The sequence below is a fragment of the Salvelinus fontinalis genome, chromosome 21, assembly GCF_029448725.1.
Source record: "Salvelinus fontinalis isolate EN_2023a chromosome 21, ASM2944872v1, whole genome shotgun sequence".
NCBI classification, from domain to species: Eukaryota; Metazoa; Chordata; class Actinopteri; order Salmoniformes; family Salmonidae; genus Salvelinus; species Salvelinus fontinalis.
Window position 1 is genome coordinate 3,904,527 of NC_074685.1, and position 144,179 is coordinate 4,048,705.

Genomic DNA, 144,179 nt, shown 5'->3' on the forward strand with positions numbered 1-144,179 from the left:
TGCATTATCCTCTGGGTGGCGTCCTGGTAATAATATTGCATTATCCTCTGGGTGGCGTCCTGGTTATAATATTGCATTATCCTCTGGGTGGCGTTCTGGTAATAATATGGCATTATCCTCTGCATAGTTGTTGATGCAGTTCCCCACTCACTGCAAGTCCTCATGATTCAGGTGTAACCTGTGCTTGCTTGGACCAGCTCTCTTTCTGATGGGAGGTATTAGATCATTCTCCTTGTATGACTGGTGGAGGAGAGACAGGTGTGTTCTACAGGTCTGATGGGAGGTATTAGATCATTCTCCTTGTATGACTGGTGGAGGAGAGACAGGTGTGTTCTACAGGTCTGATGGGAGGTATTAGATCATTCTCCTTGTATGACTGGTGGAGGAGAGACAGGTGTGTTCTACAGGTCTGATGGGAGGTATTAGACCATTCTCCTTGTATGACTGGTGGAGGAGAGTCAGGTGTGTTCTACAGGTCTGATGGGAGGTATTAGACCATTCTCCTTGTATGACTGGTGGAAGAGAGACAGGTGTGTTCTACAGGTCTGATGGAGGTATTAGACCATTCTCCTTGTATGACTGGTGGAGGAGAGACAGGTGAGTTCTACAGGTCTGATGGGAGGTATTAGACCATTCTCCTTGTATGACTGGTGGAGGAGAGACAGGTGAGTTCTACAGGTCTGATGGGAGGTATTAGACCATTCTCCTTGTATGACTGGTGGAGGAGAGACAGGTGAGTTCTACTGGTCTGATGGGAGGTATTAGACCATTCTCCTTGTATGACTGGTGGAGGAGAGACAGGTGTGTTCTACAGGTCTTTCTGATGGAGGTATTAGACCATTCTCCTTGTATGACTGGTGGAGGAGAGACAGGTGTGTTCTACAGGTCTTTCTGATGGGAGGTATTAGACCATTCTCCTTGTATGACTGGTGGAGGAGAGACAGGTGTGTTCTACAGGTCTGATGGGAGGTATTAGATCATTCTCCTTGTATGACTGGTGGAGGAGAGACAGGTGTGTTCTACAGGTCTGATGGGAGGTATTAGATCATTCTCCTTGTATGACTGGTGGAGGAGAGACAGGTGTGTTCTACAGGTCTGATGGGAGGTATTAGACCATTCTCCTTGTATGACTGGTGGAGGAGAGTCAGGTGTGTTCTACAGGTCTGATGGGAGGTTTTAGACCATTCTCCTTGTATGACTGGTGGAAGAGAGACAGGTGTGTTCTACAGGTCTGATGGAGGTATTAGACCATTCTCCTTGTGTGACTGGTGGAGGAGAGACAGGTGTGTTCTACAGGTCTGATGGGAGGTATTAGACCATTCTCCTTGTATGACTGGTGGAGGAGAGACAGGTGAGTTCTACAGGTCTGATGGGAGGTATTAGACCATTCTCCTTGTATGACTGGTGGAGGAGAGACAGGTGTGTTCTACAGGTCTTTCTGATGGAGGTATTAGACCATTCTCCTTGTATGACTGGTGGAGGAGAGACAGGTGTGTTCTACAGGTCTTTCTGATGGGAGGTATTAGACCATTCTCCTTGTATGACTGGTGGAGGAGAGACAGGTGTGTTCTACAGGTCTGATGGGAGGTATTAGACCATTCTCCTTGTATGACTGGTGGAGGAGAGACAGGTGTGTTCTACAGGTCTGATGGGAGGTATTAGACCATTCTCCTTGTATGACTGGTGGAGGAGAGACAGGTGTGTTCTACAGGTCTGATGGGAGGTATTAGACCATTCTCCTTGTATGACTGGTGGAGGAGAGACAGGTGTGTTCTACAGGTCTTTCTGATGGGAGGTATTAGACCATTCTCCTTGTATGACTGGTGGAGGAGAGACAGGTGTGTTCTACAGGTCTTTCTGATGGGAGGTATTAGACCATTCTCCTTGTATGACTGGTGGAGGAGAGACAGGTGTGTTCTACAGGTCTTTCTGATGGAGGTATTAGACCATTCTCCTTGTATGACTGGTGGAGGAGAGACAGGTGTGTTCTACAGGTCTTTCTGATGGGAGGTATTAGACCATTCTCCTTGTATGACTGGTGGAGGAGAGACAGGTGTGTTCTACAGGTCTGATGGGAGGTATTAGACCATTCTCCTTGTATGACTGGTGGAGGAGAGACAGGTGTGTTCTACAGGTCTGATGGGAGGTATTAGACCATTCTCCTTGTATGACTGGTGGAGGAGAGACAGGTGTGTTCTACAGGTCTGATGGGAGGTATTAGACCATTCTCCTTGTATGACTGGTGGAGGAGAGACAGGTGTGTTCTACAGGTCTTTCTGATGGGAGGTATTAGACCATTCTCCTTGTATGACTGGTGGAGGAGAGACAGGTGTGTTCTACAGGTCTTTCTGATGGGAGGTATTAGACCATTCTCCTTGTATGACTGGTGGAGGAGAGACAGGTGTGTTCTACAGGTCTGATGGAGGTATTAGACCATTCTCCTTGTATGACTGGTGGAGGAGAGACAGGTGTGTTCTACAGGTCTGATGGGAGGTATTAGACCATTCTCCTTGTATGACTGGTGGAGGAGAGACAGGTGTGTTCTACAGGTCTTTCTGATGGGAGGTATTAGACCATTCTCCTTGTATGACTGGTGGAGGAGAGACAGGTGTGTTCTACAGGTCTGATGGAGGTATTAGACCATTCTCCTTGTATGACTGGTGGAGGAGAGACAGGTGTGTTCTACAGGTCTGATGGGAGGTATTAGACCATTCTCCTTGTATGACTGGTGGAGGAGAGACAGGTGTGTTCTACAGGTCTGATGGGAGGTATTAGATCATTCTCCTTGTATGACTGGTGGAGGAGAGACAGGTGTGTTCTACAGGTCTGATGGGAGGTATTAGACCATTCTCCTTGTATGACTGGTGGAGGAGAGACAGGTGTGTTCTACAGGTCTGATGGGAGGTATTAGACCATTCTCCTTGTATGACTGGTGGAGGAGAGACAGGTCTGTTCTACTGATGCTGAAAGACACAATCCAGATACAGATATCTTGGCGTTATTATACAATAGATGGCCATAATCACCGTCAGTCACACCTGGCTAACTTGATGGGTCATGTAATCATCTGGCGAAGTGAAGTCTTTTGATTAGACATGTAGCTAGCTAGCTCAACAACCGTAATCCCAATAGAGTACTAGTAATACAAACCGATTGTCATAGCTAGCTAAAGTTAACCAAATAGGTTTAATGTTAGCTAGTTGGCTAGCTAACATTAGGTTATGACTAGCAATGGCTAGCAGGCCAGCCATCTAATGTCAGCTAGCTAACAGTACGCTTTACCGTGAAATGAAAAAGACTTTGACAAAATTAGAAATGTATATCTGAATCTAGACTCTTATCCGTGTACATGGATGAACGCTTCACTAAAGACTGCATCCTCTTTCTTAAATAAGACATCCTGCGTGGTTTCTGTTTGGTTTGTACAGCTTGCTTGGCCCGTCGTCTCTCTGGGGGGCAGGGATGGAGACAGGGGCCAGGGAGGGAGACAGGGGCCAGGGAGGGAGACAGGGGCCAGGGAGGGAGGGGCAGGGAGGGAGACAGGGAGGGAGGGGCAGGGAGGGAGGGAGGGGCAGGGGAGGGAGGGAGGGGCAGGGGCCAGGGAGGGAGGGGCAAGGAGTAGTAGGGAGGGGCAGGGAGGGAGGGGCAGGGAGGGAGGGGCAGGGGCCAGGGAGAGAGGGAGGGGCCAGGGAGGGAGGGAGGGGCAGGGGCCAGGGAGAGAGGGAGGGGCCAGGGAGGGAGGGGCAGGGAGTGAGGGGCAGGGGCCAGGGAGGGAGGGGCAGGCAGGGAGTGACAGGGAGGGAGGGGGAGGGGCAGGGATGGAGGGAAGGGGAGGGAGGGGGAGGGGCAGGCAGGGAGTGAAAGGGAGGGAGGCGGAGGGGCAGGGATGGAGGGAAGGGGAGGGAGGGAGGATAGAGAGGTGGGGTAGAAATAAGTAGAGAGGTGGGGTAGAAATAGTTAGAGAGGTGGAGAGATGTAGAGGTAGAGAGATGTAGAGGTAGAGAGATGGAGAGGTAGAGAGATGGAGAGGTAGAGAGATGTAGAGGCAGAGAGATGTAGAGGTAGAGAGATGTAGAGGCAGAGAGATGTAGAGGCAGAGAGATGTAGAGGCAGAGAGATGTAGAGGTAGAGCGATGTAGAGGCAGAGAGATGTAGAGGCAGAGAGATGTAGAGGCAGAGAGATGTAGAGGCAGAGAGATGTAGAGGCAGAGAGATGTAGAGGTAGAGAGATGTAGAGGCAGATAGATGTAGAGGCAGAGAGATGTAGAGGCAGAGAGATGTAGAGGCAGAGAGATGTAGAGGCAGAGAGATGTAGAGGTAGAGAGATGTAGAGGCAGAGAGATGTAGAGTGGGGGTTTAGAGACAGTGTGTGGAAAGCAGGGTAATTGTTTCCTGATGTCAAGTTTCTGCTCTCTGCCTGCTTCTCTAAATGATAGGCCCTTTTCCATTCCTCCGATCTGAGGGTGGCTGGAGTACTTTCTAGAAGTATGTGTGTGTGTGTGTGTGTGTGTGTGTGTGTGTGTGTGTGTGTGTGTGTGTGTGTGTGTGTGTGTGTGTGTGTGTGTGTGTGTGTGTGTGTAGCAGTTTAGCGTGGCGCTAAAGATGCTAATCAGACTTGTGTTTCAACTGCTGCTCTACCCCATCTCCACTCAGTCTCCCAGTCAGACAGCCCTCTGAATGACTCAACTCTGGAGAATGTAGTTACTGCTCGGTTTCTTCTAACACAAGGCTAGCCTTTCACACTACCGCTAGGTTACTGCTAACAAGGCTAGCCTTTCACACTACTGCTAGGTTACTGCTAACCAGGCTAGCCTATCACAGTACTGCTACTGCTTAATTACTGCTAACAAGGCTAGCCTATCGCACTACTGCTACTGCTAGGTTACTGCTAACAAGGCTAGACTATCACACTACTGCTACTGCTAGGTTAAGGCTAGCCTTAAAAGCACATCACAGTACTGCTAGGTTACTGCTAGGTTAGTGCTAACAAGGCTAGCCTATCACAGTACTGTTACTGCTAGGTTATGCTAACATGCTAGACTATAACACTATTGCTACTGCTAGGTTAAGGCTAGCCTTAATAGCACATCACAGTACTGCTAGGTTACTGCTAGGTTAGTGCTAACAAGGATAGCCAATCACAGTACTGTTACTGCTAGGTTATGCTAACATGCTAGACTATAACACTATTGCTACTGCTAGGTTAAGGCTAGCATTAATAGCACATCACAGTGCTGCTACTGCTAGGTTGATGGTATTACGCTGAGCAGAGCAGTGGCTCCACGAAGTTATATTGTTGTGAGGGTTGGGTCTGGTCCAATGTAACGTGTTACATCGCTCTACTCTGAGTTGAGTCATAATGTCTGTCTAATGGAACAGGGAGGTTGTAAACTCTACTCTGAGTTGAGTCATAATGTCTGTCTAATGGAACAGGGAGGTTGTAAACTCTACTCTGAGTTGAGTCATAATGTCTGTCTAATGGAACAGGGAGGTTGTAAACTCTACTCTGAGTTGAGTCATAATGTCTGTCTAATGGAACAGGGAGGTTGTAAACTCTACTCTGAGTTGAGTCATAATGTCTGTCTAATGGAACAGGGAAGTTGTAAACTCTACTCTGAGTTGAGTCATAATGTCTGTCTAATGGAACAGGGAGGATGTAAACTCTACTCTGAGTTGAGACATAATGTCTGTCTAATGGAACAGGGAAGTTGTAAACTCTACTCTGAGTTGAGTCATAATGTCTGTCTAATGGAACATGGAGGTTGTAAACTCTACTCTGAGTTGAGTCATAATGTCTGTCTAATGGAACAGGGAGGTTGTAAACTCTACTCTGAGTTGAGTCATAATGTCTGTCTAATGGAACAGGGAGGTTGTAAACTCTACTCTGAGTTGAGTCATAATGTCTGTCTAATGGAACAGGGAGGATGTAAACTCTACTCTGAGTTGAGTCATAATGTCTGTCTAATGGAACAGGGAGGTGGTAAACTCTACTCTGAGTTGAGTCATAATGTCTGTCTAATGGAACAGGGAGGTGGTAAACTCTACTCTGAGTTGAGTCATAATGTCTGTCTAATTGAACAGGGAGGTTGTAAACTCTACTCTGAGTTGAGTCATAATGTATGTCTAATGGAACAGGGAGGTTGTAAACTCTACTCTGAGTTGAGTCATAATGTCTGTCTAATGGAACAGGGAGGATGTAAACTCTACTCTGAGTTGAGTCATAATGTCTGTCTAATGGAACAGGGAGGTTGTAAACTCTACTCTGAGTTGAGTCATAATGTCTGTCTAATGGAACAGGGAGGTTGTAAACTCTACTCTGAGTTGAGTCATAATGTCTGTCTAATGGAACAGGGAGGATGTAAACTCTACTCTGAGTTGAGTCATAATGTCTGTCTAATGGAACAGGGAGGTGGTAAACTCTATTCTGAGTTGAGTCATAATGTCTGTCTAATGGAACAGGGAGGTGGTAAACTCTACTCTGAGTTGAGTCATAATGTCTGTCTAATTGAACAGGGAGGTTGTAAACTCTACTCTGAGTTGAGTCATAATGTCTGTCTAATGGAACAGGGAGGTTGTAAACTCTACTCTGAGTTGAGTCATAATGTCTGTCTAATGGAACAGGGAGGAAGTAAACTCTCTGAGTTGAGTCATAATGTCTGTCTAATGGAACAGGGAGGTTGTAAACTCTACTCTGAGTTGAGTCATAATGTCTGTCTAATGGAACAGGGAGGTTGTAAACTCTACTCTGAGTTGAGTCATAATGTCTGTCTAATGGAACAGGGAGGTTGTAAACTCTACTCTGAGTTGAGTCATAATGTCTGTCTAATGGAACAGGGAGGTTGTAAACTCTACTCTGAGTTGAGTCATAATGTCTGTCTAATGGAACAGGGAGGTTGTAAACTCTACTCTGAGTTGAGTCATAATGTCTGTCTAATGGAACAGGGAAGTTGTAAACTCTACTCTGAGTTGAGTCATAATGTCTGTCTAATGGAACAGGGAAGTTGTAAACTCTACTCTGAGTTGAGTCATAATGTCTGTCTAATGGAGCAGGGAGGATGTAAACTCTACTCTGAGTTGAGTCATAATGTCTGTCTAATGGAACAGGGAAGTTGTAAACTCTACTCTGAGTTGAGTCATAATGTCTGTCTAATGGAACAGGGAGGTTGTAAACTCTACTCTGAGTTGAGTCATAATGTCTGTCTAATGGAACAGGGAGGTTGTAAACTCTACTCTGAGTTGAGTCATAATGTCTGTCTAATGGAACAGGGAGGTTGTAAACTCTACTCTGAGTTGAGTCATAATGTCTGTCTAATGGAACAGGGAGGATGTAAACTCTACTCTGAGTTGAGTCATAATGTCTGTCTAATGGAACAGGGAGGTGGTAAACTCTACTCTGAGTTGAGTCATAATGTCTGTCTAATGGAGCAGGGAGGATGTAAACTCTACTCTGAGTTGAGTCATAATGTCTGTCTAATGGAACAGGGAAGTTGTAAACTCTACTCTGAGTTGAGTCATAATGTCTGTCTAATGGAACAGGGAGGTTGTAAACTCTACTCTGAGTTGAGTCATAATGTCTGTCTCATGGAACAGGGAGGTTGTAAACTCTACTCTGAGTTGAGTCATAATGTCTGTCTAATGGAACAGGGAGGAAGTAAACTCTCTGAGTTGAGTCATAATGTCTGTCTAATGGAACAGGGAGGTTGTAAACTCTACTCTGAGTTGAGTCATAATGTCTGTCTAATGGAACAGGGAGGTTGTAAACTCTACTCTGAGTTGAGTCATAATGTCTGTCTAATGGAACAGGGAGGTTGTAAACTCTACTCTGAGTTGAGTCATAATGTCTGTCTAATGGAACAGGGAAGTTGTAAACTCTACTCTGAGTTGAGTCATAATGTCTGTCTAATAAAACAGGGAAGTTGTAAACTCTACTCTGAGTTGAGTCATAATGTCTGTCTAATGGAACAGGGAAGTTGTAAACTCTACTCTGAGTTGAGTCATAATGTCTGTCTAATAAAACAGGGAAGTTGTAAACTCTACTCTGAGTTGAGTCATAATGTCTGTCTAATGGAGCAGGGAGGATGTAAACTCTACTCTGAGTTGAGTCATAATGTCTGTCTAATGGAACAGGGAAGTTGTAAACTCTACTCTGAGTTGAGTCATAATGTCTGTCTAATGGAACAGGGAGGTTGTAAACTCTACTCTGAGTTGAGTCATAATGTCTGTCTAATGGAACAGGGAGGATGTAAACTCTACTCTGAGTTGAGTCATAATGTCTGTCTAATGGAACAGGGAAGTTGTAAACTCTACTCTGAGTTGAGTCATAATGTCTGTCTAATGGAACATGGAGGTTGTAAACTCTACTCTGAGTTGAGTCATAATGTCTGTCTAATGGAACAGGGAGGTTGTAAACTCTACTCTGAGTTGAGTCATAATGTCTGTCTAATGGAACAGGGAGGTGGTAAACTCTACTCTGAGTTGAGTCATAATGTCTGTCTAATGGAGCAGGGAGGATGTAAACTCTACTCTGAGTTGAGTCATAATGTCTGTCTAATGGAACAGGGAAGTTGTAAACTCTACTCTGAGTTGAGTCATAATGTCTGTCTAATGGAACAGGGAGGTTGTAAACTCTACTCTGAGTTGAGTCATAATGTCTGTCTCATGGAACAGGGAGGTTGTAAACTCTACTCTGAGTTGAGTCATAATGTCTGTCTAATGGAACAGGGAGGAAGTAAACTCTCTGAGTTGAGTCATAATGTCTGTCTAATGGAACAGGGAGGTTGTAAACTCTACTCTGAGTTGAGTCATAATGTCTGTCTAATGGAACAGGGAGGTTGTAAACTCTACTCTGAGTTGAGTCATAATGTCTGTCTAATGGAACAGGGAGGTTGTAAACTCTACTCTGAGTTGAGTCATAATGTCTGTCTAATGGAACAGGGAAGTTGTAAACTCTACTCTGAGTTGAGTCATAATGTCTGTCTAATAAAACAGGGAAGTTGTAAACTCTACTCTGAGTTGAGTCATAATGTCTGTCTAATGGAACAGGGAAGTTGTAAACTCTACTCTGAGTTGAGTCATAATGTCTGTCTAATAAAACAGGGAAGTTGTAAACTCTACTCTGAGTTGAGTCATAATGTCTGTCTAATGGAGCAGGGAGGATGTAAACTCTACTCTGAGTTGAGTCATAATGTCTGTCTAATGGAACAGGGAAGTTGTAAACTCTACTCTGAGTTGAGTCATAATGTCTGTCTAATGGAACAGGGAGGTTGTAAACTCTACTCTGAGTTGAGTCATAATGTCTGTCTAATGGAACAGGGAGGATGTAAACTCTACTCTGAGTTGAGTCATAATGTCTGTCTAATGGAACAGGGAAGTTGTAAACTCTACTCTGAGTTGAGTCATAATGTCTGTCTAATGGAACATGGAGGTTGTAAACTCTACTCTGAGTTGAGTCATAATGTCTGTCTAATGGAACAGGGAGGTTGTAAACTCTACTCTGAGTTGAGTCATAATGTCTGTCTAATGGAACAGGGAGGTTGTAAACTCTACTCTGAGTTGAGTCATAATGTCTGTCTAATGGAACAGGGAGGATGTAAACTCTACTCTGAGTTGAGTCATAATGTCTGTCTAATGGAACAGGGAGGTGGTAAACTCTACTCTGAGTTGAGTCATAATGTCTGTCTAATGGAACAGGGAGGTGGTAAACTCTACTCTGAGTTGAGTCATAATGTCTGTCTAATTGAACAGGGAGGTTGTAAACTCTACTCTGAGTTGAGTCATAATGTATGTCTAATGGAACAGGGAGGTTGTAAACTCTACTCTGAGTTGAGTCATAATGTCTGTCTAATGGAACAGGGAGGTTGTAAACTCTACTCTGAGTTGAGTCATAATGTCTGTCTAATGGAACAGGGAGGATGTAAACTCTACTCTGAGTTGAGTCATAATGTCTGTCTAATGGAACAGGGAGGTTGTAAACTCTACTCTGAGTTGAGTCATAATGTCTGTCTAATGGAACAGGGAGGTTGTAAACTCTACTCTGAGTTGAGTCATAATGTCTGTCTAATGGAACAGGGAGGATGTAAACTCTACTCTGAGTTGAGTCATAATGTCTGTCTAATGGAACAGGGAGGTGGTAAACTCTACTCTGAGTTGAGTCATAATGTCTGTCTAATGGAACAGGGAGGTGGTAAACTCTACTCTGAGTTGAGTCATAATGTCTGTCTAATTGAACAGGGAGGTTGTAAACTCTACTCTGAGTTGAGTCATAATGTCTGTCTCATGGAACAGGGAGGTTGTAAACTCTACTCTGAGTTGAGTCATAATGTCTGTCTAATGGAACAGGGAGGAAGTAAACTCTCTGAGTTGAGTCATAATGTCTGTCTAATGGAACAGGGAGGTTGTAAACTCTACTCTGAGTTGAGTCATAATGTCTGTCTAATGGAACAGGGAGGTTGTAAACTCTACTCTGAGTTGAGTCATAATGTCTGTCTAATGGAACAGGGAGGTTGTAAACTCTACTCTGAGTTGAGTCATAATGTCTGTCTAATGGAACAGGGAGGTTGTAAACTCTACTCTGAGTTGAGTCATAATGTCTGTCTAATGGAACAGGGAGGTTGTAAACTCTACTCTGAGTTGAGTCATAATGTCTGTCTAATGGAACAGGGAAGTTGTAAACTCTACTCTGAGTTGAGTCATAATGTCTGTCTAATAAAACAGGGAAGTTGTAAACTCTACTCTGAGTTGAGTCATAATGTCTGTCTAATGGAGCAGGGAGGATGTAAACTCTACTCTGAGTTGAGTCATAATGTCTGTCTAATGGAACAGGGAAGTTGTAAACTCTACTCTGAGTTGAGTCATAATGTCTGTCTAATGGAACAGGGAGGTTGTAAACTCTACTCTGAGTTGAGTCATAATGTCTGTCTAATGGAACAGGGAGGATGTAAACTCTACTCTGAGTTGAGACATAATGTCTGTCTAATGGAACAGGGAAGTTGTAAACTCTACTCTGAGTTGAGTCATAATGTCTGTCTAATGGAACATGGAGGTTGTAAACTCTACTCTGAGTTGAGTCATAATGTCTGTCTAATGGAACAGGGAGGTTGTAAACTCTACTCTGAGTTGAGTCATAATGTCTGTCTAATGGAACAGGGAGGTTGTAAACTCTACTCTGAGTTGAGTCATAATGTCTGTCTAATGGAACAGGGAGGATGTAAACTCTACTCTGAGTTGAGTCATAATGTCTGTCTAATGGAACAGGGAGGTGGTAAACTCTACTCTGAGTTGAGTCATAATGTCTGTCTAATGGAACAGGGAGGTGGTAAACTCTACTCTGAGTTGAGTCATAATGTCTGTCTAATTGAACAGGGAGGTTGTAAACTCTACTCTGAGTTGAGTCATAATGTATGTCTAATGGAACAGGGAGGTTGTAAACTCTACTCTGAGTTGAGTCATAATGTCTGTCTAATGGAACAGGGAGGATGTAAACTCTACTCTGAGTTGAGTCATAATGTCTGTCTAATGGAACAGGGAGGTGGTAAACTCTACTCTGAGTTGAGTCATAATGTCTGTCTAATGGAACAGGGAGGTTGTAAACTCTACTCTGAGTTGAGTCATAATGTATGTCTAATGGAACAGGGAGGTTGTAAACTCTACTCTGAGTTGAGTCATAATGTCTGTCTAATGGAACAGGGAGGATGTAAACTCTCTGAGTTGAGTCATAATGTCTGTCTAATGGAACAGGGAGGTTGTAAACTCTACTCTGAGTTGAGTCATAATGTCTGTCTAATGGAACAGGGAGGTTGTAAACTCTACTCTGAGTTGAGTCATAATGTCTGTCTAATGGAACAGGGAGGTTGTAAACTCTACTCTGAGTTGAGTCATAATGTCTGTCTAATGGAACAGGGAGGTTGTAAACTCTACTCTGAGTTGAGTCATAATGTCTGTCTAATGGAACAGGGAGGTTGTAAACTCTACTCTGAGTTGAGTCATAATGTCTGTCTAATGGAACAGGGAGGTGGTAAACTCTACTCTGAGTTGAGTAATAATGTCTGTCTAATGGAACAGGGAGGTTGTAAACTCTACTCTGAGTTGAGTCATAATGTCTGTCTAATGGAACAGGGAGGTTGTAAACTCTACTCTGAGTTGAGTCATAATGTCTGTCTAATGGAACAGGGAGGTTGTAAACTCTACTCTGAGTTGAGTCATAATGTCTGTCTAATGGAACAGGGAGGTTGTAAACTCTACTCTGAGTTGAGTCATAATGTCTGTCAAATGGAACAGGGAAGTTGTAAACTCTACTCTGAGTTGAGTCATAATGTCTGTCTAATGGAACAGGGAGGTGGTAAACTCTACTCTGAGTTGAGTCATAATGTCTGTCTAATGGAACAGGGAGGTTGTAAACTCTACTCTGAGTTGAGTCATAATGTCTGTCTAATGGAACAGGGAGGTTGTAAACTCTACTCTGAGTTGAGTCATAATGTCTGTCTAATGGAACAGGGAGGTTGTAAACTCTACTCTGAGTTGAGTCATAATGTCTGTCTAATGGAACAGGGAGGTTGTAAACTCTACTCTGAGTTGAGTCATAATGTCTGTCTAATGGAACAGGGAGGATGTAAACTCTACTCTGAGTTGAGTCATAATGTCTGTCTAATGGAACAGGGAGGTTGTAAACTCTACTCTGAGTTGAGTCATAATGTCTGTCTAATGGAACAGGGAGGTTGTAAACTCTACTCTGAGTTGAGTCATAATGTCTGTCTAATAGAACAGGGAGGTTGTAAACTCTACTCTGAGTTGAGTCATAATGTCTGTCTAATGGAACAGGGAGGTTGTAAACTCTACTCTGAGTTGAGTCATAATGTCTGTCTAATGGAACAGGGAGGTTGTAAACTCTACTCTGAGTTGAGTCATAATGTCTGTCTAATGGAACAGGGAGGTTGTAAACTCTACTCTGAGTTGAGTCATAATGTCTGTCTAATGGAACAGGGAGGTTGTAAACTCTACTCTGAGTTGAGTCATAATGTCTGTCTAATGGAACAGGGAGGTTGTAAACTCTACTCTGAGTTGAGTCATAATGTCTGTCTAATGGAACAGGGAGGTTGTAAACTCTACTCTGAGTTGAGTCATAATGTCTGTCTAATGGAACAGGGAGGATGTAAACTCTACTCTGAGTTGAGTCATAATGTCTGTCTAATGGAACAGGGAGGTTGTAAACTCTCATCTCCATTATGTTGCCATTTCACTATGTCACATTCTGTCCTCAAACTGCCATCACTACGTCTCCTGGCTGGAGAGTGGTTAGGCCAGACCGTCGGGGAAGAAGTGAAACACATTCAGTCACTGAGTCATCTCAGGTCGTAGGAAACGTGGAAAAACCAAACAGCAAAAGACAAAAGGAAGAAGAAACAAAATAGAGGATACAGAAAGACTGAGTTCCCCATGGAATAGGGTGCCATATGGGACATACCCTTAGTTCCCCAGGGAATAGGGTGCCATATGGAACATACCCTTAGTTCCCCAGGGAATAGGGTGCCATATGGGACATACCCTTAGTTCCCCAGGGAATAGGGTGCAATATGGGACATACCCTTAGTTCCCCAGGGAATAGGGTGCAATAGGGGACATACCCTTAGTTCCCGGGGGAATAGGGTGCAATATGGGACATAACCTTAGTTCCCCAGGGAATAGGGTGCCATATGGGACATACCCTGAGTTCCCCGGGGAATAGGGTGCCATATGGGACATAACCTTAGTTCCCCGGGGAATAGGGTGCCATATGGGACATACCCTGAGTTCCCCGGGGAATAGGGTGCCATATCGGACATAACCTTAGTTCCCCGGGGAATAGGGTGCCATATGGGACATACCCTGAGTTCCCCAGGGAATAGGGTGCCATATGGGACATAACCTTAGTTCCCCGGGGAATAGGGTGCCATATGGGACATACCCTGAGTTCCCCAGGGAATAGGGTGCCATATGGGACATACCCTTAGTTCCCCAGGGAATAGGTTGCCATATGGGACATACCCTGAGTTCCCCGGGGAATAGGTTGCCATATGGGACATACCCTGAGTTCCCCGGGGAATAGGTTGCCATATGGGACATGCCCTTAGCTTTCCTCCGACCCCCACCCCCTCTACTGACCCCCCCCCCCCCCACCCTCTTCACTGACCCCCTCCAACCCTTACTCTGACCCCCCCACCCCCTTCAATGACCCCCACCCCCTCTACTGACCTATACAGTAGTGGGTGGAGTTAAGAAACTGACTGTACTAAAGACAGGAGGTTGGTGGTGTCTTAATATGGGAGGACAGGCTCGTGGTAATGGCTGGAACAGAATAGGTGGAACTGTAAAAATACATCAAACACATGGTTTCCATGGTTTCGATGCTATTCCATTTGCTCCTTTCCAGCCATTATTATGAGCAGTCCTCCCCTCACCAGCCACCACTGGTACACAGCCCTCCACTGATACACAGCACTGCACTGATACACAGCCCTCCAGGTCTGTAGTTCATCTGTTTAAAATAATTATCCAATGCATGCTGTATTTACCATCAGCTAATGAGGTTATACTGAAACAAAAACAGAACACATCTAAAGAGCTTTAGCTAGGTAATGTGTTTATGTAAACAGGACACAACTAAAAAGCTTTAGCTAGGTAATGTGTTAATGTAAACAGGACACATCTAAAGAGCTTTAGCTAGGTAATGTGTTTATGTAAACAGGACACATCTAAAGAGCTTTAGCTAGGTAATGTGTTTATGTAAACAGAACACAACTAAAGAGCGTTAGCTAGGTAATGTGTTTATGTAAACAGGACACATCTAAAGAGTTTTAGCTAGGTAATGTGTTGATGTAAACAGAACACAACTAAAGAGTTTTAGCTAGGTAATGTGTTTATGTAAACAGAACACATCTAAAGAGCTTTAGCTAGGTAATGTGTTTATGTAAACAGAACACATCTAAAGAGCTTTAGCTAGGTAATGTGTTTATGTAAACAGAACACATCTAAAGAGCTTTAGCTAGGTAATGTGTTTATGTAAACAGGACACATCTAAAGAGCTTTAGCTAGGTAATGTGTTTATGTAAACAGAACACAACTAAAGAGCGTTAGCTAGGTAATGTGTTTATGTAAACAGGACACATCTAAAGAGTTTTAGCTAGGTAATGTGTTGATGTAAACAGAACACAACTAAAGAGTTTTAGCTAGGTAATGTGTTTATGTAAACAGGACACATCTAAAGAGCTTTAGCTAGGTAATGTGTTTATGTAAACAGGACACAACTAAAGAGCTTTAGCTAGGTAATGTGTTTATGTAAACAGGACACAACTAAAGAGCTTTAGCTAGGTAATGTGTTTATGTAAACAGGACACAACTAAAGAGCTTTAGCTAGGTAATGTGTTTATGTAAACAGGACACAACTAAAGAGTTTTAGCTAGGTAATGTGTTTATGTAAACAGGACACATCTAAAGAGCTTTAGCTAGGTAATGTGTTTATGTAAACAGGACACAACTAAAGAGCTTTAGCTAGGTAATGTGTTTATGTAAACAGGACACAACTAAAGAGTTTTAGCTAGGTAATGTGTTTATGTAAACAGAACACAACTAAAGAGCTTTAGCTAGGTAATGTGTTTATGTAAACAGAACACAACTAAAGAGTTTTAGCTAGGTAATGTGTTTATGTAAACAGGACACAACTAAAGAGTTTTAGCTAGGTAATGTGTTTATGTAAACAGAACACAACTAAAGAGCTTTAGCTAGGTAATGTGTTTATGTAAACAGAACACATCTAAAGAGCTTTAGCTAGGTAATGTGTTTATGTAAACACAAACAGAACACAACTAAAGAGTTTTAGCTAGGTAATGTGTTTATGTAAACAGAACACAACTAAAGAGTTTTAGCTAGGTAATGTGTTTATGTAAACAGAACACAACTAAAGAGCTTTAGCTAGGTAATGTGTTTATGTAAACAGGACACAACTAAAAAGCTTTAGCTAGGTAATGTGTTTATGTAAACAGGACACAACTAAAGAGCTTTAGCTAGGTAATGTGTTTATGTAAACAGAACATAACTAAAGAGTTTTAGCTAGGTAATGTGTTTATGTAAACAGAACATAACTAAAGAGCTTTAGCTAGGTAATGTGTTTATGTAAACAGAACATAACTAAAGAGCTTTAGCTAGGTAACGTGTTTATGTAAACATATTTCATGTTCAAAATACTTACACGTTTCTGATACCCCCCCCCTGAAAACATGTCACTAACTGTTGCATAATATAAACCTAGCCATGTTGTTCAAAGCACACTATCAGGAAATTATGGAGATATCTCTTGTCACCTGCTTAATTAAAAGGAAGATGTGCATTTTAAACAAAGTAGGCCTGCATGAGCAGCAGTTCTGCCTTAATAAATTAATGTTCAATTTGACTAGCTATGATGCTGCGTCATCCTTTAGCACTGTAGACCTAACGTTTGCGTACCAATACAACGCTATTAAAAACAATCTTGCTATATATTTAACCTTAGCCTATAATATCACAAATAAACACTAAACTACCGAAACTACAACATAGAGAAAGCTAATTGGTAAAGAATACAATCGCGTGTCTCTCCCCCTCCCCTTCTCTCTCTCCCCCCTCTCTCTCTCTCTCTCTCTCTCTCTCCCCCCCTCTCTCTCTCTCTCTCCCCCCCTCTCTCTCTCTCTCTCCCCCCCTCCTCTCTCTCTCTCTCCCCCCCTCCCTCCCTCTCTCTCTCTCCCCCCCCTCTCCCTCTCTCTCTCTCTACAAAAAAAACGAGTGTTTTCATTTATGCGCTCAGGAAAAAGTGTGAGTGTGACGTCATACGCGTACAGCGGTCCAGTCCAGTCGAGTGGCGAACAGGGCTCTGAGACGCTGGAGAGGAGGACGCAAGGAAAGTAGAGAGAGCTACCATAACTATGCAATCACAAAAACACACTCGTCTCTATGGACTGTAAAATGAAAAGATCACACATCCTCGACTTGGATTGGAAGAAACAACACATGCGACTCTGATGACCAACTCAATAACGGAATTCACTTTTTGGAGTTTGGGAGTTCACTCCGAAATAATCTTTTTGGCGTTTCAAGCAACAGTTTGTAAATATCGCTGAGACAGGACGACTGTAAGTAGTAATTTATTTGTTTATCTCGAACATAAAACTGTTAATCTCCATCACGTAGCCCATAGATATACACGAGATGTGTCCGTTTTTTCTCCCTTGCGCATCTTCAGCTGCATCTTCAGGTGTCTATGTAACTGTAGGTAAGCTGTTTTCAAAAGTCGAACTAGTATGTTACCGGCCACGTATTATCATTCACAATCAATTGACAACTGTTTAATGGTAGTTACAGCCGATGTCGTGTTCCTGGTCAACGTCTATTTAATATGTCCGGATCTCACGACAGGAAACCGTGCAGCTGAATCAGAACTTGTTGCGCCTGTGCAGTGCCTGGTAAAACTATTTTCCATGGACAAAAAACAAACAAACAGATGAAACGTGGGCTTTAGAAAATGGGAATATATGTTACCTGGGTTGATCGATTTGGGCAGCTGTTTTCACTTTTTCTTCGATGAATCCTTGGTACTTATTATTCAGAATAAAACACCTGTGTCCTGTATTCCTCCAGACTCTATGGTGTCCTCCAGACTCTATGTTGTCCTGTATTCCTCCAGACTCTATGGTGTCCTCCAGACTCTATGTTGTCCTGTATTCCTCCAGACTCTATGCTGTCCTGTATTCCTCCAGACTCTATGGTGTCCTGTATTCCTCCAGACTCTATGGTGTCCTCCAGACTCTATGGTGTCCTGTATTCCTCCAGACTCTATGCTGTCCTGTATTCCTCCAGACTCTATGGTGTCCTGTATTCCTCCAGACTCTATGCTGTCCTGTATTCCTCCAAACTCTATGGTGTCCTGTATTCCTCCAGACTCTATGCTGTCCTGTATTCCTCCAGACTCTATGGTGTCCTGTATTCCTCCAGACTCTATGGTGTCCTGTATTCCTCCAGACTCTATGCTGTCCTGTAATCCTCCAGACTCTATGGTGTCCTGTATTCCTCCAGACTCTATGCTGTCCTGTAATCCTCCAGACTCTATGGTGTCCTGTAATCCTCCAGACTCTATGGTGTCCTGTAATCCTCCAGGCTCTATGTTGTCCTGTAATCCTCCAGACTCTATGCTGTCCTGTAATCCTCCAGACTCTATGTTGTCCTGTAATCCTCCAGACTCTATGTTGTCCTGTAATCCACCAGACTCTATGTTGTCCTGTATTCCTCCAGACTCTATGCTGTCCTGTATTCCTCCAGACTCTATGTTGTCCTGTATTCCTCCAGACTCTATGCTGTCCTGTATTCCTCCAGACTCTATGCTGTCCTGTATTCCTCCAGACTCTATGGTGTCCTGTATTCCTCCAGACTCTATGCTGTCCTGTATTCCTCCAGACTCTATGCTGTCCTGTATTCCTCCAGACTCTATGCTGTCCTGTATTCCTCCAGACTCTATGCTGTCCTGTATTCCTCCAGACTCTATGGTGTCCTGTATTCCTCCAGACTCTATGGTGTCCTGTAATCCTCCAGACTCTATGGTGTCCTGTAATCCTCCAGACTCTATGGTGTCCTCCAGACTCTATGCTGTCCTGTATTCCTCCAGACTCTATGCTGTCCTGTATTCCTCCAGACTCTATGGTGTCCTGTATTCCTCCAGACTCTATGGTGTCCTGTATTCCTCCAGACTCTATGTTGTCCTGTATTCCTCCAGACTCTATGCTGTCCTGTAATCCTCCAGACTCTATGGTGTCCTGTAATCCTCCAGACTCTATGGTGTCCTGTATTCCTCCAGACTCTATGGTGTCCTGTAATCCTCCAGACTCTATGTTGTCCTGTATTCCTCCAGACTCTATGCTGTCCTGTAATCCTCCAGACTCTATGCTGTCCTGTATTCCTCCAGACTCTATGGTGTCCTGTATTCCTCCAGACTCTATGGTGTCCTGTATTCCTCCAGACTCTATGGTGTCCTCCAGACTCTATGCTGTCCTGTATTCCTCCAGACTCTATGCTGTCCTGTATTCCTCCAGACTCTATGGTGTCCTGTATTCCTCCAGGCTCTATGGTGTCCTGTATTCCTCCAGGCTCTATGGTGTCCTGTATTCCTCCAGACTCTATGGTGTCCTGTATTCCTCCAGGCTCTATGGTGTCCTGTATTCCTCCAGACTCTATGGTGTCCTGTATTCCTCCAGACTCTATGGTGTCCTGTATTCCTCCAGACTCTATGCTGTCCTGTATTCCTCCAGACTCTATGTTGTCCTGTATTCCTCCAGACTCTATGGTGTCCAGTATTCCTCCAGACTCTATGGTGTCCTGTATTCCTCCAGGCTCTATGGTGTCCTGTATTCCTCCAGGCTCTATGCTGTCCTGTATTCCTCCAGACTATATGGTGTCCTGTATTCCTCCAGACTCTATGGTGTCCTGTATTCCTCCAGACTCTATGGTGTCCTGTATTCCTCCAGACTCTATGGTGTCCTGTATTCCTCCAGACTCTATGGTGTCCTGTATTCCTCCAGACTCTATGGTGTCCTCCAGACTCTATGCTGTCCTGTATTCCTCCAGACTCTATGCTGTCCTGTAATCCTCCAGACTCTATGGTGTCCTGTATTCCTCCAGGCTCTATGCTGTCCTGTAATCCTCCAGACTCTATGGTGTCCTGTAATCCTCCAGACTCTATGTTGTCCTGTATTCCTCCAGACTCTATGCTGTTCTGTAATCCTCCAGACTCTATGCTGTCCTATATTCCTCCAGACTCTATGCTGTTCTGTAATCCTCCAGACTCTATGCTGTCCTGTATTCCTCCAGACTCTATGCTGTCCTGTATTCCTCCAGACTCTATGGTGTCCTGTATTCCTCCAGGCTCTATGGTGTCCTGTATTCCTCCAGGCTCTATGGTGTCCTGTATTCCTCCAGACTCTATGGTGTCCTGTATTCCTCCAGACTCTATGGTGTCCTGTATTCCTCCAGGCTCTATGCTGTCCTGTATTCCTCCAGACTCTATGCTGTCCTGTATTCCTCCAGACTCTATGGTGTCCTGTATTCCTCCAGACTCTATGCTGTCCTGTATTCCTCCAGACTCTATGGTGTCCTGTATTCCTCCAGGCTCTATGCTGTCCTGTATTCCTCCAGACTCTATGCTGTCCTGTATTCCTCCAGACTCTATGGTGTCCTGTATTCCTCCAGACTCTATGGTGTCCTGTATTCCTCCAGACTCTATGGTGTCCTGTATTCCTCCAGACTCTATGGTGTCCTGTATTCCTCCAGACTCTATGCTGTTCTGTAATCCTCCAGACTCTATGGTGTCCTCCAGACTCTATGCTGTCCTGTATTCCTCCAGACTCTATGGTGTCCTGTAGCTCTTACAGATTATTTCAGTCCTTTGCTTAAACATTGGCACGGACAGATTGATAGTCATCAAACATTCCTGCTGTTTTTTTGGCATGTCCGCAAAGTCTACGCCTTGGTGTAGTCTCTCTCTGGCTCTGAGAGGGCTGTGTTCAATGTTGGGTGCCGGTCTGAGATATCAATAACAACGTTTTGGACATTTGACAAAAGTTCTCAGGTTTTTACACTTTGTTTTGCTTTAAATCAGAACTACCTTTATTTGCCAATACATTAACATGTACCATGGATTTGATATGGTGCTGACAATGCCTTTAAAATTAACAGAATATAGAAAATAGGATTTATTTAGATATTGTCATCTAATACATGCACTACATGACCGAAAGGATGTGGACACCTGCTCGTTGAACGTCTCATTCTAAAATCGTGGGCATTAATATGGAGTTGCCCATGAAAAACAGCCCCAGACCATTATTCCTCCTCCACCAAACTTTACAGTTGGCACTACGCGTAGCCTCCTCCTGCCATCCACCAGATTTGTCCGTCAGAATGCCAGATGACGAAGCATGATTCATCACTCCAGAGAACGTGTTTCCACTACTCCAGATTCCAATGGCGGTGAGTTTTACATCTCTCCAGCCAACGCATGCGTGGCAGAACAGTCTTGTAGGACAAACCGTTCCAGATGATTTTGTGAGATGACTGTTTTTCGTGATGTGTCATGGTCTGTGCAAACACCGCCCTGTCATCTTTCACAGCAGATGCGAGAGTGCGACATGGGCGGATATGGTAGATTTAGACACATCCAATGCAAAACACCATATAATTATATCTTAAACAGACAGATTGTTATGCGAATTGTTTTTAGTATTATGCTAATTAGATTTCCGTGGGGGAATAGACATCGACCTCAGCAGGTTAAGTGTAAAAATTTGCCCTCTGAAAATGTATCTGTAATCGCCTTAATAGCCGCTAGTCGAAAACACTGCATGGGTTTCACCGTGTTAACACACTGGGCATCATAGTTAGAAGGCCCTGGTTTCACCATGTTAACACACTGGACATCATAGTTAGAAGGCCCTGGTTTCACCGTGTTAACACACTGGGCATCATAGTTAGAAGGCCCTGGTTTCACCGTGTTAACACACTGGGCATCATAGTTAGAAGGCCCTGGTTTCACCGTGTTAACACACTGGGCATCATAGTTAGAAGGCCCTGGTTTCACCATGTTAACACACTGGGCATCATAGTTAAAAGGCCCTGGTTTCACCGTGTTAACACACTGGGCATCATAGTTAGAAGGCCCTGGTTTCACCGTGTTAACACACTGGGCATCATAGTTAGAAGGCCCTGGTTTCACCATGTTAACACACTGGGCATCATAGTTAGAAGGCCCTGGTTTCACCATGTTAACACACTGGACATCATAGTTAGAAGGCCCTGGTTTCACCATGTTAACACACTGGGCATCATAGTTAGAAGGCCCTGGTTTCACCGTGTTAACACACTGGGCATCATAGTTAGAAGGCCCTGGTTTCACCGTGTTAACACACTGGGCATCATAGTTAGAAGGCCCTGGTTTCACCGTGTTAACACACTGGGCATCATAGTTAGAAGGCCCTGGTTTCACCATGTTAACACACTGGGCATCATAGTTAGAAGGCCCTGGTTTCACCGTGTTAACACACTGGGCATCATAGTTAGAAGGCCCTGGTTTCACCGTGTTAACACACTGGGCATCATAGTTAGAAGGCCCTGGTTTCACCATGTTAACACACTGGACATCATAGTTAGAAGGCCCTGGTTTCACCGTGTTAACACACTGGGCATCATAGTTAGAAGGCCCTGGTCTGGGTTTCACCGTGTTAACACACTGGGCATCATAGTTAGAAGGCCCTGGTTTCACCGTGTTAACACACTGGGCATCATAGTTAGAAGGCCCTGGTTTCACCATGTTAACACACTGGGCATCATAGTTAGAAGGCCCTGGTTTCACCGTGTTAACACACTGGGCATCATAGTTAGAAGGCCCTGGTTTCACCGTGTTAACACACTGGGCATCATAGTTAGAAGGCCCTGGTTTCACCGTGTTAACACACTGGGCATCATAGTTAGAAGGCCCTGGTTTCACCGTGTTAACACACTGGGCATCATAGTTAGAAGGCCCTGGTTTCACCGTGTTAACACACTGGGCATCATAGTTAGAAGGCCCTGGTTTCACCGTGTTAACACACTGGGCATCATAGTTAGAAGGCCCTGGTTTCACCATGTTAACACACTGGACATCATAGTTAGAAGGCCCTGGTTTCACCGTGTTAACACACTGGGCATCATAGTTAGAAGGCCCTGGTCTGGGTTTCACCGTGTTAACACACTGGGCATCATAGTTAGAAGGCCCTGGTTTCACCGTGTTAACACACTGGGCATCATAGTTAGAAGGCCCTGGTTTCACCATGTTAACACACTGGGCATCATAGTTAGAAGGCCCTGGTTTCACCGTGTTAACACACTGGGCATCATAGTTAGAAGGCCCTGGTTTCACCATGTTAACACACTGGGCATCATAGTTAGAAGGCCCTGGTTTCACCGTGTTAACACACTGGGCATCATAGTTAGAAGGCCCTGGTTTCACCGTGTTAACACACTGGGCATCATAGTTAGAAGGCCCTGGTTTCACCGTGTTAACACACTGGGCATCATAGTTAGAAGGCCCTGGTTTCACCATGTTAACACACTGGGCATCATAGTTAGAAGGCCCTGGTTTCACCATGTTAACACACTGGACATCATAGTTAGAAGGCCCTGGTTTCACCATGTTAACACACTGGGCATCATAGTTAGAAGGCCCTGGTTTCACCGTGTTAACACACTGGGCATCATAGTTAGAAGGCCCTGGTTTCACCGTGTTAACACACTGGGCATCATAGTTAGAAGGCCCTGGTTTCACCATGTTAACACACTGGGCATCATAGTTAGAAGGCCCTGGTTTCACCGTGTTAACACACTGGGCATCATAGTTAGAAGGCCCTGGTTTCACCGTGTTAACACACTGGGCATCATAGTTAGAAGGCCCTGGTTTGACCGTGTTAACACACTGGGCATCATAGTTAGAAGGCCCTGGTTTCACCGTGTTAACACACTGGGCATCATAGTTAGAAGGCCCTGGTTTCACCGTGTTAACACACTGGACATCATAGTTAGAAGGCCCTGGTTTCACCGTGTTAACACACTGGACATCATAGTTAGAAGGCCCTGGTTTCACCATGTTAACACACTGGGCATCATAGTTAGAAGGCCCTGGTTTCACCGTGTTAACACACTGGGCATCATAGTTAGAAGGCCCTGGTTTCACCGTGTTAACACACTGGGCATCATAGTTAGAAGGCCCTGGTTTCACCGTGTTAACACACTGGGCATCATAGTTAGAAGGCCCTGGTTTCACCATGTTAACACACTGGGCATCATAGTTAGAAGGCCCTGGTCTGGGTTTCACCGTGTTAACACACTGGGCATCATAGTTAGAAGGCCCTGGTTTCACCATGTTAACACACTGGGCATCATAGTTAGAAGGCCCTGGTTTCACCGTGTTAACACACTGGGCATCATAGTTAGAAGGCCCTGGTTTCACCATGTTAACACACTGGGCATCATAGTTAGAAGGCCCTGGTTTCACCATGTTAACACACTGGGCATCATAGTTAGAAGGCCCTGGTTTCACCATGTTAACACACTGGGCATCATAGTTAGAAGGCCCTGGTTTCACCGTGTTAACACACTGGACATCATAGTTAGAAGGCCCTGGTTTCACCATGTTAACACACTGGACATCATAGTTAGAAGGCCCTGGTTTCACCGTGTTAACACACTGAAAAAACCTATATAGGGAATAGGGCTCTGGTCTAAAGTTGTTCACTATATAGGGAATAGGGCTCTGGTCTAAAATTGTTCACTAAATAGGGAATAGGGCTCTGGTCTAAAGTTGTTCACTATATAGGGAATAGGGCTCTGGTCTAAAGTTGTTCACTATATAGGGAATAGGGCTCTGGTTTAAAGTTGTTCACTATATAGGGAATAGGGCTCTGGTTTAAAGTAGTGTACTATATAGGGCCCTGGTCTAAAGTAGTGCACTATATAGGGCTCTGGTTTAAAGTAGTGCACTATATAGGGAATAGGGCTCTGGTCTAAAGTAGTGCACTATATAGGGCTCTGGTCTAAAGTAGTGCACTATATAGAGCCCTGGTCTAAAGTAGTGCACTAAATAGGGAATAGGGTTCCATAGGGCCCTGGTCTAAAGTAGTGCACTAAATAGGGAATAGGGCTCCATAGGGCTCTGGTCTAAAGTAGTGCACTATATAGGGCTCTGGTCTAAAGTAGTGCACTATATAGCGCTCTGGTCTAAAGTAGTGCACTATATAGGGAATAGGGTGCCATTTGGTACTCTCACTGTGTTTTTGTGAATGTGACAAATGATGAGTGGTGAATGTGATTGTTGGTGCTGACAAACCAACCAGATGGGAAGCGCACCGGCCGCTAGGTCAGGTGGGATGCAGGTCAGTCACAGGAGAGACCTGCTTCCTGTCCCAGCCTCAACCCCAGCCCCTTCCCAATCTCTCCCAGGGATGGCTTCATGTTCATTGGGCAAGTAAACATGTAATACCCCTCACACTGTCTGGTGTATTATATACCCCCGTCGGCCTCCATGCCCAACTTGGAGCGAGAACAATACGTGGTTACTCTGTAGACTCATAGCAAAAAAAGTAGTGAGCTTGAGTCAATCAGTTGTGTTGTGACAAGGTAGGGGTGGTATACAGAAGATAGCCCTATTTTGTAAAAGACCAAGTCCATATTATGGTAAGAACAGCTCAAATAAGCAAAGAGAAACGACAGCCCGTCATTACTTTAAGACACGAAGGTCAGTCAATGTGGAAAGTTTCTACAAATTCAGTTGCAAAAACCATCACGCGCTGATGAAACTGGCTCTCATGAGGACCGCCACAGGAAAGGAAGACCCAGAGTTATCTCTGCTGCAGAGGATAGGTTCATTAGAGTTACCAGCCTCAGAAATTGCAGCCCAAATAAATGCTTCAGAGTTCAAGTAACAGACACATCTCAACATCAACTGTTCAGAGGAGACTGCGTGAATCAGACCTTCATGGTTGAATTGCTGCAAAGAAACCACTACTAAAGGACACCAATAAGAAGAGACTTGCTTGGGCCAAGAAATACGAGTAATGGACATTAGACCATTGTAAATCTGTCCTTTGGTCTGATGAGTCCAAATTTGAGATTTTGGGTTCCACCCGTAGTGTCTTTGTGAGATGCCGAGAAGTTGAACGGATGATCTGGTGGTTCCCACCGTGAAGCATGGAGGAGGGAGGAGGAGGTGTGATGGTGTGGGGCTGCTTTGCTGTCAGTGATTTATTTAGCATTCAATACACACTTGAACAGCATGGCTACCACAGCATTCTTCAGCGACACACCATCCCATTTGGTTTGCACTTAGTGTGACGCACCATTGAGATGGTTTGGCATGAGTTGGACCGCAGAGTGATTAAAAATCAGCCAACAAGTGCTCAGCATAAGTGAGAACTCCTTGTTGGAAATGCATTCCAGGTGAAGCTGGTTGAGAGAATGCAAAGCTGTCATCAAGGCAAAGGGTGGCTACTTTGAAGTGTATTTGTTTAACACTTATTTTTGGTTACTACATGATTCCATATGTGTTTTTTCATAGTTTTGATGTCTTCACTATTATTCTACAATTTAGAAAATAGTAAAAATATAGAAATACCCTGGAATGAGTAGGTGTGTCCAAACTTTTGACTGGTACATTATAATTGTGGTAGTGTCTCTAGTAGTGTTTGCAGTAGTAATGGTAGATGTAGTAGTGGTAGTGACTGGTTATTGTAGTAGTAGTGTCTACAGTAGTAATGGTGTAGTGGTAGTGTCTGCAGTAGTAATGGTAGTGACTGGTTATAGTAGTGGTAGTGTCTACAGTAGTAATTGTAGTGACTGGTTTTAAACTCAGCAAAAAATAAATGTCCTCTCACTGTCAACTGCGTTTATTTTCAGCAAACTGAACTTGTGTAAATATTTGTATGAACATAACAGATTCAACAACTGAGACGTAAACTGAACAAGTTCCACAGACATGTGACTAACATAAATGGAATAATGTGTCACTGAACAAAGGGGGAGGGGGGGGGGGGGGGGGTCAAAATCAAAAGTAACAGTCAGTATCTGGTGTGGCCACCAGCTGCATTAAGTACTGCAGTGCATCTCCTCCTCATGGACTGCACCAGATTTGACAGTTCTTGCTGTGAGATGTTACCTCACTCTTCCACCAAGGCACCTGCAAGTTCCCGGACATTTCTGGGGGGAATGGTCCTACAAGCTCTCAGTCCAGCCTCTCTCAGCCTATTGTGGACAGTCTGAGCACTGATGGAGGGATTGTGCGTTCCTGGTGTAACCTATGCAGTTGTTGTTGCCATCCTGTACCTGTCCCACAGGTGTGATGTTCGGATGTACCGATCCTGTGCAGGTGTTGTTACACGTGGTCTGTCACTGTGAGGATGATCAGCTGTCCGTCCTGTCTCCCTGTAGCGCTGTCTTAGGCGTCTCACGGTAGGGCATTGCAGTTTATTGCCCTGGCCACATCTGCAGTCCTCATGCCTCATTGCAACATGCCTAAGGCACGTTCACTCAGATGAGCAGGGACCCTGGGCATCTTTCTTTTGGTGTTTTTCAGAGTCAGTAGAAAGGCCTCTTTAGTGTCCTAAGTTTTCATAACTGTGACCTTAATTGCCTACCGTCTGTAAGCTGTTAGTGTCTAAACGACTGTTCCACAGGTGCATGTTCATTAATGGTTTATGGTTCATTGAACAAGCATGGGAAACAGTGTTTAAACTCTTTACAATGAAGATCTGGGAAGTTACTTGGATTTTTACGAATTATCTTTGAAAGACAGGGTCCTGAAAAAGGGACGTTTCTGTTTTTTTTTGCTGAGTTTAGTATTAGTATTGGTATTGTCTATGGTAATGGTAGTGACTGGTTATAGTAGTGGTAGTGACTACAGTTGTTATTGTAGATAGATAGATAGGATAACCTGAACATATGAAAGTTGGTTTGGTGTCAATAGCTTAATTAAACTGTAAATTAGTTACTGTTAGTGAGTTATTTTATGCAAATGTATGTAGTTAAAGTTGATAAAGATTTAAGAATTGGAAGTTAGCATTGCCTAAACGAGAGTTTGTTTGGTGTCTCTAGGTTTATAGGGTTATAGTTGATAAATGTTTGATTGTATTTCTAGCTCCAATCCAACAGTAATATCTAACAATTTCACAACATATACCCCATACAAACAGATCTCAGTAAAGGAATGGATTCAAGAGTATATAAATAAATGAACAAGCAATGTTTGAGCAATGTTTTACCAGGCGATGATACAGCCCGACAGAATGCTCTCAACTGTGCATCTGTAAAAGTTTGAGGGTTTTAGGTGACAATTCAAGTTTCTTCAGCCTCCTTGAAGAGGGGTTGTTGCAACGCCTTCACCATGCTATCTGTGTGGGTAGACCATTTTCAGTTTGTAGGATAGTCTGAACATGTGAAAGTCGGTTTGGTGTCTCTAGCTTGAACGGTTCAAGAGTTTTACTGTTGGTGAGTTTATTTCTGCAACTGTGTATAGTTATATTTGATAAAGATGTTTAAAGAATTTGAAGTTAGGATAGCCTGAACATGTGCATGTTGATTTGCTGACTCTGGCTGGAATTATTCATTAGTTATTTTTTTTGCTAATTGGTGCAAATCATATTTTTAAAAATGTTTATTTTATTAAGGTTTGAGAGAAATTTAAGTTAGGGTAGCCTGAACGTTTTAAAGTTGGTCTTGTAGATGAATTGACCAAGGAGCAGGACCATTTTGAATAGCAACCACTGTACTCCTATGGTTCTCATTCAAACCCATGTTAATTTATACTACTACTATTATTTACATATTTACAATGGTTATAGTTCCGAAAGTATACATAGTTTCACATATCCTTTGACAAGCCATATAAGGCCAGTCTGAACGTCTCATCGTTGGTTTGAGGTGAAACGTTGGTTTGAGGTGAAACGTTGGTTTGAGGTGAAACGTTGGTTTGAGGTGAAACGTTGGTTTGAGGTGAAACGCTGGTTTGAGGTGAAACGCTGGTTTGAGGTGAAACGCTGGTTTGAGGTGAAACGCTGGTTTGAGGTGAAACGCTGGTTTGAGGTGAAACGCTGGTTTGAGGTGAAACGCTGGTTTGAGGTGAAACGTTGGTTTGAGGTGAAACGGTGTAAGAGGTCTGGAATGTATATTGTTTAGCGTCTATGGGCCTTTTTTTTGTCATTGAAATGCATTGGAAGCTCATTTTTAAATATTGTTATAGTTCAAAAAGTATAAATGCTATCAAAATCATTTTCTACAGCAACCCGGGCAATCTGGACATTTGGAAGTTGGTTTGGTGTTTTAATATCGTACATTTTTTATTAAGATCTAAAGCTAATAATAAACACATTTCTCTTTAAGAAATCTCAAGTTGTGCTGTGCCTTCACCTAATAAATCTGAGAAGGTTTGAGCTCATTCAGCGGTTTTTACCTGATTTCTGTTGAAAAATAAACGCTATCATTTTATATTACTAAAACATAAGTTGAAAATGATACTGTTGATGCTTCCTGTTAATTTAGCTGTGTGTCAAAACACTGGTTACCAAATTCATAATAAATAACTTGTGATATGTTGAAGACCAAGACATGCATGTTACTCCCTACACGCGTGTCACACTTGTGTCCAGATGACTCACACTGTGTTTAGCTAAATTAGTACCTTAGAAACATCAAACAATTACCAAGCGGACGCTCCTAAACCGGAATTGATTAGCTTGTTCTACTGTAATCAATAGTGTGTGCAAATGAATCGCTCACATGGATATTGTATTGAAAACAATGGAACTGGGACAATAACCGTGGTGACGTGCTGTTTGAGCTCTTCTAAAAGTAGTACTGAGCGATGAACCACATTTTTGTTTATTTATTTTGAATTGATGTCTGTTCAATTATTTGCATTCCAAATCTGCATTTGTCCATCAGGTATTCCAAGACGGGTGAATAGTGGGTCCACAATTCCATCACTAGTGTCCCACCACAACAACATCCGGTGAAATTGCACAGCGCAAAAATCAAAATACAAATATCATAATATTAAACTTTAATGAAAATACAAGTATCTTACATAGTTTAAAAGCTTAACTTCTTGTTAATCCAAACGCGTTGTCAGATTTCAAAAAGGATTTACGGCAAAAGCATTCCATGCGATTATCTGAGGACAGCGCCCCGCATACACCAGCATTAAAAACATTTTTCAAACCAGCAGAGGCTTCACAAAAATCAGAAATAGCGATAAAATAAATCACTTATCTTTGAAGATCTTCCTCTGTTTGAAATCCCAAGGGTGCCAGCTACACATTAAATTGTCTTTTTGTTCGATAAAGTCTTTATATAAAAGAATTGTCTGTTTAGTTAATGCGTTTGATTCAGTAATCCACTCGTTCAAAATGCAGACAAATGAATCCCAAAAGTTACCGGTAAACTTCGTCCAAACAAGTCAAACAACGTTTCCAATCAATCCTCAGGTAAATAAATGATACTACATTCCGTCTTAAATTGTTTGTTCGATACCGGATATAAATCACGAAGTGCACGCCCTCATTTACGCGTGCCACAAGAGTAGAATCCTAATGAGGGACACCTTGAAAAACTACATCTACTTGCTAATTTAAAAAAAACAAGCCTGAAACCCTTTCTAAAGACTGTTGACATCTAGTGGAAGCCCTAGGAACTGCAATCTGGGATGAATTCTTTTGAATATCCCATAGACTAGCATTAAAATGCCATTGACCTCAAATATTTTTTCACATATGGATTCTCCTTTGGTTTTCGCCTGCTATATCAGTTATGTTACACTCACAGACGTTATTGTAACAGTTTTAGAAACTTTAGAGTGTTTTATATCTAATGCTACCAATTATGTGCATATCCTAGCTTCTGGGCCTGAGTAACAGGCAGTGTACTTTGGGCACATCAGTCATCCGAACTTCCGAATACTGCCCCCTAGCCCAAAGAGGTTAACAAACTATAGCTTTGGCAAGTCGGTTAAGACATCTACTTTGTGCATGACACAATTTTTTTTTTTTCAACAATTGTTTACAGACAGATTATTTCACTTATAATTCACTGTATCACAATTCTAGTGGGTCAGAAGTTTACATACACTAACTTGACTGTGCCTTTAAACAGCTTGGAAAATTCCAGAAAATTATGTCATGGCTTTAGAAGCTTCTGATAGGCTAATTGATATCATTTGAGTCATTTGGAGGTGTACCTGTGGATGTATTTCAAGGCCTACCTTCAAACTCAGTACCTCTTTGCTTGACATCATAGGAAAATCAAAAGAAATCAGCCAAGACCTCAGAAAAAATGTTGTAGACCTCCAGAAGTCTGGTTCATCCTTGTGAGCAATTTCCAAACGCCTGAAGGTGCCACGTTCATCTGTACAAACAATAGTACGCAAGTATAAACACCATGGGACCACGCAGCCGTCATACCACTCAGGAAGGAGACACGTTCTGCCTCCTAGAGATGAATGTACTTTGTTGCAAAAAGTGCAAATCAATCCCAGAACAACAGCAAAGGACCTTGTGAAGATGCTGGAGGAAACAGGTACAAAAGTATCTATATTCCAGTAAAACAAGTCCTATATCGACATAATCTGAAAGGCTGCTCAGCAAGGAAGAAGCCACTGCTCCAAAACCGTCATAAAAAAGCCAAACTACAGTTTGCAACTGCATATTGGGACAAAGATCGTACTTTTTGGAGAAATGTCCTCTGGTCTGATGAAACAAAAATAGAACTGTTTGGTCATAATGACCATTGTTATGTTTGGAGGAAAAAGGGGGAGGCTTGCAAGCCAAAGAATACCATCCCAACCATGAAGCACGGGGGTGGCAGCATCATGTTGTGGGGGTGCTTTGCTGCAGGAGGGGCTGGTGCACTTCACAAAATAGATGGCATCATGAGGTGGGAATATTATGTGGATATATTGAAGCAACATCTCAAGACATCAGTCCGGAAGTTAAAGCTTGGTCGCAAATGGGTCTTCCAAATGGACAATGACCCCAAGCATACTTCCAAAGTTGTGGCAAAATGGCTTAAGGACAACAAAGTCAAGGTATTGGAGTGACCATCACAAATCCCTGACCTCAATCCTATAGATAATTTGTGGGCAGAACTGAAAAAGCATGTGCGAGCAAGGAGGCCTACAACCTGACTCAGTTACATCAGCTCTGTCAGGAGGAATGGGCCACTTATTGTGGGAAGCTTGTGGAAGGCTACCCTAAATGTTTGACCCCAGTTAAACAATTTAAAGGCAATGCTACCAAATACTAATTGAGTGTATCTAAACTTATGACCCACTGGGAATGTGATGAAAGAAATGAAAGCTGAAATAAATAATTATCTCTACTGTTATTCTGACATTTCACATTCTTAAATAAAGTTGTGATCCTATCTGACCTAAGACAGGGAATTTTTACTAGGATTAAATGTCAGGAATTGTGAAAAACTGAGATTAAATGTAGTTGGCTAAGGCGTATGTAAACTTCCGACTTCAACTGTACTTTCTTTAGGCACTGTAGGTAAGTCAAAAGGAGATTTTGATCAAGAGCTATTTGACAAAACAAACCTTGTGACACAGTGTGACTAACAGATATCTCACTAGGTTGTATTACCACGCAGCAGTATTGAAAACAGGACTTTTCCATCTGTTTTCCTGCTTTAAAACTCAACAGAGGAACTCAGTCAGCAGAGCAACGCACTGGTTGAGTTAAACGCAGGCTCTCTCTCTCACACACACACGTAGTGTATGTCCAGTGTATTCAGGCCAGAGCTCTAGAGTTGAATTGGCCGATTCTCTTCTCCCCCAACACCCTGGCAGGAAGTAATGGGCCTCTGGGCTGTGCCTGGAGCACGTGCACATGTTTGTGAAAAAGCCTGGAGCCTCAGCATGGGTCTTGTAATCGGATCCGTATTATTTACGCACAGCAATGTGGATGTGTGTGGTCATCTTATATGTTCACATTCCTTACAGTATCTCTATAGCGTGCAGCGTGACACAGCAATTCTTAAACTATACTGAAAAAATATAGAAACGAACCCTGTTTGAACCCCAGGAAGAGTAGCTGCTGTCTTGTTGAGGTATAACTATTCTAACCCTGTTTGAACCCCAGGAAGAGTAGCTGCTGCCTTGTTGAGGTATAACTATTCTAACCCTGTTTGGACCCCAGGAAGAGTAGCTGCTGCCTTGTTGAGGTATAACTATTCTAACCCTGTTTGGACCACAGGAAGAGTAGCTGCTGCCTTGTTGAGGTATAACTATTCTAACCCTGTTTGGACCCCAGGAAGAGTAGCTGCTGCCTTGTTGAGGTATAACTATTCTAACCCTGTTTGGACCCCAGGAAGAGTAGCTGCTGCCTTGTTGAGGTATAACTATTCTAACCCTGTTTGAACCCCAGGAAGAGTAGCTGCTGCCTTGTTGAGGTATAACTATTCTAACCCTGTTTGGAACCCCAGGAAGAGTAGCTGCTGCCTTGTTGAGGTATAACTATTCTAACCCTGTTTGGACCACAGGAAGAGTAGCTGCTGCCTTGTTGTGAGGTATAACTATTCTAACCCTGTTTGAACCCCAGGAAGAGTAGCTGCTGCCTTGTTGAGGTATAACTATTCTAACCCTGTTTGGAACCCCAGGAAGAGTAGCTGCTGCCTTGTTGAGGTATAACTATTCTAACCCTGTTTGAACCCCAGGAAGAGTAGCTGCTGCCTTGTTGAGGTATAACTATTCTAACCCTGTTTGAACCCCAGGAAGAGTAGCTGCTGCCTTGTTGAGGTATAACTATTCTAACCCTGTTTGGACCACAGGAAGAGTAGCTGCTGCCTTGTTGAGGTATAACTATTCTAACCCTGTTTGAACCCCAGGAAGAGTAGCTGCTGCCTTGTTGAGGTATAACTATTCTAACCCTGTTTGAACCCCAGGAAGAGTAGCTGCTGTCTTGTTGTGAGGTATAACTATTCTAACCCTGTTTGGACCCCAGGAAGAGTAGCTGCTGCCTTGTTGAGGTATAACTATTCTAACCCTGTTTGGACCACAGGAAAAGTAGCTGCTGCCTTGTTGAGGTATAACTATTCTAACCCTGTTTGGACCCCAGGAAGAGTAGCTGCTGCCTTGTTGAGGTATAACTATTCTAACCCTGTTTGGACCCCAGGAAGAGTAGCTGCTGTCTTGTTGTGAGGTATAACTATTCTAACCCTGTTTGGACCACAGGAAGAGTAGCTGCTGCCTTGTTGAGGTATAACTATTCTAACCCTGTTTGGACCCCAGGAAGAGTAGCTGCTGCCTTGTTGTGAGGTATAACTATTCTAACCCTGTTTGGACCACAGGAAGAGTAGCTGCTGCCTTGTTGTGAGGTATAACTATTCTAACCCTGTTTGGACCCCAGGAAGAGTAGCTGCTGCCTTGTTGAGGTATAACTATTCTAACCCTGTTTGAACCCCAGGAAGAGTAGCTGCTGCCTTGTTGAGGTATCACTATTCTAACCCTGTTTGGAACCCCAGGAAGAGTAGCTGCTGCCTTGTTGAGGTATAACTATTCTAACCCTGTTTGGAACCCCAGGAAGAGTAGCTGCTGCCTTGTTGAGGTATAACTATTCTAACCCTGTTTGGACCCCAGGAAGAGTAGCTGCTGCCTTGTTGTGAGGTATAACTATTCTAACCCTGTTTGGACCACAGGAAGAGTAGCTGCTGCCTTGTTGAGGTATAACTATTCTAACCCTGTTTGGACCACAGGAAGAGTAGCTGCTGCCTTGTTGAGGTATAACTATTCTAACCCTGTTTGGACCACAGGAAGAGTAGCTGCTGTCTTGTTGTGAGGTATAACTATTCTAACCCTGTTTGGACCACAGGAAGAGTAGCTGCTGTCTTGTTGAGGTATAACTATTCTAACCCTGTTTGAACCCCAGTAAGAGTAGCTGCTGCCTTGTTGAGGTATAACTATTCTAACCCTGTTTGAACCCCAGGAAGAGTAGCTGCTGCCTTGTTGAGGTATAACTATTCTAACCCTGTTTGGACCACAGGAAGAGTAGCTGCTGCCTTGTTGAGGTATAATTATTCTAACCCTGTTTGAACCCCAGGAAGAGTAGCTGCTGCCTTGTTGAGGTATAACTATTCTAACCCTGTTTGAACCCCAGGAAGAGTAGCTGCTGCCTTGTTGAGGTATAACTATTCTAACCCTGTTTGAACCCCAGGAAGAGTAGCTGCTGCCTTGTTGAGGTATCACTATTCTAACCCTGTTTGGAACCCCAGGAAGAGTAGCTGCTGCCTTGTTGAGGTATAACTATTCTAACCCTGTTTGGAACCCCAGGAAGAGTAGCTGCTGCCTTGTTGAGGTATAACTATTCTAACCCTGTTTGGACCCCAGGAAGAGTAGCTGCTGCCTTGTTGTGAGGTATAACTATTCTAACCCTGTTTGGACCACAGGAAGAGTAGCTGCTGCCTTGTTGAGGTATAACTATTCTAACCCTGTTTGGACCACAGGAAGAGTAGCTGCTGCCTTGTTGAGGTATAACTATTCTAACCCTGTTTGGACCACAGGAAGAGTAGCTGCTGTCTTGTTGTGAGGTATAACTATTCTAACCCTGTTTGGACCACAGGAAGAGTAGCTGCTGTCTTGTTGAGGTATAACTATTCTAACCCTGTTTGAACCCCAGTAAGAGTAGCTGCTGCCTTGTTGAGGTATAACTATTCTAACCCTGTTTGAACCCCAGGAAGAGTAGCTGCTGCCTTGTTGAGGTATAACTATTCTGACCCTGTTTGGACCACAGGAAGAGTAGCTGCTGCCTTGTTGAGGTATAATTATTCTAACCCTGTTTGAACCCCAGGAAGAGTAGCTGCTGCCTTGTTGAGGTATAACTATTCTAACCCTGTTTGAACCCCAGGAAGAGTAGCTGCTGTCTCGTTGTGAGGTATAACTATTCTAACCCTGTTTGGACCACAGGAAGATTAGCTGCTGCCTTGTTGAGGTATAACTATTCTAACCCTGTTTGGACCACAGAAAGAGTAGCTGCTGTCTTGTTGAGGTATAACTATTCTAACCCTGTTTGGACCCCAGGAAGAGTAGCTGCTGCCTTGTTGAGGTATAACTATTCTAACCCTGTTTGAACCCCAGGAAGAGTAGCTGCTGTCTTGCTGAGGTATAACTATTCTAACCCTGTTTGAACCCCAGGAAGAGTAGCTGCTGCCTTGCTGAGGTATAACTATTCTAACCCTGTTTGGACCCCAGGAAGAGTAGCTGCTGCCTTGTTGTGAGGTATAACTATTCTAACCCTGTTTGGACCACAGGAAGAGTAGCTGCTGCCTTGTTGAGGTATAACTATTCTAACCCTGTTTGGAACCCCAGGAAGAGTAGCTGCTGCCTTGTTGTGAGGTATAACTATTCTAACCCTGTTTGGACCACAGGAAGAGTAGCTGCTGCCTTGTTGAGGTATAACTATTCTAACCCTGTTTGGAACCCCAGGAAGAGTAGCTGCTGTCTTGTTGTGAGGTATAACTATTCTAACCCTGTTTGGACCACAGGAAGAGTAGCTGCTGCCTTGTTGAGGTATAACTATTCTAACCCTGTTTGGAACCCCAGGAAGAGTAGCTGCTGCCTTGTTGTGAGGTATAACTATTCTAACCCTGTTTGAACCCCAGGAAGAGTAGCTGCTGCCTTGTTGAGGTATAACTATTCTAACCCTGTTTGAACCCCAGGAAGAGTAGCTGCTGCCTTGTTGAGGTATAACTATTCTAACCCTGTTTGGACCACAGGAAGAGTAGCTGCTGCCTTGTTGAGGTATAATTATTCTAACCCTGTTTGAACCCCAGGAAGAGTAGCTGCTGCCTTGTTGAGGTATAACTATTCTAACCCTGTTTGAACCCCAGGAAGAGTAGCTGCTGCCTTGCTGAGGTATAACTATTCTAACCCTGTTTGGAACCCCAGGAAGAGTAGCTGCTGCCTTGTTGTGAGGTATAACTATTCTAACCCTGTTTGGACCACAGGAAGAGTAGCTGCTGCCTTGTTGAGGTATAACTATTCTAACCCTGTTTGGAACCCCAGGAAGAGTAGCTGCTGCCTTGTTGTGAGGTATAACTATTCTAACCCTGTTTGAACCCCAGGAAGAGTAGCTGCTGCTTTGTTGTGAGGTATAACTATTCTAACCCTGTTTGAACCCCAGGAAGAGTAGCTGCTGCCTTGTTGAGGTATAACTATTCTAACCCTGTTTGGACCCCAGGAAGAGTAGCTGCTGTCTTGTTGTGAGGTATAACTATTCTAACCCTGTTTGGACCACAGGAAGAGTAGCTGCTGCCTTGTTGAGGTATAACTATTCTAACCCTGTTTGAACCCCAGGAAGAGTAGCTGCTGCCTTGTTGTGAGGTATAACTATTCTAACCCTGTTTGGACCACAGGAAGAGTAGCTGCTGTCTTGTTGAGGTATAACTATTCTAACCCTGTTTGGACCACAGGAAGAGTAGCTGCTGCCTTGTTGAGGTATAACTATTCTAACCCTGTTTGGACCACAGGAAGAGTAGCTGCTGCCTTGTTGAGGTATAACTATTCTAACCCTGTTTGAACCCCAGGAAGAGTAGCTGCTGCCTTGTTGAGGTATAACTATTCTAACCCTGTTTGAACCCCAGGAAGAGTAGCTGCTGCCTTGTTGAGGTATAACTATTCTAACCCTGTTTGAACCCCAGGAAGAGTAGCTGCTGCCTTGTTGAGGTATAACTATTCTAACCCTGTTTGGACCACAGGAAGAGTAGCTGCTTTCGCAGCAGCTAATGGGGATCCTAATTGATACTAAATACTATATAAACAAAAATATGAAAGCAACATGTAAAGTGTTGGTCCCATGTTTCAATAGATGAAATAAAAGTTCCCCGAAATTTTCCATACGCACAAAAAAACGTATTTCCCTCAAATTTGATGTATAAATTGGTTTACATCCTTGTTAGTGAGAATTTATCCTTTGTGAAGGTAATCCATCTACCTGACAGGTGTGGCCTTATCAAGAAGCTGATGAAACAGCATGATCATTACACAGATGCACCTTGTGCTGGGGCCAATAAAAGGCCACTCTAAAATGTGCACATTTTGACACACAACACAATGCCACAGATGTCTGAAGTTTTGAGGGACCGTGCAATTGCAGGAATGTCCACCAGAGCTGTTGCCAGAGAATTTCATTTTCATTTCTCTACCATAAGCCACCTCCAACATCGTTTTAGAGAATTTGGTAGTACGTCTAACTGGCCACACAACTGCAGACCACAAGTAACCACGGCAGCCAAGGACCTCCACATCTTCCTCCTTCACCCGCGGGATCAAAGGAGACCAGCTACCCGGACAGCTGAGGAAACTGTTTTACACAACCTAATCATTTCTACACAAACTGGCTCAGGGAAGCTCATTTTGTTCAGTATAAGTCCTAAGCTATGTCAGGGGTTCACGGGTCTGTATAAGTTATGGGATAGGGGTTGGGGCGGGGGGGGGGGGGTTCTGTCTAAATACTATAAACTGTGGAATGCATGGGCTGTGTCTGAAATGGAAGACGTTGGGGGTTGGGAGTGTTTACCACCTGGAGGAGGAGGAGAGGAGGAGGAGAGGAGGAGGAGAGGAGGTATGGCTGTAATGTTATATCTGTCAGTATCTAAAGCGTTTCCATCCTGTTCTGCTTCATGAGTACGGCCTGACGCTATTTCAGATCCCCGTTCTTAACAGCTGTTTGTAAAATAAGGATTGTAAAATCTTCCAACCTTCTGCACGGCTCTTGCACAACCCCGAAACAGCTCTGGTGAAAGGTACTAACAATCTGTTGACTGCAGATTCGGAATCTCCCAGCATCCTCTTTTTTTATTTTTTATTTTTTCTTGAGCAGTTGGTCGGGGGGGGACTGGAACATGATTACAAATCATTTGTAGACTGCAAATTGACCGCAAGAAGCCCACACAGATATGTTTGACTAAAACATAATCATTCTAAACCTTGCTTACGTTTCAATACGATCACGTGTCTCTCTATTACGCGTTGGAATACTTGGGAAAATATTTCTTAATTAAAATCACTGCTGATTTCCTGGTGTCTTTACATTCTATTGATCATCAATTAAAAAAAATATAAAATAAATGAAACATTTGCTCAAAACTTGCGGGGATAAATAAAACAGCCCGTGGGCCACCAGTTGGGGAAACCTGCCGTAGACCACACCGTCCTCCTGCCGTAGACCACACCATCCTCCTGCCGTAGACCACACCGTCCTCCTGCCGTAGACCCCACCATCCTCCTGCCGTAGACCCCACCGTCCTCCTGCCGTAGACCACACCGTCCTCCTGCCGTAGACCACACCGTCCTCCTGCCGTAGACCCCATCGTCCTCCTGCCGTAGACCCCACCGTCCTCCTGTCGTAGACCCCACCGTCCTCCTGCCGTAGACCCCACCGTCCTCCTGCCGTAGACCACACCGTCCTCCTGCCGTAGACCACACCGTCCTCCTGCCGTAGACCCCACCGTCTTCCTGCCGTAGACCCCACCGTCCTCCTGCCATAGACCACACCGTCCTCCTGCCGTAGACCACACCATCCTCCTGCCGTAGACCACACCGTCCTCCTGCCGTAGACCACACCGTCCTCCTGCCGTAGACCCCACCATCCTCCTGCCGTAGACCACACCTTCCTCCTGCCGTAGACCACACCTTCCTCCTGCCGTAGACCCCACCGTCCTCCTGCCGTAGACCCCACCGTCCTCCTGCCGTAGACCACACCGTCCTCCTGCGGCGTCTCAGAGCACACTGCTGCTGTCTAGACCACACCATCCTCCTGCCGTAGACCCCACCATCCTCCTGCCGTAGACCCCACCATCCTCCTGCCGTAGACCACACCGTCCTCCTTCCGTAGACCACACCGTCCTCCTGCCGTAGACCCCACCGTCCTCCTGCCGTAGACCACACCATCCTCCTGCGGTGTCTCAGAGCACACTGCTGCTGTCTAGACCACACCATCCTCCTGCGGCGTCTCAGAACACACGGCTGCTGTCTAGACCACACCATCCTCCTGCGGCGTCTCAGAGCACACGGCTGCTGTCTAGACCACACCATCCTCCTGCGGCGTCTCAGAGCACACGGCTGCTGTCTAGACCACACCATCCTCCTGCGGCGTCTCAGAGAGCACACTGCTGCTGTCTAGACCACACCATCCTCCTGCGGTGTCTCAGAGAGCACACGGCTGCTGTCTAGACCACACTATCCTCCTGCGGTGTCTCAGAGAACACACGGCTGCTGTCTAGACCACACCATCCTCCTGCGGTGTCTCAGAGAACACACGGCTGCTGTCTAGACCACACTATCCTCCTGCGGTGTCTCAGAGCACACTGCTGCTGTCTAGACCACACCATCCTCCTGCGGTGTCTCAGAGAGCACACGGCTGCTGTCTAGACCACACCATCCTCCTGCGGTGTCTCAGAACACACGGCTGCTGTCTAGACCACACCATCCTCCTGCGGTGTCTCAGAGAGCACACGGCTGCTGTCTAGACCACACCATCCTCCTGCGGCGTCTCAGAACACACTGCTGCTGTCTAGACCACACCATCCTCCTGCGGTGTCTCAGAGCACACGGCTGCTGACTAGACCACACTATCCTCCTGCGGCGTCTCAGAGAGCACACTGCTGCTGTCTAGACCACACCATCCTCCTGCGGTGTCTCAGAGAGCACACTGCTGCTGTCTAGACCACACCATCCTCCTGCGGCGTCTCAGAGCACACGGCTGCTGTCTAGACCACACCATCCTCCTGCGGCGTCTCAGAGAGCACACGGCTGCTGTCTAGACCACACCATCCTCCTGCGGTGTCTCAGAACACACGGCTGCTGTCTAGACCACACCATCCTCCTGCGGCGTCTCAGAACACACGGTTGCTGTCTAGACCACACCATCCTCCTGCGGTGTCTGAGAGCACACGGCTGTCTCTGGAACAACTGGTTCTCCTATCTCTCCAATGGGAAGCAATACATCACGATTGGAGAATCCAGATTGGAGGAGTCTGCAGTCACGTGCGATGTCCCATCGAGGTATCTTTCTGTCCCTCATTTACATGCTCCCTCTCGGCCAAATCCTCAGGGGACCATAACATCAACTTCCACGGCTGTTTTAAGCTACGCCGACGATACCCAGATATATATATTACCATCACAGCACTATCGTAAATTGGCAGCTGCCTTGGTGACGTCATGGTATGGATGTAATGACTTCCTCCAGCTGCAAGACTGAGGCTTATTTGAGACACCCAAGCAGGTCAGCAGTGCTGGAAACATCTGGCCTACAATAGTCGGTCAAGACATCCATCTGTTCCCTGTCATATCCAACCTGGGAGTCAAGTTTGATCCTTCTCTGTCCTTTTAATGCTCATATTGAACATATCAGTGAAAGATAATGTTTCCATTTGTGAAATTCATCCACGCCTTCATCTTCTCCCGAGTTGACTACGGCAATGCTCTGTCCGGGTTGGGGCCTTCCAGCTCTGTCCGGGTTGGGGCCTTCCAGCTCTGTCCGGGTTGGGGCCTTCCAGCTCTGTCCGGGTTGGGGCCTTCCAGCTCTGTCCGGGTTGGGGCCTTCCAGCTCTGTCCGGGTTGGGGCCTTCCAGCTCTGTCCGGGTTGGGGCCTTCCAGCTCTGTCCGGGTTGGGGCCTTCCAGCTCTGTCCGGGTTGGGGCCTTCCAGCTCTGTTCGGGTTTGGGCCTTCCAGCTCTGTTCGGGTTGGGGCCTTCCAGCTCTGTCCGGGTTGGGGCCTTCCAGCTCTGTCCGGGTTGGGGCCTTCCAGCTCTGTCCGGGTTGGGGGGGGCTACCAGACAAATCACTTCAGAGGCTTCTCCAGAGTCCTGACCAAGAAGTCAGCCCACATTAACCCCATCCTTTCTGAACTCCTGTGAATACCAGTCCACGATGGGATTAACTTTAAAAGCCTCCAGGTGTTGAAAGCCTTGAATGGGTTGAGTCCCACCTACATCCACCTCACACTCCCTGCTCCACTGCTTGTCTTACTGAATAGTCCCCATTTTTAATGTTCCCTCTAAGTGTTTCTTTCATCTGTCTGTCATTAAAACTGCAACATTTTCTTTGCGACCCATGGCAAAATGTGTAGATTTGCAGGAGATTAACATTACAACTTATTTTTCCACCGTGAAGAGGGGGGGGCGACTAAAATGTTTTGTCGTGAGATGGGGTGGTGGGGGGGGGGGGGTATGGCTGTATTACATATGACTGGAGGAGAATCTTGCGTAGGGCCCCCAACAGACTAGGGCCGGCCCTTGTCTGTGAGCTGTTTGATGGGACTGTGTTGACGTGAAGGGAGGACAACAGCGTTCTATGCTGAACTGTGTGCAGACAGTCCTCTCTCTCTCTGTCTCTGTCTCTGTCTCTCTCTCTCTCCATCAATGGGATAAAAAGACTGTGTGCTTCCCAAAGGGCATTCCATTCCCTATATAGTGCACTACTTCTCACCAGATACACATGGGCCATTTGGGACACGTACCATTCTCGTCTTCTCTTGTAGACGGGACCACCCTGGAGCACCCTGTGTCTAGTACTGATGAGGTCACAGCCTGCCTATTATCCTGTCACTCCCTATGGCCAGAAGAGACAGAACAAAGGAAGTGTTATCTGGTCTGAGTTACAGTTGAACACAGCCAATGGGTGAGTCCCAAATGGTTCTCTATCTTCCGTATTTAGTGCACTACTTTAGACTAGGTCACAGAGTGGCGTTTGGGACACAGTTCCTCAATCCGCCCAGCAGAAGGTTAATACATGGATAATATATATGACTGGAGGAGGAGAGGAAGTTATGGCTGTAATACATACAGTACCAGTCAAAAGTTAGGACACATCTACTCATTCAAGGGTTTTTCTTTTCTTTAATTTGACTATTTCCTACATTGTAGAATAATAGTGAAAACATAAACTATTAAGTAACACATGGAATCATGTAGTAATCAAAAAAAGTGTATTTTATTTTTGAGATTCTTCAAAGAAGCCACCTTTGCATTGATGACAGCTTTGCACACTCTTGGCATTCTCTCATCCAACTTCATGAGGAATGCTTTTCCAACGGTCTTGAAGGAGTTCCCAGATATGCTGAGCACTTGTTGGCTGCTTTTCCTTCACTCTGCAGTCCAACTGTTCTCAAAACATCTCTCAAACCATCTCAAATGGGTTGAGGTCGGGTGATTGTGGAGGCCAGGTCATCTGATGCAGCACTCCATCACTCTCCTTCTTGGTCAAATAGCCCTTACACAGCCTGGAGGTGTGTTGGTTCATTGTCCTGTTGAAAAAAATGATAGTCCCACTAAGCCTAAACCAGATGGGATGGTGTATTGATGCAGAATGATGTGGTAGACATGCTGGTTAAGTGTTCCTTCAATTCTAAATAAATCACTGACAGTATCACCAGCAAAGCACCCCCACACCATCACACCTCCTCCTCCATGCTTCATGGTGGGAACCACACATCCGTTTACCTGCTCTGCGTCTCAAAGACACGGCGGTTGGAACCAAATATCTCACATTTGGACTCATCCGACCGAAGGACAGATTTCCACCTGTCAAATGTGCATTGCACCTGTTTCTTGGCCCAAGCAAGTCTCTTCTTATTGGTGTCCTTTTAGTAGTGGTTTCTTTGCAGCAATTCAACGATGAAGGCCTGATTCACGCAGTCTCCTCTGAACAGTTGATGTTGAGATGTCTGTTACTTTAACTCTGTGAGGAATTTATTTGGGCTGCAATCCTCCTTTCCTGTGATGGTCCTCATGAGAGCCAGTTTCATCAGCGCTTGATGGTTTTTGCGACTTGAAGAAACTTTAAGTTGTTGAACATTTTCATTATTGACCTTCATGTTTTAAAGTAATAATGGGCTTTTGTTGCTCTTTGCATATTTGAGCTGTTTTTGCCATAATATGGACTTGGTCTTTTACCAAATAGGGATATCTTCTGTATACCACCCCTACTTTGTCACAACACACCTGATTGGCTCAAACACAGTAACCTTTACTTAATGTGTGAAAGTTAAATATTTAAAAAAAATAGATTTTGAATTTCGCGCCCTGCACTTTGAGCTGGATGTTGTCATAAGTGTACCGGTGTCGGGCTGCCCCCGTAAAAGGTTAAATAATCTGAAATATTGGCTGGATTCACAAGATGTTTATCTTTAATTTGCTGTACACCATGTATTTTTCAAAAATGTTTTATGATGAGTATTTAGCTATTTCACATTGCTCTCTGTAATTATTCTGGCTGCTTCGGTGCTATTTGTGATGGTAGCTGCAATGTAAAACTATGATTTATACCTCAAATATGAACATTTTCGAACAAAACATAAAGTTATTGTATAACATGTTATAAGACTGTCATCTGATGAAGTTGTTTCTTGGTTAGTGACTAATATCTATATTTGGTCGGTTTTGTGATAGCTACCTATGCGGTAGAAACATGGTGAAAATATGCGGTTGAGTCCTTGGCTATTGTGGTTAGCTAATAGAAATACATATTGTGTTTTCGCTGTAAAACATTTTAAAAATCGGAAATGATGACTGGATTCACAAGATGTTTATCTTTCATTTGCTGTATTGGGCTTGTGATTTCATGATATTTATATGCTATTATTTCCTTGCTATTATTTATATGCTATTATTTACGCTATGCTAGGCTATGCTAGTCAGCTTTTACTGATGAGGATGCTCCCGGATCCGGGATGGGTGTTAATAACAAGTCCAAGACACCAGATGAAAGGTGCACATCTTGTGAATCAAGCCAACATGTCCGATTTTTAAAATGTTTTACAGGGAAGACAAAATATGTAAATCTATTAGCTAACCACGTTAGCAAAAGACACAACTTTTTCTAACTCCATCAGTTTCTTACTCCATCAGGTGCTATCACAAATTTGACAAAATAAAGATATAAATAGCCACTAACCAAGAAACAAATTCATCAGATGACAGTCTGATAACATATTTATTGTATAGCATATGTTTTGTTCGAAAAATGTGCATATTTCATGTATAAACCATAGTTTACATTTCAGCTACAATCCGAAATTGCACCGAAAGCACCCATAATATTTACAGACACCAACGTCAAATAGCTAATTACTCATCATAAAATATTTCTGAAAAATACGTAGTCTGCAGCAATTGAAAGACAGGAATCTTGTGATTCCAAACAATATTTCCGATTTATTAAATGTTTTACAGCGCAAACAAAATGTAGCGTTATATTAGCTTAGCACAATAGCCAGAAACACTTGGGCGCCGGCGACTACGACAGATATATGAAATAACATCATAAATTGGGTCTTACTTTTGCTGATCTTTCATCAGAATGTTGAACAAGGTGTCCTTTGTCCAGATGAGTCGTTGTTTGGATTCAGAATGGCAACTTTCTCTCTCCATTTAGCATGCGCGCCAGCCGGGTTGCACGGATCTCTCCATGTAAACAAACGGAAGAGAACGGAACACGGCAAAACTCCCGAAAAAATTTAAATAATCTGATGAAACTATATTGAAAAAACATACTTTACGATGATATGGTGACATGTATCAAATAAAATCAAAGCCGGAAATAATAGTCGCCTAATACGTCAGCAAAACAAAAGGCAACCCCACTGTCCAAATCGCGTTCTTCAGAGTACCGGAAATGGGGTACACGTCAATTTAAGAGGATTTATTCCATCCCAGATCGAGATAATCACCTCATTTCTTCTCTCACAGCCTTCTTGACACCCAGAGGGAGGTGTATGGCGTGCATGTATACTAATAGCTCTTGTGCCCATTTATAGGCAGGAAGAGGAAGAGAGCATCGATTTCAGACTTTGAACTTCCGGGTCAGGAAAAGTGCTGCAGAATGAGTTCTGTTTCACTCAGAGAAATAATTCAAACGGTTTTAGAAACTAGAGTGTTTTCCATCCAATAGAAATAAAAATATGCATATTGTACGAGCAAGAATTGAGTACGAGGCCGTTTGAAATGGACACATTTTATCAGGCTACTCAATACTGCCCCTTGCAGCCATAAGAAGTTAAAGGATGCTCTGCTATTCTTGGGTAGCTGGATGACCTTTGACTCCCTCATGTCTGAAAACACCGTTCTCTAGGCTTAAATTGAAGATGTGCAGAGCAAGTACCAATCTCAGTAATAAAAAATTTAAAAAAGCCTTTCGGCCATCTTGAATGGCCTTTTCTATTCAAAACTTTGGAAGCGTTCAACTCTTACAACCTCAATAATAAATGTAATAAAAATATTGAACTACATTTCCTGAAGTAAAATATACACATATAATACATTATCTAATGAAATTGCTTTAGAAAGGGGCACAAGACAGGAATGTCCCCTCGTGCCCCTGCTGTTTGCACTGGCAATTGAACCGCTTGCAGAAAGAATTCGACAATACCCAAACGTAACAGGTATCAGTATTGGTAAACATTTAAATTAAATAAACTTATTTGCAGATGATCTCCTTATATACCTGACCAATACTGAAAACTCGATATCCCCCTTGCTATAAATATTTTCAGAATACTCTAAAATCTCTCAATTTATAAAATGAATGTGGAATGTGGAAAATGAATGTGGAAAAAACAGAAATAATGGCAATAGGAAAAAATTTAAGAATAACTCACCATCAACAGCAATGATTTTAAGTAGACGACAAAAGATATCAAATACTTAGAATGCTTAAGGATCCATTTTCGCCTAAAATGACATATTCAAAACAAACTGCCTGTAGCTCAGGACCTGAAGCAAGGATAGGAATATTATTGATACCATTTGGAAACACTTTGAAGTTTGTGGAAATGTAAAATTAATGTAGGAAAATATAACACATTATATCTGGTAAAAGATAATATAAAAGCTGTTTTCTATTTGTTTTTTGGTTCCATCTTTGAAATGCAAGAGAAAGAACCATACTTTGAGATGTGATTTTAGGTGTAATTTAGAGATTGTCCACAAGATGGCAGCAGTGTGTGTGCAAAGTTTAAGACTGATCCAGTGAAGAATTACATCACTACACAATATTTGTATAAATTTTGCACAAATGTGCTGAATTGGTCAATTTATAGATTCTCATCTACATAACTACATATCTACATAACTATAGAGAACATACAAACATGCTATGGTAATACATTTTTTTTTTAGTTTACACACTCCCAGGAATGTCATACATGATGGATCATTAGCTTCCCTACAGAAAATACACAAACCTTCACACATCTAGATGGGTGGGGTTCATACTGTAAAACCCAGTTCCTACATTTTAAATGTTAAAATTTATTTTTATCAAACAAAACTATGCTGCCTTTTATCTCTGGGACCCTCAGGATGACAAATCAGAGAAAGTTTACTGAACGTACCAAACCAGTTGCCGTGACATGTGTTTTGTTATTTTTGCCCTATCCACAAACAATAGCATGTTATATTTTTTTTTGCTGTAAAAGCTACTGTAAGGAGGACACTGCAGTTAGATTCACAAGAATTTAAGCTTTCTACCCATACAAGATATGTCTATGTCCCGGAAAGATAGCTGTTGTTTACAATGTCATTCTAGTCTCAATATCGCATATTGAGCAACAATCAATTTTTTTTTTTTTTTTATATAGCCCTTCGTACATCAGATAATATCTCGAACAACTGTCCTGGTTTAGGGACACCGATCCCGTAGAGGTTAATGAGTGACAACAAATATATAAAGATAACTTTATTCCATTTACTCAACAATATGAAAGCAGATCTAATTAAATGGAACATTCTTCCCATAAATCTTAAAGGTAGAATAAACCTCTTCAGAATGGCATGGCTCCCAAAGTTTTTATATTTATTCTTGATAATACCGAAGACATTCTTTAAACATGTATACTCGGTTTAAACATACTTTGTAAATGGGCAAATCAAACTCATAAATAGGAACGTTTTACGTCTTCCTGAGTCTGTGGGTCGTTTTAACCTTCCAGATTTTGGAATTGTTTTACAAATCAATAAATAATGAAAAAATTGAAATGTCTTGAGCCAATAAGTATTCCACCCCTTTGTTATGGCAAGCCTAAATAAGTTCAGGGGAAAGAATGTGCATAATAAGTTGCATGGACTCACTCTGTGTGCAATAATAGTGTTTAACATGAATTTTGAATGACTACCTCATCTCTGTACCCCACACATACAATTATCTGTCAAGCAGTAAATTTCAAACACAGATTCAACCACAAAGATCAGGGAGGATTCCCAATGCCGTGCAATGCCTTGCAAAGAAGGTCACCTATTGGTAGATGGCAAAAAAATATATTGAATATCTCTTTGAGCATGGTGAAATTATTAATTACACTTTGGATGGTGTATCAATTCACCCAGTCACTACAAAGATACAGACATCATTCCTAACTCGGTTGCCGGAGAGGAAAGAAACTGCTCAGGGATTTCACCATGTGGCCAATGGTGACAGTTACAGAGTTTAATGGCTGTGATAAGAGAAAACTGAGGATGGATCAACAACATTGTAGTTACTCCACAATTCTAAGCCAATTGACAGAGTGAAAGGAAGGAAGCCTGTACAGGACAAAAACATGCATCCTGCGCTAAAGTAATACTGTGGCAAAGCACTTCACTTTTGAAGGAGAGTTGGTACGCAGTGGTCGCATACAAAGTGTTACGTTTAGGGAAATTCCAATACAGCACATGACTGAGTACCACTCTCCATATTTTCAAGCATATTGGTGGCTGCATCTTGTTATGGGTATGCTTGTAATCGTTAAGGACTGGGGAGTTTTTCAGGAGAAAAAATTTACGAAATGGAGGTAAGCACAGGCAAAATCCTAGAGGAAAACCTGGAGATGAATTCGCCTTTCAGCAGGATAATAACCTAAAACACAAGGCCAAATCTACACTAGATTTGCTTACCCACCTTGCAGCTAAATATTTTATTGCCCCCACCCCTCCCCTTGACGGTGGAGAAAAATTACAATTACAATTCTACAAAAACATTAATTGGGGCGAAGAGAAAATGTTGCAGTTTTAAAGGCCCAGTGCGGTCAAAAGTGTGATTTCCTTTGTTTTATATACAGTGCATTTCAGACAGTGTTTAGACCCCTTCCCTTTTCCCATATTTTGTTACGTTACAGCCTTATTCTAAAATGGATTAAATACATCTACACACAATTCCCCATATTGACAAAGTGAAAAAAATAATGTCATTTTTTGCAAATGTCTTAAAAATAAAAACATGAATACCTTATTTACATAAGTATTCAGAACCATTGCTATGACTTATACCATGCTAATATGATATCTGAGTGAGAGGTCAGGGCCCCTGCAATTAGTAGTTGTCCATGATTACTACTAACCCCTGACTCCCTAGCAACCTACTGTGACTCTCTCTAACCCCTGTCTCCTCTCCTCCAGACACCCTAACAACCTACTGTGACTCTCTCTAACCCCTGTCTCCTCTCCTCCAGACCCCCTAACAACCTGCTGTGACTCTCCCTAACCTACTGTGACTCTCTCTAACCCCTGTCTCCTCTCCTCCAGACCCCCTAACAACCTACTGTGACTCTCTCTAACCCCTGTCTCCTCTCCTCCAGACACCCTAGCAACCTACTGTGACTCTCTCTAACCCCTGTCTCCTCTCCTCCAGACCCCCTAACAACCTGCTGTGACTCTCTCTAACCCCTGTCTCCTCTCCTCCAGACCCCCTAACAACATGCTGTGACTCTCCCTAACCTACTGTGACTCTCTCTAACCCCTGTCTCCTCTCCTCCAGACCCCCTAACAACCTGCTGTGACTCTCTCTAACCCCTGTCTCCTCTCCTCCAGACCCCCTAACAACCTGCTGTGACTCTCCCTAACCTACTGTGACTCTCTCTAACCCCTGTCTCCTCTCCTCCAGACCCCCTAACAACCTGCTGTGACTCTCTCTAACCCCTGTCTCCTCTCCTCCAGACCCCCTAGCAACCTGCTGTGACTCTCTCTAACCCCTGTCTCCTCTCCTCCAGACCCCCTAACAACCTGCTGTGACTCTCCCTAACCTACTGTGACTCTCTCTAACCCCTGTCTCCTCTCCTCCAGACCCCCTAACAACCTGCTGTGACTCTCCCTAACCTGCTGTGACTCTCTCTAACCCCTGTCTCCTCTCCTCCAGACCCCCTAACAACCTGCTGTGACTCTCTCTAACCCCTGTCTCCTCTCCTCCAGACCCCCTAACAACCTGCTGTGACCCTCTAACCCACTGTGACTCTCTCTAACCCCTGTCTCCTCTCCTCCAGACACCCTAACAACCTGCTGTGACTCTCCCCAACCTACTGTGACTCTCTCTAACCCCTGTCTCCTCTCCTCCAGACCCCCTAACAACCTGCTGTGACTCTCTAACCCACTGTGACTCTCTCTAACCCCTGTCTCCTCTCCTCCAGACCCCCTAGCCACCTGCTGTGACTCTCCCCAACCTACTGTGACTCTCTCTAACCCCTGTCTCCTCTCCTCCAGACCCCCTAGCCAGCCTTCAAGATGGAGGAGGAACAGTGCTTCTACAATGAGTCCATTGCCTTCTTCTACAACCGCAGTGGAAAGTACCTGGCTACAGAGTGGAATACCGTCAGTAAGCTGGTGATGGGGCTGGGTATCACAGTATGTATCTTCATCATGCTGGCTAACTTGCTGGTCATGGTGGCTATATACGTCAACCGCCGCTTCCACTTCCCTATTTACTACCTGATGGCCAACCTGGCCGCCGCGGACTTCTTTGCCGGCCTGGCGTACTTCTACCTGATGTTCAACACGGGCCCGAACACGCGGCGCCTCACGGTGTCCACGTGGCTACTCCGACAGGGTCTCATCGACACGTCCCTCACGGCGTCCGTGTGTAACCTCCTCGCCATCGCCATCGAGCGCCACATCACCGTTTTCCGCATGCAGCTGCACACGCGCATGTCCAACCGGCGTGTGGTGGTGGTGATCGTAGTCATCTGGACCTTGTCGATCGTCATGGGAGCCATCCCGTCGGTGGGGTGGAACTGTATCTGTGACGTCAGCACGTGTTCTAGCATGGCGCCGTTGTACTGTAACTCCTACCTGGTGTTCTGGGCCGTATTTAACCTGGTCACCTTCCTGGTCATGGTGGTGCTGTACGCTCACATATTTATGTACGTGAGACAGAGGACCATGAGGATGAGCAGACACAGCTCTGGACCACGCAGGAATAGAGACACCATGATGAGTTTGCTGAAGACTGTCGTCATCGTATTGGGTAAGAACCTCGACTACCTTCACAACAGACACTATATGTTAGATACTAGTGCTGGGAAGGTTAGAGTTAGGACCACGTAGGAACAATCAATCAATCAATCAAGTTTATTTTATATAGCCCTTCGTACATCAGCTAATATCTCAAATTGCTGTACAGAAACCCAGCCTAAAACCCCAAACAGCAAGCAATGCAGGTGTAGAAGAACGGTGGCGAGGAAAAACTCCCTAGAAAGGCCAAAACCTAGGAAGAAACCTAGAGAGGAACCAGGCTATGAGGGGTGGCCAGTCCTCTTCTGGCTGTGCCGGGTGGAGATTATAACAGAACATGGCCAAGATGTTCAAAATGTTCATAAATGATAAGCATGGTCAAATAATAATCAGGAATAAATGTCAGTTGGCTTTTCATAGCCGATCATTAAGAGTTGAAAACAGCAGGTCTGGGACAGGTAGGGGTTTCGTAACCGCAGGCAGAACAGTTGAAACTGGAACAGCAGCAAGGCCAGGTGGACTGGGGACAGCAAGGAGTCATCATGCCGGGTAGTCCTGACGTATGGTCCTAGGGCTCAGGTCCTCCGAGAGAGAGAAAGAAAGAGAGAAGGAGAGAATTAGACAGAGCATACTTAAATTCACACAGGACACTGGATAAGACAGGAGAAGTACTCCAGATATAACCAACTGACCCTAGCCCCCCGACACAAACTACTGCAGCATAAATACTGGAGGCTGAGACAGGAGGGGTCAGGAGACACTGTGGCCCCATCCGATGATACCCCCGGACAGGGCCAAACAGGAAGGATATAACCCCACCCACTTTGCCAAAGCACATCCCCCGCACCACTAGAGGGATATCTTCAACCACCAACTTACAATCCTGAGACAAGGCCGAGTATAGCCCACAAAGATCTCCACCACTGCACAAACCAAGGGGGGGGCGCCAACCCAGACAGGAAGATCACATCAGTAACTCAACCCACTCAAATGACGCACCCCTCCTAGGGACGGCGTGAAAGAGCACCAGTAAGCCAGTGACTCAGCCCCTGTAACAGGGTTAGAGGCAGAGAATCCCAGTGGAGAGAGGGGAACTGGCCAGGCAGAGACAGCAAGGGCGGTTCGTTGCTCCAGAGCCTTTCCGTTCACCTTCACACACCTGGGCCAGACTACACTCAATCATATGACCTACTGAAGAGATAAGTCTTCAGTAAAGACTTTAAGGTTGAGACCGAGTCTGCGTCTCTCACATGGGTAGGCAGACCATTCCATAAAAATGGAGATCTATAGGAGAAAGCCCTGCCTCCAGCTGTTTGCTTAGAAATTCTAGGGACAATTAGGAGGCCTGCGTCTTGTGACCGTAGCGTACGTGTAGGTATGTACGGCAGGACCAACTCGGAAAGATAGGTAGGAGCAAGCCCATGTAACGCTTTATAGGTTAACAGTAAAACCTTGAAATCAGCCCTTGCCTTAACAGGAAGCCAGTGTATGGAAGCTAGCACTGGAGTAATATGATCAAATTTCTTGGTTCTAGTCAGGATTCTAGCAGCCGTATTTAGCACTAACTGAAGTTTATTTAGTGCTTTATCCGGGTAGCCGGAAAGTAGAGCATTGCAGACACATTGCAGACACTAACAGACACTATATGTTAGATTCTGGTACTGGGTAGGTTAGAGTTAGGACCACGTAGGAACAGACACTATATGTTTGGCCTCCCGGGTGGCGCAGTGGTCTAGGGCACTACATCGCAGTGCTAGCTGCGCCACCAGAGTCTCTGGGTCTCTGGGTTCGCGCCCAGGTTGGGCTGGGTTCGCGCCCAGGCTCTGTCGCAGCCGGCCGCAACCGGGAGGTCCGTGGGGCGACGCACAATTGGCATAGCGTCGTCCGGGTTAGGGAGGGTTTGGCCGGTAGGGATATCCTTGTCTCAGTATGTAAAATGTAATAAAATGTATGCACTCTACTGTAAGTCGCTCTGGATAAGAGCGTCTGCTAAATGACTAAAAATGTAAATGTTAGATACTAGTACTACGTAGGACCACATAGGAACAGAGACATCATGATGAGCCTGCTGAAGACTGTCATGATTGTACTGGGTAAGACCTTACCCTTGACATCACATAATAACATAATGCAGTATCCCTGTAAGACTAGGGTCGTGGACCTGGAGTAAGGACTAGGGATGTTGTCATGACCGCAGTAAAATCCCATGTTACTGTTGAGCCCAGGTAATCCCCTCTATTGTCCCTCCATCAGGTCCTAATGGCCTGGTACTCAGGGCTCTATTGTCCCTCCATCAGGTCCTAATGGCCTGGTACTCAGGGCTCTATTGTCCCTCCATCAGGTCCTAATGGCCTGGTACTCAGGGCTCTATTGTCCCTCCATCAGGTCCTAATGGCCTGGTACTCAGGGCTCTATCGTCCCTCCATCCGGTCCTAATGGCCTGGTACTCAGGGCTCTATTGTCCCTCCATCAGGTCCTAATGCCCTTGTACTCAGGGCTCTATCGTCCCTCCATCCGGTCCTAAAGGCCTGGTACTCAGGGCTCTATTGTCCCTCCATCAGGTCCTAATGGCCTGGTACTCAGGGCTCTATTGTCCCTCCATCAGGTCCTAATGCCCTGGTACTCAGGGCTCTATTGTCCTTCCATCAGATCCTAATGGCCTGGTACTCAGGGCTCTATTGTCCCTCCATCAGGTCCTAATGGCCTGGTACTCAGGGCTCTATTGTCCCTCCATCAGGTCCTAATGGCCTGATACTCAGGGCTCTATTGTCCCTCCATCAGGTCCTAACTGCCTGGTACTCAGGGCTCTATTGTCCCTCCATCAGGTCCTAATGGCCTGGTACTCAGGGCTCTATTGTCCCTCCATCAGGTCCTAACTGCCTGGTACTCAGGGCTCTATTGTCCCTCCATCAGGTCCTAATGCCCTGGTACTCAGGGCTCTATTGTCCTTCCATCAGATCCTAATGGCCTGGTACTCAGGGCTCTATTGTCCCTCCATCAGGTCCTAATGGCCTGGTACTCAGGGCTCTATTGTCCCTCCATCAGATCCTAATGGCCTGGTACTCAGGGTTCTATTGTCCCTCCATCAGGTCCTAATGGCCTGGTACTCAGGGCTCTATTGTCCCTCCATCAGGTCCTAATGGCCTGGTACTCAGGGCTCTATTGTCCCTCCATCAGATCCTAATGGCCTGGTACTCAGGGCTCTATTGTCCCTCCATCAGGTCCTAATGGCCTGGTACTCAGGGCTCTATTGTCCCTCCATCAGATCCTAATGGCCTGGTACTCAGGGCTCTATTGTCCCTCCATCAGGTCCTAATGGCCTGGTACTCAGGGCTCTATTGTCCCTCCATCAGATCCTAATGGCCTGGTACTCAGGGCTCTATTGTCCTTCCATCAGATCCTAATGGCCTGGTACTCAGGGTTCTATTGTCCCTCCATCAGGTCCTAATGGCCTGGTACTCAGGGCTCTATTGTCCCTCCATCAGGTCCTAAGGGCCTGGTACTCAGGGCTCTATTGTCCCTCCATCAGGTCCTAATGGCCTGGTACTCAGATTAGGCCCTCTAACCTAATCTGAAAGCAATGAAATCGAAAATCGAAACCACTTATTATCAAAACAGTATTGTGCTTTTAAAACTTTGTGATTGATCAATTTGAAGGAAGAAGTGCAACCGCGGGTTGATTTGTTAAACATGGTCTTTGTGAATGTTGTTTCAAAGTCCCCCCAAATGAATTAAAATAATGATTGTGCCTTTATACAATCCATAGCCTACTGCGTATTACACACGACAGAAAAACATTAACAAAAAAAAAATACTGATTTTAAAATATATTTTGTACATAATTGGTCTAGCCTAAATTTAAAAATTCAGATGTAGCTTACAATTTATAGTGCATTTGTATTTAATTTCGTATAACCTAGTGAGAGGGCGTTGTTTTATATTTTCATAATTCATTGGGTGACACATTTACCTCTAGCTCCAGAACATCTCCCCACCGTGCGTTTTCATCTCCTCCTCCCTTCTTCTTCATTCCTTTCTCCAGAACATCTCTCGCGTTTCCATCTCCTCCTCCCTTCTTCTTCATTCCTTACTCCAGAACATCTCTCCACCGTGTGTTTCCATCTCCTCCTCCCTTCTTCTTCATTTCTTTCTCCAGAACATCTCTCGCGTTTCCATCTTCTCCTCCCTTCTTCTTCATTCCTTTCTCCAGAACATCTCTCGCGTTTCCATCTCCTCCTCCCTTCTTCTTCATTCCTTTCTCCAGAACATCTCTCCACCATGTGTTTCCATCTCCTCCTCCCCTCTTCTTCATTCCTTTCTCCAGAACATCTCTCGCGTTTCCATCTCCTCCTCCCCTCTTCTTCATTCCTTTCTCCAGAACATCTCTCCACCGTGCGTTTCCATCTCCTCCTCCCCTCTTCTTCATTCCTTTCTCCAGAACATCTCTCCACCGTGCGTTTCCATCTCCTCCTCCCTTCTTCTTCATTCCTTTCTCCAGAACACAGAGATGTGGCTGGCAACAGTTTAATGAAATATGTGTCCTTGTGAAAACATGTTACTATTGATGTTCCCGAACAGATTTCATTTGGTTTCCCACATTAATCACTGGGTAGCTGCAGGAACAGGGTTGGAGAGCCCATGGCATACAGAGTACTGGGCAGGAACAGGGTTGGAGAGCCCATGGCATACAGAGTACTGGGTAGCTGCAGGAACAGGGTTGGAGAGCCCATGGCATACAGAGTACTGGGTAGCTGCAGGAACAGGGTTGGAGAGACCATGGCATACAGAGTACTGGGTAGCTGCAGGAACAGGGTTGGAGAGACCATGGCATACAGAGTACTGGGTAGGAACAGGGTAGGAGAGACCATGACATACAGAGTACTGGGTAGCTGCAGGAACAGGGTTGGAGAGACCATGGCATACAGAGTACTGGGTAGCTGCAGGAACAGGGTTGGAGAGACCATGGCATACAGAGTACTGGGTAGCTGAAGGAACAGGGTTGGAGAGACCATGGTATACAGAGTACTGGGTAGGAACAGGGTTGGAGAGCCCATGGCATACAGAGTACTGGGTAGCTGAAGGAACAGGGTTGGAGAGACCATGGCATACAGAGTACTGGGTAGGAACAGGGTTGGAGAGACCATGGCATACAGAGTACTGGGTAGCTGCAGGAACAGGGTTGGAGAGACCATGGCATACAGAGTACTGGGTAGGAACAGGGTAGGAGAGCCCATGGCATACAGAGTACTGGGTAGCTGCAGGAACAGGGTTGGAGAGACCATGGCATACAGAGTACTGGGTAGGAACAGGGTAGGAGAGCCCATGGCAAACAGAGTACTGGGTAGCTGCAGGGACAGGGTTGGAGAGACCATGGCATACAGAGTACTGGGTAGCTTCAGGAACAGGGTTGGAGAGACCATGGCATACAGAGTACTGGGTAGCTTCAGGAACAGGGTTGGAGAGCCCATGGCATACAGAGTACTGGGTAGCTTCAGGAACAGGGTTGGAGAGACCATGGCATACAGAGTACTGGGTAGGAACAGGGTTGGAGAGACCATGGCATACAGAGTACTGGGTAGGAACAGGGTTGGAGAGACCATGGCATACAGAGTACTGGGTAGCTGCAGGAACAGGGTTGGAGAGACCATGGCATACAGAGTACTGGGTAGCTGCAGGAACAGGGTTGGAGAGACCATGGCATACAGAGTACTGGGTAGGAACAGGGTTGGAGAGACCATGGCATACAGAGTACTGGGTAGCTGCAGGAACAGGGTTGGAGAGCCCATGGCATACAGAGTACTGGGTAGCTGCAGGAACAGGGTTGGAGAGACCATGGCATACAGAGTACTGGGTAGGAACAGGGTAGGAGAGACCATGGCATACAGAGTACTGGGTAGCTTCAGGAACAGGGTTGGAGAGACCATGACACACAGAGTTTAGGTGGAACATCACCTGTTGAGCAACAAAATAACCAGAGTAGCATGAGTGAAACAAGGTGTCCTCCATTCACTATCGCATACAGACAACATGTATTTCCCCGCCCTGCCCCTGTTCCTGCCAATTTTGATAATCTAAACGGTGTTATGGTATGGGCAGGCATAATAATTTGTTCTTAACGGACTTGCTGAGTTAAATAAAGGTTGAATAAAAAAACGTTTAATTTAAAAAAGCTACGGACAAAAAAAACACACTTGCATTTTATCGATGGCGATTTGAATGCACAGAGGTACCATGATGAGGCCCATTGTCGTTCCATTCATCCGCCGCCATCACTTCATGTTTCAGTATGTATAGGCCCCATGTCGCAAGGATCTGGACATAATTCCTGGAAGCTGATAAAGTCCCCGTTCTTCCATGGCCTGCATACTCACCAGACATGTCACCCATTGAGCATGTTTGGGATGCTCTGGATCAATGTGTACTACAGCATGTTCCAGTTCCCGCCAATATCCATCAACTTCGCACAGCCATTGAAGAGGAGTGGGACAACATTCCACAGGCCACAATCAACAGCCTGATCAACTCTATGAGGGTTAGGGGTTAGGAGATGTGTCGCGCTGCATGAGGCAAATGGTGGTCACAGTAGATACTGACTGGTTTTCTGATCCACGCCCCTACCTTGTCTTGAAGGTATCTGTGACCAACAGATGAATGTCTGTAATCCCAGTCATGTGAAATCCATAGTTTAGGGCCTAATTTTTTTATTTCAATTGACTGATTTCCTCAGATGAACTTTAACTCAGGAAAAAACGTTGAAGTTGTTGCATGTTGCGTTTACATAGCGTTTTAGTTAGGTCCTAGCAAAGAGAGATGGAGTCTTACGCTTCCTGCTCAGCGGTTAATGTGTCAGGGTTGGGGAGTTGAACAATACAGCTGGTTGTCCGGGACTACCGCAGTGCCTGACACCGTAGCCGCCCTGCTGCCAGAAAAGTTCCAGTGTCTGCATAGCACGGCATAACGTCACATTGTTGAAGCGCCAGCACCAGTCGTTACAGTAGTACAGGTCATAGGTCATAGCAAAAGCCAAGCCATGAACCCCAGTATGGCGGAGGCCAGCCCCGGCGCTGCCCCGGCGGAGGCCAGTGGTTTGTCAGACCTACCATTCCAGTTTCAGCATTATCTCTGTCCCTTTCTCACCGGACTGAAGAGAATTTAAAGTCAAGCACATCCAATTGTTATTTTTTGCTCTGTCAGATTTATCGCAATCAACCAACACTACAATTTGTTTTCTAAAACGACAGAGCTCTAAGTTAGATAAATTGACCACCAGGTACAATAGTGATATCTATTGTATTTTGTAGAATGAGTTGTGAGGGTCTCAGTATCACAATATATCACTTCTCAAAGCTATTGTTTGCTTCAGCTGCCTACCATTTTACTAATGGTGTGTATATTTCTGAGGAAGCACGGTGGGTGGATTTGAAGTTTTCTTTCGTCAGCTGAAGTGAGTTTTTAGTTTAATAGTTGGAGGGAAACTTAACATATTTCCAAGTAACACATCTGGAAAGCAGATGAGGAGGGCAGATTCCAGCTTTCTGGTACTGCTGTAAAATCTGTTATTCCTGATTTCTCCTGGGAACATCTATCAGAGGAAAGAGCAGGATCCATAACTAGCACCAAGCCCATAGCTTAATAAACACATTGTGTTTACCCCACAATGATAACCTGTTCTGGGAATAGTGCACTACATTTGACCAGGGCTCTATTTTTTATTTTATTTTATTTAATCTTTATTTAACCAGGTAGGCAAATTGAGAACACGTTCTCATTTACAATTGCGACCTGGCCAAGATAAAGCAAAGCAGTTCGACACATACAACAACACATAGTTACACATGGAGTAAAACAAACATATAGTCAATAATACAGTGAAAAAAAAATAAGTCTATACACAATGTGAGCAAGTGAGGTGAGATAAGGGAGGTGAAGGCAAACAAATATATGTATAAATAAATAAAAATATAAAAGGCCATGGAGGCGAAGTGAGTACAACACAGCAAGTCAAATAGAAACTAAAAAAAACACTGGAATGGTTGGTTTGCAGTGGAAGAAAGTGCAAAGTAGAGACAGAAATAATGGGGTGCAAAGGAGCAAAATAAATTAATTAATAAATACAGTAGGTAAAGAGGTAGTTGTTTGGGCTAAATTGTAGATGGGTTATGTACAGGTGCAGTAATCTATGAGCTGCTCTGACAGCTGGTGCTTAAAGCTAGTGAGGGAGATAGGTGTTTCCAGTTTCAGAGATTTTTGTAGTTCGTTCCAGTCATTGGCAGCAGAGAACTGGAAGGAGAGGCGTCCAAAGGAAGAATTGGTTTTGCGGGTGACTAGAGAGATATACCTGCTGGAGCGCGTGCTACAGGTAGGTGCTGCTATGGTGACCAGCGAGCTGAGATAAGGGGGGACTTTACCTAGCAGGGTCTTGTAGATGACCTGGTACCAGTGGGTTTGGCGACGAGTATGAAGCGAGGGCCAGCCAACGAGAGTGTACAGGTCGCAGTGGTGGGTAGTATATGGGGCTTTGGTGACAAAACGGATGGCACTGTGATAGACTGCATCCAATTTATTGAGTAGGGTTTTGGAGGCTATTTTGTAAATGACATCACCGAAGTCGAGGATTGGTAGGATGGTCAGTTTTACAAGGGTATGTTTGGCAGCATGAGTAAAGGATGCTTTGTTGCGGAATAGGAAGCCAATTCTAGATTTGACTTTAGATTGGAGATGTTTGATGTGAGTCTGGAAGGAGAGTTTACAGTCTAACCAGACACCTAGGTATTTGTAGTTGTCCACATATTCTAAGTCAGAGCCGTCCAAAGTAGTGATGTTGGACAGGCGGGCAGGAGCAGGCAGCGATCGGTTGAAGAGCATGCATTTGGTTTTACTTGTATTTAAGAGCAGTTGGAGGCCACGGAAGGAGAGTTGTATGGCATTGAAGCTCGCCTGGAGGGTTGTTAACACAGTGTCAAAAGAAGGGCCAGAAGTATACAGAATAGTGTCGTCTGCGTAGAGGTGGATCAGAGAATCACCAGCAGCAAGAGCGACATCATTGATGTAAACAGAGAAGAGAGTCGGTCCAAGAATTGAACCCTGTGGCACCCCCATAGAGACTGCCAGAGGCCCGGACAACAGACCCTCCGATTTGACACACTGAACTCGATCAGAGAAGTAGTTGGTGAACCAGGCGAGGCAATCATTAGAGATACCAAGGCTGTCGAGTCTGCCAATGAGGATGTGGTGATTGACAGAGTCAAAGGCCTTGGCCAGGTCAATGAATACGGCTGCACAGTATTGTTTCCTATCGATGGCGGTTACGATATCGTTTATGACCTTGAGCGTGGCTGAGGTGCACCCATGACCAGCTCTGAAACCAGATTGCATAGCGGAGAAGGTGTGGTGGGATTCGAAATGGTCGGTAATCTGTTTGTTGACTTGGCTTTCGAAGACCTTAGAAAGGCAGGGTAGGATAGATATAGGTCTGTAGCAGTTAGGGTCAAGGGTGTCCCCCCCCCTTTGAAGAGGGGGATAACCGCAGCTGCTTTCCAATCTTTGGGGATCTCAGACGACACGAAAGAGAGGTTGAAGAGGCTAGTAATAGGGGTGGCAACAATTTCAGCAGATAGTTTTAGAAAGAAAGGGTCCAGATTATCTAGCCCGGCTGATTTGTAAGGGTCCAGATTTTGCAGCTCATTTAGAACATCAGCTGACTGTATTTGGGAGAAAGAGAAATGGGGAAGGCTTGGGCGAGTAGCAGAGGGGAGGGCAGTGCTGTTGTCCGGGGTAGGGGTAGCCAGGTGGAAAGCATGGCCAGCCGTAGAAAAATGCTTATTGAAATTCTCAATTATAGTGGATTTGTCGGTGGTGACAGTGTTTCCTATCTTCAGAGCGGTTGGAAGCTGGGAGGAGGTGTTCTTATTCTCCATGGACTTTACGGTGTCCCAGAACTTTTTTGAATTTGTGTTGCAGGAAGCAAATTTCTGCTTGAAAAAGCTAGCCTTGGCTGTTCTAACTGCCTGTGTATATTGGTTTCTGGCTTCCCTGAAAAGTTGCATATCACGGGGGCTGTTCGATGCTAATGCAGAACGCCATAGGATGTTTTTCTGTTGGTTAAGGGCAGTCAGGTCAGGAGAGAACCAAGGGCTATATCTGTTCCTGGTTCTAAATTTCTTGAATGGGGCATGCTTATTCAAGATGGTGAGGAAGGCATTTTTAAAAAATGACCAGGCATCCTCTACTGACGGGATGAGATCAATATCCTTCCAGGATACCCCGGCCAGGTCGATTAGAAAGGCCTGCTCGCTGAAGTGTTTCAGGGAGCGTTTGACAGTGATGAGTGGAGGTCGTTTGACCGCTGACCCATTACGGATGCAGGCAATGAGGCAGTGATCGCTGAGATCTTGGTTGAAAACAGCAGAGGTGTATTTGGAGGGCAAGTTTGTTAGGATGATATCTATGAGGGTACCCGTGTTTACGGAATTGGGGTGGTACCTGGTAGGTTCATTGATAATTTGTGTGAGATTGAGTGCATCAAGCTTAGATTGTAGGGTGGCTGGGGTGTTGAGCATGTTCAAATTTAGGTCGCCTAGCAGCACAAGCTCTGAAGATAGATGGGGGACAATCAGTTCACATATAGTGTCCAGAGCACAGCTGGGGGCAGAGGGTGGTCTATAGCAGGCGGCAACGGTGAGAGACTTGTTTTTAGAGAGGTGGATTTTTAAAAGTAGAAGTTCAAATTGTTTGGGAACAGACCTGGATAGTATAACAGAACTCTGCAGGCAGTCTTTGCAGTAGATTGCAACACCGCCCCCTTTGGCCGTTCTATCTTGTCTGAAAATCTTGTAATTGGGGATGAAAATGTCTGAATTTTTGGTGGTCTTTCTAAGCCAGGATTCAGACACGGCTAAAACATCCGGGTTGGCAGAGTGTGCTAAAGCAGTGAACAAAACAAACTTAGAGAGGAGGCTTCTTATGTTAACATGCATGAAGCCAAGGCTATTACGGTTACAGAAGTCATCAAAAGAGAGCGCCTGGGGAATAGGAGTGGAGCCAGGTACTGCAGGGCCTGGATTCACCTCTACATCACCAGAGGAACAGAGGAGGAGTAGGATAAGGGTACGGCTAAAAGCTATGAGAATTGGTCGCCTAGAGCTACTAGAGCAGAGAGTAAAAGGAGGTTTTCTGGGGGCGATAAAATAGTTTAAAGGAATAATGTACAGACAAAGGTATGGTAGGATGTGAATACAGTGGAGGTAAACCTAGGTATTGAGTGATGATGAGAGAGATATTGTCTCTAGAAACATCATTGAAACCAGGTGATGTCAACGCATATGTGGGTGGTGGAACTGAGAGGTTGGATATGGTATAGAGAGCAGGGCTAGAATCTCTACAGTGAAATAAGCCAATAAACACTAACCAGAACAGCAATGGACAAGGCATATTTACATTAAGGAGAGGCATGCTAATCGAGTGATCAATAAGGGTCCAGTGAGTAGAGGTTGGTTGGGGTCGTGGCAATCCAGACAGCTGGCCGGGTATATGGCTAACGGTAGCAGCATAGGATGGAGGTCTGTTTGTAGATACCTCGTGCGTTTCCGTCGGTAGGTTAGTGGGGTTCCGTGTAGTGGGGTTCCGTGTGGTAGAGGGGATCAATCCAAATTGGCAAAATAGATATAGTGACCCAAGGAAAAAAATAAAATAAATAAATAATAATAATAATAATAGTTGTCCGATATACTTGTTCAAATAGCAGCCGATAAGACAGCTAACGATTAGCGGGCCTCAGATGAGCGTTCAGGTAACGTCGGGACGGAGGTGCCAGTTGGATAAATCCCTCGGGCAGATAACGTCGGCAGTCAGTCGCGGCAGTCAGTCGTGAAGGCCCGGTGGGGTTCCGTATCTGCAGCAGCAACAAAAGAAACGGGTCCGGATGGTGATGGAACTCCTCAGCTGGCTAGCTCCAGAATGATTTGAGTTTGCTCCGGGGTCGACGTAAGCCAATAGTCACACGGTTTGCAGCTAGCTAGCTGCGAAATCAAGGTGCAAGTGTCCAGAGCCTGCGGCTGGAATCCGGGGAAACTGAGAGAAAAAGAGTCCCGGAATACTCCGGTCCGAGTCGCGTTGCACAAAAGTGCCGGTAGATTATCGAGCTAAAGGAATAGCTGATGACCACTAAACGTGGGCAGCTGAAACACCAACGCTAGCCAGCAAACCGGCTAATTTCGGGGCAGCTACAGATTAGCTTCTGGCTAGCTATCGGAGTAGCTTCTGGTTAGCTTTCAGGCTAGCTTCTGAATTAGCCCCTGGCTATCTTCCACGATGGATTTTCAGATTGAGGTAAATAATACTTTTTGTAATTGGTGAAGCGGGTTGCAGGAAAGCTTTTGCAGGAAAGCTTTTGTAGTTGAGTTCTTGGATAATAAAATAAATAAAAGATATGCGAAGAAAGGTGTAAATATATATATATACAGGACACAACAATACGGAACAGAAAAAGACGTCTGAACTGCTAAGCCACCTTGGACGAGTTGTCCTCTAAAGTGCAATACAAAGGGAAAAGTTTGCCATTTGGGACGACGATATAATACCCAGGCACATTCGCATTCACCTGTCACTTCTTATTGGCTAATGGAAGACCAGTGTCACTGTGATGAAGATCCACTCAGGTGTGAAACCAACAGATCTTTTATTAGGACCCAGGTGTGTGTGTTCCCAGCAGCTCCTAAAGATGACCGAGATGGAGCTATGGGACCTGGGCTGGCTGGCACGGACACTCACACTAACACTCACTCATTCAGTCACTCGTTCACTCACTCACAACCCAGGACTGTAACCTGAATCGGATTGATTGTCCTTGTTAACGTATCTGTAATAACACCAAATGTAAAGTTTCAGATAACCCTGTCTAATTCACTATTATATCACTCTTTAACACGTGCGCACACACAGAGGGAGAGAAGGAGAGAGAAAGACAACAATACTGTTGTAGATTCTGCCTTTGAAACAATGAGTTGTGTGTTTCTGCCCTGTGAATTCAGAACAAATGACTGGCTGCGTCACAATTGGCACCAGGGCCCATAGGGCTCCCTACATAATGGCCGCAGGGCTCTGGTCAAAGGTAGTGCTCTATGTAGGGAATAGGGCTCTGGTCTAAAGTAGTGCACTATATAGGGAATAGGGCTCTGGTCAAAGGTAGTGCTCTATGTAGGAATAGGGTGCCATTTGAGGCACAGACACTGTCCACTAGCCAAGCCCTCCCATCTCTGGCCTGCCTGCTTTAAACCATGGGCCAAGCCCTCTCATCTCTGGCCTGCCTGCTTTAAACCATGGGCCAAGCCCTCCCATCTCTAGCCTGCCTGCTTTAAACCATGGGCCAAGCCCTCCCATCTCTGGCCTGCCTGCCTTAAACCATGGGCCAAGCCCTCCCATCTTAAACCATGGGCCAAGCCCTCCCATCTCTGGCCTGCCTGCCTTAAACCATGGGCCAAGCCCTCCCATCTCTGGCCTGCCTGCTTTAAACCATGGGCCATGTCCTCCCATCTTGAACCATGGGCCATGTCCTCCCATCTTGAGCCATGGGCCTTGTCCTCCCATCTTGAACCATGGGCCTTGTCCTCCCATCTTGAACCATGGACCTTGTCCTCCCATCTTGAACCATGGACCTTGTCCTCCCATCTTGAACCATGGACCTTGTCCTCCCATCTTGAACCATGGACCTTGTCCTCCCATCTTGAACCATGGGCCTTGTCCTCCCATCTTGAACCATGGGCCTTGTCCTCCCATCTTGAACCATGGGCCTTGTCCTCCCATCTTGAACCATGGGCCATGTCCTCCCATCTTGAACCATGGACCTTGTCCTCCCATCTTGAACCATGGACCTTGTCCTCCCATCTTGAACCATGGGCCTTGTCCTCCCATCTTGAACCATGGACCTTGTCCTCCCATGGTCGGTTTGACAGCTGTAAACATTCTCCTGAGCACAACTCATCCGCTTCATTCCGTCTCTCCGCGTCTACACTTCTGCAGTCTGCCTAGGTCTGCAAAGCTGTGGATCCTACAACGTTGGTCAGTTATTATTATTTGTTTTTTAACACAGAACTAAATATACATTACAAACAATTACGCTTTACATTAAGACATTACAAACATTGAACAAGTAGACGTTAGAGAGAAAATACCTTGCATGTAATACACTTAACATTTTATGTGATTTAGTAACTGTCCAGTCATGTGATCGATAGCGTTAGATGTTATTTTGTTGTTTTCTTGAAGGTGGGTTTACTTTTTAATTTTTAAAGAATTCAATTTAGTGATGGCTCTGTATATTATTGGAGATTTGTCCTTGGTCTGAGGGGTATCAGATTACCTGGATTTGCCTGTCTGGTTTGGTGGTTATGTTCATTGCTAGTATACACTAATTGGTCTGAAAGATACCTTTTTTTTAAAGTATTACAAAATTATTTAAAAAAAATCAAGACTGGACACTAATTGGCTTTCATCAGGAAACTATGAGCAGTTCAGGTGCATTGAGTTTAAGTTCTAGGGGAAGCCATGAGAGATTAAAATGCACGTGGTCCCGTGTGGCTCAGTTGGTAGAGCATGGCGCTTGCAACGCCAGGTTTGTGGGTTCATTTCCCACAGGGGGACCAGGGTTCAATTCCTACGGGGGGACCAGGATGAATATGTATGAACTTTCCAATTTGTAAGTCGCTCTGGATAAGAGCGTCTGCTAAATGACTTAAATGTAAATGGTTGACCTTCAAGGGGAAGCCGTGAGAGATTAAGATTCATTGGGTTGACATTCATTCATATAGAGCTAGGAAGAGCTAGTCTGGCAGCCATGTTTTGAGAGTTGAAGCTTTTTTAGGTATTTGTTTTGCTGCAGATGACCATATGACTGGACACTACTCTAGGTGTGACAGAACCAGAGCTTGAATCACCTGATTCAGAGTGTTGGATGTTAGATAGTTAGAACATTTTCTTGTCCTTACCAATTTTAAATACAACGTTCTCTATATGTTCAGACCAGAATAGAGCTGCGATGGATGTGACGTTCAGTAGTTTGGTCTTTTTTAACTTGTCATACAGCCAAACCATCCTTCAAAAAGTTTTATTCAGGGGCACCAGTAAGCATATATCTTGGACCAAATACAATACATTTTGTTTTAGAAAAATATTCCAACACCAATGTGTTAAAATGAACCCACTCAGACACCGTTCTTAGTTCTCTGCTCAGTACATCTGTTAGCTCATTAAATGTTGATGCATATATTGTAGAGTCATCAGCATACTTAACCACTCTTGCTTCGTTCATTACTGAGCGTACACCATTAGTAAAGATGGAGTAGAGGAGTGGTCCTAGGCAGCTGCCTTGAGGAACACAACACGCTAAAGATAGAGTATTTGCAAGTATTATGGATCCCCATTGGTTCCTGGCAAGGCAGCAGCTACTCTTCCTGGGGTTTATTATGGATCCCCATTAGTTCCTGTCAAGGCAGCAGCTACTCTTCCTGGGGTTTATTGTGGATCCCCATTGGTTCCTGGCAAGGCAGCAGCTACTCTTCCTGGGGTTTATTATGGATCCCCATTAGTTCCTGTCAAGGCAGCAGCTACTCTTCCTGGGGTTTATTATGGATCCCCATTGGTTCCTGGCAAGGCAGCAGCTACTCTTCCTGGGGTTTATTATGGATCCCCATTGGTTCCTGGCAAGGCAGCAGCTACTCTTCCTGGGGTTTATTATGGATCCCCATTAGTTCCTGTCAAGGCAGCAGCTACTCTTCCTGGGGTTTATTATGGATCCCCATTAGTTCCTGTTGCCAAGGCAGCAGCTACTCTTCCTGGGGTTTATTATGGATCCCCATTAGTTCCTGTCAAGGCAGCAGCTACTCTTCCTGGGGTTTATTATGGATCCCCATTGGTTCCTGGCAAGGCAGCAGCTACTCTTCCTGGGGTTTATTATGGATCCCCATTGGTTCCTGGCAAGGCAGCAGCTACTCTTCCTGGGGTTTATTATGGATCCCCATTAGTTCCTGTCAAGGCAGCAGCTACTCTTCCTGGGGTTTATTATGGATCCCCATTAGTTCCTGTTGCCAAGGCAGCAGCTACTCTTCCTGGGGTTTATTATGGATCCCCATTAGTTTCTGCCAAGGCAGCAGCTACTCTTCCTGGGGTTTATTATGGATCACCATTAGTTCCTGCCAAGGTAGCAGCTACTCTTCCTGGGGTTTATTATGGATCCCCATTAGTTCCTGCCAAGGCAGCAGCTACTCTTCCTGGGGTTTATTATGGATCCCCATTAGTTCCTGTCAAGGCAGCAGCTACTCTTCCTGGGGTTTATTATGGATCCCCATTAGTTCCTGTTGCCAAGGCAGCAGCTACTCTTCCTGGGGTTTATTATGGATCCCCATAAGTTCCTGCCAAGGCAGCAGCTACTCTTCCTGGGGTTTATTATGGATCCCCATTAGTTCCTGCTATAGCAGCAGCTACTCTTCCTGGGGTTTATTATGGATCCCCATTAGTTCCTGTCAAGGAAGTGTTTTTAAATCTGATTCTCCTGCTGCATCAGTTACCTGATGTGGAATAGAGTTCCATGTAGTCAGAGTCTGTTCTTGACTTGAGGATTGTAAAGAAACCTTTGGTGGCATGTCTTGTGGGGTAGGGATGCACCGATATGACATTTTTAGCCGATACCGTTATCCAATATTTTCCACGCCCCCCAAAAACGATACCGATAACCGATATTTAACATTTTTTGCGGCCTTTTAAGCATTCTAGTACAGTTAAATAGTTAACACACATTGACGCAGCGGTAATAGTCACTGCATCTCAGTGCACGAGGCGTCACTACAGTCCCTGGCTTCGAATCCAGGCTGTATTACATCCGGCTGTGATTGGACAATTGGCCCAGCGTCGTCTGTGTTTTGCCCGGGTAGGCCGTCATTGTAAATAGTAATTTGTTCTTAACTGACTTGCCTAGTTAAATAAAGGTTACACACACACCACACTGACCCCCCCCCCCAAAAAAAAAAAGTATTGTCATTTACGTATGTCCCCAATGAATGTGTGTGTGTGTGTGTGTGTGTGTGTGTGTGTGTGTGTGTGTGTGTGTGTGTGTGTGTGTGTGTGTGTGTGTGTGTGTGTGTGTGTGTGTGTGTGTGTGTGTGTGTGTGTGTGTGTGTGTGTGTGTGTGTGTGTGTGTGTGTGTGTGTGTGTGTGTGTGTGTGTGTGTGCGTGCGTGCGTGTGGTTGTGTTTTTGGCATCATTAACGGTGAAGACTGTTATTTTATCAAATCAATTCTCTGTAATTATTATTATTATTACGTGATTAAACTAGTCATGTAAATGTAATTAACTAGGAAGTCGGGGCACCAAGGAATATCTTCAGATTACAAAGTTATAATTTTCCTAATATAACTCTTCAGATATTTGAATATCTGATCAATTAGTCTTCTATTAATGAATTATTCTTTACCTCGTTAATCCAGAATTCTACGGCGTTTGGAATGAGACTATCTGCACGAACCCAGCCTAAACCATGAATCATCAATACACCAATTGGCTTAATCATTTATTTACTAACTAACTAATCACAGAAATGCACAAACAGTAGATATTGGTTACTAACAATGATAGGGAAGATTCCCCAGTGGGCTAGGCCGATAGGACGGCTTGGTGGTTCGTATTGGTGGTTCGTATTGGTGGTTGGTATTGGTGGTTCGTATTGGTGGTTCGTATTGGTGGTTGGTATTGGTGGTTGGTATTGGTGGTTCGTATTGGTGGTTCGTATTGGTGGTTCGTATTGGTGGTTCGTATTGATGGTTCGTATTGGTGGTTCGTATTGGTGGTTCGTATTGATGGTTCGTATTGGTGGTTCGTATTGGTGGTTCGTATTGGTGGTTGGTATTGATGGTTCGTATTGGTGGTTCGTATTGGTGGTTCGTATTGATGGTTCGTATTGGTGGTTCGTATTGGTGGTTCGTATTGGTGGTTCGTATTGATGGTTCGTATTGGTGGTTCGTATTGGTGGTTGGTATTGGTGGTTCGTATTGGTGGTTCGTATTGGTGGTTCGTATTGGTGGTTCGTATTGGTGGTTCGTACTGGTGGTTGGTATTGATGGTTCGTATTGGTGGTTCGTATTGGTGGTTGGTATTGATGGTTCGTATTGGTGGTTCGTATTGGTGGTTCGTATTGGTGGTTCGTATTGGTGGTTCGTATTGGTGGTTCGTATTGGTGGTTCGTATTGGTGGTTCGTATTGGTGGTTCGTATTGGTGGTTGGTATTGATGGTTGGTATTGGTGGTTGGTATTGATGGTTCGTATTGGTGGTTCGTATTGATGGCTGACCTTCATGGTGTTGTGAGGATTGCACAGAAACTGAATTTGACCGGGTTAAGCAACGATTTTTTATTTTTTATTTTTTAGATTTCATTGTTTTGATGAAGGAGTCGGAATTGATTCAAAACGTTGTATACAACATGGACCGTGTTAGGATATAAAAACGGATTTTATCAAATAAAACTATGCTACATTTTATCTCTGGGACCCTCAGGATGACAAATCAGAGCCAGATTACTGAATGTAAGAACATTATTCACCGTCAGAGGTGAATGTATCAAACCAGTTGCCTTTGAAGTGTTTTGTTGTTGTGATCCTCAAGCAATAGCCATTTGTTTTTTAACTACTGTACATTGGACCCTGCAGATTGACACACCTTTTTAAGGTTTCTGATGATATAAGACGTGTCTATGTCCCGGAAAGTTGGCTGTTGTTTACAATGTCATTCTAGTCACATTATTGAGCAAAAACCGTCCCGATTTTTGAGACACTGTATCCCGTAGTAGTTTAAACAGACAACTTAGTACATTCAGCATGTCAACACTTCTCACAAAAACAAGTAGAACGGAAGTCAACCTCTCCTCTCCTTTGAGCCATGAGACATGTACATATTATTAACGTATTCATTACGGGCCCTCTTTGTACCACCTGACCACTACAGGAATGACTGAGTCCATCCAAATCATCTTGGCTCCTGGACTCTGTCCTGGACATTTCAAGTCTGCGTTGAAACAATGACTGGTAAATGATCCAAGACCACCTCAGTAAATGGTTCCTACCATTGTGACAATGAGTCGTCATAAGGCTGCATCAAATGTACATGATCTTAGGTGCGTTGGCAAATACAATGTAAGTAATTTAATTAATGTCCCCCTAACTGCACCGAATACATCTGTTTATCCTACAGCTATTGTAAGCAGTAATCATGAGCCTATAAACCAGAGTTACACTGTTAAGCACTGAGGCGGTGTGCCCTAGTAGGAAGTCCACCTTATGCAGCTCACCCTGTTAGCACTGAGGCGGTGTTCCCCAGTAGGAAGACCACTTTATGCAGCTCACCCTGCACTATCAGCTCCAGTGTAAATAACATGAGTAAGTCCACCTCTGATAAGCTTCCCGGTAAAGCATTAAAAACAATCAAGCAACCCAGAAAAGTGCTAAAAATAGCCCCATGATTTCTCAAGTTGCAGAACGTTTGCCAATCGGTGGTGCAGCCAGACTTGCAGAACGTTTGCCAATCGGTGGTGCAGCCAGACTTGCAGAACGTTTGCCAATCGGTGGTGCAGCCAGACTTGCAGAACGTTTGCCAATCGGTGGTGCAGCCAGACTTGCAGAACGTTTGCCTATCGGTGGTGCAGCCAGACTTGCAGAACGTTTGCCAATCGGTGGTGCAGCCAGACTTGCAGAACGTTTGCCAATCGGTGGTGCAGCCAGACTTGCAGAACGTTTGCCAATCGGTGGTGCAGCCAGACTTGCAGAACGTTTGCCAATCGGTGGTGCAGCCAGACTTGCAGAACGTTTGCCAATCGGTGGTGCAGCCAGACTTGCAGAACGTTTGCCAATCGGTGGTGCAGCCAGACTTGCAGAACGTTTGCCAATCGGTGGTGCAGCCAGACTTGCAGAACGTTTGCCAATCGGTGGTGCAGCCAGACTTGCAGAACGTTTGCCAATCGGTGGTGCAGCCAGACTTGCAGAACGTTTGCCTATCGGTGGTGCAGCCAGACTTGCAGAACGTTTGCCAATCGGTGGTGCAGCCAGACTTGCAGAACGTTTGCCTATCGGTGGTGCAGCCAGACTTATTTGCCTTTCTTTTTGCCTCATCCCTCTCCACCATAAAATGTTTCAATTCCTCATAAATCCACAGGGATTTAACAGTTTTTACAGTCATTTTCTTAATGGCTGCATGCTTATTAGTAACTGGAATAAGCAATTTCATAAATGTGTCAAGTGCAGCGTCTGGTTGCTCCTCATTATACATCAGACCAGCAAATGTTCTTCACGTCATCAACATATAAATCATTACAAAACGTATTGCTTGACCTCTGATACACTATATTAGGCCCAGCCTTTGGAACGGTGGTTTTCCTAGATGTGGCTACTATAATGTGATCACTATATTAGGCCCAGCCTTTGGAACGGTGGTTTTCCTAGATGTGGCTACTATAATGTGATCACTACATTAGGCCCAGCCTTTGGAACGGTGGTTTTCCTAGATGTGGCTACTATAATGTGATCACTATATTAGGCCCAGCCTTTGGAACGGTGGTTTTCCTAGATGTGGCTACTATAATGTGATCACTATATTAGGCCCAGCCTTTGGAACGGTGGTTTTCCTAGATGTGGCTACTATAATGTGATCACTACATTAGGCCCAGCCTTTGGAACGGTGGTTTTCCTAGATGTGGCTACTATAATGTGATCACTACATTAGGCCCAGCCTTTGGAACGGTGGTTTTCCTAGATGTGGCTACTATAATGTGATCACTATATTAGGCCCAGCCTTTGGAACGGTGGTTTTCCTAGATGTGGCTACTATAATGTGATCACTATATTAGGCCCAGCCTTTGGAACGGTGGTTTTCCTAGATGTGGCTGCTATATTGTGATCACTACATTAGGCCCAGCCTTTGGAACGGTGGTTTTCCTAGATGTGGCTACTATAATGTGATCACTACATTAGGCCCAGCCTTTGGAACGGTGGTTTTCCTAGATGTGGCTACTATAATGTGATCACTATATTAGGCCCAGCCTTTGGAACGGTGGTTTTCCTAGATGTGGCTACTATAATGTGATCACTACATTAGGCCCAGCCTTTGGAACGGTGGTTTTCCTAGATGTGGCTGCTATATTGTGATCACTACATTAGGCCCAGCCTTTGGAACGGTGGTTTTCCTAGATGTGGCTGCTATATTGTGATCACTATATTAGGCCCAGCCTTTGGAACGGTGGTTTTCCTAGATGTGGCTACTATAATGTGATCACTATATTAGGCCCAGCCTTTGGAACGGTGGTTTTCCTAGATGTGGCTACTATAATGTGATCACTACATTAGGCCCAGCCTTTGGAACGGTGGTTTTCCTAGATGTGGCTACTATAATGTGATCACTACATTAGGCCCAGCCTTTGGAACGGTGGTTTTCCTAGATGTGGCTACTATAATGTGATCACTACATTAGGCCCAGCCTTTGGAACGGTGGTTTTCCTAGATGTGGCTACTATAATGTGATCACTACATTAGGCCCAGCCTTTGGAACGGTGGTTTTCCTAGATGTGGCTACTATAATGTGATCACTACATTAGGCCCAGCCTTTGGAACGGTGGTTTTCCTAGATGTGGCTACTATAATGTGATCACTACATTAGGCCCAGCCTTTGGAACGGTGGTTTTCCTAGATGTGGCTACTATAATGTGATCACTACATTAGGCCCAGCCTTTGGAACGGTGGTTTTCCTAGATGTGGCTACTATAATGTGATCACTATATTAGGCCCAGCCTTTGGAACGGTGGTTTTCCTAGATGTGGCTACTATAATGTGATCACTACATTAGGCCCAGCCTTTGGAACGGTGGTTTTCCTAGATGTGGCTACTATAATGTGATCACTACATTAGGCCCAGCCTTTGGAACGGTGGTTTTCCTAGATGTGGCTACTATAATGTGATCACTACATTAGGCCCAGCCTTTGGAACGGTGGTTTTCCTAGATGTGGCTACTATAATGTGATCACTACATTAGGCCCAGCCTTTGGAACGGTGGTTTTCCTAGATGTGGCTACTATAATGTGATCACTACATTAGGCCCAGCCTTTGGAACGGTGGTTTTCCTAGATGTGGCTACTATAATGTGATCACTACATTAGGCCCAGCCTTTGGAACGGTGGTTTTCCTAGATGTGGCTGCTATATTGTGATCACTATATTAGGCCCAGCCTTTGGAACGGTGGTTTTCCTAGATGTGGCTACTATAATGTGATCACTACATTAGGCCCAGCCTTTGGAACGGTGGTTTTCCTAGATGTGGCTACTATAATGTGATCACTACATTAGGCCCAGCCTTTGGAACGGTGGTTTTCCTAGATGTGGCTACTATAATGTGATCACTACATTAGGCCCAGCCTTTGGAACGGTGGTTTTCCTAGATGTGGCTACTATAATGTGATCACTACATTAGGCCCAGCCTTTGGAACGGTGGTTTTCCTAGATGTGGCTACTATAATGTGATCACTACATTAGGCCCAGCCTTTGGAACGGTGGTTTTCCTAGATGTGGCTACTATAATGTGATCACTACATTAGGCCCAGCCTTTGGAACGGTGGTTTTCCTAGATGTGGCTACTATAATGTGATCACTATATTAGGCCCAGCCTTTGGAACTGTGGTTTTCCTAGATGTGGCTACTATAATGTGATCACTACATTAGGCCCAGCCTTTGGAACTGTGGTTTTCCTAGATGTGGCTACTATAATGTGATCACTACATTAGGCCCAGCCTTTGGAACGGTGGTTTTCCTAGATGTGGCTACTATAATGTGATCACTATATTAGGCCCAGCCTTTGGAACGGTGGTTTTCCTAGATGTGGCTACTATAATGTGATCACTATATTAGGCCCAGCCTTTGGAACGGTGGTTTTCCTAGATGTGGCTACTATAATGTGATCACTACATTAGGCCCAGCCTTTGGAACGGTGGTTTTCCTAGATGTGGCTACTATAATGTGATCACTACATTAGGCCCAGCCTTTGGAACGGTGGTTTTCCTAGATGTGGCTACTATAATGTGATCACTATATTAGGCCCAGCCTTTGGAACGGTGGTTTTCCTAGATGTGGCTACTATAATGTGATCACTACATTAGGCCCAGCCTTTGGAACGGTGGTTTTCCTAGATGTGGCTACTATAATGTGATCACTACATTAGGCCCAGCCTTTGGAACGGTGGTTTTCCTAGATGTGGCTACTATAATGTGATCACTATATTAGGCCCAGCCTTTGGAACGGTGGTTTTCCTAGATGTGGCTACTATAATGTGATCACTATATTAGGCCCAGCCTTTGGAACGGTGGTTTTCCTAGATGTGGCTGCTATATTGTGATCACTACATTAGGCCCAGCCTTTGGAACGGTGGTTTTCCTAGATGTGGCTACTATAATGTGATCACTACATTAGGCCCAGCCTTTGGAACGGTGGTTTTCCTAGATGTGGCTACTATAATGTGATCACTATATTAGGCCCAGCCTTTGGAACGGTGGTTTTCCTAGATGTGGCTACTATAATGTGATCACTACATTAGGCCCAGCCTTTGGAACGGTGGTTTTCCTAGATGTGGCTGCTATATTGTGATCACTACATTAGGCCCAGCCTTTGGAACGGTGGTTTTCCTAGATGTGGCTGCTATATTGTGATCACTATATTAGGCCCAGCCTTTGGAACGGTGGTTTTCCTAGATGTGGCTACTATAATGTGATCACTATATTAGGCCCAGCCTTTGGAACGGTGGTTTTCCTAGATGTGGCTACTGTAATGTGATCACTACATTAGGCCCAGCCTTTGGAACGGTGGTTTTCCTAGATGTGGCTACTATAATGTGATCACTACATTAGGCCCAGCCTTTGGAACGGTGGTTTTCTTAGATGTGGCTACTATAATGTGATCACTACATTAGGCCCAGCCTTTGGAACGGTGGTTTTCCTAGATGTGGCTACTATAATGTGATCACTACATTAGGCCCAGCCTTTGGAACGGTGGTTTTCCTAGATGTGGCTACTATAATGTGATCACTACATTAGGCCCAGCCTTTGGAACGGTGGTTTTCCTAGATGTGGCTACTATAATGTGATCACTACATTAGGCCCAGCTTTTGGAACGGTGGTTTTCCTAGATGTGGCTACTATAATGTGATCACTACATTAGGCCCAGCCTTTGGAACGGTGGTTTTCCTAGATGTGGCTACTATAATGTGATCACTATATTAGGCCCAGCCTTTGGAACGGTGGTTTTCCTAGATGTGGCTACTATAATGTGATCACTACATTAGGCCCAGCCTTTGGAACGGTGGTTTTCCTAGATGTGGCTACTATAATGTGATCACTACATTAGGCCCAGCCTTTGGAACTGTGGTTTTCCTAGATGTGGCTACTATAATGTGATCACTACATTAGGCCCAGCCTTTGGAACGGTGGTTTTCCTAGATGTGGCTACTATAATGTGATCACTACATTAGGCCCAGCCTTTGGAACGGTGGTTTTCCTAGATGTGGCTACTATAATGTGATCACTACATTAGGCCCAGCCTTTGGAACGGTGGTTTTCCTAGATGTGGCTACTATAATGTGATCACTACATTAGGCCCAGCCTTTGGAACGGTGGTTTTCCTAGATGTGGCTGCTATATTGTGATCACTATATTAGGCCCAGCCTTTGGAACGGTGGTTTTCCTAGATGTGGCTACTATAATGTGATCACTACATTAGGCCCAGCCTTTGGAACGGTGGTTTTCCTAGATGTGGCTACTATAATGTGATCACTACATTAGGCCCAGCCTTTGGAACGGTGGTTTTCCTAGATGTGGCTACTATAATGTGATCACTACATTAGGCCCAGCCTTTGGAACGGTGGTTTTCCTAGATGTGGCTACTATAATGTGATCACTACATTAGGCCCAGCCTTTGGAACGGTGGTTTTCCTAGATGTGGCTACTATAATGTGATCACTACATTAGGCCCAGCCTTTGGAACGGTGGTTTTCCTAGATGTGGCTACTATAATGTGATCACTACATTAGGCCCAGCCTTTGGAACGGTGGTTTTCCTAGATGTGGCTACTATAATGTGATCACTATATTAGGCCCAGCCTTTGGAACTGTGGTTTTCCTAGATGTGGCTACTATAATGTGATCACTACATTAGGCCCAGCCTTTGGAACTGTGGTTTTCCTAGATGTGGCTACTATAATGTGATCACTACATTAGGCCCAGCCTTTGGAACGGTGGTTTTCCTAGATGTGGCTACTATAATGTGATCACTACATTAGGCCCAGCCTTTGGAACGGTGGTTTTCCTAGATGTGGCTACTATAATGTGATCACTACATTAGGCCCAGCCTTTGGAACGGTGGTTTTCCTAGATGTGGCTACTATAATGTGATCACTATATTAGGCCCAGCCTTTGGAACGGTGGTTTTCCTAGATGTGGCTGCTATAATGTGATCACTACATTAGGCCCAGCCTTTGGAACGGTGGTTTTCCTAGATGTGGCTACTATAATGTGATCACTACATTAGGCCCAGCCTTTGGAACGGTGGTTTTCCTAGATATGGCTACTATAATGTGATCACTACATTAGGCCCAGCCTTTGGAACGGTGGTTTTCCTAGATGTGGCTACTATAATGTGATCACTACATTAGGCCCAGCCTTTGGAACGGTGGTTTTCCTAGATGTGGCTACTATAATGTGATCACTACATTAGGCCCAGCCTTTGGAACGGTGGTTTTCCTAGATGTGGCTACTATAATGTGATCACTACATTAGGCCCAGCCTTTGGAACGGTGGTTTTCCTAGATGTGGCTACTATAATGTGATCACTACATTAGGCCCAGCCTTTGGAACGGTGGTTTTCCTAGATGTGGCTACTATAATGTGATCACTACATTAGGCCCAGCCTTTGGAACGGTGGTTTTCCTAGATGTGGCTACTATAATGTGATCACTACATTAGGCCCAGCCTTTGGAACGGTGGTTTTCCTAGATGTGGCTACTATAATGTGATCACTACATTAGGCCCAGCCTTTGGAACGGTGGTTTTCCTAGATGTGGCTACTATAATGTGATCACTACATTAGGCCCAGCCTTTGGAACGGTGGTTTTCCTAGATGTGGCTGCTATATTGTGATCACTATATTAGGCCCAGCCTTTGGAACGGTGGTTTTCCTAGATGTGGCTACTATAATGTGATCACTACATTAGGCCCAGCCTTTGGAACGGTGGTTTTCCTAGATGTGGCTACTATAATGTGATCACTACATTAGGCCCAGCCTTTGGAACGGTGGTTTTCCTAGATGTGGCTACTATAATGTGATCACTACATTAGGCCCAGCCTTTGGAACGGTGGTTTTCCTAGATGTGGCTACTATAATGTGATCACTACATTAGGCCCAGCCTTTGGAACGGTGGTTTTCCTAGATGTGGCTACTATAATGTGATCACTACATTAGGCCCAGCCTTTGGAACGGTGGTTTTCCTAGATGTGGCTACTATAATGTGATCACTACATTAGGCCCAGCCTTTGGAACGGTGGTTTTCCTAGATATGGCTACTATAATGTGATCACTACATTAGGCCCAGCCTTTGGAACGGTGGTTTTCCTAGATATGGCTACTATAACGTGATCACTACATTAGGCCCAGCCTTTGGAACGGTGGTTTTCCTAGATGTGGCTACTATAATGTGATCACTACATTAGGCCCAGCCTTTGGAACGGTGGTTTTCCTAGATGTGGCTACTATAATGTGATCACTATATTAGGCCCAGCCTTTGGAACGGTGGTTTTCCTAGATATGGCTACTATAATGTGATCACTACATTAGGCCCAGCCTTTGGAACGGTGGTTTTCCTAGATGTGGCTACTATAATGTGATCACTACATTAGGCCCAGCCTTTGGAACGGTGGTTTTCCTAGATGTGGCTACTATAATGTGATCACTACATTAGGCCCAGCCTTTGGAACGGTGGTTTTCCTAGATGTGGCTACTATAATGTGATCACTACATTAGGCCCAGCCTTTGGAACGGTGGTTTTCCTAGATGTGGCTACTATAATGTGATCACTACATTAGGCCCAGCCTTTGGAACGGTGGTTTTCCTAGATGTGGCTGCTATATTGTGATCACTACATTAGGCCCAGCCTTTGGAACGGTGGTTTTCCTAGATGTGGCTACTATAATGTGATCACTATATTAGGCCCAGCCTTTGGAACGGTGGTTTTCCTAGATGTGGCTACTATATTGTGATCACTACATTCAACGTGTAGTTGTAAAGATGTGATCAATACATGTTGATGATTTATTTCATTCCTGCGCTGTTTAATTATTATTATTTGTTTTTATTTTACTAGGCAAGTCAGTTATGAACACATTTTTATTTACAATGACGGTCTACCCCCGGCCAAACCCTAACCCTTATGATCCTGGGCCAATTGTGCGCCGCCTTATTGGACTCCCAATCCCGGCCGGTTGTGATACAGCCTGCAATCGAACCAGGGTCTTTAGTGACGCCTCTAGCACTGTGATGCAGTGCCTTAGACCACTCGGGAGCTCTACCCTGGTTAGTTGACTGATAACCTGAAACAGGGTGCAGGGACTGGTTAGAGTTTTAAAAAATGTCTTGAGAGGGCAGCTTGATGAAAGCAAGTCAATATTTAAATCACCCAGAAAATATACTTCTCTGTTGATATCACATACATTATCAAGCATTTAACACACATACAGTATTATCCAGATACTAACTGTTAGCAGTTGGTGGTCTATAGCAGCTTCCCACCAGAATGGACTTTAGGTGAGGCAGATGAACCTGTAGCCATATTACTTCAACAGTATTTAACATGAGATCCTCACTAAGCTTTACAGGATTGTGGTTCTGAATATAAACAGCAACACCTCCACCTTTGGCTTTTCTGTATTTCTGTAGATGTTATAACCATGTATTACTACCACTGCATCGTCAAAGGTATTATCGGAGTGAGTTTCAGAGTCAGAGAAAATACATGTCATCTGTTACTGAGAAGTTATTGATTTCATAAACCCTGTTTCTTAGGCTACATTAATGTGGGCTATTTTTTGCAATTTTCTGTGATGCTTGATTGATTTATTGATTGATTGTTATCATTGCTTTACTGGGACATGCTTTTCCAACAGTCTTTAAGGAGTTCCCAAATGCTTTCCCAACAGTCTTTAAGGAGTTCTCAAATGCTTTCCCAACAGTCTTGAAGGAGTTCTCACATGCTTTCCCAACAGTCTTGAAGGAGTTCTCACATGCTTTCCCAACAGTCTTGAAGGAGTTCTCACATGCTTTCCCAACAGTCTTGAAGGAGTTCTCAAATGCTTTCCCAACAGTCTTGAAGGAGTTCTCAAATGCTTTCCCAACAGTCTTGAAGGAGTTCTCAAATGCTTTCCCAACAGTCTTGAAGGAGTTCTCACATGCTTTCCCAACAGTCTTTAAGGAGTTCTCAAATGCTTTCCCAACAGTCTTTAAGGAGTTCTCAAATGCTTTCCCAACAGTCTTGAAGGAGTTCTCACATGCTTTCCCAACAGTCTTTAAGGAGTTCCCAAATGCTTTCCCAACAGTCTTTAAGGAGTTCTCAAATGCTTTCCCAACAGTCTTTAAGGAGTTCTCTCATGCTTTCCCAACAGTCTACAGTTCAACTCATTCCAAACCATCTCAATTGGGTTGAGGTCGGGTGATTGTGGAGGCCAGGTCATCTGATGCAGCACTCCATCACTCTCCTTCTTGGTCTAATAGCCCTTACACAGCCTGGAGGTGTGTTGGGTCATTGTGCTGTTGAAAAATAATAATAATCCCACTAAGCACAAACCAGATGGGATGGTGTATCGCTGCAGAATGCTGTGGTAGCCATGCTGGTTAAGTGTACCTTGAATTATAAATAAATCACAGACAGTGTCACCAGCAAAGCACCATCACACCTCCTCCTCCATGCTTCACGGTGGGAACCACACATGCAGAGATCATCCAGTCACCTACTCTGCGTCTCACAAGGACACAGCGGTTGGAACCAGAAATAAAAAATGTGGACTCATCAGACCAAAGGACATGATGTCCATTGCTCGTGTTTCTTGGCCCAAACAAGTGTCTTTTTATTGGACACTTAGTAGTGGTTTCTTTGCAACAATTTGACCATGAAGGCCTAATTTCACGCAGTCTCCTCTGAACAGTTGATGTTGAGATGTGTCTGTTACTTGAACTCTGTGAGGAATTTATTTTACCTACAATCTGAGGCTGGTAACTCTAATGAACTCATCCTCTGCAGCAGCGGTAACTCTGGGTCTTCCTTTCCTGTGGCGGTCCTCATGAGAGTCAGTTTCATCATAGCGCGTGATGGTTTTTGCAACTGCCCTTTAAGAAACTTTCAAAGTTCTCGAAATGTTCCGGATTGACTGACCTTCATGTCTTAAAGTAATGATGGACTGTTGTTTCTCTTTGCTTATCTGAGCGGTTCTTGCCATAATATGGACTTGGTCTTTTACCAGATAGGGCCATCTTCTGTATACCACCCCTACCTTGTCACAATACAACTGATCTAACTGCTCAAACGCATTAAGGAGGAAATATATTCCACAAATTAATTGTTAACAAGGCACACCTGTTAATTAAAATGCATTCCAGGTGACTACCTCATGAAGCTGGTTGAGAGAATGCCAAGAGTGTGCAAAGCTGTCATCAAGGTAATGGGTGGTTACTTTGAAGAATGTCAAATATAAACTACGTTTTGATTTGTTTAAAACTTTTTTTGGTTACTACATAATTCCATATGTGTTATTTCATAGTTTTGATGTCTTCACTATCATTCTACAATGTAGAAAATAGTAAAAATAAAGAAAAACCCTTGAATGAGTAGGAGTGTACAAATGTTATCTTCTATGGTGGCTTCTACCACAAGCACGGCCTACTGTAGCACAGTCTACTGTACTGTAGCACGGCCTACTGTAACACAGCCTAATGTATTGTAGCATGGCCTACTGTAACATGGCCTACTATACTGTAGCATGGCCTACTGTAACACAGACTACTGTACTGTAGCATGGCCTACTGTAACATGGCCTACTGTAGCACGGCCTACTGTAACACAGTCTACTGTACTGTAGCATGGCCTACTGTAACACAGTCTACTGTACTGTAGCATGGCCTACTGTAACACAGCCTACTGTACTGTAGCATGGCCTACTGTAACACAGTCCACTGTACTGTAGCATGGCCTACTGTAGCATGGCCTACTGTACTGTAGCATGGCCTACTGTAACACAGTCTACTGTACTGTAGCATGGCCTACTGTAACATGGTCTACTGTACTGTAGCATGGCCTACTGTAACACAGTCTACTGTACTGTAGCATGGCCTACTGTAGCATGGTCTACTGTACTGTAGCACGGCCTACTGTAACACAGTCTACTGTACTGTAGCATGGCCTACTGTAACATGGTCTACTGTACTGTAGCACGGCCTACTGTAACACAGTCTACTGTACTGTAGCATGGCCTACTGTAGCATGGCCTACTGTACTGTAGCATGGCCTACTGTAACATGGTCTACTGTACTGTAGCATGGCCTACTGTAACACAGTCTACTGTACTGTAGCATGGCCTACTGTAGCATGGCATGGCCTACTGTAGCATGGCCTACTGTACTGTAGCATGGCCTACTGTAGCATGGCCTACTGTAACACAGTCTACTGTACTGTAGCATGGCCTACTGTAGCATGGCCTACTGTACTGTAGCATGGCCTACTGTACTGTAGCACGGCCTACTGTAACACAGTCTACTGTATGGTAGCACGGCCTACTGTCACATGGTCTTCTGTAGCCCAGTGCCATTTCCAAACATTTACCCCCAGTGCCATTTCCAACCATTTACCCCCAGTGCCATTTCCAACCATTTACCCCAGTGCCATTTCCAACCATTTACCCCCAGTGCCATTTCCAACCATTTACCCCCAGTGCCATTTCCAACCATTTACCCCCAGTGCCATTTCCAACCATTTACCCCCAGTGCCATTTCCAACCATTTACCCCCAGTGCCATTTCCAACCATTTACCCCCAGTGCCATTTCCAACCATTTACCCCCAGTGCCATTTCCAACCATTTACCCCCAGTGCCATTTCCAAACATTTACCCCCAGTGCCATTTCCAACCATTTACCCCCAGTGCCATTTCCAACCATTTACCCCCAGTGCCATTTCCAACCATTTACCCCCAGTGCCATTTCCAACCATTTACCCCCAGTGCCATTTCCAACCATTTACCCCCAGTGCCATTTCCAACCATTTACCCCCAGTGCCATTTCCAAATAGAATTATTGAAAGTGCCTTTTAGACCAAATGAGTTCAGGAAAGAGTTCCCATTTCTGCAGAAGAGGGTGATTTATTTAGTCATTCAGAACCATTTCTATACGAGATCTATGAGGAAGTGATTGGTAATGATGAAGTTAATGAGAATGATTCCTTTCAGGACAGTGTATTATCTGTTTGTTATACAGAGCCTTTGTGATATAGGAGGACACCGGACGACAGATGGGTGACTGGCCAATAGCGAGAGAGTACTATAGCAGCATACTAGAACAGCTTTCAGACGACATGAGAGGAACAGATGTGGTATTTTAACTCTGCCGCTCTGACATCTGAAGAGAGTTGGACTGGGATATGATATCTTTAAAACAATATGAATGTTCCTAACTGAAGAGACAATGTGAATGTTCCTAACTGAATAGAGAAACAATGTGAATGTTCCTAACTGAATAGACAATGTGAATATTCCTAACTGAATAGACAATGTGAATATTCCTAACTGAATAGACAATGTGAATGTTCCTAACTGAATAGACAATGTGAATGTTCCTAACTGAATAGACAATGTGAATGTTCCTAACTGAATACAGACAATGTGAATGTTAATTTGCTGTGTGTGTTTCTCTGGTGTGTGTGTGTTTTCTCGGGGGGTGTGTTTCTCTGGTGTGTGTGTTTTCTCGGGGTGTGTTAGGGTTGGGCTTTTGTTGTGTTTTAAATAGTCTCTGTTCATCCCTGTCATCTGGTATAAATTAGTCCTCGTCATGTTCCCATGACTTCCCATGTCTCAGTAACTAGGAGGGAGAATTGTTCTCACACAGCCTCTCTTCTCTCATACAGCCTCTCTCTCCTCTCATACAGCCTCTCTCCCCTCTCATACAGCATCTCCCCTCTCATACAGCATCTCTCTCCTCTCTCATACAGCCTATCTCCTCTCCCATACAGCCTCTCTCTCCTCTCATACAGCCTCTCTCCTCTCTCATACAGCCTCTCTCTCCTCTCTCATACAGCCTCTCTCCTCTCTCATACAGCCTCTCTCTCCTCTCATACAGCCTCTCTCCCCTCATACAGCCTCTCTCTCCTCTCATACAGCCTCTATCTCCTCTCATACAGCCTCTCTCCTCTCATACAGCCTCTCTCTCCTCTCATACAGCCTCTCTCCTCTCTCATACAGCCTCTCTCCTCTCATACAGCCTCTCTCTCCTCTCTTACAGCCTCTCTCCTCTCATACAGCCTCTCTCTCCTCTCATACAGCCTATCTCCTCTCTCATACAGCCTCTCTCTCCCCTCTCATACAGCCTCTCTCCTCTCTCATACAGCCTCTCTCTCCCCTCTCATACAGCCTCTCTCCTCTCTCATACAGCCTCTCTCCTCTCCCATACAGCCTCTCTCCCCTCTCATACAGCCTCTCTCTCCTCTCATACAGAATCTCTCCTCTCTCATACAGAATCTCTCCTCTCCCATACAGCCTCTCTCTCCCCTCATACAGCCTCTCTCTCCCCTCATACAGCCTCTCTCTCCCCTCATACAGCCTCTCTCTCCTCTCATACAGCCTCTCTCTCCTCTCTCATACAGAATCTCTCCTCTCTCATACAGAATCTCTCCTCTCTCATACAGAATCTCTCCTCTCATACAGCCTCTCTCCTCTCTCATACAGCCTCTCTCTCCCCTCATACAGCCTCTCTCTCCTCTCATACAGCCTCTCTCCCCTCATACAGCCTCTCTCTCCTCTCATACAGCCTCTCTCTCCTCTCATACAGAATCTCTCCTCTCATACAGCCTCTCTCCTCTCTCATACAGCCTCTCTCTCCCCTCATACAGCCTCTCTCTCCTCTCATACAGCCTCTCTCCCCTCATACAGCCTCTCTCCCCTCATACAGCCTCTCTCTCCCCTCATACAGCCTCTCTCTCCTCATACAGCCTCTCTCTCCCCTCATACAGCCTCTCTCCCCTCATACAGCCTCTCTCCCCTCATACAGCCTCTCTCTCCCCTCATACAGCCTCTCTCTCCTCATACAGCCTCTCTCTCCTCATACAGCCTCTCTCTCCTCATACAGCCTCTCTCTCCCCTCATACAGCCTCTCTCTCCCCTCATACAGCCTCTCTCCTCTCATACAGCCTCTCTCTCCTCTCATACAGCCTCTCTCCTCTCATACAGCCTCTCTCTCCCCTCATACAGCCTCTCTCCCCTCATACAGCCTCTCTCTCCTCTCATACAGCCTCTCTCCCCTCATACAGCCTCTCTCCTCTCATACAGCCTCTCTCTCCTCTCATACAGCCTCTCTCCTCTCATACAGCCTCTCTCCTCTCTCATACAGAATCTCTCATACAGCCTCTCTCTTCTCTCATACAGAATCTCTCATACAGCATCTCTCCTCTCTCATACAGCCTCTCTCCTCTCTCATACAGCCTCTCTCCCCTCTCATACAGCCTCTCTCCTCTCATACAGCCTCTCTCTCCTCTCTTACAGCCTCTCTCTCCTCTCATACAGCCTCTCTCCTCTCTCATACAGCCTCTCTCCTCTCTCATACAGCCTCTCTCCTCTCATACAGCCTCTCTCCTCTCATACAGCCTCTCTCTCCTCTCTTACAGCCTCTCTCTCCTCTCATACAGCCTCTCTCCTCTCTCATACAGCCTCTCTCCTCTCTCATACAGCATCTCTCCTCTCTCATACAGCCTCTCTCCTCTCTCATACAGCCTCTCTCCTCTCTCATACAGCCTCTCTCCTCTCATACAGCCTCTCTCCTCTCTTACAGCCTCTCTCCCCTCTCATACAGCCTCTCTCTCCTCTCATACAGCCTCTCTCCTCTCATACAGCCTCTCTCTCCTCTCTTACAGACTCTCTCCTCTCTCATACAGCCTCTCTCTCCTCTCACACAGCCTCTCTCTCCTCTCATACAGAATCTCTCATACAGCCTCTCTCCTCTCTCATACAGCCTCTCTCCCCTCTCATACAGCCTCTCTCCCTTCTCATACAGCATCTCTCCCCTCTCATACAGCCTCTCTCCCCTCATACAGCATCTCTCCCCTCTCATACAGAATCTCTCCTCTCATACAGCCTCTCTCCTCTCATACAGCCTCTCTCCTCTCTCATACAGCCTCTCCTCGCTCATACAGAATCTCTCCTCTCTCATCCAGCCTCTCTCCTCTCTCATACAGCCTCTCCTCTCTCATACAGAATCTCTCCTCTCTCATACAGCCTCTCTCCTCTCTCATACAGCCTCTCTCCCCTCATACAGCCTCTCTCCCCTCTCATACAGCCTCTCTCCTCTCATACAGCCTCTCTCCTCTCTCATTAGCCTCTCTCTCCTCTCATACAGCCTCTCTCCTCTCATACAGCCTCTCTCCCCTCTCATACAGCATCTCTCCCCTCTCATACAGAATCTCTCCCTTCTCATACAGCCTCTCTCCCCTCTCATACAGCCTCTCTCCCCTCTCATACAGCCTCTCTCCTCTCTCATACAGCCTCTCTCCCCTCTCATACAGCCTCTCTCCCCTCTCATACAGCCTCTCTCTCCCCTCTCATACAGCCTCTCTCCTCTCTCATACAGCCTCTCTCCTCTCCCATACAGCCTCTCTCCCCTCTCATACAGCCTCTCTCCCCTCTCATACAGCCTCTCTCCCCTCTCATACAGCCTCTCTCTCCTCTCTCATACAGAATCTCTCCTCTCATACAGCCTCTCTCTCCTCTCATACAGCCTCTCTCCCCTCTCATACAGCCTCTCTCTCCCCTCTCATACAGCCTCTCTCTCCTCTCATACAGCCTCTCTCCCCTCTCATACAGCCTCTCTCTCCCCTCTCATACAGCCTCTCTCTCCTCTCATACAGCCTCTCTCCTCTCATACAGCCTCTCTCCTCTCATACAGCCTCTCTCTCCCTTAAGGGAGAAGGTCTTGTCTTTAAGCATTTCATGGTATTTACATGTTGTATTCAGCGCATGTCACAAATAACATTTGATTTTATTTGACAGTTGTTTCTCTCGCTCTCTCCTCATTGACAATTCACAGCTGTTATTCAATTGGTTTTATTGGCATGGGAAATATACTGTATGTTTACATTGCCCGAAGCAAGTGAAATAGATAATAAACAATATAAAATGAACAGTAAACATTACACTCAAAGTTCCAAAGAAAAATAGATATTTCAGATGTCATTATGTCTCTCTCTCTCTCATCATTCACAGTCCACAGCTTTCTCTCCATCTCCTCTTTCTCCTCTCTCTCTCCTCTCCCTCTCCCTTCCTCTCTCCAGTTGGTTGGGAGAACCTAAAGGTTATTTTTGGGTTCCAGGTGGAACCCTTTCCACAGAGAAAAGGGTGTAAAACATGTGAGTCGGCTGCTCTGCCCTCTTACAGCTTGTTTAACTCCTGAGAGCCTCTCTCGGCATATCTGAGACATGAGGTGTACAGTCAGACCCGCCGAGCAGAACATAAAGCAGAGAGAAAAGCTTTAACAAAAGATCTGCTCTCTTAAAAAATTAACATCGGAGTCTGAATATTGTTATTTTTTAATAACACAGAGATTTTCAGCTGAATGACATCGTAGAGCGTAAATCTTCATGCATCTTTGTCAGAATGTTATGTTGACAAAAGCAGAATTGTAGCTATATGTGTACATTATGTTGCTGTGATGGTCAAGAACATGTTGTCTTTAGTTGGAGATAAGAGGAGGATAATATTGTGTCAGAGGAACCAAGGAGAGGCCTTGTCCTTAACAGAGAACTACTCAGAGGAACCAAGGAGAGGCCTCAGAGGAACCAAGGAGAGGCCTTGTCCTTAACAGAGAACTACGCAGAGGAACCAAGGAGAGGCCTCAGAGGAACCAAGGAGAGGCCTTGTCCTTAACAGAGAACTACTCAGAGGAACCAAGGAGAGGCCTTGTCCTTAACAGAGAACTACTCAGAGGAACCAAGGAGAGGCCTTGTCCTTAACAGAGAACTACTCAGAGGAACCAAGGAGAGGCCTTGTCCTTAACAGAGAACTACTCAGAGGAACCAAGGAGAGGCCTCAGAGGAACCAAGGAGAGGCCTTGTCCTTAACAGAGAACTACTCAGAGGAACCAAGGAGAAGCACTTGTCCTTAACAGAGAACTACTCAGAGGAACCAAGGAGAAGCCTTGTCCTTAACAGAGAACTACTCAGAGGAACCAAGGAGAGGCCTTGTCCTTAACAGAGAACTACTCAGAGGAACCAAGGAGAGGCCTTGTCCTTAACAGAGAACTACTCAGAGGAACCAAGGAGAAGCCTTGTCCTTAACAGAGAACTACTCAGAGGAACCAAGGAGAGGCCTTGTCCTTAACAGAGAACTACTCAGAGGAACCAAGGAGAGGCCTTGTCCTTAACAGAGAACTACTCAGAGGAACCAAGGAGAGGCCTCAGAGGAACCAAGGAGAGGCCTTGTCCTTAACAGAGAACTACTCAGAGGAACCAAGGAGAGGCCTTGTCCTTAACAGAGAACTACTCAGAGGAACCAAGGAGAGGCCTCAGAGGAACCAAGGAGAGGCCTTGTCCTTAACAGAGAACTACTCAGAGGAACCAAGGAGAGGCCGTGTCCTTAACAGAGAACTGCTAACTATATATGCGTCCTATTTGGGACACACCTACTCATCTCAGGGTTTTTCTTTATTTTTACTATTTTCTACATTGTAGAATAATAGTGAAGACATCAAAACTATGAAATAACACAAATGGAATTATGTGGTAACCAAAAAAGTGTTAAACAAATGAAAATATATTTTATATTTGAGATTCTTCAAAGTAGCCACCCTTTGCCTTGATGACAGCTTTGCATTCTCTCAACCAGCTTCATGAGGTAGTCAACTACTACATTCCAATGAACAGGTGTGCCTTGTTAAAAGTTCATTTGTGGAATGTATTTCCTCTTTGGGATAGGGGGCAATATTCGGATGACTGAGGTTCACAAAGTAAACTGCCTGTTACTCAGCCCAGAAGTTAGGATATTTACATTTACATTTTAGTCATTGAGCAGACGCTCTTATCCAGAGCGACTTACAGTAGAGTGCATACATTTTATTACATTTTTACATTTTCCAGCCTGGGCACAAACCCAGAGACTCTGGTGGCGCAGCTAGCACTGCGATGCAGTGCCCTAGACCACTGCACCACCCGGGAGGATATGCATATAATTGGTCGTATTGGATAGAAAACACTCTGCAGTTTCTAAAACCGTTAAAATAATGTCTGTGAGTATAACAGAACTGATATGTTGTTGAGGTGTCTGCCCATTTCAAATCCTTGTTTATGGGAAAATCAAAGGAATATCTCCCAGATTGCAGTTCCTAGGGCTTCCACTAGATGTCAACCGTCTTTAGAAAGAGTTTCAGGCTTGTTTTTTGAAAAATTAGCAAGTTTTCAAGGTGGCTTTCGTTTTGACTATAGTGGCGCGCGTGGATGAGGGCGCGCACTTCATTATTTATCTCCGGTATATTCGCCGTCTTAAATTTGATCGTTTATTTACATATTTGGGTTGATTTAGAAACGTTGTTTGACATGTTTGGATGAAGTTTGTTGTTAACTTTTGGGATTCCTTTGTATGCATTTTGAACGAGGGAAACAGGTGGATTACTGAATCAAGCGCGCCAACTAAACAGACTTTTTTGGGGATATAAAGAAGTACGTTATCGAACAAAACAACCATTTGCTATGTAGCTGGGACCCTTTCCCAGCACCCCACCTTTCCCAAAGAGCTTAATGCGTTTGAGCTAATCAGTTGTGTTGTGACAAAGTAGGGCTGGTATACCAGGGCTCTACAGTAACTTTCTCCACAAGGACTACATGCGCTCCTAAATGGAAAAATGTAACAGAGTTTATTAACAAACAATTTATTGTCAACATGGTCTCCCACAGGCCACTGTAGGACTTGTCCTTGAAATTGTTGCTGACCAGGATTTTCAGCCCCTGCCATTCATCCTGGAATGCTGTTGATCTGCAGGATTGAACAGAGCAAGTGAGTTTGCAAAATATGCAAACATAACATTGTCGCATATGGCAATGCAGTGTCAAATAAATTATTACCTCTCTAGAAGCTCCTTGAAATGCAGGTCATCAGGTCTGCCACACCATCATCGCCAAAGGTGAGAAGGCTGGCCTGGTCTTCTGGTCATGTGTCAGGGTTTAGCACTCTGAAAGACTCCACTGGGGTCTGGACACCCTCATCCTTCAGCAAAACACCAAACCTGGCTTTCCACGCCACCTACTGAATGGTCAGTAGTTCCAGCTCTAGTCTGTGAAAGTCAGAACAGAATCTTCCAAACAATTCACCATCTCCCCCCTGTCTCTTGTGCCAACAGAAAACAATAATGATGTGGTATTTACCGTTCCAGCACTTAGCGCACGCACACAGACAGTATTGTTTAACCTGTTTGGCGTGCAAGCCCGACCTCGGACCGAAAATGACACCCCTGCAGGGCGCGAAATTCAAAATCTATTTTTTAAAAATATTTAACTTTTACACATTAACAAGTCCAATACAGCATTTGAAAGATAAACATCTTGTCAATCCAGCCAACATGTCCGATTTTTTAAATGTTTTACAGAGAAAACACCACATATATTTATGTTAGCTCACCACCAAATACAAAAGTGGACAGACACGTATGAATTATGATTATGAAGTATGAATTATGATTGAAGTAGCATGCACAACCAACCGAAATAAACTAAAACCAACCTAAAGAGCCCAGAAAAAACGACCTCAGATGACAGTCATATAACATGTTACACAATAAATCTATGTTTTGTTCATAAAAAGTGCATATTTTAGCTATAAATCAGTTTTACATTGATGCTACCCAAAAATGCTAATACATAGCTTGAGTCTGAATCCAGCCGGGAGTAGCCAGAGAAAATACATACACCAACGTCGGCTACTAATTACACCTCATAAAACATTTCAGAAAAACATATGGTGGATAACTAATGAAAGACAGATATCTTGTGAATACAGACAACATTTCCGATTTTTGAAGTGTTTTACAGCGAAAACACAATATATCGTTATATTAGCTAACATCATAAGCTAGCATAAGGCAGCATTGATTCTAGTCAAGCGCTAGCCTAGCATAGTTAGCAGAGTTAGCATTCAACAGTTCGACATATATATGAAAAAGCATCCCAAATTGGGTCTTATCTTTCTTGGTACTCCATCAGAATGTTGTAACGGGGTCCAATGTCCAGTAGAGTCTTTAGTTGGGTTCCAGAACGAATTATTTCCCTCTTTGGTTAGCTAGCACGGTAGCATTGCTGCGCCAGAAAGCGTTTCTTCAAAAAATTCTTCCGTCGTTTCACATCTAAAGTCCAGAATAAATTGCAATAATATAATTAAAGTATATTGAAAAAACATACTTTAGGATGATTTTGTGACATGTAGCAAATAATATCGTAGTCAGGCATCATATTCAACGTTATCTACCTTGTTCCAGAAGCCGAGATCAAATTATCCTTCGCGCCCGGATTTTTATTTTAACTGCGCAGGTCTCACAAGAAGTTCTGTTATTCAGTCCAGGGACGAGATATTCGACTCCTTTCAATTCTCACTTCCGCATTACAGTCTGACGAACGCCTCTGACGTGTTTATATGGTCCCAAGTCAAATGGCCTTTTATAGAGAAGGTCTTAAAGAGACACATCGCATTTTGGGAAACTCAATTCGGCTGGGAAAATGGCTGTAAAAATATTTCTGTTCGACAGAGAAACAATTCAAACCTTTTTAGAAACTACAGACTGTTATCTATCCAACAGTAGTAAATATATGCATATTGGAAAATAAAAAGTTTCTTAGGAGGCCGTTTGAAAATGTGCACACATTTTCCAGTTTTTTCAATATTCAGCGTGCAGCCATAACAGGTTAACATTCTCTGCTAGTAAATAAAACTAATTCACAGAGAATTTATTAGTTACAAACCTATGTGGCATACAGTGGATTGTGGATTATATGCCCCCTGCCTCTCTCTGGTCAATCACTCCCAAACGGTGGGGCGTGTTTACGGATACACCATCTGCCCCGAAGGAGATGCCCCTCTTCTTCTTCTACCCTCCAGAGGAGGATGGAGGGTGATCCCAGATGATCTCCACCGTGAAGTATGGAGGAAGAGGTGTGGATGTGCTTTGCTGGTGATACTGTTTGATTTATTTAGAATTCAAGGCACACTTAACCAGCATGGCATCCACAGCATTCTGCAGCGATACGCCATCCTATCTCGTTTGCGCTTAGTGGGACAATCATTTGTTTTTCATCAGGACAATGACCCAACACACCTCCAGGCTGTGTAAGGGCTATTTGACCAAGAAGGAGATGGATGGAGTGCTGCATCAGATGACCTGGCCTCCACAATCACCCGACCTCAACCCAATTTAGATGGTTTGGGATGAGTTGGACCGCAGAGTGAAGGAAAAGCAGCCCACGTGCTCAGCATATGTGGGAACTCCTTCAAGACCATTGGAAAAGCATTCCATATGAAGCTGGTTGAGAGAATGCTAACAGTGTGCAAAGCTGTCATCAAGGCAAATGGTGGCTATTTGAAGAATCTAAAATATACTTTCATTTGTTTAACACTTTTTTTGACTACTACATTATTCTATGTGTGTTATTTCCTAGTTTTGATGTCTTCGCTATTATTCTACAATGTTGAAAATGTGTCGTGTTTTGACCCGTACTGTATATGTAATGTATGTTATGTATGTATATGTAATATGTTAGTGAATCCACAGACATTAAAGACACACACTGGCAGCTCATGAGAAGTTATGTCATAACTGCACTTGGAATAAAAGCTTAGAGACTAAAAAGTTTGTGGATTAGGTCAGATGACGTATGGACCCACTGGACACACACTGGCTGAATCAACGTTGTTATCGAGTCAATTCAATGTTGAACCTACATGGAATAGACGTTGAATTGATGTCTGTGCCCAGTTGGAAGTGTTTTTAGAACTAATGTGGATTATGTGATATATGGTATCAGTAGTATAGACCTATGCTTCCTGTTTCTAATAATATATATTAACTATAATAGTAATAATACACTTGAAATGCAGCCTAATATTCTTGTCTCGTATACTTTGTATTAGGTAAATTCATTTGAATTCAGTCACTTTTTGACAGCATCCCTTCTGATTTAAATAAAAACTTTCCATAAATGCCGATGGGAAAAAAGTAGTCAGGAAGTGATTTTAGGACCAAAACATTCAGGAGATGGAGGTGCTTAAAGTCATTTTGCAAACCCCACCATATCACCTGACATGTTTTCGTCACTGGAAAAGATAAAAACTCAACTGTTAATATCATTTAGAAGTTTATAAACAGGGTCGTCCAAAAAAAAGAAAAAATAAACTGACTTCTTGCTTTTACCTTTTAAAGTAAATCATCTAAAAACGCATATACTCAGATTTTGCGTCTATGTTGTAGCTTTGACCGTACTTTACGTCATTTGAGGTTTTTGTGTCGCTCTATCGGTTGAGACACAGCGTGCTCTTGAAATACAGGGCGGGTGTCATTTCAATCATAGAAACAGAATTCATAGAATGGACCTATCCCTTCAGAACACTGTAATTTAGTTGGTACACCATTTGAAATTAAATAGAATTTCAACTTTGTAATTACTACCACAAAGATGGCCGCCTGTCCACCCACCATCAAAATGTCAACTTAAATGGTCATGTCCAATGTTCCCTCTAACGTTTTGGGGCACTAAGCAAATTGTAGGTTTTGTGAGAGGAAACTTGACCGTTGGGAGAATTTTGTGCAACTTCCGGTGTGTGTTTACAGTGAACACTGAGGCTGTACCCTGACAGTTGTAGCCAATAGGCTGTACCCTGACAGTTGTAGCCAATAGGCTGTACCCTGACAGTTGTAGCCAATAGGCTGTACCCTGACAGTTGTAGCCAATAGGCTGTACCCTGACAGTTGTAGCCAATAGGCTGTACCCTGACAGTTGTAGCCAATAGGCTGTACCCTGACAGTTGTAGCCAATAGGCTGTACCCTGACAGTTTTAGACAGTAGCCAATAGGCTGTACCCTGACAGTTTTAGACAGTAGCCAATAGGCTGTACCCTGACAGTTTTAGACAGTAGCCAATAGGCTGTACCCTTACAGTTTTAGACAGTAGCCAATAGGCTGTACCCTGACAGTTGTAGCCAATAGGCTGTACCCTGACAGTTTTAGACAGTAGCCAATAGGCTGTACCCTGACAGTTTTAGACAGTAGCCAATAGGCTGTACCCTGACAGTTTTAGACATTAGCCAATAGGCTGTACCCTGACAGTTGTAGCCAATAGGCTGTACCCTGACAGTTGTAGCCAATAGGCTGTACCCTGACAGTTGTAGCCAATAGGCTGTACCCTGACAGTTGTAGCCAATAGGCTGTACCCTGACAGTTGTAGCCAATAGGCTGTACCCTGACAGTTTTAGACATTAGCCAATAGGCTGTACCCTGACAGTTTTAGACATTAGCCAATAGGCTGTACCCTGACAGTTTTAGACATTAGCCAATAGGCTGTACCCTGACAGTTGTAGCCAATAGGCTGTACCCTGACAGTTGTAGCCAATAGGCTGTACCCTGACAGTTGTAGCCAATAGGCTGTACCCTGACAGTTGTAGCCAATAGGCTGTACCCTGACAGTTTTAGACAGTAGCCAATAGGCTGTACCCTGACAGTTTAGCCAATAGGCTGTACCTTGACAGTTTTAGACAGTAGCCAATAGGCTGTACCCTTACAGTTTTAGACAGTAGCCAATAGGCTGTACCCTGACAGTTTTAGACAGTAGCCAATAGGCTGTACCCTGACAGTTTTAGACAGTAGCCAATAGGCTGTACCCTGACAGTTTTAGACAGTAGCCAATAGGCTGTACCCTGACAGTTTTAGACAGTAGCCAATAGGCTGTACCCTGACAGTTTTAGACAGTAGCCAATAGGCTGTACCCTTACAGTTTTAGACATTAGCCAATAGGCTGTACCCTGACAGTTTTAGACATTAGCCAATAGGCTGTACCCTGACAGTTTTAGACAGTAGCCAATAGGCTGTACCCTGACAGTTTAGCCAATAGGCTGTACCTTGACAGTTTTAGACAGTAGCCAATAGGCTGTACCCTTACAGTTTTAGACAGTAGCCAATAGGCTGTACCCTGACAGTTTTAGACAGTAGCCAATAGGCTGTACCCTGACAGTTTTAGACAGTAGCCAATAGGCTGTACCCTGACAGTTTTAGACAGTAGCCAATAGGCTGTACCCTGACAGTTTTAGACAGTAGCCAATAGGCTGTACCCTGACAGTTTTAGACAGTAGCCAATAGGCTGTACCCTTACAGTTTTAGACATTAGCCAATAGGCTGTACCCTGACAGTTTTAGACAGTAGCCAATAGGCTGTACCCTGACAGTTTTAGACAGTAGCCAATAGGCTGTACCCTGACAGTTTTAGACAGTAGCCAATAGGCTGTACCCTGACAGTTTTAGACAGTAGCCAATAGGATGTACCCTGACAGTTTTAGACAGTAGCCAATAGGTTATTGTGGATATTGGAGCGTAATGTAGGCCTAGGAACAAAACCAATGGAATAAATCACATAACATGTTCACATGGAAACAGCTGTTGATTTGTATGATATAGTCTACAGTAGTCTATATGAGGTGTTCAATGCAGGCCTACAATGCATGAGACTTTTAAAAACATTTTTACATTTTACTTCATCTGTAGCACCACGGGCCAAATACGTGACTGTACATTGTATTGTGTTGAATGCAGGAAGCCACTTTACAAAATACAATTATTTATTATTACCATACTGATAATTAGACAATGTAGGCTACCCCTCTGCCTATTGGCTTATTTGCATATTCATTTTGTCTCAAAATACAACACTGCCCCTTTAATTAAGACATACGCTTTTTACCCGACTGGTTTTTGTGCTCTTGTAGGAAGCAGTAACTCCCCATCTCTATAATTGGGCTAATAACTTGCTAACTAGCAAAGAATATCAACACATGTGCACACGCGCGGCTCTGCGCTCTGTAACTGATCTGAAAAGCGCGTTCACTTTGCGGAGGCTTGAAAGAGCGTTGCGCTCTGCCTGCAACAAAACCATACTCAATCTAGTAACGGTACATTTTGTTTTGGTTTGTTGCATTCAAATGGGGCTGATATAATGTTGTTGATTCGATCATAGAAACAACTCGGATCTAATACACCACAAACTAATGCGTCTCCTGCGCAGGCGCACAGTTCAGAGGGAACATAGAATAGACATGAACCAATATGGTTTCCTATGGAGTATTGACAGTATAATTTCAAACAAAAGATATTCAATTCCCATTCAAGTCAACATTTCTCTGTGTTGACCTTCATCATGGTACCGTTTGTAAATTACATTTAGTAAAATGATCAGCCAAAATATGACACTCCCCCCCCTGTATTCAAGTGCATGTTGTGTCTCAACTGATGGCGCAACACAAACACCACCTGACGTAAAATAAGATCCAACACATCATTTAGATACTTTTAACGTTAAGAAATTAAATGTTTCTCGAGAAATTATAAAACAGTTTGACAATCCCTGCTTGTAAGCTTTTAAAATATACCCATCTCAGTGGTTGATATTTTCCAGTGATGAAGACGAATGTTTCATGGTGAAGTATGTAGAAAAGGTCAACTTTGAGCACATCTCCTGAATGTTTTGCCATTCAGGTCCAAATATCACTTCCTGTCCACTTCCTGTCCACTTCTACAATGGGGAACATGTACGGTAGGTTTCATTCAAATCAAAAGGGGTCAAAATATACAAGACCAAGAATATATGGCTGCGTTTCAAATGTCTTTTCTAGAGAGAAATCAACAATTTTAGGCTGAGTCAGACTAACTTCTGGCCACACTGAACAGATTAACTGAACAGTCCCGTTCTCTAACCAGTCTCCTCCTGGTGGTCAGATTAACTGAACAGTCCCGTTCTCTAACCAGTCATCTCCTCCTGGTGGTCAGATTAACTGAACAGTCCCGTTCTCTAACCAGTCATCTCCTCCTGGTGGTCAGATTAACTGAACAGTCCCGTTCTCTAACCAGTCATCTCCTCCTGGTGGTCAGATTAACTGAACAGTCCCGTTCTCTAACCAGTCATCTCCTCCTGGTGGTCAGATTAACTGAACAGTCCCGTTCTCTAACCAGTCATCTCCTCCTGGTGGTCAGATTAACTGAACAGTCCCATTCTCTAACCAGTCATCTCCTCCTGGTGGTCAGATTAACTGAACAGTCCCATTCTCTAACCAGTCATCTCCTGGTGGTCAGATTAACTGAACAGTCCCATTCTCTAACCAGTCATCTCCTCCTGGTGGTCAGATTAACTGAACAGTCGCGTTCTCTAACCAGTCATCTCCTCCTGGTGGTCAGATTAACTGAACAGTCCCGTTCTCTAACCAGTCATCTCCTCCTGGTGGTCAGATTAACTGAACAGTCCCGTTCTCTATCCAGTCATCTCCTCCTGGTGGTCAGATTAACTGAACAGTCCCGTTCTCTAACCAGTCATCTCCTCCTGGTGGTCAGATTAACTGAACAGTCCCGTTCTCTAACCAGTCATCTCCTCCTGGTGGTCAGATTAACTGAACAGTCCCGTTCTCTAACCAGTCTCCTCCTGGTGGTCAGATTAACTGAACAGTCCCGTTCTCTAACCAGTCATCTCCTCCTGGTGGTCAGATTAACTGACCAGTCCCATTCTCTAACCAGTCATCTCCTCCTGGTGGTCAGATTAACTGAACAGTCCCGTTCTCTAACCAGTCATCTCCTCCTGGTGGTCAGATTAACTGAACAGTCCCGTTCTCTAACCAGTCATCTCCTCCTGGTGGTCAGAATAACTGAACAGTCCCGTTCTCTAACCAGTCATCTCCTCCTGGTGGTCAGATTAACTGAACAGTCCCGTTCTCTAACCAGTCATCTCCTGGTGGTCAGATTAACTGAACAGTCCCATTCTCTAACCAGTCATCTCCTCCTGGTGGTCAGATTAACTGACCAGTCCCATTCTCTAACCAGTCATCTCCTCCTGGTGGTCAGATTAACTGAACAGTCCCGTTCTCTAACCAGTCATCTCCTCCTGGTGGTCAGATTAACTGAACAGTCCCGTTCTCTAACCAGTCATCTCCTCCTGGTGGTCAGATTAACTGAACAGTCCCGTTCTCTAACCAGTCATCTCCTCCTGGTGGTCAGATTAACTGAACAGTCCCGTTCTCTAACCAGTCATCTCCTGGTGGTCAGATTAACTGAACAGTCCCATTCTCTAACCAGTCATCTCCTCCTGGTGGTCAGATTAACTGAACAGTCCCATTCTCTAACCAGTCTCCTCCTGGTGGTCAGATTAACTGAACAGTCCCGTTCTCTAACCAGTCTCCTCCTGGTGGTCAGATTAACTGAACAGTCCCATTCTCTAACCAGTCATCTCCTCCTGGTGGTCAGATTAACTGAACAGTCCCGTTCTCTAACCAGTCATCTCCTCCTGGTGGTCAGATTAACTGAACAGTCCCATTCTCTAACCAGTCATCTCCTCCTGGTGGTCAGATTACCTGAACAGTCCCGTTCTCTAACCAGTCATCTCCTAGTGGTCAGATTAACTGAACAGTCCCGTTCTCTAACCAGTCATCTCCTGGTGGTCAGATTAACTGAACAGTCCCATTCTCTAACCAGTCTCCTCCTGGTGGTCAGATTAACTGAACAGTCCTGTTCTCTAACCAGTCATCTCCCCCTGGTGGTCAGATTAACTGAACAGTCCCATTCTCTAACCAGTCATCTCCTCCTGGTGGTCAGATTAACTGAACAGTCCCATTCTCTAACCAGTCATCTCCTCCTGGTGGTCAGATTAACTGAACAGTCCCGTTCTCTAACCAGTCATCTCCTGGTGGTCAGATTAACTGAACAGTCCCGTTCTCTAACCAGTCATCTCCTCCTGGTGGTCAGATTAACTGAACAGTCCCGTTCTCTAACCAGTCATCTCCTCCTGGTGGTCAGATTAACTGAACAGTCCCGTTCTCTAACCAGTCATCTCCTCCTGGTGGTCAGATTAACTGAACAGTCCCGTTCTCTAACCAGTCATCTCCTCCTGGTGGTCAGATTAACTGAACAGTCCCGTTCTCTAACCAGTCATCTCCTCCTGGTGGTCAGATTAACTGAACAGTCCCGTTCTCTAACCAGTCATCTCCTCCTGGTGGTCAGATTAACTGAACAGTCCCGTTCTCTAACCAGTCATCTCCTGGTGGTCAGATTAACTGAACAGTCCCGTTCTCTAACCAGTCATCTCCTCCTGGTGGTCAGATTAACTGAACAGTCCCGTTCTCTAACCAGTCATCTCCTGGTGGTCAGATTAACTGAACAGTCCCGTTCTCTAACCAGTCATCTCCTCCTGGTGGTCAGATTAACTGAACAGTCCCGTTCTCTAACCAGTCATCTCCTCCTGGTGGTCAGATTAACTGAACAGTCCCGTTCTCTAACCAGTCATCTCCTCCTGGTGGTCAGATTAACTGAACAGTCCCGTTCTCTAACCAGTCATCTCCTCCTGGTGGTCAGATTAACTGAACAGTCCCGTTCTCTAACCAGTCATCTCCTCCTGGTGGTCAGATTAACTGAACAGTCCCGTTCTCTAACCAGTCATCTCCTCCTGGTGGTCAGATTAACTGAACAGTCCCGTTCTCTAACCAGTCATCTCCTGGTGGTCAGATTAACTGAACAGTCCCGTTCTCTAACCAGTCATCTCCTCCTGGTGGTCAGATTAACTGAACAGTCCCATTCTCTAACCAGTCATCTCCTCCTGGTGGTCAGATTAACTGAACAGTCCCATTCTCTAACCAGTCTCCTCCTCCTGGTGGTCAGATTAACTGAACAGTCCCGTTCTCTAACCAGTCATCTCCTCCTGGTGGTCAGATTAACTGAACAGTCCCGTTCTCTAACCAGTCTCCTCCTCCTGGTGCTCAGATTAACTGAACAGTCCCGTTCTCTAACCAGTCATCTCCTCCTGGTGGTCAGATTAACTGAACAGTCCCATTCTCTAACCAGTCATCTCCTGGTGGTCAGATTAACTGAACAGTCCCGTTCTCTAACCAGTCTCCTCCTGGTGGTCAGATTAACTGAACAGTCCCGTTCTCTAACCAGTCATCTCTTCCTGGTGGTCAGATTAACTGAACAGTCCCGTTCTCTAACCAGTCATCTCCTGGTGGTCAGATTAACTGAACAGTCCCGTTCTCTAACCAGTCATCTCATCCTGGTGGTCAGATTAACTGAACAGTCCCGTTCTCTAACCAGTCATCTCCTCCTGGTGGTCAGATTAACTGAACAGTCCCGTTCTCTAACCAGTCATCTCCTCCTGGTGGTCAGATTAACTGAACAGTCCCGTTCTCTAACCAGTCTCCTCCTGGTGGTCAGATTAACTGAACAGTCCCGTTCTCTAACCAGTCATCTCCTCCTGGTGGTCAGATTAACTGAACAGTCCCGTTCTCTAACCAGTCTCCTCCTGGTGGTCAGATTAACTGAACAGTCCCATTCTCTAACCAGTCTCCTCCTGGTGGTCAGATTAACTGAACAGTCCCGTTCTCTAACCAGTCATCTCCTGGTGGTCAGATTAACTGAACAGTCCCGTTCTCTAACCAGTCATCTCCTCCTGGTGGTCAGATTAACTGAACAGTCCCATTCTCTAACCAGTCATCTCCTCCTGGTGGTCAGATTAACTGAACAGTCCCGTTCTCTAACCAGTCATCTCCTGGTGGTCAGATTAACTGAACAGTCCCGTTCTCTAACCAGTCATCTCCTCCTGGTGGTCAGATTAACTGAACAGTCCCGTTCTCTAACCAGTCATCTCCTCCTGGTGGTCAGATTAACTGAACAGTCCCGTTCTCTAACCAGTCATCTCCTCCTGGTGGTCAGATTAACTGAACAGTCCCGTTCTCTAACCAGTCATCTCCTCCTGGTGGTCAGATTACCTGAACAGTCCCGTTCTCTAACCAGTCTCCTCCTGGTGGTCAGATTAACTGAACAGTCCCGTTCTCTAACCAGTCATCTCCTGGTGGTCAGATTAACTGAACAGTCCCATTCTCTAACCAGTCATCTCCTGGTGGTCAGATTAACTGAACAGTCCCATTCTCTAACCAGTCATCTCCTGGTGGTCAGATTAACTGAACAGTCCCGTTCTCTAACCAGTCATCTCCTCCTGGTGGTCAGATTAACTGAACAGTCCCATTCTCTAACCAGTCATCTCCTCCTGGTGGTCAGATTAACTGAACAGTCCCGTTCTCTAACCAGTCATCTCCTGGTGGTCAGATTAACTGAACAGTCCCATTCTCTAACCAGTCATCTCCTCCTGGTGGTCAGATTAACTGAACAGTCCCGTTCTCTAACCAGTCATCTCCTGGTGGTCAGATTAACTGAACAGTCCCGTTCTCTAACCAGTCATCTCCTCCTGGTGGTCAGATTAACTGAACAGTCCCGTTCTCTAACCAGTCATCTCCTGGTGGTCAGATTACCTGAACAGTCCCATTATCTAACCAGTCATCTCCTCCTGGTGGTCAGATTAACTGAACAGTCCCATTCTCTAACCAGTCATCTCCTCCTGGTGGTCAGAATAACTGAACAGTCCCATTCTCTAACCAGTCTCCTCCTGGTGGTCAGATTAACTGAACAGTCCCGTTCTCTAACCAGTCATCTCCTGGTGGTCAGATTAACTGAACAGTCCCATTCTCTAACCAGTCATCTCCTGGTGGTCAGATTAACTGAACAGTCCCGTTCTCTAACCAGTCTCCTCCTGGTGGTCAGATTAACTGAACAGTCCCGTTCTCTAACCAGTCATCTCCTCCTGGTGGTCAGATTAACTGAACAGTCCCGTTCTCTAACCAGTCATCTCCTCCTGGTGGTCAGATTAACTGAACAGTCCCGTTCTCTAACCAGTCATCTCCTCCTGGTGGTCAGATTAACTGAACAGTCCCGTTCTCTAACCAGTCATCTCCTCCTGGTGGTCAGATTAACTGAACAGTCCCATTCTCTAACCAGTCATCTCCTCCTGGTGGTCAGATTAACTGAACAGTCCCGTTCTCTAACCAGTCATCTCCTGGTGGTCAGATTAACTAAACAGTCCCGTTCTCTAACCAGTCATCTCCTCCTGGTGGTCAGATTAATTGAACAGGCCCATTCTCTAACCAGTCATCTCCTCCTGGTGGTCAGATTAACTGAACAGTCCCGTTCTCTAACCAGTCATCTCCTCCTGGTGGTCAGATTAACTGAACAGTCCCGTTCTCTAACCAGTCATCTCCTGGTGGTCAGATTAACTGAACAGTCCCATTCTCTAACCAGTCATCTCCTCCTGGTGGTCAGATTAACTGAACAGTCCCGTTCTCTAACCAGTCATCTCCTCCTGGTGGTCAGATTAACTGAACAGTCCCGTTCTCTAACCAGTCATCTCCTCCTGGTGGTCAGATTAACTGAACAGTCCCGTTCTCTAACCAGTCATCTCCTCCTGGTGGTCAGATTAACTGAACAGTCCCGTTCTCTAACCAGTCATCTCCTGGTGGTCAGATTAACTGAACAGTCCCGTTCTCTAACCAGTCATCTCCTCCTGGTGGTCAGATTAACTGAACAGTCCCATTCTCTAACCAGTCATCTCCTCCTGGTGGTCAGATTAACTGAACAGTCCCATTCTCTAACCAGTCTCCTCCTCCTGGTGGTCAGATTAACTGAACAGTCCCGTTCTCTAACCAGTCATCTCCTCCTGGTGGTCAGATTAACTGAACAGTCCCGTTCTCTAACCAGTCTCCTCCTCCTGGTGCTCAGATTAACTGAACAGTCCCGTTCTCTAACCAGTCATCTCCTCCTGGTGGTCAGATTAACTGAACAGTCCCATTCTCTAACCAGTCATCTCCTGGTGGTCAGATTAACTGAACAGTCCCGTTCTCTAACCAGTCTCCTCCTGGTGGTCAGATTAACTGAACAGTCCCGTTCTCTAACCAGTCATCTCCTCCTGGTGGTCAGATTAACTGAACAGTCCCGTTCTCTAACCAGTCATCTCCTGGTGGTCAGATTAACTGAACAGTCCCGTTCTCTAACCAGTCATCTCATCCTGGTGGTCAGATTAACTGAACAGTCCCGTTCTCTAACCAGTCATCTCCTCCTGGTGGTCAGATTAACTGAACAGTCCCGTTCTCTAACCAGTCATCTCCTCCTGGTGGTCAGATTAACTGAACAGTCCCGTTCTCTAACCAGTCTCCTCCTGGTGGTCAGATTAACTGAACAGTCCCGTTCTCTAACCAGTCATCTCCTCCTGGTGGTCAGATTAACTGAACAGTCCCGTTCTCTAACCAGTCTCCTCCTGGTGGTCAGATTAACTGAACAGTCCCATTCTCTAACCAGTCTCCTCCTGGTGGTCAGATTAACTGAACAGTCCCGTTCTCTAACCAGTCATCTCCTGGTGGTCAGATTAACTGAACAGTCCCGTTCTCTAACCAGTCATCTCCTCCTGGTGGTCAGATTAACTGAACAGTCCCATTCTCTAACCAGTCATCTCCTCCTGGTGGTCAGATTAACTGAACAGTCCCGTTCTCTAACCAGTCATCTCCTGGTGGTCAGATTAACTGAACAGTCCCGTTCTCTAACCAGTCATCTCCTCCTGGTGGTCAGATTAACTGAACAGTCCCGTTCTCTAACCAGTCATCTCCTCCTGGTGGTCAGATTAACTGAACAGTCCCGTTCTCTAACCAGTCATCTCCTCCTGGTGGTCAGATTAACTGAACAGTCCCGTTCTCTAACCAGTCATCTCCTCCTGGTGGTCAGATTACCTGAACAGTCCCGTTCTCTAACCAGTCTCCTCCTGGTGGTCAGATTAACTGAACAGTCCCGTTCTCTAACCAGTCATCTCCTGGTGGTCAGATTAACTGAACAGTCCCATTCTCTAACCAGTCATCTCCTGGTGGTCAGATTAACTGAACAGTCCCATTCTCTAACCAGTCATCTCCTGGTGGTCAGATTAACTGAACAGTCCCGTTCTCTAACCAGTCATCTCCTCCTGGTGGTCAGATTAACTGAACAGTCCCATTCTCTAACCAGTCATCTCCTCCTGGTGGTCAGATTAACTGAACAGTCCCGTTCTCTAACCAGTCATCTCCTGGTGGTCAGATTAACTGAACAGTCCCATTCTCTAACCAGTCATCTCCTCCTGGTGGTCAGATTAACTGAACAGTCCCGTTCTCTAACCAGTCATCTCCTGGTGGTCAGATTAACTGAACAGTCCCGTTCTCTAACCAGTCATCTCCTCCTGGTGGTCAGATTAACTGAACAGTCCCGTTCTCTAACCAGTCATCTCCTGGTGGTCAGATTACCTGAACAGTCCCATTCTCTAACCAGTCATCTCCTCCTGGTGGTCAGATTAACTGAACAGTCCCATTCTCTAACCAGTCATCTCCTCCTGGTGGTCAGATTAACTGAACAGTCCCATTCTCTAACCAGTCTCCTCCTGGTGGTCAGATTAACTGAACAGTCCCGTTCTCTAACCAGTCATCTCCTGGTGGTCAGATTAACTGAACAGTCCCATTCTCTAACCAGTCATCTCCTGGTGGTCAGATTAACTGAACAGTCCCGTTCTCTAACCAGTCTCCTCCTGGTGGTCAGATTAACTGAACAGTCCCGTTCTCTAACCAGTCATCTCCTCCTGGTGGTCAGATTAACTGAACAGTCCCGTTCTCTAACCAGTCATCTCCTCCTGGTGGTCAGATTAACTGAACAGTCCCGTTCTCTAACCAGTCATCTCCTCCTGGTGGTCAGATTAACTGAACAGTCCCGTTCTCTAACCAGTCATCTCCTCCTGGTGGTCAGATTAACTGAACAGTCCCATTCTCTAACCAGTCATCTCCTCCTGGTGGTCAGATTAACTGAACAGTCCCGTTCTCTAACCAGTCATCTCCTGGTGGTCAGATTAACTGAACAGTCCCGTTCTCTAACCAGTCATCTCCTCCTGGTGGTCAGATTAATTGAACAGGCCCATTCTCTAACCAGTCATCTCCTCCTGGTGGTCAGATTAACTGAACAGTCCCGTTCTCTAACCAGTCATCTCCTCCTGGTGGTCAGATTAACTGAACAGTCCCGTTCTCTAACCAGTCATCTCCTCCTGGTGGTCAGATTAACTGAACAGTCCCGTTCTCTAACCAGTCATCTCCTCCTGGTGGTCAGATTACCTGAACAGTCCCGTTCTCTAACCAGTCTCCTCCTGGTGGTCAGATTAACTGAACAGTCCCGTTCTCTAACCAGTCATCTCCTGGTGGTCAGATTAACTGAACAGTCCCATTCTCTAACCAGTCATCTCCTGGTGGTCAGATTAACTGAACAGTCCCATTCTCTAACCAGTCATCTCCTGGTGGTCAGATTAACTGAACAGTCCCGTTCTCTAACCAGTCATCTCCTCCTGGTGGTCAGATTAACTGAACAGTCCCATTCTCTAACCAGTCATCTCCTCCTGGTGGTCAGATTAACTGAACAGTCCCGTTCTCTAACCAGTCATCTCCTGGTGGTCAGATTAACTGAACAGTCCCATTCTCTAACCAGTCATCTCCTCCTGGTGGTCAGATTAACTGAACAGTCCCGTTCTCTAACCAGTCATCTCCTGGTGGTCAGATTAACTGAACAGTCCCGTTCTCTAACCAGTCATCTCCTCCTGGTGGTCAGATTAACTGAACAGTCCCGTTCTCTAACCAGTCATCTCCTGGTGGTCAGATTACCTGAACAGTCCCATTCTCTAACCAGTCATCTCCTCCTGGTGGTCAGATTAACTGAACAGTCCCATTCTCTAACCAGTCATCTCCTCCTGGTGGTCAGATTAACTGAACAGTCCCATTCTCTAACCAGTCTCCTCCTGGTGGTCAGATTAACTGAACAGTCCCGTTCTCTAACCAGTCATCTCCTGGTGGTCAGATTAACTGAACAGTCCCATTCTCTAACCAGTCATCTCCTGGTGGTCAGATTAACTGAACAGTCCCGTTCTCTAACCAGTCTCCTCCTGGTGGTCAGATTAACTGAACAGTCCCGTTCTCTAACCAGTCATCTCCTCCTGGTGGTCAGATTAACTGAACAGTCCCGTTCTCTAACCAGTCATCTCCTCCTGGTGGTCAGATTAACTGAACAGTCCCGTTCTCTAACCAGTCATCTCCTCCTGGTGGTCAGATTAACTGAACAGTCCCGTTCTCTAACCAGTCATCTCCTCCTGGTGGTCAGATTAACTGAACAGTCCCATTCTCTAACCAGTCATCTCCTCCTGGTGGTCAGATTAACTGAACAGTCCCGTTCTCTAACCAGTCATCTCCTGGTGGTCAGATTAACTGAACAGTCCCGTTCTCTAACCAGTCATCTCCTCCTGGTGGTCAGATTAATTGAACAGGCCCATTCTCTAACCAGTCATCTCCTCCTGGTGGTCAGATTAACTGAACAGTCCCGTTCTCTAACCAGTCATCTCCTCCTGGTGGTCAGATTAACTGAACAGTCCCGTTCTCTAACCAGTCATCTCCTGGTGGTCAGATTAACTGAACAGTCCCATTCTCTAACCAGTCATCTCCTCCTGGTGGTCAGATTAACTGAACAGTCCCGTTCTCTAACCAGTCATCTCCTCCTGGTGGTCAGATTAACTGAACAGTCCCGTTCTCTAACCAGTCATCTCCTCCTGGTGGTCAGATTAACTGAACAGTCCCGTTCTCTAACCAGTCATCTCCTCCTGGTGGTCAGATTAACTGAACAGTCCCGTTCTCTAACCAGTCTCCTCCTGGTGGTCAGATTAACTGAACAGTCCCGTTCTCTAACCAGTCATCTCCTCCTGGTGGTCAGATTACCTGAACAGTCCCGTTCTCTAACCAGTCTCCTCCTGGTGGTCAGATTAACTGAACAGTCCCATTCTCTAACCAGTCATCTCCTGGTGGTCAGATTAACTGAACAGTCCCATTCTCTAACCAGTCATCTCCTGGTGGTCAGATTAACTGAACAGTCCCATTCTCTAACCAGTCATCTCCTGGTGGTCAGATTAACTGAACAGTCCCGTTCTCTAACCAGTCATCTCCTCCTGGTGGTCAGATTAACTGAACAGTCCCATTCTCTAACCAGTCATCTCCTCCTGGTGGTCAGATTAACTGAACAGTCCCGTTCTCTAACCAGTCATCTCCTGGTGGTCAGATTAACTGAACAGTCCCATTCTCTAACCAGTCATCTCCTCCTGGTGGTCAGATTAACTGAACAGTCCCGTTCTCTAACCAGTCATCTCCTGGTGGTCAGATTAACTGAACAGTCCCGTTCTCTAACCAGTCATCTCCTCCTGGTGGTCAGATTAACTGAACAGTCCCGTTCTCTAACCAGTCATCTCCTGGTGGTCAGATTACCTGAACAGTCCCATTCTCTAACCAGTCATCTCCTCCTGGTGGTCAGATTAACTGAACAGTCCCATTCTCTAACCAGTCATCTCCTCCTGGTGGTCAGATTAACTGAACAGTCCCATTGTCTAACCAGTCTCCTCCTGGTGGTCAGATTAACTGAACAGTCCCGTTCTCTAACCAGTCATCTCCTGGTGGTCAGATTAACTGAACAGTCCCATTCTCTAACCAGTCATCTCCTGGTGGTCAGATTAACTGAACAGTCCCGTTCTCTAACCAGTCTCCTCCTGGTGGTCAGATTAACTGAACAGTCCCGTTCTCTAACCAGTCATCTCCTCCTGGTGGTCAGATTAACTGAACAGTCCCGTTCTCTAACCAGTCATCTCCTCCTGGTGGTCAGATTAACTGAACAGTCCCGTTCTCTAACCAGTCATCTCCTCCTGGTGGTCAGATTAACTGAACAGTCCCATTCTCTAACCAGTCATCTCCTGGTGGTCAGATTAACTGAACAGTCCCATTCTCTAACCAGTCATCTCCTCCTGGTGGTCAGATTAACTGAACAGTCCCGTTCTCTAACCAGTCATCTCCTCCTGGTGGTCAGATTAACTGAACAGTCCCGTTCTCTAACCAGTCATCTCCTCCTGGTGGTCAGATTAACTGAACAGTCCCGTTCTCTAACCAGTCATCTCCTCCTGGTGGTCAGATTAACTGAACAGTCCCGTTCTCTAACCAGTCTCCTCCTGGTGGTCAGATTAACTGAACAGTCCCGTTCTCTAACCAGTCATCTCCTCCTGGTGGTCAGATTAACTGAACAGTCCCAATCTCTAACCAGTCATCTCCTCCTGGTGGTCAGATTAACTGAACAGTCCCGTTCTCTAACCAGTCATCTCCTCCTGGTGGTCAGATTAACTGAACAGTCCCATTCTCCAACCAGTCTCCTCCTGGTGGTCAGATTAACTGAACAGTCCCGTTCTCTAACCAGTCATCTCCTGGTGGTCAGATTAACTGACCAGTCCCATTCTCTAACCAGTCATCTCCTCCTGGTGGTCAGATTAACTGACCAGTCCCATTCTCTAACCAGTCTCCTCCTGGTGGTCAGAATAAATGAACATCCCATTCTCTAACCAGTCTCCTCCTGGTGGTCAGATTAACTGAACAGTCCCGTTCTCTAACCAGTCATCTCCTGGTGGTCAGATTAACTGAACAGTCCCATTCTCTAACCAGTCTCCTCCTGGTGGTCAGATTAACTGAACAGTCCCATTCTCTAACCAGTCATCTCCTGGTGGTCAGATTAACTGAACAGTCCCGTTCTCTAACCAGTCTCCTCCTGGTGGTCAGATTAACTGAACAGTCCCGTTCTCTAACCAGTCATCTCCTCCTGGTGGTCAGATTACCTGAACAGTCCCGTTCTCTAACCAGTCTCCTCCTGGTGGTCAGATTAACTGAACAGTCCCGTTCTCTAACCAGTCATCTCCTCCTGGTGGTCAGATTAACTGAACAGTCCCGTTCTCTAACCAGTCATCTCCTGGTGGTCAGATTAACTGAACAGTCCCATTCTCTAACCAGTCATCTCCTCCTGGTGGTCAGATTAACTGAACAGTCCCGTTCTCTAACCAGTCATCTCCTCCTGGTGGTCAGATTAACTGAACAGTCCCGTTCTCTAACCAGTCATCTCCTCCTGGTGGTCAGATTAACTGAACAGTCCCGTTCTCTAACCAGTCATCTCCTCCTGGTGGTCAGATTAACTGAACAGTCCCGTTCTCTAACCAGTCTCCTCCTGGTGGTCAGATTAACTGAACAGTCCCGTTCTCTAACCAGTCATCTCCTCCTGGTGGTCAGATTACCTGAACAGTCCCGTTCTCTAACCAGTCTCCTCCTGGTGGTCAGATTAACTGAACAGTCCCATTCTCTAACCAGTCATCTCCTGGTGGTCAGATTAACTGAACAGTCCCATTCTCTAACCAGTCATCTCCTGGTGGTCAGATTAACTGAACAGTCCCATTCTCTAACCAGTCATCTCCTGGTGGTCAGATTAACTGAACAGTCCCGTTCTCTAACCAGTCATCTCCTCCTGGTGGTCAGATTAACTGAACAGTCCCATTCTCTAACCAGTCATCTCCTCCTGGTGGTCAGATTAACTGAACAGTCCCGTTCTCTAACCAGTCATCTCCTGGTGGTCAGATTAACTGAACAGTCCCATTCTCTAACCAGTCATCTCCTCCTGGTGGTCAGATTAACTGAACAGTCCCGTTCTCTAACCAGTCATCTCCTGGTGGTCAGATTAACTGAACAGTCCCGTTCTCTAACCAGTCATCTCCTCCTGGTGGTCAGATTAACTGAACAGTCCCGTTCTCTAACCAGTCATCTCCTGGTGGTCAGATTACCTGAACAGTCCCATTCTCTAACCAGTCATCTCCTCCTGGTGGTCAGATTAACTGAACAGTCCCATTCTCTAACCAGTCATCTCCTCCTGGTGGTCAGATTAACTGAACAGTCCCATTGTCTAACCAGTCTCCTCCTGGTGGTCAGATTAACTGAACAGTCCCGTTCTCTAACCAGTCATCTCCTGGTGGTCAGATTAACTGAACAGTCCCATTCTCTAACCAGTCATCTCCTGGTGGTCAGATTAACTGAACAGTCCCGTTCTCTAACCAGTCTCCTCCTGGTGGTCAGATTAACTGAACAGTCCCGTTCTCTAACCAGTCATCTCCTCCTGGTGGTCAGATTAACTGAACAGTCCCGTTCTCTAACCAGTCATCTCCTCCTGGTGGTCAGATTAACTGAACAGTCCCGTTCTCTAACCAGTCATCTCCTCCTGGTGGTCAGATTAACTGAACAGTCCCATTCTCTAACCAGTCATCTCCTGGTGGTCAGATTAACTGAACAGTCCCATTCTCTAACCAGTCATCTCCTCCTGGTGGTCAGATTAACTGAACAGTCCCGTTCTCTAACCAGTCATCTCCTCCTGGTGGTCAGATTAACTGAACAGTCCCGTTCTCTAACCAGTCATCTCCTCCTGGTGGTCAGATTAACTGAACAGTCCCGTTCTCTAACCAGTCATCTCCTCCTGGTGGTCAGATTAACTGAACAGTCCCGTTCTCTAACCAGTCTCCTCCTGGTGGTCAGATTAACTGAACAGTCCCGTTCTCTAACCAGTCATCTCCTCCTGGTGGTCAGATTAACTGAACAGTCCCAATCTCTAACCAGTCATCTCCTCCTGGTGGTCAGATTAACTGAACAGTCCCGTTCTCTAACCAGTCATCTCCTCCTGGTGGTCAGATTAACTGAACAGTCCCATTCTCCAACCAGTCTCCTCCTGGTGGTCAGATTAACTGAACAGTCCCGTTCTCTAACCAGTCATCTCCTGGTGGTCAGATTAACTGACCAGTCCCATTCTCTAACCAGTCATCTCCTCCTGGTGGTCAGATTAACTGACCAGTCCCATTCTCTAACCAGTCTCCTCCTGGTGGTCAGAATAAATGAACATCCCATTCTCTAACCAGTCTCCTCCTGGTGGTCAGATTAACTGAACAGTCCCGTTCTCTAACCAGTCATCTCCTGGTGGTCAGATTAACTGAACAGTCCCATTCTCTAACCAGTCTCCTCCTGGTGGTCAGATTAACTGAACAGTCCCATTCTCTAACCAGTCATCTCCTGGTGGTCAGATTAACTGAACAGTCCCGTTCTCTAACCAGTCTCCTCCTGGTGGTCAGATTAACTGAACAGTCCCGTTCTCTAACCAGTCATCTCCTCCTGGTGGTCAGATTACCTGAACAGTCCCGTTCTCTAACCAGTCTCCTCCTGGTGGTCAGATTAACTGAACAGTCCCATTCTCTAACCAGTCATCTCCTGGTGGTCAGATTAACTGAACAGTCCCATTCTCTAACCAGTCATCTCCTGGTGGTCAGATTAACTGAACAGTCCCATTCTCTAACCAGTCATCTCCTGGTGGTCAGATTAACTGAACAGTCCCGTTCTCTAACCAGTCATCTCCTCCTGGTGGTCAGATTAACTGAACAGTCCCATTCTCTAACCAGTCATCTCCTCCTGGTGGTCAGATTAACTGAACAGTCCCGTTCTCTAACCAGTCATCTCCTGGTGGTCAGATTAACTGAACAGTCCCATTCTCTAACCAGTCATCTCCTCCTGGTGGTCAGATTAACTGAACAGTCCCGTTCTCTAACCAGTCATCTCCTGGTGGTCAGATTAACTGAACAGTCCCGTTCTCTAACCAGTCATCTCCTCCTGGTGGTCAGATTAACTGAACAGTCCCGTTCTCTAACCAGTCATCTCCTGGTGGTCAGATTACCTGAACAGTCCCATTCTCTAACCAGTCATCTCCTCCTGGTGGTCAGATTAACTGAACAGTCCCATTCTCTAACCAGTCATCTCCTCCTGGTGGTCAGATTAACTGAACAGTCCCATTGTCTAACCAGTCTCCTCCTGGTGGTCAGATTAACTGAACAGTCCCGTTCTCTAACCAGTCATCTCCTGGTGGTCAGATTAACTGAACAGTCCCATTCTCTAACCAGTCATCTCCTGGTGGTCAGATTAACTGAACAGTCCCGTTCTCTAACCAGTCTCCTCCTGGTGGTCAGATTAACTGAACAGTCCCGTTCTCTAACCAGTCATCTCCTCCTGGTGGTCAGATTAACTGAACAGTCCCGTTCTCTAACCAGTCATCTCCTCCTGGTGGTCAGATTAACTGAACAGTCCCGTTCTCTAACCAGTCATCTCCTCCTGGTGGTCAGATTAACTGAACAGTCCCATTCTCTAACCAGTCATCTCCTGGTGGTCAGATTAACTGAACAGTCCCATTCTCTAACCAGTCATCTCCTCCTGGTGGTCAGATTAACTGAACAGTCCCGTTCTCTAACCAGTCATCTCCTCCTGGTGGTCAGATTAACTGAACAGTCCCGTTCTCTAACCAGTCATCTCCTCCTGGTGGTCAGATTAACTGAACAGTCCCGTTCTCTAACCAGTCATCTCCTCCTGGTGGTCAGATTAACTGAACAGTCCCGTTCTCTAACCAGTCATCTCCTCCTGGTGGTCAGATTAACTGAACAGTCCCATTCTCTAACCAGTCATCTCCTCCTGGTGGTCAGATTAACTGAACAGTCCCATTCTCTAACCAGTCTCCTCCTGGTGGTCAGATTAACTGAACAGTCCCGTTCTCTAACCAGTCATCTCCTGGTGGTCAGATTAACTGACCAGTCCCATTCTCTAACCAGTCATCTCCTCCTGGTGGTCAGATTAACTGACCAGTCCCATTCTCTAACCAGTCTCCTCCTGGTGGTCAGAATAACTGAACAGTCCCATTCTCTAACCAGTCTCCTCCTGGTGGTCAGATTAACTGAACAGTCCCGTTCTCTAACCAGTCATCTCCTGGTGGTCAGATTAACTGAACAGTCCCGTTCTCTAACCAGTCTCCTCCTGGTGGTCAGATTAACTGAACAGTCCCATTCTCTAACCAGTCATCTCCTGGTGGTCAGATTAACTGAACAGTCCCGTTCTCTAACCAGTCTCCTCCTGGTGGTCAGATTAACTGAACAGTCCCGTTCTCTAACCAGTCATCTCCTCCTGGTGGTCAGATTACCTGAACAGTCCCGTTCTCTAACCAGTCTCCTCCTGGTGGTCAGATTAACTGAACAGTCCCATTCTCTAACCAGTCATCTCCTGGTGGTCAGATTAACTGAACAGTCCCATTCTCTAACCAGTCATCTCCTGGTGGTCAGATTAACTGAACAGTCCCATTCTCTAACCAGTCATCTCCTGGTGGTCAGATTAACTGAACAGTCCCGTTCTCTAACCAGTCATCTCCTCCTGGTGGTCAGATTAACTGAACAGTCCCATTCTCTAACCAGTCATCTCCTCCTGGTGGTCAGATTAACTGAACAGTCCCGTTCTCTAACCAGTCATCTCCTGGTGGTCAGATTAACTGAACAGTCCCATTCTCTAACCAGTCATCTCCTCCTGGTGGTCAGATTAACTGAACAGTCCCGTTCTCTAACCAGTCATCTCCTGGTGGTCAGATTAACTGAACAGTCCCGTTCTCTAACCAGTCATCTCCTCCTGGTGGTCAGATTAACTGAACAGTCCCGTTCTCTAACCAGTCATCTCCTGGTGGTCAGATTACCTGAACAGTCCCATTCTCTAACCAGTCATCTCCTCCTGGTGGTCAGATTAACTGAACAGTCCCATTCTCTAACCAGTCATCTCCTCCTGGTGGTCAGATTAACTGAACAGTCCCATTCTCTAACCAGTCTCCTCCTGGTGGTCAGATTAACTGAACAGTCCCGTTCTCTAACCAGTCATCTCCTGGTGGTCAGATTAACTGAACAGTCCCATTCTCTAACCAGTCATCTCCTGGTGGTCAGATTAACTGAACAGTCCCGTTCTCTAACCAGTCTCCTCCTGGTGGTCAGATTAACTGAACAGTCCCGTTCTCTAACCAGTCATCTCCTCCTGGTGGTCAGATTAACTGAACAGTCCCGTTCTCTAACCAGTCATCTCCTCCTGGTGGTCAGATTAACTGAACAGTCCCGTTCTCTAACCAGTCATCTCCTCCTGGTGGTCAGATTAACTGAACAGTCCCATTCTCTAACCAGTCATCTCCTCCTGGTGGTCAGATTAACTGAACAGTCCCGTTCTCTAACCAGTCATCTCCTGGTGGTTAGATTAACTGAACAGTCCCGTTCTCTAACCAGTCATCTCCTCCTGGTGGTCAGATTAACTGAACAGTCCCATTCTCTAACCAGTCATCTCCTCCTGGTGGTCAGATTAACTGAACAGTCCCGTTCTCTAACCAGTCATCTCCTCCTGGTGGTCAGATTAACTGAACAGTCCCGTTCTCTAACCAGTCATCTCCTGGTGGTCAGATTAACTGAACAGTCCCATTCTCTAACCAGTCATCTCCTCCTGGTGGTCAGATTAACTGAACAGTCCCGTTCTCTAACCAGTCATCTCCTCCTGGTGGTCAGATTAACTGAACAGTCCCGTTCTCTAACCAGTCATCTCCTGGTGGTCAGATTAACTGAACAGTCCCATCCTCTAACCAGTCATCTCCTCCTGGTGGTCAGATTAACTGAACAGTCCCATTCTCTAACCAGTCATCTCCTCCTGGTGGTCAGATTAACTGAACAGTCCCGTTCTCTAACCAGTCATCTCCTCCTGGTGGTCAGATTAACTGAACAGTCCCATTCTCTAACCAGTCATCTCCTCCTGGTGGTCAGATTAACTGAACAGTCCCATTCTCTAACCAGTCATCTCCTCCTGGTGGTCAGATTAACTGAACAGTCCCGTTCTCTAACCAGTCATCTCCTCTTGGTGGTCAGATTAACTGAACAGTCCCATTCTCTAACCAGTCATCTCCTCCTGGTGGTCAGATTAACTGAACAGTCCCGTTCTCTAACCAGTCATCTCCTCCTGGTGGTCAGATTAACTGAACAGTCCCGTTCTCTAACCAGTCATCTCCTCCTGGTGGTCAGATTAACTGAACAGTCCCGTTCTCTAACCAGTCATCTCCTGGTGGTCAGATTAACTGAACAGTCCCGTTCTCTAACCAGTCATCTCCTCCTGGTGGTCAGATTAACTGACCAGTCCCATTCTCTAACCAGTCTCCTCCTGGTGGTCAGATTAACTGAACAGTCCCATTCTCTAACCAGTCTCCTCCTGGTGGTCAGATTAACTGAACAGTCCCGTTCTCTAACCAGTCATCTCCTGGTGGTCAGATTAACTGAACAGTCCCATTCTCTAACCAGTCTCCTCCTGGTGGTCAGATTAACTGAACAGTCCCATTCTCTAACCAGTCATCTCCTGGTGGTCAGATTAACTGAACAGTCCCATTCTCTAACCAGTCATCTCCTCCTGGTGGTCAGATTAACTGACCAGTCCCATTCTCTAACCAGTCTCCTCCTGGTGGTCAGATTAACTGAACAGTCCCATTCTCTAACCAGTCTCCTCCTGGTGGTCAGATTAACTGAACAGTCCCGTTCTCTAACCAGTCATCTCCTAGTGGTCAGATTAACTGAACAGTCCCGTTCTCTAACCAGTCATTTCCTGGTGGTCAGATTAACTGAACAGTCCCGTTCTCTAACCAGTCATCTCCTGGTGGTCAGATTAACTGAACAGTCCCGTTCTCTAACCAGTCATCTCCTCCTGGTGGTCAGATTAACTGAACAGTCCCGTTCTCTAACCAGTCATCTCCTGGTGGTCAGATTAACTGAACAGTCCCATTCTCTAACCAGTCATCTCCTGGTGGTCAGATTAACTGAACAGTCCCGTTCTCTAACCAGTCTCCTCCTGGTGGTCAGATTAACTGAACAGTCCCGTTCTCTAACCAGTCATCTCCTCCTGGTGGTCAGATTAACTGAACAGTCCCGTTCTCTAACCAGTCATCTCCTCCTGGTGGTCAGATTAACTGAACAGTCCCGTTCTCTAACCAGTCATCTCCTCCTGGTGGTCAGATTAACTGAACAGTCCCATTCTCTAACCAGTCATCTCCTGGTGGTCAGATTAACTGAACAGTCCCATTCTCTAACCAGTCATCTCCTCCTGGTGGTCAGATTAACTGAACAGTCCCGTTCTCTAACCAGTCATCTCCTCCTGGTGGTCAGATTAACTGAACAGTCCCGTTCTCTAACCAGTCATCTCCTCCTGGTGGTCAGATTAACTGAACAGTCCCGTTCTCTAACCAGTCATCTCCTCCTGGTGGTCAGATTAACTGAACAGTCCCGTTCTCTAACCAGTCATCTCCTCCTGGTGGTCAGATTAACTGAACAGTCCCATTCTCTAACCAGTCATCTCCTCCTGGTGGTCAGATTAACTGAACAGTCCCATTCTCTAACCAGTCTCCTCCTGGTGGTCAGATTAACTGAACAGTCCCGTTCTCTAACCAGTCATCTCCTGGTGGTCAGATTAACTGACCAGTCCCATTCTCTAACCAGTCATCTCCTCCTGGTGGTCAGATTAACTGACCAGTCCCATTCTCTAACCAGTCTCCTCCTGGTGGTCAGAATAACTGAACAGTCCCATTCTCTAACCAGTCTCCTCCTGGTGGTCAGATTAACTGAACAGTCCCGTTCTCTAACCAGTCATCTCCTGGTGGTCAGATTAACTGAACAGTCCCGTTCTCTAACCAGTCTCCTCCTGGTGGTCAGATTAACTGAACAGTCCCATTCTCTAACCAGTCATCTCCTGGTGGTCAGATTAACTGAACAGTCCCGTTCTCTAACCAGTCTCCTCCTGGTGGTCAGATTAACTGAACAGTCCCGTTCTCTAACCAGTCATCTCCTCCTGGTGGTCAGATTACCTGAACAGTCCCGTTCTCTAACCAGTCTCCTCCTGGTGGTCAGATTAACTGAACAGTCCCATTCTCTGACCAGTCATCTCCTGGTGGTCAGATTAACTGAACAGTCCCATTCTCTAACCAGTCATCTCCTCCTGGTGGTCAGATTAACTGAACAGTCCCATTCTCTAACCAGTCATCTCCTGGTGGTCAGATTAACTGAACAGTCCCGTTCTCTAACCAGTCATCTCCTCCTGGTGGTCAGATTAACTGAACAGTCCCATTCTCTAACCAGTCATCTCCTCCTGGTGGTCAGATTAACTGAACAGTCCCGTTCTCTAACCAGTCATCTCCTGGTGGTCAGATTAACTGAACAGTCCCATTCTCTAACCAGTCATCTCCTCCTGGTGGTCAGATTAACTGAACAGTCCCGTTCTCTAACCAGTCATCTCCTGGTGGTCAGATTAACTGAACAGTCCCGTTCTCTAACCAGTCATCTCCTCCTGGTGGTCAGATTAACTGAACAGTCCCGTTCTCTAACCAGTCATCTCCTGGTGGTCAGATTACCTGAACAGTCCCATTCTCTAACCAGTCATCTCCTCCTGGTGGTCAGATTAACTGAACAGTCCCATTCTCTAACCAGTCATCTCCTCCTGGTGGTCAGATTAACTGAACAGTCCCATTCTCTAACCAGTCTCCTCCTGGTGGTCAGATTAACTGAACAGTCCCGTTCTCTAACCAGTCATCTCCTGGTGGTCAGATTAACTGAACAGTCCCATTCTCTAACCAGTCATCTCCTGGTGGTCAGATTAACTGAACAGTCCCGTTCTCTAACCAGTCTCCTCCTGGTGGTCAGATTAACTGAACAGTCCCGTTCTCTAACCAGTCATCTCCTCCTGGTGGTCAGATTAACTGAACAGTCCCGTTCTCTAACCAGTCATCTCCTCCTGGTGGTCAGATTAACTGAACAGTCCCGTTCTCTAACCAGTCATCTCCTCCTGGTGGTCAGATTAACTGAACAGTCCCATTCTCTAACCAGTCATCTCCTCCTGGTGGTCAGATTAACTGAACAGTCCCGTTCTCTAACCAGTCATCTCCTGGTGGTTAGATTAACTGAACAGTCCCGTTCTCTAACCAGTCATCTCCTCCTGGTGGTCAGATTAACTGAACAGTCCCATTCTCTAACCAGTCATCTCCTCCTGGTGGTCAGATTAACTGAACAGTCCCGTTCTCTAACCAGTCATCTCCTCCTGGTGGTCAGATTAACTGAACAGTCCCGTTCTCTAACCAGTCATCTCCTGGTGGTCAGATTAACTGAACAGTCCCATTCTCTAACCAGTCATCTCCTCCTGGTGGTCAGATTAACTGAACAGTCCCGTTCTCTAACCAGTCATCTCCTCCTGGTGGTCAGATTAACTGAACAGTCCCGTTCTCTAACCAGTCATCTCCTGGTGGTCAGATTAACTGAACAGTCCCATCCTCTAACCAGTCATCTCCTCCTGGTGGTCAGATTAACTGAACAGTCCCATTCTCTAACCAGTCATCTCCTCCTGGTGGTCAGATTAACTGAACAGTCCCGTTCTCTAACCAGTCATCTCCTCCTGGTGGTCAGATTAACTGAACAGTCCCATTCTCTAACCAGTCATCTCCTCCTGGTGGTCAGATTAACTGAACAGTCCCATTCTCTAACCAGTCATCTCCTCCTGGTGGTCAGATTAACTGAACAGTCCCGTTCTCTAACCAGTCATCTCCTCTTGGTGGTCAGATTAACTGAACAGTCCCATTCTCTAACCAGTCATCTCCTCCTGGTGGTCAGATTAACTGAACAGTCCCGTTCTCTAACCAGTCATCTCCTCCTGGTGGTCAGATTAACTGAACAGTCCCGTTCTCTAACCAGTCATCTCCTCCTGGTGGTCAGATTAACTGAACAGTCCCGTTCTCTAACCAGTCATCTCCTGGTGGTCAGATTAACTGAACAGTCCCGTTCTCTAACCAGTCATCTCCTCCTGGTGGTCAGATTAACTGACCAGTCCCATTCTCTAACCAGTCTCCTCCTGGTGGTCAGATTAACTGAACAGTCCCATTCTCTAACCAGTCTCCTCCTGGTGGTCAGATTAACTGAACAGTCCCGTTCTCTAACCAGTCATCTCCTGGTGGTCAGATTAACTGAACAGTCCCATTCTCTAACCAGTCTCCTCCTGGTGGTCAGATTAACTGAACAGTCCCATTCTCTAACCAGTCATCTCCTGGTGGTCAGATTAACTGAACAGTCCCATTCTCTAACCAGTCATCTCCTCCTGGTGGTCAGATTAACTGACCAGTCCCATTCTCTAACCAGTCTCCTCCTGGTGGTCAGATTAACTGAACAGTCCCATTCTCTAACCAGTCTCCTCCTGGTGGTCAGATTAACTGAACAGTCCCGTTCTCTAACCAGTCATCTCCTAGTGGTCAGATTAACTGAACAGTCCCGTTCTCTAACCAGTCATTTCCTGGTGGTCAGATTAACTGAACAGTCCCGTTCTCTAACCAGTCATCTCCTGGTGGTCAGATTAACTGAACAGTCCCGTTCTCTAACCAGTCATCTCCTCCTGGTGGTCAGATTAACTGAACAGTCCCGTTCTCTAACCAGTCATCTCCTGGTGGTCAGATTAACTGAACAGTCCCATTCTCTAACCAGTCATCTCCTGGTGGTCAGATTAACTGAACAGTCCCGTTCTTTAACCAGTCATCTCCTCCTGGTGGTCAGATTAACTGAACAGTCCCATTCTCTAACCAGTCATCTCCTCCTGGTGGTCAGATTAACTGAACAGTCCCGTTCTCTAACCAGTCATCTCCTCCTGGTGGTCAGATTAACTGAACAGTCCCGTTCTCTAACCAGTCATCTCCTCCTGGTGGTCAGATTAACTGAACAGTCCCGTTCTCTAACCAGTCATCTCCTCCTGGTGGTCAGATTAACTGAACAGTCCCATTCTCTAACCAGTCTCCTCCTGGTGGTCAGATTAACTGAACAGTCCCATTCTCTAACCAGTCATCTCCTGGTGGTCAGATTAACTGAACAGTCCCATTCTCTAACCAGTCATCTCCTCCTGGTGGTCAGATTAACTGAACAGTCCCGTTCTCTAACCAGTCATCTCCTGGTGGTCAGATTAACTGAACAGTCCCATTCTCTAACCAGTCATCTCCTGGTGGTCAGATTAACTGAACAGTCCCGTTCTCTAACCAGTCATCTCCTCCTGGTGGTCAGATTAACTGAACAGTCCCATTCTCTAACCAGTCATCTCCTCCTGGTGGTCAGATTAACTGAACAGTCCCATTCTCTAACCAGTCATCTCCTCCTGGTGGTCAGATTCATCAATAAAATGTATATTCAAAGTGGTCTGTGTAAATGCAGCCCCTGAGTCTTTGTTTAAATCTGATTTTACTGAAAAGTCTTACTTTCTCACGTGTTTCTCCTCCAGGTGCGTTCATCGTGTGCTGGACTCCAGGCCTGGTTCTCATCCTCCTCGATGTGTTCTGTGCCAACTGTAACGTCCTGGACTTTGAGAAGTTCTTCCTGCTTCTGGCTGAGTTCAACTCCGCTATGAACCCCATCATCTACACCTACCGGGACAAGGAGATGAGCGCCACATTCAAGCAGATCCTGTGCTGCCAGCGCCAGGAGAATGTCAACGGGACGGCAGCCGAGGGCTCCGACCGCTCAGCCTCCTCTATCAATCACACCGTGATGAGTGGAGGGAAAAAAAACAATGATCACTCAGTGGTCTGAGGAGAGGGGCTGGAGACAGGAGGAGAAGAGAGGGACTGGGGCTGGAGACAGGAGGAGAGGAGAGGGACTGGAGACAAGAGGAGAGGGACTGGGGCTGGAGACAAGAGGAGAGGGGATGGAGACAGGAGGAGAGGGACTGGAGCTGGAGACAGGAGGTGAGGAGAGGGACTGGGGCTGGAGACAGGAGGAGAGGAGTGGAGAGGGACAGGGGCTGGAGACAGGAGGAGAAGAGAGGGACTGGGGCTGGAGACAGGAGGAGAGGAGAGGGACTGGAGACAAGAGGAGAGGGACTGGGGCTGGAGACAAGAGGAGAGGGGATGGAGACAGGAGGAGAGGGACTGGAGCTGGAGACAGGAGGTGAGGAGAGGGACTGGGGCTGGAGACAGGAGGAGAGGAGTGGAGAGGGACTGGGGCTGGAGACAGGAGGAGAGGAGAGGGGAGGGACTGCGGCTGGAGACAAGAGGAGATGGACTGGGGCTAGAGGAGAGGAGAGGGGCTGGAGACAGGAGGGGAGGAGAGGGGCTGGAGACAGGAGGAGAGGAGAGGAACTGGAGATGGGAGGAGAGGAGAGGAACTGGAGACGGGAGGAGAGGGACTGGGGCTGGAGAGGAGAGGGACTGGAGCTAGCAGAAGAGGAGCTGGAGACAGGAGGAGAGGACTGGGGCTAGAGACCAGAGGAGAGGGGGCTGCAGTGTGGAGCTCAGCCCAGTGGCCAGGAGATGGGTGCGGGGGACGAGGGCAGGCTGGGGCCAGGGAGGTGGGTGGCCAGGAGATGGACAATTGGACCTACTATAATTGACCAGGGTGATGCCATGGAGATGGGTCGGAACAGAGGGTAGATTCATTGCAAGACTCTTATTGGTTGTTAGTTATTTGTTTTCTATTTTGTTAAAGTGTTGTTGACACCACATGAACTATTTAAAGACTTTAATCTATGATGTGAAGGACTTACCTGTAGAAGCTCTCTATATCCCTCCTCTCTCTGACTAAACTTCCTATCATTATAAACATATTACCATTACAATAGGAAGAAGGGTGTGACTACATGGCTGAACAGGTTTTACCCAGGTCTTTTGGGCCTTCATTGTGACCGCACGCACACCTTAGATTATTGTTACTGTCTGTATTCTGTTGTTGAGCCAGACCAAAGGGAGCCAACCAAGTAGTTAGTCTGCCAAGAACTGACTGTGTCCCAAATTGGTCCTGGTCTAAAGTAGTGCACTACAATGGGTGTAGGGTTCCATTGGGACCTGGTCAAAAGTATTGCACTACAAGGGAATAGGGTTCCATTGGGTCCAGATCTAAAGTTGTGCACTACAAAGGGAATAGGGTTCCATTGGGTCCTGATCTAAAGTAGTGCACTACAAGGGAATAGGGTTCCATTGGGACCTGGTCAAAAGTAGTGCACTACAAGGGAATAGGGTTCCATTGGGTCCTGATCTAAAGTAGGGCACTACAAAGGGAATAGGGTTCCATTGGGTCCTGATCTAAAGTAGGACACTACAAAGGGAATAGGGTTACATTGGGACCTGGTCTAAAGTAGTGCACTACAAAGGGAGTAGAGTTCCATTGGGAACATAGACCTGTTCATCCTTTTAACTTTTTGTTGCCAAGTACGTATGTTGATCCATGAATTGAAAGATTGGGGACCTGTTTTACCCAACTCTCGTCTACCTAAGGCTTTGGCCAGATTCCACCCCAAAGTCTTTCGTTATCAAAACACGACTGATCATAAAGCGTGTACATTCCAGATGTTTTAATGTCAGACATTCAGGTTAACACACTCTGTCCCGGACAATGACCAGCGGCAAGGTTGAGTCTTTCCATTAAATTGTCTCTAAATCTATCTACAGTTTGGGTCTATAGATGGCCTGAGTGATATCACCTCTAATACAGCTAACCTGAGTGATATCACCTCTAATACAGCTAACCTGAGTGATATCACCTCTAATACAGCTAACCTGAGTGATATCACCTCCAGTACAGCTAACCTGAGTGATATCACCTCTAATACAGCTAACCTGAGTGATATCACCTCTAATACAGCTAACCTGAGTGATATCACCTCCAGTACAGCTAACCTGAGTGATATCACCTCTAGTACAGCTAACCTGAGTGATATCACCTCTAATACAGCTAACCTGAGTGATATCACCTCTAATACAGCTAACCTGAGTGATATCCCCTCTAATACAGCTAACCTGAGTGATATCACCTCTAATACAGCTAACCTGAGTGATATCACCTCTAGTACAGCTAACCTGAGTGATATCACCTCTAATAAAGCTAACCTGAGTGATATCACCTCTAGTACAGCTAACCTGAGTGATATCACCTCTAATACAGCTAACCTGAGTGATATCACCTCCAGTACAGCTAACCTGAGTGATATCACCTCTAGTACAGCTAACCTGAGTGATATCACCTCCAGTACAGCTAACCTGAGTGATATCACCTCCAGTACAGCTAACCTGAGTGTCATCACCTCTAGTACAGCTAACCTGAGTGATATCACCTCTAGTACAGCTAACCTGAGTGATATCACCTCTAATACAGCTAACCTGAGTGATATCACCTCTAGTACAGCTAACCTGAGTGATATCACCTCTAATACAGCTAACCTGAGTGATATCACCTCTAGTACAGCTAACCTGAGTGATATCACCTCTAGTACAGCTAACCTGAGTGATATCACCTCCAGTACAGCTAACCTGAGTGATATCACCTCTAATACAGCTAACCTGAGTGATATCACCTCCAGTACAGCTAACCTGAGTGATATCACCTCTAATACAGCTAACCTGAGTGATATCACCTCTAATACAGCTAACCTGAGTGATATCCCCTCTAGTACAGCTAACCTGAGTGATATCACCTCCAGTACATCTAACATGAGTGATATCACCTCCAGTACAGCTAACCTGAGTGATATCACCTCTAATACAGCTAACCTGAGTAATATCACCTCTAGTACAGCTAACCTGAGTGATATCACCTCTAATGCAGCTAACCTGAGTGATATCACCTCCAGTACAGGTAACCTGAGTGATATCACCTCTAATACAGCTAGCCTGAGTGATATCACCTCTAATACAGCTAACCTGAGTGATATCACCTCCAGTACAGCTAACCTGAGTGATATCACCTCTAATACAGCTAACCTGAGTGATATCACCTCTAGTACAGCTAACCTGAGTGATATCACCTCTAGTACAGCTAACCTGAGTGATATCACCTCTAGTACAGCTAACCTGAGTGATATCACCTCTAGTACAGCTAACCTGAGTGATATCACCTCTAGTACAGCTAACCTGAGTGATATCACCTCTAAGACAGCTAACCTGAGTGATATCACCTCTAGTACAGCTAACCTGAGTGATATCACCTCTAGTACAGCTAACCTGAGTGATATCACCTCTAGTACAGCTAACCTGAGTGATATCACCTCTATTACAGCTAACCTGAGTGATATCACCTCTAGTAAATCTAACCTGAGTGATATCACCTCTAGTACAGCTAACCTGAGTGATATCACCTCCAGTACAGCTAACCTGAGGGATATCACCTCTAATACAGCTACCCTGAGTGATATCATCTCTAATACAGCTAACCTGAGTGATATCACCTCCAGTACAGCTAACCTGAGTGTCATCACCTCCAGTACAGCTAACCTGAGTGATATCATCTCTAATACAGCTAACCTGAGTGATATCACCTCTAATACAGCTAACCTGAGTGATATCACCTCTAATACAGCTAACCTGAGTGATATCACCTCTAATACAGCTAACCTGAGTGATATCACCTCCAGTACAGCTAACCTGAGTGATATCACCTCTAATACAGCTAACCTGAGTGATATCACCTCTAATACAGCTAACCTGAGTGATATCACCTCTAATACAGCTAACCTGAGTGATATCACCTCTAATACAGCTAACCTGAGTGATATCACCTCCAGTACAGCTAACCTGAGTGATATCACCTCTAATACAGCTAACCTGAGTGATATCACCTCTAAAACAGCTAACCTGAGTGATATCACCTCTAAAACAGCTAACCTGAGTGATATCACCTCTAATACAGCTAACCTGAGTGATATCACCTCTAGTACAGCTAACCTGAGTAATATCACCTCTAGTACAGCTAACCTGAGTGATATCACCTCTAATACAGCTAACCTGAGTGATATCACCTCTAGTACAGCTAACCTGAGTAATATCACCTCTAGTACAGCTAACCTGAGTGATATCACCTCTAATACAGCTAACCTGAGTGATATCACCTCTAATACAGCTAACCTGAGTGATATCACCTCTAGTACAGCTAACCTGAGTAATATCACCTCTAATAAAGCTAACCTGAGTGATATCACCTCTAGTACAGCTAACCTGAGTAATATCACCTCTAGTACAGCTAACCTGAGTGATATCACCTCTAATACAGCTAACCTGAGTGATATCACCTCTAGTACAGCTAACCTGAGTAATATCACCTCTAGTACAGCTAACCTGAGTGATATCACCTCTAATACAGCTAACCTGAGTGATATCACCTCTAGTACAGCTAACCTGAGTAATATCACCTCTAGTACAGCTAACCTGAGTGATATCACCTCTAATACAGCTAACCTGAGTGATATCACCTCTAATACAGCTAACCTGAGTGATATCACCTCTAATACAGCTAACCTGAGTGATATCACCTCTAATACAGCTAACCTGAGTGATATCACCTCTAGTACAGCTAACCTGAGTGATATCACCTCTAGTACAGCTAACCTGAGTGATATCACCTCTAGTACAGCTAACCTGAGTGATATCACCTCTAATACAGCTAACCTGAGTGATATCACCTCCAGTACAGCTAACCTGAGTGATATCACCTCTAATACAGCTAACCTGAGTGATATCACCTCTAGTACAGCTAACCTGAGTGATATCACCTCTAGTACAGCTAACCTGAGTGATATCACCTCTAGTACAGCTAACCTGAGTGATATCACCTCCAGTACAGCTAACCTGAGTGATATCACCTCTAGTACAGCTAACCTGAGTGATATCACCTCTAGTACAGCTAACCTGAGTGATATCACCTCTAATACAGCTAACCTGAGTGATATCACCTCTAGTACAGCTAACCTGAGTGATATCACCTCTAATACAGCTAACCTGAGTGATATCACCTCTAATACAGCTAACCTGAGTGATATCACCTCTAATACAGCTAACCTGAGTGATATCACCTCTAGTACAGCTAACCTGAGTAATATCACCTCTAATACAGCTAACCTGAGTGATATCACCTCTAATACAGCTAACCTGAGTGATATCACCTCTAGTACAGCTAACCTGAGTAATATCACCTCTAGTACAGCTAACCTGAGTGATATCACCTCTAAAACAGCTAACCTGAGTGATATCACCTCTAATACAGCTAACCTGAGTGATATCACCTCTAATACAGCTAACCTGAGTGATATCACCTCTAAAACAGCTAACCTGAGTGATATCACCTCTAAAACAGCTAACCTGAGTGATATCACCTCTAATACAGCTAACCTGAGTGATATCACCTCTAATACAGCTAACCTGAGTGATATCACCTCTAGTACAGCTAACCTGAGTGATATCACCTCTAATACAGCTAACCTGAGTGATATCACCTCTAGTACAGCTAACCTGAGTGATATCACCTCTAATACAGCTAACCTGAGTGATATCACCTCTAATACAGCTAACCTGAGTAATATCACCTCTAGTACAGCTAACCTGAGTAATATCACCTCTAGTACAGCTAACCTGAGTAATATCACCTCTAGTACAGCTAACCTGAGTGATATCACCTCTAGTACAGCTAACCTGAGTGATATCACCTCTAGTACAGCTAACCTGAGTGATATCACCTCTAGTACAGCTAACCTGAGTGATATCACCTCTAGTACAGCTAACCTGAGTGATATCACCTCTAGTACAGCTAACCTGAGTGATATCACCTCTAGTACAGCTAACCTGAGTGATATCACCTCTAAAACAGCTAACCTGAGGGCCAGTTTGTTGTTGCTGTCATGCAACTACCTTTCCCTCGTTGTCATGCCAAATACAGAGATCTGCCAAAAGGAAAACCCAACATACAGGGTGGGCTGCACCAAATGGAGGACCTCTTAAACCTTCATTTAACCCAGTTTATCTATTCATCTTGTTGCAACAAACTTTACACCTATTTGTAAATGAATCCTAAATTAAAATGAATCCTTCCTCTAATCTAAGTTTTAGTTTTCACTTTAAACCTAGAGTAATTTTAAGCTTGAATTTAAACTTAGATTGCAGAACTGCCACTTGATGTGGATGAACTGATAAAATGACATGCTACCGTGGAGAGACCAGAACGACAGAGTTCCTCAGAGAACATTAAGAGACGAGTTCTATCCTGTTGAGTTTTATCATAATGATGAGTTTTCAAGGAGATGCCTCTTCTCCAAAGGACTCTGTTAATGCAACTGGAAAGAAAGGTTGGACCAAGCGTGGGAACGACGGTAACGAGGATGTACCCCCCCCCCCCCCCCACTACTGCAGCTCCTGGTGACCCTACAGTTCTATGTAACTGGATGTTTCCAGATGGCGGATGGGGACCTTTCTGGACTCCACAAGTCAACCGTCTGCAGGATTGTAGCCAGAGTGTCCAGGGATATTGCCGGTCTGAAGAATCAGTACCTCAGGTTCAGTCCTACAGAGGAAACGGCAGCTGGATGTTTACAGGAGAGCTAGATTCCCAGGTGTACTAGGGGCAATAGACTGTTCACACAGCCCTATTCCCAACCCTGGTGGTGAGAATGGAGAACTATTCTGTCATCGGAAAGGTTACTGCTCCACCAACGTGCAGCCTGTCTGGGATGTCAAAGGTCAGCTCACTAACGTCCTACTGCTCCATCAACGAGCAGCCTGTCTGTAATGTCAAAGGTCAGCTCATTAACGTCCTACTGCTCCATCAACGTGCAGCCTGTCTGGGATGTCAAAGGTCAGCTCACTAACGTCCTACTGCTCCATCAACGTGCAGCCTGTCTGTGATGTCAAAGGTCAGCTCATTAACGTTCTAACTAGACGGCCGGGATCCACCCATGACAGGAGAATCTTTGAGAATAGTCGTCCGTGTGCAATGCTGGAAATGGGGGCAGAAGAAGGCCCCCTACGAGGTGACCATGGATATGCCTGTCATGGGTACCTTATGACTACCCCTTTTAAACCCCCAGACACCTGAAGAGAGACATTACACCACCTCTCATATCCTGACAAGAGATCTCATAGAGAACACACCACCTCTCATATCCTGACAAGAGATCCCATAGAGAGACATTACACCACCTCTCATATCCCGACAAGAGATCTCATAGAGAGACATTACACCACCTCTCATATCCTGACAAGAGATCCCATAGAGAGACATTACACCACCTCTCATATCCTGACAAGAGATCCCATAGAGAACACACCACCTCTCATATCCCGACAAGAGATCTCATAGAGAGACATTACACCACCTCTCATGTCCTGACAAGAGATCTCATAGAGAACACACCACCTCTCATATCCCGACAAGAGATCTCATAGAGAACACACCACCTCTCATATCCTGACAAGAGATCTCATAGAGAGAGACTAGACCACCTCTCATATCCTGACAAGAGATCTCATAGAGAGACATTACACCACCTCTCATATCCTGACAAGAGATCCCATAGAGAGACAATACACCACCTCTCATATCCCGACAAGAGATCTCATAGAGAACACACCACCTCTCATATCCTGACAAGAGATCTCATAGAGAGACATTACACCACCTCTCATATCCTGACAAGAGATCTCATAGAGAACACACCACCTCTCATATCCTGACGAGAGATCTCATAGAGAGACATTACACCACCTCTCATATCCTGACAAGAGATCTCATAGAGAGACAATACACCACCTCTCATATCCTGACAAGAGATCTCATAGAGAACACACCACCTCTCATATCCTGACAAGAGATCTCATAGAGAACACACCACCTCTCATATCCCGACAAGAGATCCCATAGAGAGACATTACACCACCTCTCATATCCCGACAAGAGATCTCATAGAGAGAGACTAGACCACCTCTCATATCCTGACAAGAGATCTCATAGAGAACACACCACCTCTCATATCCTGACAAGAGATCTCATAGAGAGACATTACACCACCTCTCATATCCTGACAAGAGATCTCATAGAGAGACATTACACCACCTCTCATATCCTGACGAGAGATCTCATAGAGAGACATTACACCACCTCTCATATCCTGACAAGAGATCCCATAGAGAACACACCACCTCTCATATCCTGACAAGAGATCCCATAGAGAGACATTACACCACCTCTCATATCCTGACAAGAGATCCCATAGAGAACACACCACCTCTCATATCCTGACAAGAGATCTCATAGAGAGACATTACACCACCTCTCATATCCTGACGAGAGATCCCATAGAGAGACATTACACCACCTCTCATATCCTGACGAGAGATCTCATAGAGAACACACCACCTCTCATATCCTGACAAGAGATCCCATAGAGAGACATTACACCACCTCTCATATCCTGACAAGAGATCTCATAGAGAGAGACTAGACCACCTCTCATATCCTGACAAGAGATCCCATAGAGAACACACCACCTCTCATATCCTGACAAGAGATCTCATAGAGTGAAAGAATAGACCACCTCTCATATCCTGACAAGAGATCCCATAGAGAGACATTACACCACCTCTCATATCCTGACAAGAGATCCCATAGAGAACACACCACCTCTCATATCCTGACAAGAGATCTCATAGAGAACACACCACCTCTCATATCCTGACAAGAGATCCCATAGAGAGACAATACACCACCTCTCATATCCTGACAAGAGATCTCATAGAGAGACATTACACCACCTCTCATATCCTGACGAGAGATCTCATAGAGAACACACCACCTCTCATATCCTGACAAGAGATCCCATAGAGAGACATTACACCACCTCTCATATCCTGACAAGAGATCCCATAGAGAACACACCACCTCTCATATCCTGACAAGAGATCTCATAGAGAACACACCACCTCTCATATCCTGACAAGAGATCCCATAGAGAGACAATACACCACCTCTCATATCCTGACAAGAGATCTCATAGAGAGACATTACACCACCTCTCATATCCTGACGAGAGATCTCATAGAGAACACACCACCTCTCATATCCTGACAAGAGATCTCATAGAGAACACACCACCTCTCATATCCTGACAAGAGATCCCATAGAGAGACAATACACCACCTCTCATATCCTGACAAGAGATCTCATAGAGAGAGACTAGACCACCTCTCATATCCTGACAAGAGATCTCATAGAGAACACACCACCTCTCATATCCTGACAAGAGATCTCATAGAGAGACATTACACCACCTCTCATATCCTGACAAGAGATCTCATAGAGAGACATTACACCACCTCTCATATCCTGACGAGAGATCTCATAGAGAGACATTACACCACCTCTCATATCCTGACAAGAGATCTCATAGAGAACACACCACCTCTCATATCCTGACAAGAGATCCCATAGAGAGACATTACACCACCTCTCATATCCCGACAAGAGATCCCATAGAGAGACATTACACCACCTCTCATATCCTGACAAGAGATCTCATAGAGAGACATTACACCACCTCTCATATCCTGACAAGAGATCCCATAGAGAGACATTACACCACCTCTCATATCCTGACAAGAGATCCCATAGAGAGACAATACACCACCTCTCATATCCCGACAAGAGATCTCATAGAGAACACACCACCTCTCATATCCTGACAAGAGATCCCATAGAGAGACATTACACCACCTCTCATATCCTGACAAGAGATCCCATAGAGAGACATTACACCACCTCTCATATCCTGACAAGAGATCTCATAGAGAGAGACATTACACCACCTCTCATATCCTGACAAGAGATCTCATAGAGAACACACCACCTCTCATATCCTGACAAGAGATCTCATAGAGAACACACCACCTCTCATATCCTGACAAGAGATCCCATAGAGAGACATTACACCACCTCTCATATCCTGACAAGAGATCTCATAGAGAGAGACTAGACCACCTCTCATATCCTGACAAGAGATCTTATAGAGAGAGTTTTTGTAGTGTGGAACAAAATATTCCCTCCCCTACAGGTGGTGCCCTGCATGAAGATGGACACTACACTCACTATTGCAGTGGCCGTTCTGTATACCTTTATCAAGAGACGAGGTGACAAGCTACCCGAGGAGGACCTACCTGATGAGAATGGAGAAGATGGCCAGGTGTAACATGCTGTTGATGTGAATGCGGAGAGGAGAACCTTGATTGAGAACAATTTTTTGCAGCCTAACGTGTGTGTGTGTGTAGTGTAACATGTAAAAAGCAATATTATATTTTGATAGACATGTGCACTTCTTAATAAGACTCTATGTGTTAAAATGTATTATGAAGTCTTTGTTATTCTCAATACCATAAAGGGGGAAACTGGAAGCAGCTGAACATGAGTGGGGACACCACATTGCTTGTGAAAGCATTGTTTTAATAAATAACAAGAGAAGGATTCTTTCCACATTTGTTTCCCTGAAAGAGTTTCTGTTTTCTGAATTAGCAGTAGCTCTTTTCTGTAAACTCAAAATCTCAGTCTGCGGAATATTTTTCTCTCCCTCCAGCTCCAAAACATCAATATGAGCTGGTTTGGTCTCGGGTTCTGGGGCGTTTGCTTGGCCTGGCTAGTTCAAGATCCAAGCATGGCTGTTTCTCCACGGCAACAGGTTCTCCACGGCAACAGGTTCTCCACGGCAACAGGTTCTCCACGGCAACAGGGTGTCAGCTCAACTAAAGAGAATCAACTCATTATTTGAATTTACCTTCCCATTTTGTAATTTAATTAGAGCTTGTGATACACCTTGGTAGAATGATGATGTTATGCAACATGCTGTAACGGGACTGAGAACGGTAACGTTCTAGTGAAATAGCATTAGCGTTAGTTTCAGCGGTGGAAAAAATAATTCTTATACTGTAGTAAAAAGTAAAGATATCTTAACAGAAAATAACTCAAGTAAAAGTCAGCCAGTAAAATACTATTTGAGTAAAAGTCTAAAAGTATTTGGTTTTAAATATTCTTAAGTATGAAAAGTAAAAAATAGAAATCATTTAATATCCCTTATAATAAGCAAACCAGACGGCAACGTTTTTTTTTTTTTTTTTTACATTGACAGATCGCCATGGTCACACTCCAACACTCAGACATCATTTACAAATTAAACATTTGTGTTTAGTGAGTCCGGCAAATCAGACGCAGTGGGAATGACCAAGGACATTCTCTCCAAGTGCCTGAATTGGACCAGTTTCCTGTCCTGCTAAGCATTCAAAAAAGTAACGAGTACTTTTGCGTGTCAGGAAAGTAAAACGTTTTTTGAATGTATTTACTTTAGGAATGTAGTGAAGTAATAATAAAAGTTGTCCAATATATAAATAGTACAGATACCCCAAAAAACAACTTAAGTAGTACTTTTAATGTATTTTAACTTAAGTTCTTTACACCACTGGTTAGTTTTAACGTGCATTGTAGTCATTGATGTTAACCATTTATTTATGCGTACTAAATATTTAGTATTTAGGGACGAGTTGTCCGTCGTCATCATATGGTTAACTGTTCGGGTATCATCACATATGTTCTGTGAGAGAGACTCTGGTCTGAAATAGCTTCCGCCTCTCTCGTCTGCTCCATTCTTTTTTGGCTTTCGCTTTGAAGTTTTTCCAGCAGCCTTCATCTGATTTGTGTCCTTCTCCTCTTTTATGTCCATCATTTAAATCTGTTGCATAAAACAGCCCAGGTGTCGTCTTTCATCCTCCAGTACGTTACTAAATTCCTCCATCAGCTCAGTACGTTACTAAAACAAAGTTTACATACACCTTAGCCAAATAGTGGCCAAACGTTTTGAGAATTACACAAATATTAATTTCCACAAAGTTTGCTGCTTCAGTGTCTTTAGATATTTTTGTCAGATGTTTCTGTGTAATACTGAAGCATAATTACAAGCATTTCAAAGCTTTTATTGACAATGACATTGAAGTTGATGCAACAAGTCAATATTTGCAGTGTTGACCCTTCTTTTTCAAGACCTCTGCAATCCACCCTGGCATGCTGTCAATCAACTTCTGGGCCACATCCTGACTGATGGCAGCCCATTCTTGCATAATAAATGCTTGGAGTTTGTCAGAATATGTGGGGTTTTGTTTGTCCACCCGCCTCTTGAGGATTGACCACAAGTTCTCAATGGGATTAAGGTCTGGGGAGTTTCCTGGCCATGGACCCAAAATATTGATGTTTTGTTCCCCGAGCCACTTAGTTATCACTTTTGCCTTATGGCAAGATGCTTCATCATGCTGGAAAAGGCATTGTTCGTCACCAAACTGTTCCTGGATGGTTGGGAGAAGTTGCTCTCGGAGGATGTGTTGGTACCATTCTTTATTCATGGCTGTGTTCTTAAGCAAAATTGTGAGTGAGCCCACTCCCTTGGCTGAGAAGCAACCCCACACATGAATGGTTTTAGGATGCTTTACTGTTGGCACAACACAGGACTGATGGTAGCGCTCACCTTGTCTTCTCCGGACAAGCTTTTTTCCGGATGCCCCAAACAATCAGAAAGGGGATTCATCAGAGAAAATGTCTTTACCCCAGTCCTCAGCAGTCCAATCCCTGTACCTTTTGCAGAATATCAGCTGTCCCTGATGTTTTTCCTGGAGAGAAGTGGCTTCTTTGCTGCCCTTCTTGACACCAGGCCATCCTCCAAAAGTCTTCGCCTCACTGTGCGTGCAGATGCACTCACACCTGCCTGCTGCCATTCCTGAGCAAGCTCTGTACTGGTGGTGCCCCGATCCCGCAGCTGAATCAACTTTAGGAGACGGTCCAGGTGCTTGCTGGACTTTCTTGGGCGCCCTGAAGCTTTCTTCACACCAATTGAACCGCTCTCCTTGAAATTCTTGATGATCCATAAATGGTTGATTTAGGTGCAATCTTACTGGCAGCAATATCCTTGCCTGTGAAGCCCTTTTTGTGCAAAGCAATGATGACGGCACGTGTTTCCTTGCAGGTAACCATGGTTGACAGAGGAAGAACAATGATTCCAAGCACCACCCTCCTTTTGAAGCTTCCAGTCTGTTATTCGAACTCAATCAGCATGACAGAGTGATCTCCAGCCTTGTCCTCGTCAACACTCACACCTGTGTTAACGAGAGAATCACTGACATGACGTCAGCTGGTCCTTTTGTGGCAGGGCTGAAATGCAGTGGAAATGTTTTTGGGGGATTCAGTTCATTTGTATGGCAAATAGGGACTTTTCAATTGGATTTCATCTGATCACTCTTCATCACATTCTGGAGTATATGCAAATTGCCATCATACAAACTGAGGCAGCAGACTTTGTGAAAATTAATATTTGTGTCATTCTCAAAACTTTTGGCCATGACTGTACATTTAAACTCAGTTGTTCACAATTCCTGACATTTAATCAAATTAAAAAATCCCTGTCTTAGGTCAGTTAGGATCACCACTTTATTTTAAGAACGGGAAATGTCAGAATGATAGTAGAAATAATTATTTATTTAAGCTTTTATTTATTTCATCATATTCCCAGTGGATCAGCAGTTTACATACACTCAATTAGTATTTGGTAGCATTGCCTTTAAACTGTTTAACTTGGATCAAACGTTTAGGGTAGCCTTCCACAAGCTTCCCACAATAAGTTGGGTGAATTTTGGCCCATTCTTCCTGACAGAGCTGGTGTAACTGAGTCAGGTTTGTAGGCCTCCTTGCTCGCACATGCTTTTTCAGTTCTGCCCACAAATTTTCTATAGGATTGAGGTCAGGGCTTTGTGATGGACACTCCAATACCTTGACTGTGTTGTCCTTAAGTCATTTTGACACAACTTTGGAAGTATTTTTGGGGTCATTGTCCATTTGGAAGACCCATTTGCGACCAAGCTTTAACTTCCTGACTTCTGTCTTGAGATGTTGCTTCAATATATCCACATAATTTTCTCCCTCATGAAGTCATCTATTTTGTGAAGTGCACCAGTCCCTCCTGCAGCAACGCACCCCCACAACATGATGCTGCCACCCCCGTGCTTCACGTTTGGGATGGTGTTCTTCGGCTTGCAGGCCTGCCCATTTTTACTCCAAACATAACGATGATCATTATGGCCAATCAGTTCTATTTTTGTTTCATCAGACCAGAGGACATTTCTCCAAAAAGTAAGATCTTTGTCCCCATGTGCAGTTGCAAAACATAGTCTGGCTTTTTTTTTGCGGTTTGGGGGGGCACAAAAATATTTTGCTGTGAGGTGGTGGGGCCTCCCAACCAAATCTTGCTTAGGGCCCCCAAAAGGCTACGGCCGGCGCTGGAGAACTGGATATACAATACAGCTAGATAATAAACAAACATACTCCTGAAGCAGCTGGAAGAAATACTGGCGGCCATGACAGAAGCCAAACATGGGTTGGCTTGGGGGTGTGGTTTGATGTCCTTGCCACCACGAAGACACACCCATCTGTCAGAACCTTGCCTGCAGCTGTTTCCTCCCACTCATTCACAACAAACCTCTTGCAGATTCAGTTCAATAACTACAGGCAGATGTATGGTGAGATGCCACAGGAAGCTATGACGAGGTCAGTAGTCTACAGAGTAATATGAGAAGAATGCAATTGTAGAATATATGTAGATACTCTAAACTAAGTGTTTTGATAACTTTCAAAAGTAGTAAAAGGTCCATGTCGAATAAACAACCCTTTACATAATACCATAGAAGAAGTGTTCTACTAATATAACAATGTGCACCTTTCATTGTTGTTCCTAGCCGATACAGATACTGCTTCCTGTCTGGTGGTAATGGGGTTACCATGGTAACATGTCAGAGTGTTGATACCTTCCTATACAACAAGACTTCCTGATCCTGGTCCAGAATACAAAGGGTTTCTCCCTCCCCATATTGACTGATCCTGGTCAAGAATACACAGGGTTTTTCCCTCCCCATATTGACTGATACCTGATCCTGGTCCAGAATACACAGGGTTTCTCCCTCCTCATATTGACTGATCCTGATCCAGAATACACAGGGTTTCTCCCTCCCCATATTGACTGATACCTGATCCTGGTCCAGAATACACAGGGTTTCTCCCTCCCCATGTTGACTGATCCTGGTCCAGAATACACAGGGTTTCTCCCTCCTCATATTGACTGATCCTGGTCCAGAATACACAGGGTTTCTCCCTCCTCATATTACTGATCCTGGTCCAGAATACACAGGGTTTCTCCCTCCCCATATTGACTGATACCTGATCCTGGTCCAGAATACACAGGGTTTCTCCCTCCCATATTGACTGATACCTGATCCTGGTCCAGAATACACAGGGTTTCTCCCTCCTCATATTGACTGATACCTGATCCTGGTCCAGAATACACAGGGTTTCTCCATCCTCATATTGACTGATCCTGGTCCAGAATACACAGGGTTTCTCCCTCCCCATATTGACTGATCCTGGTCCAGAATACACAGGGTTTCTCCCTCCTCATATTGACTGATCCTGGTCCAGAATACACAGGGTTTCTCCCTCCCCATATTGACTGATCCTGGTTCAGAATACACAGGGTTTCTCCCTCCCCATATTGACTGATACCTGATTCTGGTCCAGAATACACAGGGTTTCTCCCTCCCCATATTGACTGATCCTGGTCCAGAATACACAGGGTTTCTCCCTCCTCATATTGACTGATCCTGGTCCAGAATACACAGGGTTTCTCCCTCCTCATATTGACTGATACCTGATTCTGGTCCAGAATACACAGGGTTTCTCCCTCCCCATATTGACTGATCCTGGTCATGAATACACAGGGTTTCTCCCTCCTCATATTACTGATCCTGGTCCAGAATACACAGGGTTACTCCCTCCCCATATTGACTGATCCTGATCCAGAATACACAGGGTTTCTCCCTCCTCATATTGACTGATATCTGATCCTGGTTCAGAATACACAGGGTTTCTCCCTCCTCATATTGACTGATCCTGGTCCAGAATACACAGGGTTTCTCCCTCCCCATATTGACTGATCCTGGTCCAGAATACACAGGGTTTCTCCCTCCTCATATTGACTGATCCTGGTCCAGAATACACAGGGTTTCTCCCTCCTCATATTGACTGATCCTGGTTCAGAATACACAGGGTTTCTCCCTCCTCATATTGACTGATCCTGGTCCAGAATACACAGGGTTTCTCCCTCCCCATATTACCTGATACCTGATCCTGGTCCAGAATACACAGGGTTTCTCCCTCCTCATATTGACTGATCCTGGTCCAGAATACACAGGGTTTCTCCCTCCTCATATTGACTGATCCTGGTCCAGAATACACAGGGTTTCTCCTTCCTCATATTGACTGATACCTGATCCTGGTCCAGAATACACAGGGTTTCTCCCTCCTCATATTGACTGATACCTGATCCTGTTCCAGAATACACAGGGTTTCTCCCTCCCCATATTGACTGATACCTGATCCTGGTCCAGAATACACAGGGTTTCTCCCTCCTCATATTGACTGATCCTGGTTCAGAATACACAGGGTTTCTCCCTCCTCATATTGACTGATCCTGGTCCAGAATACACAGGGTTTCTCCCTCCCCATATTACCTGATCCTGGTCCAGAATGCACAGGGTTTCTCCCTCCTCATATTGACTGATCCTGGTCCAGAATACACCGGGTTTCTCCCTCCTCATATTGACTGATACCTGATCCTGTTCCAGAATACACAGGGTTTCTCCCTCCCCATATTGACTGATACCTGATCCTGGTCCAGAATACACAGGGTTTCTCCCTCCTCATATTGACTGATACCTGATCCTGGTCCAGAATATACAGGGTTTCTCCCTCCTCATATTGACTGATACCTGATCCTGGTCCAGAATACACAGGGTTTCTCCCTCCCCATATTGACTGATCCTGGTCCAGAATACACAGGGTTTCTCCCTCCCCATATTGACTGATACCTGATCCTGGTCCAGAATACACAGGGTTTCTCCCTCCCCATATTGACTGATCCTGGTCCAGAATACACAGGGTTTCTCCCTCCTCATATTGACTGATCCTGGTCCAGAATACACAGGGTTTCTCCCTCCTCATATTGACTGATCCTGGTTCAGAATACACAGGGTTTCTCCCTCCCCATATTGACTGATCCTGGTCCAGAATACACAGGGTTTCTCCCTCCTCATATTGACTGATACCTGATCCTTGTTCAGAATACACACGGTTTTTCCCTCCCCATATTGACTGATACCTGATCCTGGTCCAGAATACACAGGGTTTCTCCCTCCCCATATTGACTGATACCTGATCCTGGTCCAGAATACACAGGGTTTCTCCCTCCTCATATTGACTGATATCTGATCCTGGTCCAGAATACACAGGGTTTCTCCCTCCCCATATTGACTGATCCTGGTCATGAATACACAGGGTTTCTCCCTCCTCATATTGACTGATCCTGGTCCAGAATACACAGGGTTTCTCCCACCTCATATTGACTGATCCTGGTTCAGAATACACAGGGTTTCTCCCTCCTCATATTGACTGATCCTGGTCCAGAATACACAGGGTTTCTCCCTCCTCATATTGACTGATCCTGGTCCAGAATACACAGGGTTCTCCCTCCCCATATTGACTAATCCTGGTCCAGAATACACAGGGTTTCTCCCTCCTCATATTGACTGATCCTGGTCCAGAATACACAGGGTTTCTCCCTCCCCATATTGACTGATACCTGATCCTGGTCCAGAATACACAGGGTTTCTCCCTCCCCATATTGACTGATCCTGGTCCAGAATACACAGGGTTTCTCCCTCCCCATATTGACTGATACCTGATCCTGTTTCAGAATACACAGGGTTTCTCCCTCCTCATATTGACTGATCCTGGTCCAGAATACACAGGGTTTCTCCCTCCTCATATTGACTGATCCTGGTCCAGAATACACAGGGTTTCTCCCTCCTCATATTGACTGATCCTGGTCCAGAATACACCGGGTTTCTCCCTCCCCATATTGACTGATCCTGGTCCAGAATACACAGGGTTTCTCCCTCCCCATATTGACTGATCCTGGTCCAGAATACACAGGGTTTCTCCCTCCCCATATTGACTGATACCTGATCCAGAATACACAGGGTTTCCCCCTCCCCATATTGACTGATCCTGGTCCAGAATACACAGGGTTTCTCCCTCCCCAAGTTGACTGATACCTGATCCAGAATACACAGGGTTTCTCCCTCCTCATATTGACTGATCCTGGTCCAGAATACACAGGGTTTCTCCCTCCCCATATTGACTGATACCTGATCCTGGTTCAGAATACACCGGGTTTCTCCCTCCTCATATTGACTGATACCTGATCCTTGTTCAGAACACACACGGTTTCTCCCTCCCCATATTGACTGATCCTGGTCCAGAATACACAGGGTTTCTCCCTCCCCATATTGACTGATCCTGGTCCAGAATACACAGGGTTTCTCCCTCCCCATATTGACTGTTCCTGGTCCAGAATACACAGGGTTTCTCCCTCCTCATATTGACTGATCCTGGTCCAGAATACACAGGGTTTCTCCCTCCCCATATTAACTGATCCTGGTCCAGAATACACAGGGTTTCTCCCTCCCCATATTGACTGATCCTGGTCCAGAATACACAGGGTTTCTCCCTCCCCATATTAACTGATCCTGGTCCAGAATACACAGGGTTTCTCCCTCCCCATATTGACTGATCCTGGTCCAGAATACACAGGGTTTCTCCCTCCTCATATTGACTGATACCTGATCCTGGTCCAGAATACACAGGGTTTCTCCCTCCCCATATTGACTTATCCTGGTTCAGAATACACAGGGTTTCTCCCTCCTCATATTGACTGATCCTGGTCCAGAATACACAGGGTTTCTCCCTCCCCATATTTACTGATCCTGGTCCAGAATACACAGGGTTTCTCCCTCTCCATATTGACTGATACCTGATCCTGGTCCAGAATAGACAGGGTTTCTCCCTCCCCATATTGACTGATCCTGGTCCAGAATACACAGGGTTTCTCCCTCCTCATATTACTGATCCTGGTCCAGAATACACAGGGTTTCTCCCTCCTCATATTGACTGATACCTGATCCTGGTCCAGAATACACAGGGTTTCTCCCTCCCCATATTGACTGATCCTGGTCCAGAATACACAGGGTTTCTCCCTCCTCATATTGACTGATACCTGATCCTTGTTCAGAATACACACGGTTTCTCCCTCCCCATATTGACTGATACCTGATCCTGGTCCAGAATACACAGGGTTTCTCCCTCCCCATATTGACTGATACCTGATCCTGGTCCAGAATACACAGGGTTTCTCCCTCCTCATATTGACTGATCCTGGTCCAGAATACACAGGGTTTCTCCCTCCTCATATTGACTGATCCTGGTTCAGAATACACAGGGTTTCTCCCTCCTCATATTGACTGATCCTGGTCCAGAATACACAGGGTTTCTCCCTCCTCATATTGACTGATCCTGGTCCAGAATACACAGGGTTCTCCCTCCCCATATTGACTAATCCTGGTCCAGAATACACAGGGTTTCTCCCTCCTCATATTGACTGATCCTGGTCCAGAATACACAGGGTTTCTCCCTCCCCATATTGGCTGATACCTGATCCTGGTCCAGAATACACAGGGTTTCTCCCTCCCCATATTGACTGATCCTGGTCCAGAATACACAGGGTTTCTCCCTCCCCATATTGACTGATACCTGATCCTGTTTCAGAATACACCGGGTTTCTCCCTCCCCATATTGACTGATCCTGGTCCAGAATACACAGGGTTACTCCCTCCTCATATTGACTGATCCTGGTCCAGAATACACAGGGTTTCTCCCTCCCCATATTGACTGATCCTGGTCCAGAATACACAGGGTTTCTCCCTCCCCATATTGACTGATCCTGGTCCAGAATACACAGGGTTTCTCCCTCCCCATATTGACTGATCCTGGTTCAGAATACACAGGGTTTCTCTCTCCCCATATTGACTGATACCTGATCCTGGTTCAGAATACACAGGGTTTCTCCCTCCCCATATTGACTGATACCTGATCCTGGTCCAGAATACACAGGGTTTCTCCCTCCCCATATTGACTGATACCTGATCCAGAATACACAGGGTTTCCCCCTCCCCATATTGACTGATCCTGGTCCAGAATACACAGGGTTTCTCCCTCCCCATATTGACTGATACCTGATCCAGAATACACAGGGTTTCTCCCTCCTCATATTGACTGATCCTGGTCCAGAATACACAGGGTTTCTCCCTCCCCATATTGACTGATGCCTGATCCTGGTTCAGAATACACCGGGTTTCTCCCTCCTCATATTGACTGATCCTGGTCCAGAATACACAGGGTTTCTCCCTCCCCATATTGACTTATCCTGGTCCAGAATACACAGAGTTTCTCCCTCCTCATATTGACTGATCCTGGTCCAGAATACACAGTGTTTCTCCCTCCTCATATTGACTGATCCTGGTCCAGAATACACAGGGTTTCTCCCTCCTCATATTGACTGATACCTGATCCTGTTCCAGAATACACAGGGTTTCTCCCTCCCCATATTGACTGATACCTGATCCTGGTCCAGAATACACAGGGTTTCTCCCTCCTCATATTGACTGATCCTGGTTCAGAATACACAGGGTTTCTCCCTCATCATATTGACTGATCCTGGTCCAGAATACACAGGGTTTCTCCCTCCCCATATTACCTGATCCTGGTCCAGAATACACAGGGTTTCTCCCTCCTCATATTGACTGATCCTGGTCCAGAATACACAGGGTTTCTCCCTCCCCATATTGACTGATCCTGGTCCAGAATACACAGGGTTTCTCCCTCCTCATATTGACTGATCCTGGTCCAGAATACACAGGGTTTCTCCCTCCCCATATTGACTGATCCTGGTCCAGAATACACAGGGTTTCTCCCTCCTCATATTGACTGATACCTGATCCTGGTTCAGAATACACAGGGTTTCTCCCTCCTCATATTGACTGATCCTGGTCCAGAATACACAGGGTTTCTCCCTCCCCATATTGACTGATCCTGGTCCAGAATACACAGGGTTTCTCCCTCCTCATATTGACTGATCCTGGTCCAGAATACACAGGGTTTCTCCCTCCTCATATTGACTGATCCTGGTCCAGAATACACAGGGTTTCTCCCTCCTCATATTGACTGATCCTGGTCCAGAATACACAGGGTTTCTCCCTCCCCATATTACTGATACCTGATCCTGGTCCAGAATACACAGGGTTTCTCCCTCCTCATATTGACTGATCCTGGTCCAGAATACACAGGGTTTCTCCCTCCTCATATTGACTGATCCTGGTCCAGAATACACAGGGTTTCTCCCTCCTCATATTGACTGATACCTGATCCTGGTCCAGAATACACAGGGTTTCTCCCTCCTCATATTGACTGATACCTGATCCTGTTCCAGAATACACAGGGTTTCTCCCTCCCCATATTGACTGATACCTGATCCTGGTCCAGAATACACAGGGTTTCTCCCTCCTCATATTGACTGATCCTGGTCCAGAATACACAGGGTTTCTCCCTCCTCATATTGACTGATCCTGGTCCAGAATACACAGGGTTTCTCCCTCCCCATATTGACTGATCCTGGTCCAGAATACACAGGGTTTCTCCCTCCTCATATTGACTGATCCTGGTCCAGAATACACAGGGTTTCTCCCTCCTCATATTGACTGATACCTGATCCTGTCCAGAATACACAGGGTTTCTCCCTCCCCATATTGACTGATACCTGATCCTGGTCCAGAATACACAGGGTTTCTCCCTCCCCATATTGACTGATACCTGATCCTGTCCAGAATACACAGGGTTTCTCCCTCCCCATATTGACTGATACCTGATCCTGGTCCAGAATACACAGGGTTTCTCCCTCCTCATATTGACTGATCCTGGTCCAGAATACACAGGGTTTCTCCCTCCTCATATTGACTGATCCTGGTCCAGAATACACAGGGTTTCTCCCTCCCCATATTGACTGATCCTGGTCCAGAATACACAGGGTTTCTCCCTCCTCATATTGACTGATCCTGGTCCAGAATACACAGGGTTTCTCCCTCCTCATATTGACTGATCCTGGTCCAGAATACACAGGGTTTCTCCCTCCCCATATTGACTGATCCTGGTCCAGAATACACAGGGTTTCTCCCTCCTCATATTGACTGATACCTGATCCTGGTCCAGAATACACAGGGTTTCTCCCTCCTCATATTGACTGATACCTGATCCTGGTCCAGAATACACAGGGTTTCTCCCTCCCCATATTGACTGATCCTGGTCCAGAATACACAGGGTTTCTCCCTCCCCATATTGACTGATACCTGATCCTGGTCCAGAATACACAGGGTTTCTCCCTCCCCATATTGACTGATCCTGGTCCAGAATACACAGGGTTTCTCCCTCCTCATATTGACTGATCCTGGTCCAGAATACACAGGGTTTCTCCCTCCTCATATTGACTGATCCTGGTTCAGAATACACAGGGTTTCTCCCTCCCCATATTGACTGATCCTGGTCCAGAATACACAGGGTTTCTCCCTCCTCATATTGACTGATACCTGATCCTTGTTCAGAATACACACGGTTTCTCCCTCCCCATATTGACTGATACCTGATCCTGGTCCAGAATACACAGGGTTTCTCCCTCCCCATATTGACTGATACCTGATCCTGGTCCAGAATACACAGGGTTTCTCCCTCCTCATATTGACTGATCCTGGTCCAGAATACACAGGGTTTCTCCCTCCCCATATTGACTGATCCTGGTCAGAATACACAGGGTTTCTCCCTCCTCATATTGACTGATCCTGGTCCAGAATACACAGGGTTTCTCCCTCCTCATATTGACTGATCCTGGTTCAGAATACACAGGGTTTCTCCCTCCTCATATTGACTGATCCTGGTCCAGAATACACAGGGTTTCTCCCTCCTCATATTGACTGATCCTGGTCCAGAATACACAGGGTTCTCCCTCCCCATATTGACTGATCCTGGTCCAGAATACACAGGGTTTCTCCCTCCTCATATTGACTGATCCTGGTCCAGAATACACAGGGTTTCTCCCTCCCCATATTGACTGATACCTGATCCTGGTCCAGAATACACAGGGTTTCTCCCTCCCCATATTGACTGATCCTGGTCCAGAATACACAGGGTTTCTCCCTCCCCATATTGACTGATACCTGATCCTGGTCCAGAATACACAGGGTTTCTCCCTCCTCATATTGACTGATCCTGGTCCAGAATACACAGGGTTTCTCCCTCCTCATATTGACTGATCCTGGTCCAGAATACACAGGGTTTCTCCCTCCTCATATTGACTGATCCTGGTCCAGAATACACAGGGTTTCTCCCTCCCCATATTGACTGATCCTGGTCCAGAATACACAGGGTTTCTCCCTCCCCATATTGACTGATCCTGGTCCAGAATACACAGGGTTTCTCCCTCCCCATATTGACTGATCCTGGTCCAGAATACACAGGGTTTCTCCCTCCCCATATTGACTGATCCTGGTCCAGAATACACAGGGTTTCTCCCTCCCCATATTGACTGATCCTGGTCCAGAATACACAGGGTTTCTCCCTCCTCATATTGACTGATCCTGGTCCAGAATACACAGGGTTTCTCCCTCCCCATATTGACTGATACCTGATCCTGGTCCAGAATACACAGGGTTTCTCCCTCCCCATATTGACTGATCCTGGTCCAGAATACACAGGGTTTCTCCCTCCTCATATTAACTGATCCTGGTCCAGAATACACAGGGTTTCTCCCTCCCCATATTGACTGATCCTGGTCCAGAATACACAGGGTTTCTCCCTCCTCATATTGACTGATCCTGGTCCAGAATACACAGGGTTTCTCCCTCCCCATATTGACTGATCCTGGTCCAGAATACACAGGGTTTCTCCCTCCCCATATTGACTGATCCTGGTCCAGAATACACAGGGTTTCTCCCTCCTCATATTGACTGATACCTGATCCTGGTCCAGAATACACAGGGTTTCTCCCTCCTCATATTGACTGATCCTGGTCCAGAATACACAGGGTTTCTCCCTCCTCATATTGACTGATCCTGGTCCAGAATACACAGGGTTTCTCCCTCCCCATATTACTGATCCTGGTCCAGAATACACAGGGTTTCTCCCTCCCCATATTGACTGATACCTGATCCTGGTCCAGAATACACAGGGTTTCTCCCTCCCCATATTGACTGATCCTGGTCCAGAATACACAGGGTTTCTCCCTCCTCATATTACTGATCCTGGTCCAGAATACACAGGGTTTCTCCCTCCTCTATCTGATCCTGGTCCAGAATAC

The 144,179-nt window shown here is 45.3% G+C and overlaps 1 protein-coding gene across 1 annotated transcript; it reads left to right on the forward strand.

Moving 5' to 3' along the window:
* The first annotated feature begins 16,816 nt into the window (after positions 1-16,816).
* Positions 16,817-120,629, forward strand: LOC129818061 (lysophosphatidic acid receptor 1-like). Its single transcript, XM_055873603.1, has 3 exons — positions 16,817-17,135; positions 50,064-50,823; positions 119,289-120,629. The coding sequence occupies exons 2-3, from the start codon at positions 50,085-50,087 to the stop codon at positions 119,594-119,596; spliced, it is 1,047 nt and encodes a 348-aa protein (XP_055729578.1). The 5' UTR covers positions 16,817-17,135; positions 50,064-50,084; the 3' UTR covers positions 119,597-120,629.
* Positions 120,630-144,179: the final 23,550 nt, after the last annotated feature.

Bases quoted from the DNA above. Each gene is read 5' to 3' on its own strand.
- LOC129818061 (XM_055873603.1), top strand. From the start codon at position 50,085: ATGGAGGAGGAACAGTGCTTCTACAATGAGTCCATTGCCTTCTTCTAC. The intron at 50,824-119,288 runs GTAAGAACCTCG...TTTCTCCTCCAG, and splicing joins GACTGTCGTCATCGTATTGG to GTGCGTTCATCGTGTGCTGG.